The sequence below is a fragment of the Ambystoma mexicanum genome, chromosome 9 (assembly GCF_040938575.1).
Source record: "Ambystoma mexicanum isolate Mex_15411 chromosome 9, UKY_AmexF1_1, whole genome shotgun sequence".
Classification (NCBI taxonomy): domain Eukaryota; kingdom Metazoa; phylum Chordata; class Amphibia; order Caudata; family Ambystomatidae; genus Ambystoma; species Ambystoma mexicanum.
In genome coordinates this window covers 202,021,594-202,165,772 of record NC_090931.1, presented here as the reverse complement: position 1 = coordinate 202,165,772, position 144,179 = coordinate 202,021,594, and the positions used below count along the sequence as shown (strand labels likewise).

Sequence of the window (144,179 nt, the reverse complement as noted above, 5' to 3'; positions counted from 1 at the left end):
ACCTGCTGATGATGACAGTCTGGTAGCATGAAGCTCTGAAGCCACTCTGAATTGGATGTGTAGTGATAAGCATGGAGTCTCACTGCCGGGGGGTCAACCTGCTTCTGCTTTCTCTAAGAAGATATCACAGAGGAATTGTCACTAGGACCTGTAAGGAGATAGCACAAAAATGTGTCTGTGTGGCCTAGAAGTGGCGTGGTAGAATAAAGATCTGACATTGCACCACTAGGGATGTCTAAATACTCAAACCCTCAATGTCCTCACTGCAACTTGCTGGAGGACATTTATGGCTACGTGAAGAAGGCCTGCATAGGACAAAATAGATTTTGTAAATGTGTTTTGTAATAGCATTAGCAATTAGTAAGAAAAATGATTCTCTATCAATGTTTGTATATTTGGAGTGCTTGGTTCCTGGCGGGTATTAGACAGATTTCTGATTTAGGGAAGGATGGTAGATGGTTAACTGCTGCTGAGATAAGAGACAGATGGGGTCTTGGTAATTTTTCGGACTCCGCTTACAGACGTCTGAAGAGATCGGTGGGTGAAGTTGAATGGCCAAAAACCCTAGATTTGAACATCTTTTTGGGCAACTTGAATGGAAAGGAAGGGGGTTTGGCCAGCAGAATTTATAAGTTATTTGTGTCACGCTTTCAAAGTAATGACAGACTTCGGCAAGTTTGGAGTCAAAGGATTGGTTCTTAGATTGATAACGGTTGTTGGCAGAATTTATGCAGAAATGTTTCCTTGTGTTCGCTGAATTTGGGAGAAAGGTCTAGGCAAATTAAGATTCTTAATCGCGTATACTGGTGTCCAGAATCATTACACAAGAGGGGCATGACGGACAGTGATGTGTGTTGGGGATGTGCTCAGGAGGTTAGATCTTTGGAACACATGTTGTGGTGCTGTGCGAGAGTCAGAGGTTTTTGGAGCGATGTTTGTGATGTGTGTGACAAGGTTACTGGTGGAGGGTGTGTATTGGATTTCAAGACAGTGTTCCTAGGTGATGATGCAGGGTGGTCTGATCTTAGCTCTGCTCTCAGAAAAATTTTTTTATTCGATCTACCATTGTGGCCAAAAGGATAATACTACGAGGATGGAAAAGCCGGGTCCCCCCTTCTTTTGAGGATTGGGTTCAAGAGATGTACTGTCTATCGAGAACTGAAAAAATATTTACAAATTGAAACATAAACTGTCACTGTATGAGAACATTTGGAATATGTTTAATGACTCCTTTTAAGCTTGGTGTTTTTTTTTAAATGTATTTATTTATTTATTTTTATTTTTCTCTTCCTTCTCTCTTCTTATCTAATTATTATGCTTGCTCAATTGTTTATCAATTGTTTGTATATATAATTGTAAATAAATAAATTAAAAAAAATATTTGGAGTGATTATGCTTGTATCCAAGAGTGTGGCAGTTTTCATGTGGCAATCTGTGGTTTTGAGGAAGGGACGCATTGTGAGTGGTTTGAAAAATGAACGTATTATTGGAAGCAGAGTTATTTAATGTCCTTCTAATGTTGATGGGTGAGGCTGGAGCTCAAGGCGAGGCCTCAGATTAATACAATTCTACATCAGTTGCTAACCAACCATATGTTTTCTGGTAACACCCTATGGTATTAAGTCCCCCCCTTTCTTTAACAGGTCAAAATACACTTTTTTTCCACACTAACCATAATCGGGTCCTCCGCTGATGGTCCATAGAGTATGAGATCCTTTAGCCTAACCTTAACTCAAATCCTATCTTTTAGACTTATATTAACCCTAACTCCAACCAACAAACTATTGCAAACTTTCCACCCATCACCCAAATGTGTTATTGCTCTCATATTGCCCATGTGCAATGATACTTCATATGTCAGTAAATTTGTACTCTCTGCGGTCTATATTTTATCTGCATTGTATTCCAATATTATTAGGAAAGTGGAACATGTTGAAAAGGCATATTAGCAATGCTAGTTATCATTCTTCGTGTGACACCATGGTGTTTCAATACCAATATAGTATGCTATCGAGTTCATGGGTCGAGTTGATTTCTCTTAGGTTGAATAGATGAACTAAGCTACTAAAGCTGGAGGTCTGGCAGAATTTTCAAATATTTCAAGCCCTGATAGGGATCTCTATCCATTGCTAAATCCAATGGCATTTGGCATTGGGCGATCTGTGTGAGTCAAGCAGAGCTTAGCATTGTGATCTAAATCAGTTGAATACAACTTAATGAAGATGTCACTGTCAGTCCAATGGAGCTTGCCCAAGTGCTTTCTGAAGTCCAGTAAAGCTTGGTCGACAGGGTTCCTATGAGTTTAATGCAGCCCAGCATTGAGGGTACGTCCAAAAAATCTTGGCATATGAGTCTCTATCAATTTGATAAAGCTCTGCATTGAGAATCTCTCTAAGTCCAGTAAAGCTTTCCATAGCAATCCTTACCACTCCAGGAAAGCTTGTTCCATAGGTTTCTATCAGTCCAACAAAGCACAGACTTGGGAATCTCTTTCAGTCCAATAATTTTTAGCATTAGGCGTCTCTATCAAAGCTTTCCATAGGCATCTTTGTCACACATTTCAAGCGTGTTACAGGGGTTCCATACAGTCCTAAAAAGCATGAAATGATGAGTGTCTAGCAGGCCAATATACCTATTATAACAATAAAGCTCTACAGAGGCATCTCTGATATGCCAATAAAGCTTTGGATTTGGGTTCCTTTCAATCCAAAAGATTTTAGAATCCGGAGCCTCTAACAGTCATTTAAGGTTTGGCACTGGGCTCACTATTACTCCAGTAAACCTTGGAATGTGACCTCTTTCAGGATAATAAAGCTTTCCAGATGAATCCCTGTCAGTTCAATAAAGTTTCTCATCGGCATCCTGCTCAGTTAAATAAAGTTTGTCATTGGCGTCTTGGTCAGTTCAATAAAGTTTGGTATTGGGGTCCCTATCAGTCCAATACATCTCAGCACTGAGCGTCCATATTGATCCAAACCAAGTTGGCTTTGGGGTTTCTATCAAGCCAATAAAGCTTAGCATCAGGGTCTCTATCAATCCAACAAAGTTCTGCATTGGAGTCTCTGTGAGTCCATATAAACTTGACATACAGATCTCTGTCAGTTCAATAATGCCTGGTAATTAAATGCTGAATGCATTATCCGACTCCTGAAGCCAAAATTGATTCCTGGTGTTATTACTTGTGAGCAGAAAGCATAATCTGTGTTCCTGCGATCAATTTCTATGTCCATGTCTCCATTCTTTTTATCTATTGAAGATCAATGATTTGCTCTGTTATGAAATTGTTTTGCCAGTTTCTGGGGACCCTTTCAGAAATATGGTAACATTCTTCTCAGCCCTAGCTTTCTACTGTATGTCATTGGTAAGCTGCCTGTGTCAGTGTTATACGTTGATGATACAGTGATTTTGGCGAAGAGTGGTGACATACGTTGTTAGAAATATTTCATTGTTATAGTAAAGAGGCAAATCTGGCCATAAATGCCATTAGTACCCGGCGAGGGTGTGGCTTATGCATCCCAGCCAATGAGGAGACTCGGAGCGGGAGCCTTACCGCATAGTAAAGCCCCCCTCCGAACCACCTCAGAGCAGGAGGCTGCCATCATCCCCTGCCGGGTGCTCAGGTAAGAGCTCCCCTGAGTCCCACATCCCCATCCCCCCTCACATCCCACACCCTTTCACACATATTTCACACTCCCCCACACTTACCTTGTGCTGCCTGGTCCTGCGACAGCACCAGGAACAGCAGTGTTTCCGGGACATCCCCGCAGCTGTGCAAATGGCCGCCATGGAAAGGGAGAAGGGACTATGTGAAGTCCCTTCTCCCTTTCAATGGTGGCTATTTTTTTTTTCCAGTTGGGAAAAGCCGAAGACGTTTCCCAACTTACCCAAAGACACTATTACTATCCCAGTCCAACGGGCCAGGATACTAATAGCAATATACCCCTCACCGGGTGGGCATTACCATGGAGCAATAAGCAGCTAGGTTGGGCTTCTTATATTTTCGCCTTGTTCTGTTTTTTTCATGTTAATGCATGCTATGTTATGATTTTAAATATGTGTAAAGTACATTCTTTTTAATTTTGCTAATTACATTCTTTTTAATTTTGCTAATTACATAATGTGAGTTATTTCTCTTTTGTACTTATTGTTTTAATGTGTTTCGTTAGGATATCTACGCCAGCAGATTACTTTGACTTGGCTTGATGTCTGACCTCTAGAGTCTCATAAGAAAGTCACACATTGGGCAGCTTGTTATCTCGCCCATCAACACTGCTACCAGCATCAAGAGCCATGAAATGGGGACCGATGCGCCCCACAAACACCTCCTAAAATAACACCACACTTTGGTACTGGCTTGGCAGGGCGCACCTTCTAGCAGTGCTATGTTATGTTAAGTTACAGAAGATTTACAAAGCACACCTCTGGCATTTATATGGTTGTGTAGTTCTACTATTTTCAGTAGCAGATTCTTCAACCACAGAGTCACATAGTGACTGCGCGACAGCACCCACAGTACGGCGGCCTCATTAGGAGTCCATATGATAAAGGTTTAAGCATGACCTTCCCCTCTCCAAACCCACGACCCCGTATTTGACCTTTACTGGGACACTAAACCACCCCCATAAAGAGAAAATTATGGTTCGGGAGGATATCTCGCGCTTACACCACACAATTAGTCTATGGTCTTTCTTGGTATAAGTCCAATATCACTATCTTCAAGAGAACACAAAAAATGTCATTCCAATAGATCAAATTCCATTATGATTCACAAAATTAAGTGTATTTAATTCATCAAGTAGTGAACAGCCGACACGTGTTTCGACCACTGGTCGTTTTAAAGGCCCATACGTGGTTCTCTATAACCTCTCAAATTGGATTTTGGGTAACAGTTAGTTGCGCGTAGTCTCTCCTCTAAGTCACTGGAAACTGGAATGTCCAGTCCTGTAAATGTGTTGTGATAGTACAAATCTTGAATTAAGTATAAGGTGTGCTGGTAAGTCCAAAACTTGGTGCGATAGAAATTCTCTAAATTTAGCAGACGGCTTGGATTTAGCCCTAGAATTGGACCAGGAGACATTTGGCATTTGGAGCCTGAATTTCTATCGCACCAAGTTTTGAACTTACTAGCATACCTTATTTTAATTCGAGATTTGTACTATCACGACACATTTACAGGACTGGACATTCCAGTTTCCATTGACTTAGAGGAGAGACTACGTGCAACTAACTGTTACCCAAAATCCAATTTGAGAGGTTATAGAGAACCATGTATGGGCCTTGAAAACGACCAGTGGTCGAAACACGTGTCGGCTGTTCACTACTTGATGAATTAAATACACCTAATTTTGTGAATCATAACGGAAATGGATCTCTTGGAATGACGTTTTTTGTGTTCTCTTGAAGATAGTGATATTGGACTTATACCAAGAAAGATCATAGATTAATTGTGTGGTGTGAGCGCGAGATAGCCTCCCGAACCATAATATTTCTGTCGAATATTTACAAACTCTGTGGGAAGTTTGAGGGAATGGTATCACTCGCTGCCGACCTTTTTCACTCAAGGATTTAAGAGTGGGAAATAGCGCACGCATTTAGAGCGATCCCACAGTTATCATTAGTGCACCCCCATAAAGGCTTAAACACCAACGCTTAATGTGTTTGCAATGCACAGAGCACCCTGTAGATGACGCAAGTGGATGAAAGGCCAAATGTGCCAAAGCTTGAGGGAGCACAGGCATCCTCTGAATTCCTCCTTATCCTCCCCTAGAAGCAAGTGACCAGACATTGGGTCAGGATGCTATGCAGCATATGTACACTAGTGGAACGATGCCCGGATTAGGCAACTCCTGAAGGGCATCAATGAGTGGCTTAGAGGTAAGCATGTTATAAGGATTCACAGAACCACTGCTTAAATTGAGCCCTTTTTTGATACTTGAATAAAATAAAAAACAAAAATCTTCCAGAAAAATCAGCACCAGTATGTCTAAGACTTTCAATGAATACCCTATGATTAAAATACAACTTTCACTGATGGATCTTCCAGGTAGTCTTATCTATGCTTGAACAACTCATTGGGCTCCTCTATCTATTCCCTGTGGCAAGATTAGTACTTTAACAAACACAGTGGCTAGTTTTCCGAATGTTCACAGATTTGGAAAACAGAAGAGAGAATTACACCTGGCCTCTGACCCAAGTATTGCTTTGCAGTTTTGTGTTACAACGATCCTTTACCCACAAGGTTTTAAGCAAGGACATATTTTGAATCCCAACAAACTGCAATGACTCCTTTTTTAGACATGGGATCTATGGGTTTCACCTCAACCCAACTCATTGCAGCCAGCTCATTGCAAGTTATCTCACCTCAACCAAGCTTACTAAACTCCAAACTCACTGCAGCCAGCTCATTGCAAGCCAACTGACTTCAACCAAACCCACTGTTGACATCTCATTGCAAGCCAACTTGCCTCAACCAAACTCACCACAGCCAGATCATTGCAAGACCACTCACCTCAACCAAACGCACTGTAGCCAGCTCATTTCCTAGGTCAAAGCACCTCAACCAAACTAACTGCAGCCAGTTCATTGCATGCCAACTCACCTCAGCCAAACTCATCGTAGCCAACCATCTCATTGCAAGCCAACTCACCCCAACCAAACACATCACAGCCATCTCATTGCAAGACCACTCACCTCAACCAAAAACATAAGAGCCAGCTTATTACAAGCCAACTCATTGAAATGTTTTTGGGAAATTTCACCTCATTCCTTCCCATCAATTGTTTGTATATTGTTCCAATTTTTAGGTATTTTACACCCATCCTTATTTCAAAACAGAAGCAAACTCGCATAGACCCATTTCCCCCCTGCTGACTTCTCTCTCCACTTTACACCTCTTTCCTCCTTTTCTCCACAAAATCACCAGAGACACCACAGCCCTAGCTGTTAGCAGATCAACACTAATCCAGCTAAAACTACGCTATCTTGTTTAGCTCTACCACACTCTCTTATATCAGCAGCTAACCAGACCCAAAGTCCGGTAGTCTATCAGATCTTGAGCTGTCCACTACAGATAACAAAACCCCAAGTCTCTTAGCAAAACTACAAAAATCAAATTGGCACACAGACACTGGGTATTTCTGAGCTGCAACCATCAACACCACAGGTTTCACATCTGTATCTGAGCAAGTAACAAAGGCAAACTAGCCTTGGGTGTGGGCTGCACCCTCTAAGCAATACTTTATGGTGCAATTCAGTCAGTGCAATTGTTACCATCTTTAGTTCCAGGTTTCATGCAAAATGTACACACTGTACATTTCTTATTTTTCTTCATTTGTGCCAAGATGTGCTTATTTTAATTAGAATCGTTTGCATCATTCTTCTGTCACACACGTCAAAGAACAGTCATAACATGTGGTGAAAAGCCAAGTTCAATCCAGTAATCATACAATATTCCCAACAATTGTGTCGATATGTTGGAAAGCCTTGCTCCCACCTTTCCAGGAGTAAAAATCAAGACAGCATGTCCCCATTAGGCATGAAACAGAACAGTAATCATAAATAATCCCATTTTGATGTACATTTGGCCACAAGACGTATGAGAAAAGAACAACATGTAAACAACACATGGAGAAATTAAGTGACGTCCGATACCAGATGATGAGTATACCAGCAAATGCAGGTCAGGCATCACGATTTAAGGTCTCAGGGATGCTAACCATAAGATGTTCTAGCACTAAATCACTTATCTTCACTAACTACTGTTAACATTATTCATTCACTGTATTCTGGGGAACGCGAATACTAAAGGCAACTCGGTAACATTATAAGGTTAAATTAAAGTTTGGCAGCAACGATATTGGAGAGGAGTATGAGCGAGCGAGCAGCATGGAGTATATTGTACGCATGCTTATTGCCCTACTAAGTCATGAAGAAGGCTTGAAGTTTATGTTTATGTTTATGTATGTACTTGTTAGGGCGCAGGAAGACACATAAAAACACGTCAGCACAGAAACCTTCCAAACGAAGGCAGTAGGAGGGGAAAAGTAACTAGATAAACAGGAACGTCTTCAGCTTCAAACGCAAGATGAGGACGGTCCTTTCTAACCGTAATTCTAGCAAGAGCTTGTTCCGAAAATGTGCTGCTAACACAGGGAAAGAGCGTCCATTTTCTATGGCGCGTTTTATTTTCGGGCAGGCTAACAATATCGTGTCTGTGGATCGGGTGGTTCTGACTGATTTTCGAGCCAAGCAGTGTTTTTGAAGGTAAGGAGTGCCTTGACCAAACAAACATCCATGAGTGATGAGGATCATTTTTGACTGAATTCTTGCTTCCATGGGTACCCAATGAAGCTCCCTAAGGAGTGCAGAAATGCAGTCTCTCCTAGATATCGTTTTTGCAGTCTGACTGCATCATTCTGCAATATCTGTAATCTCCTTATACAGCCCTTTCCAGCGCCCCCAGTAAGGCATTACAGTAGTCCAGCCTCGGCAAGATCAGGGCTCAAACCAGTATCCCACAATTTGTGGCGGATACATAATGTTTCATCAGACGTAGGAGTCTTAAAATGTATTGGGAATTTGTAATTATATTTGTGGCTTGGGCATCAGCACTAAGTGTTGAATCTAGTATTACTCTAAATGTTGTTCACTTATTTTCTCCATGTGTTGTTTACATGTTGTTCTTTTGTCGTACGTCTTGTGGCCAATTGAGCATCAAAATGGGATTATTTATGATAATTTTTCTGCTTCATGTCTAATGGGGACATGATGTCTTGATTTTTACTCCTGGAAAAGTGGGAACAACGTTTTCCTACATATCGACACAATTGTTGGGAATATTGTATCATTACTGGCTTGAAAACGGCTTTTCACCACATACTATGACTATTCTTTGACTTGTATGACACAAGATGACTAATACAAGCCCTGAAGATGGACATTAGTGTGCGCAATACACCGGCTGTGGGCACATCTGCAAATTATTATAGATAAAATAAGCACATCTTGGCACAAATGAAGACAAATAAAAAGTGTAAGATGTATGAATTTTGCATGAAACCTGTAACTAAAGACAGTAAGAATTGCACTGACCACATAAAGTGGTGCTTAGGGAGTTGTTCGTATGGGCTCTGCCTGCATCTGGTGCAAGTGAGTGGAATGTTGAGATGGAAGGCAGAGCAGAGAATGTTTACCCATGAGTGAGTCTTCCAGGGTTGTCAGTTGTAAAGATGTAAGCCCTGAGAGAGGATGCTGGTGGGTGTCCTATATTCCCCATGACTTACCTGACTCTAAGAACTGTACTTAAGAAGCCTAAACCAAGTAAAGAGTTAACAGTTCACTTGAAGTTGTCTGGAGTCATGTGTGGCCAGACCTAGAACTCAACAGGAGTGCAGCCCACACCGATGGCTAGTTTCCTTTGTTACTTGCTCATTCACTTAGTGTGCCTGTCACGGAGGTACCTACCATTGGGCTTGCAGCCCACTCACAGATTATTACTACCTGTTGAACTATCTAAAGTTATTAGAGATAATCAAATAAGAAGCGGTGCCAACTCACTTCAACTTCACATCTGCACCGCCCACTGCTTGTTTGTTTGTTTGTTTGTTTGTTTGTTTATTTATTTATATTGCGCAGCCTGCCCAAGGGCATCAGGGCGCATGTTTGGAAGGGTTACAATGAGGAGTTACAGAGAGACAGTTACAGGAAGGCAGTTCCATATTACAAAATATAAATATACATAAGGCAAAGAAATATACATATATTTACAAGGTTGTTAGTCGACCCAATATATACAGAGGTGATAGGATTGGTACAGCGTGCAGTGAGTGTTTACAAAAAGGAGGCTGAAGCTTCGTCTAGCTCATAAAGCCATTGTTTTGCTCTATTTTTGAAGGATTGAAGGGAGGGGACATTCCTGAGATCATTGGGAAGTGAGTTCCAGAGCTTGGCTGCCAGGACTGGGAAGCTCGAGCCACTGGCAGTCTGGAGCTTGAAGCTAGGAATGATGAGTGTATTAGCTTGTGCAGATCTTAGGGGTCTGTGGGCTGTGTGTTGTGTGAAGCGCTCTGACAGGTAGGCTGGTGCAGCGTTGTTCTGTGCTTTGTAACTAAGAACCAGAGTTTTGAGGGCAATGCGCCGTGAGATGGTGAGCCATCGTAAGTTGCGTCTAGTGGAGGAGATGTGTGTGCGCCTAGGTATGTTAAGAGCAGCCCTGATGGCGTTATTCTGGGTTACCTGAAGTTTGTCAATGTTTTTTTGACTGGTTCCCAAGTAAAGGGCATTGCAGTAATCAATTTTGGATAAGATGAGAGTTCTGGCAAGGATCAAGCAATTGTCCGTAGATAAGAAGGGTCTGCAAGCAGTGATTAGTTTGCACGTGTACGCAGATGCTGAGACTACTGAGTTGGTTTGTCTAGTGAGAGAGAGGGTCGAGTCTAGATAAATACCGAGTGTTTTAGTGACCTTAGTGACCTTGATAATGTTACCATCAATGATGAAGGCATCATATTTGCTGTCAAGTTTTGCAAGTTTGGATTGAGAACCGAGGATGAGTAGCTCGGTTTTCTCATCATTTAGGCAGAGACCGTGGTGGGCCATCCACGCCTGAATGACGGAGTAGACTGCATTAAGAGCTTTGACGTCAGTTACATAGTCACCAGTGATAGGGATGAGTATCTGGGTGTCATCCGCATAATTTGTGTAGGTGACACCCAGATGGTCAAGAATATCAAAGAGTGGTTTAGTAAATACATTGTAGAGCGTAGGTGATACGCATGAGCCTTGTGGGACTCCGCAAGGGACATGCGCTGGGTCAGCCGCGGCCAGAGGTGAGAAGACTCTCATGGATCTGTTGGCGAGGAATGAGCTTATCCAAGAGGTGGCTGCATCGGAGAAGTGGGCAGCCGTTTTGAGATGCTGGCAAAGGATTTGGTGGTCCACCAGATCGAAGGCGGCGGATAGATCTAAGAGGAGTAGGAGCGCTTGTTTGCCCTTGTCTTTTAGATCCTCAATTTGTGTTTTTAGATCTAATAGAGCTGTCTCAGTGCCGTGTCTCGGACGGAAACCAGATTGCCTGAGTCCTAATAGGTTATTTTTGTCAAGATAATCTTGAATTTGGAGATATGCAGCACGGTCCAGGATTTTTAGGAGGTAAGGTACCGTGGTGATGGGCCTATAGTTGGTGGGATTATTAGGGTCTAAGTTAGGTTTTTTGATTAAGGGGATTACCCAAGCATCCTTGAGGTTGTTAGGTACTATGCCAGATTTAAACGAAGAGTTGATGAAGGATGTTATGAAGGGAGCGAGCTCAGGTGCTGCTTCCTTTATGATTGGTGCTGGGCAGGCTTCGCCTTGACAGTTAGAGGGTTTTAGCTTCTTGATGATATTTTCCACTTCCCTAGTGGTAAGCGGTGAGAAGCTAAAAGGTTTGAATGGATGAATGGGGGAAGAGATGTTGGAGGGTTGGGGGTTTCCTGCTGAGTCGCGGAGATGGGTTTTTTTTGTGTTAATTTTAGCTTGGAGTGTCGTGATTTTGTTGAGTAATGCTTTTTGTATGTTGGCGCACCATTCTGTGTCAGGGGTATAGGTGTCAATGGGGGCGGCTGGGGACTCTAATTCCTTCAGAATTCTAAAGAGTTCCTTAGTATTGGATTGAGCTTGTGTGATCCTGTTGTTATAGACTTCTTTTTTTGCCGCTAGTATGGCTTCTTTGTAAGAGAGGGTGATGGATAGAAGGTTAATTTTATTTTCTGGTGTGGGTGAGTTTCTCCAGAGAGACTCAGCTTTGCGTTTATCTTTGCGAAGTTCTCGTAGAAGTGGGGTGAACCAGGGGTTGAGATGGTTGCGTGATTTTTCTTTGCGCTGTTTGAGTGGGGCAATGGAATCCAAGGCTTTTAACATAGCTCGATTGTAGGTGTCCACCAGGGCGGTAGGGTCAGCACAGGTTGTGGAGACCGAATTTAATAGTGGTAGGATGAGTGGGAGTAGTTTCTCAGTTGTGATATCCTTCTTGTTACGAGTAAGTGTGGGTGGCGCCGTACAAGGTTTATCCATAGATGGGCGAGATTTGATAGAGAATGTTATTTTGTGATGGTCGGACCATGCACATGGTAGCACCGAGATTAAGTTTAGTGCACAATTCATGTCAGAAACCCAATCCAGTGTACGTCCTTTGATATGGGTAGGTACGTTGACATGCTGAGTGAAGCCAAAGTCAGATAGGACATTGGCAAGGTCACCGGCTTTAGTGTCATTCGTGTCCAAATAGCCTAGATTAAGGTGACCAAGTAAGATAATTTGGGATTTAGGCTTGGTGCTGGATGCTAGGATAGAAGAGATATCTTCTACGAAAGTGGACGTAGGACCAGGTGGCCGATAGATGAGGTGTACTAAGGCAGTATGATTGGGAGAGATAGGGAGTTTGATTGAGAGTAGTTCAGCAGAGGGTAGCTGATGACTGTTAGCGACTCTTAAATTAAGAGAGCTCTTGAATATAAACGCTAATCCCCCCCCCTTAGTTTGATTGGTGTCCCTATCACATCTAATGATGGAGTAGTTATTGGGAATGGCGAGGGTCAGGGCAGGGCCAGATGCCGCATGTAGCCAGGTTTCTGTAACAGCCAGAAAGTCAAGGTTTTCAGTCACAATGAAGTCAGCGATGTCAAGCGCGTGAGCGGAAACAGAGCGGGCGTTAATGAGAGCCCCTTTGAGTTTAGGTTGGGTCTTGGGAGTGTTGGCTGGGGAGGCTTCACCCGATAGTGAGGTATCTGGGGTGTGGGTTAAGTTGGCCGAATTGTCCCTGAAGTCTGTGTTCAGGTGGTAGGACCAGTGGTGGCATCTAGTTGCTAGTCTTTGGTTCCGGACTGGAGTGGCACAAGGTTTGCTACAACTGAGTAAGCGTAGTGGTGAGGGTTCATCTGAGGTGATTTTGGACCTGGCAGTGTTAGGCAAGGATGAAGTATAATCGTGATGAGAGATGCCGTTCCGTGATGTGAGATGTGTGTTTGAGTAGTAATCGAAGCGAGAGCAAAGCCTGGCATTCCTGATGCGCGTAGGGCATGGTTGGTTCGGGGTGGGCTTGGTGGTGAAGTGTTGTAACCACAAGGTTGGTTCATTTAGGTATGGATTGTGCGATAATGTGTTGCAGGATGGGGGTAGGCACGATAGTGTTGAACTAGTTGTGGTAGCTGGACTAGGGTGCGAGGCCATAGTGGATACAGGTTGTAGTGAGATTGAGGCCAGAAAGGTAAACAATGTAATGGGGTGATGCGAGTGCAGATGGGCGTGCTTAGGGGTGATGAGGTTAGGTAAGGAGTACAGTAGGTAGATAATCCATGTGCAATACATAGTTAATAAAATTGTCGCACAATGTGATGTGGGGAGCTAGTGGGTAGAGGGTGACGCAGTGGGGCGGCTGACAGCAAGGCGTAATAGTGCAGGCAGTAGGTCCTGGGTGTAACTTTGTGTTGGGTTTATGGTGGTTTGGGCATATCGTGGCAGCGAGTGTCAGGTGGTTACCAGAACCTTGAAGCCCAGCAACACAGGAGGCACAGTGTCTAAAAGTGCCTATTAGGTACGTGCAGATGCTAGAGGGATCGGCGATGACTATTCAAACAATCGAGTATGGCATAATGGCAATAAATATCTAGCAATACATAGTGGATGCCTAGCAATACATACTAGATGACCATGGAGGAATATTAAATTTTGTTAGCGGTAAATGCAGCACATGGACAGTACAACAAGATTAGCGTGGAAGAATATAAAGATTGCAGTAAGTACGGCCGGGAAAGTCATTTGCAGAGCGCGTGCAGGTTCAGAAGTGTCAACAGCACATGGTGCGCGGATAACGGGATCAGCTAGGCGTGGTAGGGAACTTACCCCAACAAGACTCCTGGTGCCAGTGGTGTGCATCAGAGGTCCGCATCCGAAGGTAGATCTAGGGCCCAAGCTCATTTAGCTCTCGTTATGCGGCCTTGAATATGGGTGTGTAGAAATCAGCAGCTTGCAGCGCCCATCGGCGAACAGGAGGCAAACAGGGCCTTTCTCCTGGCCTTCCTCCGACGGCTTCCGCCTACCGGCGGTGCTTGCTGGGTAAAAAGCGGGTTGGTTGCTTAGCAACCGGGTCGAGCCTCGTTGTGGGCCCGAGTCGCGCCGGCCATTTTGGATTGGCCTGCGCTTCGTGGATGTTCCTGAACAGCTGTTCTTCGTCCGATCAGCTGTGCAGAGAGGAAACGAAGCGGTCGCTTCACCTAATGGGCTCCACACACCTTTTTGTTACAGAGCCACTCATGGTCAGGGCACCAAAAGTTGCTGGAAGGAGTGGTAGAAGATCACTTACATAAAGGGATGCTGCTGTGCCCGACAGGCCATGAGAAGAACGGCGGCATTCTACCCTCTCTCACCATTGCTTCTATGACAGAGCGGCGTGTTCAAACCAGGGCTCATATGCAGGGACTAACACCGGAAGGGATCAAGCAAATAGTGCTGCACATGTACATGCACTACTGTGCCTACTGTATATTTTGTATATTATATATATAGTAACCTAGCCACTAGTCTGTTTGCACTACGTGTTCTCAACTCGTGATCTTCAGCACCCTGTGCACCTCTGTAACCTGCATGCAGTGACCAAGGTCCTTGTTTATGTTGTACTGATTGTATCTGATGTAACTAAGCTTAAAGTATACTTATCTGTGCTGCTCCCAGTTACCTAAGAGTTCGGAGCACATTATCAAATAAATAAACAAACAAACAAACATGGTGAGTGGTGATATCAGATTAAATAGCAGTGGACTTTAAAAGTAATGGATTGAGGTTTTCAATTAGACATAAGCACTGCCACTGCTTTGGGTAACTATCCATTCAGTTGATTATTAACCTACCAATGTAATTGCAAAGACCAGCCATCCATATACAAACCAGTCTTGATCCCACCAGATTGGGAAGACCAGCGACTGCGGATATGTTGTGGGTGTGTTTAGACCCACCAGTAAGGAGAAGCTTGGTTCTCTATTGGTCTGCCTCCACTGTGCCTTGTGCCACCTCCAGGATCGCTGGCAGCCCTGGCAGCTTCCATTTTGAAAAGGCAACCTGGAAAAATGAAATGACAAAGCTACTGAGGGAAGCGAACATGACTGCATGGCCTCTCCGATTGTGGAAGAAGAAATGGGCCTAACCTTTCCTTTCATTCGCACAAAAAGCTCCAAGCGGGCCCCCATTGTTGCGTCGTGGGCCTGTTATCCCTCCAGCTGGTTGCTAATTAAAACGCTCTTAATTAAAAATCCAGAATCTGAACCTGGCCGGCCGTGCTCGCTGCAGACTGCCACGCGCAGACTTATCGCCCGTACTCCGGATGTTTACACATTTTTTCTTTAATTTGTGAAATTATTAATCATTTTCCTATCATGCTTTCATTTGCATAATAATTTGCCTAACGCCTCATTTTAATTAAGTTTTGAATGCTACTTATGTTCCTTCATTGTCTTTATGTTTCGTTACTCCTATCGGTTAAGAACTTGAACGATCATTGAAAAGTATTATTCATTTTATTATTTTTCATCTTTTTTTTTGCGAAGTTAAACTTTCCAGATATTTCCTGTTCTGTTTGTTATACGTTCTCGTAAGTATTTTAAGCAACCTGTGTGATGTCATTTAATCTGACATTTAAGCATTTTCCATTAAGTCAAATAAGAATGAGTAATCCAGCTCTAAAACTAGGACTGTCTACCCCTGAGCCATTTCTTTATCTATTTGTATTCTTCTTTTGAAATCTGTTAACATACATAATGTGTGCGTGTTGTTACAGTGTTTAGTGGTTTCAATTCATTTGGCCTCATTACGACCCTGGCGGTATGGGGTTAACGGCGTCGTAAAAGGTGCCGGCGCCGTTAACCCCGTGCCGCCTCATTACTAGGTCCCCTCGCGGGACCCAGTAAGTAACGCCTAGTCAAACCAAGTGTTCTTACCGGGTCCCGCGAGGGGAAGAAGGAGCAAACAACGGGCCAACTCGTAATGGCCCGTTGTTTGCTCCCTCTCCCATTCAGCCCTATGGGGGCTGAAATGGGAATGGGGAAGGACCGGGTCCGGGTCCTTGGAGGGAGGAATTACCGGGCCTTCCGAACTCGAAATGCCCCAGACATTCCTCATTCTGTGGACCCGGACGCGATTTCAGCGGCAGCCACGCCACCAATAGCAGCATGGCTACCGCCGAGGTCGTAATGAGGGCAATTGTTTGTTAGTCATTACCTCCTCATCCCTCTGCAGCCTTTCTTACTTTTCTCCCAAAGCTCCGTCTCTGTCCTACATAATTGGCCCCCTGACCCCACGAGTCATCTGTTTTTTTAGTTTTAGCTGAATGAGCAGAAACTATTGCACTGGAGTACAGCTAGGAGCATGATGACATGTGAGGAGGGAGCAGCAGCCCGCTGATGTTGTTTGGTGATTTACCCACCTTTGGACTGCCCATTGTCATACTAATCCTGATAGCCATTCCCACCCGCTACTGGTCTCTTCAAGCTCAAAACCCATCTTCCTGGGATCCTCAAGCGGTAGCTCTATCCAGCAGTAACATCACGCTATGGCCTGCCATTGTTACTTCTAAGCAGTGTGCTGAGAGTTAATGGCTTGCACTTATAAATGTGCAAAAAAAGGGGGGATTGTGCCAAGGCTACCTCACCCTAAGACGCTCAGAAAATGTTGACACAAAACACTACAGTCTGCTAAGGGATATTTCCATTAGTATAATATGATCACACTATCACATCGATATTACTGTTAAAACAAAGTTTATTCTAAAATATCATGTTAAAATGAGACATCTGTATATAAGTGCAGATGAACAGTATATAAACAGTACTGGATCAGTGAGGTTAGTAGCATGGAGTGTTTATGTGCTGTATACATAGTCATAGCACATCTTGACATTTTCTGAGCGTCTTAAGGTGAGGTAGTCTTGACTCAATCCCCCCATTTTTGCACATTTATTCAACCCTCGTGAGTCAGACCCCCATCAACAAAAAAGACGGTATTTGCCCACTTCTTTAAGTTTACTTATAAATGTGCTACTTACTGGTGTAATAAAAAGGTCTTAACCTAGTGTGCCTTCATCCACTTAATGTAAAGGCCCAATTCATAGAACCAGTGCAGAAGCAGCGCAAGCACCGCTCTCCAAGTGGGAGTGTGCGCCACGCATGCGCCAGCCGCGGCGCAAAGCAGCAATTGCATGCAATGCATATTCATGGATTTCCCAGGCCATGACTAGCCGTGGCGCAGTAAACATCCAACTGCGCCAGTAACGCCCCCAACACCGCCCGTGGTGTGGGCTGCCTGCGGGGTATGGTCCCATGTGGGCTGCCTGCAGGGTATAGTCACGGGCGATGGGGCGCTCCCTTGTGGTGTAGGCTGCCTGCAGGGCATGGACACGGTTGTTGGGGGGGTCCCTTGTGTTGTGGGCTGCCTGCGCTGTATGGTCACAAGGTTTTGGGGGGTCCCTTGTGGTGTGGGCTGCCTGCGGGGTATGGTCATAGGTTTTGGGGGGTCCCTTGTGGTGTGGGCTGCCTGCAGGGTATGGTCACATGTGGGCTGCCTGCGGACTATGGTCACGGGTGATGGGGGGGCTCCCTTGTGGTGTGGGCTGCCTGTGGGGCATGGTCATGAGTGTAGGGGGGCCCCTTGTGGTTTGGGCTGCGTTGCGGGGTCTGGTCACAGGGTTTTGGGGGGGGTCCCTTGTGGTGTGGGCTGCCTGCTGCAGGGTATGGTCACATGTGGGCTGCCTGCGGAGTATGGTCACGAGTGATGGGGGGCTCCCTTGTGGTGTGGGCTGCCTCCGGGGCATGGTCATGGGTGTTGGGGGGCCCCTTGTGGTTTGGGCTGTGTTGCGGGGTCTGGTCACAGGGTTTTGGGGGGGGGTCCCTTGTGGTGTGGGCTGCCTGCTGCAGGGTATGGTCACATGTGGGCTGCCTGCGGAGTATGGTCACGAGTGATGGGGGGCTCCCTTGTGGTGTGGGCTGCCTCCGGGGCATGGTCATGGGTGTTGGAGGAGATACTACCTGGCGGCACAACTCAGCTTCGTGGCCAAGTGGCTAGTTGATGAAACCACCTTGGAGACTAGACTGATAAAAAAACTAAGAGTGCCTGTGTGCTTGAAGGAGACACTGTGGGTATCGCTGGAACATGAGGGCAACACCCCAATGATTGTACAACTGGATAGGACGGTCTGGGTCTGGGCCCCAAAATTGTTGGGACGAGAACACCCCTACTCACCAGAGACCCGATGGCAGTTGCTGTCTGTGCAACTGAGGCGGACCTGGCAAGGGTAAGACAATGGGAAAGGTACAGAATTTGCACCTGGGGGGACGCATATGAGGAGGGCGTTTTCAGGGAATTTGAATCCATGGGCGAGAAAGAGGGACTGCCCAGCGGCCAGTTCCAATGGTATCGTAAGGTTAGGAAGGTGGTAAGAAGGAAATGGAAGGAATGGCCTGGGGAGCCGGAGACAGACCCGATGCTAACCCTTCTCCACAACTTTGCTGATGCTGGTAGCCTGTGTCCAGGATATGTAGTTAGCTGGCAGGCAGACCCAACCCCAAAAGTGATAGGTTGAAGCAATGGTGGGAGGTAGACCTGGGAACCGGCATAACAGAGAGGGAATGGGAAAGGATCCTGCTGTACCCCAGGGAGGTGTCGAGAAATGCCCGATTTAGGCTGATCCAGCTCAATGTTCTGCACAGGACCTATATGACACCGAGTAGGGTAGCTAAATTTAGCCACAACACAAACCCGCTGTGTCCCTGGTGCGGTGCGGAAGGTGCTGGGATGTTGCATATGTTCTCGGGATGCCCGACGATACAACGCTTTTGGGCTAAAACAGAACAAGCTGGGGTGGCCCTTTATGGATGGACACCGAAGGAGTGCCTCCTGGGAGCCTACCCAAGAATAAGCCAGATTAGACATGTAATCAAGTTTATGGACATGGTATGCGTGCTGGCCAAAAGGTCCATAGCAATGGCGTGGAAAAAACCTGGGGGCACGCAGTACACCAGGTGGTATGGAAACAAGGGTATAGGGTGATGGTGTGGCTAGGACAGGAGATGAAGCAAGCCCTGCATACAAAGCCTGGAAAATGCTAACGTGGAACATGTTTCACCCTTCGGATGACAAATCCCCATGAGCGAACTGCGCCCATATCCAAGACACTTAATATTCCCTAGAGAGCATGGCTACTGGACTGCAGAAACTTGAATGAACACCCCCTGGCTCCCAACAAGTTTGGTCTCGTCCTGCGTGTCACGACCTATTAGTTGGAGAGGTGAGTACCCCTGAGAGTTAAGCTGGTAATGAAGACTGTTTGTTGTTGTTACACAGTTATTTGTTGTTGATGTGAACTTACTTTTAAGCATGTATACGATAATAATGGCAAATTATGAAGCACAACTGTTTATGTATACTATAAATGTCAATAAAACATTTTAAAATAAACAATCTGTAAAGCTGAGACTGTTGAAGCTAAGACAGAGAAGCAGTCTAGAAGCAAAGACATTTTCTAGTGGCAAAGGGGCTGCCCCTTTCTTATGGTATAGGAAGGAAGAGGGCCTTGCCTACCTGTGGAGGTTGAAGAGTCTTGTCTTTAAGTTGCCTAATAAATCCTCACACTACCAAATTGCAGCAGAGCTAACAGAACGGTGGTTGTATATAATATTGTCAGAGAACATTATATTGAAGGTGGTTGTAGCAGTAGTACACTGTGAAGCAAATGGATCTGCTTTCACAGTGCCATTAGTAGAAGGGAGTTGTCAAGAAGAAAACAACCCCCTTAGAAGAAGCATCCTGAGAAGTTATATCCAAGACGCTGCAGAGGTTACAAAGAGAAGAACAGTTGTTGAAGCAGAAGTGGATGAACTTTTGTTTCTTTTTGAACTTTCAAGAACTGATTCAAGACTTTACTTTTCTTTGTGAGAGATTGACTTTGGACATTGCTGGGAAAAGGATCTACCCAGCACAAGTGGAAGTTATCCATAGCACAGGGGCAACATGCTGGTCTTGGAAGCAAGACCACACAGAGCAACAGAGGTTCGAATTCCGGATCTGCGCTTAGAAACCAAACTCAGGTGGGGTACTAGGCGTGTTATTAAAAAACAATTAAATAAGTAAAATTATTATTTTGTCAGAAACCGGACTGGCCCTTACCTGTGCCTTCACTTTGAAAGTCTAGCTGTCAGTGGATTTCTTTTCTTTCTTCTTTATTTATCGTGTGTCATGAAGATATGGACAAGACTCTCCTGACACCACGCTGCACAAATGGTGTAAGACCAAGCAGGGTGCAACCTGGAAGATAAGGCCAATGGGTCAGCACAGGGAAAAATAAATGTCCCCCAAAGGGTAAGGAAAAAACCTGTGCCAGAATTCAGACTGTTAATGCTGTAGAAGAATACAGGAATTTCTCACAATCGGTGTCCAACAGAAGAACTGCCAGAAAACAAGAATGAAAGGGCACGACTTGGTCCACAGTTGACAGAAGTAGAAGGAAGACGGAACGGGATGAACGTGGAAGCCAGGAGGAACAGGGAAACAGAAGGAGGGAGGGGGAAGGGAGAAACCAGGAGGACAACAGCAGGAACGAAAAGGACAGGATCCTAGAGAGATTCAGGAGCGCTTGAGCAAGGAAAACTAATTTCCTGCATTAAGATGCGTCTTCCTGCAAACTGCAGCTTCTGTTATGCAAGGCATCTGGAAGAACCGGCCCGGCTGCTGAATGCGGGCCAAACACTAGACCACAACAAGGACTTCCGCATGAGACAGTGGGTGCCATCTTGGAGGAAAAAATGGCGCCCGCGAAATGCGGGATGCGTCGCCAATGCCGACCACAAGGATCAGGAACAGCAGTTTATAACACATTTATTCATGTTGTTTATGATGTATTTTAAATGTTTTGTTGTTTAGTTTGAGGGCCAGTTTTGTATATGCTAGGAGGTTTTCCCTTAGAACCTAGACTAAGAAGGAAACTCCCTGCTGGAATAGGCTAAGTTAGGTTTTCTTTGCATTTTCTTTCATTAATAAATTGTCAAATTGTGAGAAAACTGCAAGCAGTTGTACGCCTTGCATTACTGACCCCCCTCACACCTTCCCCTCCCTCCATAGCTGTTAGGAGGTCAAGGAAATACCAATTCTGCAAGGCTATGAGCCTCAGGGCCTGCATTTCTTCCTTGATGGCACTGAAAGCTGATTCAGAGGAATTCACCAATAACAGGAGTTCGTACCGGGTCACTTGGAGCCACTTTGAATTTGCTGCAGCTTGGACGCCAGGTGCTAGGAGGGAAGAGAAGAAAGTTTGTGTACAACTAAACAAACAATACTATTCTTGGATGTCCATCAAAGCTTTTGAAGATGCCACCGAAAGGTAGTTTGACTGCCTGGTCCGTTGCAATAGTCTCTCCTTTCCATGATCAGACAGAGTCATTGGGGTGTCCATGTGTGATGATACAGGGGACGCAAGGGGCACAGGGGACAAAGTGGGCACAGATGTGGCTAGCAGCAAGGACTACATGTTCCTCATGAATAACAAGGACAGGCACATGTAACATGATGAAACTGCACACATCTCTCCAGGCTGGAGGTAGCTGTCTGTAGGCGTACAGTCCAGAAGTCCAAAAAACATATAGAAGCGCAGCTGTCCCTTCAGCCAGATCACTGATGTGAAGCGTTCAGCTGCAGTTCCCATTTGTGCCGACAGGTACTGTGCCATCGCCCTTAAAACACAGAGAAAAAAGGTTTACTCTCTGTATCTTAACAGGTTTTTCTGGATCCTTGAGCCATGTCAGATACTTTAAATATTTCTGCCACACATTTCCACAATCTTTGTTTACATGTCTCACCCCTTCTTCTGAGAATCCCCTCCTCCCTCCAGCTCTGCAACTCTTCACCCCTTGCTCCCATCGTTTATTGATGATAATTGCCCCTTTTAAACTCAACTGGACTCTTTGTGTACACCGAACAGTCTTCTACTCTTTAAGATCTGTAGCTGAAAATTCTTTGACAACAGGTAAAATAGATGCTGTGACAGATTGGCCATGAAATTGCCCTCAGACCCTGCACAAAGCTAAGTGCACTGGAGATAGTGCCTCTGCTAACTTATTTCATCTGGAATAAATACCCTAACGTGACCATAAGCATGGGGGACGAGAGAGCAGACATAGCAACATCCTACAGATCTCTCTCCCAACTCTCCTCATATGGCAATACCATACATTATCTGCTGCAAAACCATGTGCATCTATAATCAGGTCTAAATTTACATTGTCCTCACTGCCCAGGAAATCATTGTCAACAATCCTTTGTGACCTTAATAATATGTCACACCAAGTACCGGACAAGTACTGTTTGCTGCCGCTGCCCCTCCGCCTTGCATCTCTCGGATCTTTAACGCGGCTTCCCTGCCTTGCTGAAGTGTTCCTACGGAATTTGTTGCAGCGAGCAGCCTTTCCAGGAGGACGTCCTAGCTGGATACACCAGCGTGCCTGACTCTAAGGCACTTTCTGTTTGTGGTGGCCACACCCCCTGTGATGAGTCACGCTGCCTGGGTTCTCAAATAGTGACAGTCTGGCGCACCCGCGCCGCACCTCGAACCAAGTACCGGACAAGTACTGTTTGCTGCCGCTGCCCCTCCGCCTTGCACCTCTCGGATCTTTTACGCGGCTTCCCTGCTGACGTGTTCCTACGGACTTTGTTGCAGCGAGCAGCCTTTCCCAGGAGGACATCCTAGCTGGATACATCAGTGTGCCTGACTCTAAGGTGACTCTTTAGATAGTGCTACTTGGTGCTGCCCACCGTGTGTTTCACAACTTGTGTGCTTCACAACTTGTGTGCTCTATACACTGCCGCTTTACAGCACTTCCTGTTTGTAGTGGCCACGCCCCCTGTGACGAGTCACGCTGCCTGGGTTCTCAAATAGTGACAGTCTGGCGCACACGTGCCGTGCACCAAGTACCGGACAAGTACTGTTTGCTGTTGGCGGTGCGCGGCGCGAGGTGCGACAGGGTAGCTTAGGGCGCCTGTCACTGTTTATACGGAGAAGTTTTCTGCATATCAGGCGGTAAGCATCACACTGATTGGGTGGAGCTTGGTTGTGTTCTTAAACTGATCATGGTTAAAAAAATTGCGAAATGGGAAGAGATGCCTAAATGGATCTCCATCAACGATGTCTGAGGGAAATATGTCAGACGAAGAGTCCACTCACGAAACGGTAAACCAAATCAGGAAAAAGGGAAAGTGCATAATTGAGAAAACGAGCATTGGCCCTCATTTGAAGCCATTATCAAATACAAACGGGCCCATTTTAACACCATTGGAGCTAGAAAAAGCTAAAATCCCAGAAACTGAAAATGAGGTGAACATAGTGGCCCAAATCCACAGGGAGGGGCAAGAGAGTATAACCTATCCACCGAATTTGATACATAATTTACCTATTACCGACAGCTCAATATTGGGAGCGGTAAACGAAGATTGTAATATGCCAATCATAGATATCTCGTTGGTTGCCCCAGTAGTCCTAGCTGAACTCCATAGCAGAACGCGACTATCAAACGGGCCCTCAACGCCTGCGGCTGAGTCAAGGGGCTTCAGGGAGCAAGTACATTTCCATGCAGCTATAGAGGAAAATCTGAATCAACTAAAAGAAATGAAAAAAAATGAAAGAGGATGGGGGGCTAGGGACTTAAAACACTCCACTAGCTCACCTGCAAATGAAAGTCATTTTAATCCCTCTGATATAAATTATTCACATTCACCACTACTGGGCTTTGATCCAATGCCATCGAAGCAAAGCCCAGAAAAACCTCATCAACCTAACTCATCATTACCGTTATTTCCAATGGAAGAGACCCTAGTGGACTTAAATCCCCAAGAACTACAGAATTTCCCAGTCTTCACTAGGATCCTGAATCTGCTAGATAAGGGGCACGAATTTACTCATGGGGCGATCGGCGCTCTGAGTCTAGCAACATCAGAGATCAACTCGAGACTGTGTAAAATAGAGGGCTTTTTGATGGCTCAGGAAAAATACCATATATTCTGGGCGGAGCAACACTTGAGTGAGAAACGTTTCCATACTCAAAAGTTAGAAGCAATAGCAACCGAAATTAAGGCGGTAAAGTTACATAATGTGAAATCTATAGCTTCTCAAACTGAGTATGTAGAAAAGATCGATCTTATTGAAACAAATACAACAAGTGGTGCTAAGACTGACAGCAAATCAGACTCCACCATACGTGGAGATAGCCAAATTACAACATGAAAAAATATTGACCCTAGAGAAGATAGTTCTTGCTGCAAATCTAATTTCAGCAGAGAAGATGTCTGAGGTGCTCAATACAATTGAGGAACCAAAGCTAACTTCAGTTATGCATATCCCTGATAGCCCCTCTGCGCTCACTGATCTGATTGACTTAAACTCAGAGATTACCCAGAAGGGACAGGAATGTATCGATGATTCAGCTGAAGCAGGAAATGGAGCTCAGAGCACATTTTTTATGTCTCACAAAGCTAAAAAACTGCATGCTAAAGCTCTGAAAAGGCAAAATAATGCAGCTTTGCAAAATCCTTTAATTCAAGCAGGGCCCAACACGGCTCACAATAATAAAGACAAAAAAAAATCCAAGACAATGGAAAAACAGAATGAAAAAAATCAGCAACAGCAAAAAAAATAAAAAATAATAAGAGCATTATTAAGGATGACAATAACATTGATATAACGCAACTTAACATCGAAAGTCAGGCTGTACTGGGCATAACTGATACTGTGCCACAAAATATCGTTCCCTCCAGTGCAGGGGAGAACGTAAATAAAAACAACTCAGATGAGCCATCAAATTCCAATGTTGTAAACATAAAAGATGACAATGCACTATCATCACCTATCCTTATACAAACGCAGTTACAACGTTGTTTGGAAAAAATGGACAAAAAATTAACCTCCTTAGTCCGAAAACCACAAAATGTTGCAGATTCCAGTGCTGATTGTTCTGTTGCGAACTCTTTGGTAAATGGAAGTGTCCATAAACAGATAAGCCAAGTTGAGAACAAAGCTGTAGGTATTCAGGATCCTGACCCTATCAATTCCCAACCCATGAAGGGAGACCCAGATGTACAGCAAAAACGGCAGTCCGTACCACCCACCTCATCTTTTGATGGAGAGGGTGCGGATGGATGGTCATTTTATAATACTTTGGGGCCTGAAATGAAATTGGTAATGGGTTGGACGTTGGATCCAATGAAAGTAGACAAACCTAACTTAAATCGAACATCATTGATGAAAGTATTCCACCAAATACCAGCACTGCGTAATTTAGTTTCTAACGACATCGACTGGGTTCGATTACCGTATGTCTCAAATGGTCGAATGTTATGTAAATATCATACACTATCATTGCTGCCTTAATATGGTAACACGCAAAAGATTTCCAATTGCTTGGTTATGAGTTATCCTTGTTTAACTTGTTGGAAAATGCCACAATGTTTGTAGAATATCAGCCCTCTGCGCCACATAACAATGATCTCATTGAAGATCATGACAATCAGTTTGCAACCCTGCATGAAAAAATCAGAATACAATCTGAATCTGTTGCGCAAATTGCTACAAGCCTGGTATGGCTTGAACCACTTATGAAAACCCTAATAGGCGATATGCCAGTTAAAGAAAAACAATAAAACAACGCAGTGGTTATAAATTCTTGGAATTGCTGTGGTTTTAATAACCTCGAGAAATGGTTTCAGAATATGTTACATGTACAACTACCAGCAATAATTATACTGCAGGAAACCATGGCAATCCGTGACATTTACTTAGAAGGATATGTAGCTTTTTGTTCTCATGCGGTAAGAGGTATACAAGGCCGTCCATCTGGCGCCTTACGATCCTTGTGAGACACTTATATTATACTAAGTTGTGGCAAATGTATTCATCCTCAGACATACTGGTGGTGGAAGTGACATCTAAAGCTAGGGCGCTTTCCCAGATGATCATAATTGCGTTGTACTTTAACCCATCGATAATAACTCTAGATGCTATTATCGAAAAAGTGAACTCTGTACTTCTACAAGTTGTAATCGACGCTCCAAATGCACAGATCATCATGGGTGGTGATTTTAATTCAAATCTTAACACAAAAATGGTGAAGACAGACATAGCGTCCAATAAGTATGAAATATTGTCTTTTGAAAGGGGGCAAATATGGAGGAATTTTTTGAGCGAATAGGAATTGTATGTAGTGCCCTTTGTACAAAAGGCACACGCGTACACTTGGGCTCGTGGCACAAAACGCTCAACAATCAATTATTTGGCAATTTCGGACGCACTAGCAGAATCCGCTATAAACTGTAATATCATCCAATCGCATCTAAGTGATCACTGCATATTGGAGTGTCTGTTAGATTGCAACCTACCGATGTATGAAGCTAAGCCGGTATTATCTTTGTTGGAGATAGACCGTAAAGCACTCTCCATCAGATGGAATGCTAGACTATACAGGCAGCTAAATTACCTGGTTAACAGAGACACAGTAAAAATAAATGTGGAAATGATGTCTAGATTTCATCTTATCACATGGGAAAGAAAAAACGAGAGCATGATATGTGGTCATCTTGACACCTTGGTAAAGGAACGTTCAACGGCTAACAAGATTGCTTACAAGAAGAGCTACAATGTAGAAATTGCATTGAGGAAAAAACAAAAAAACAATGAAATTCGTAAATTGATGAAATCATCTAATGTCATAGGGGGTTACATGAATCAGAAAAAAAACATTCTTGCAACCTATAGAAATGATGTCAAACAGTTGAAGATCGGTTCATTTACAGAAACCAACCAAAAAATGACTCTGAACCTAATTGGCAAAAACTCCAGGGAAATTTGGGCAACATTGAAAGATCCTCTTTTAAAAGGAAAGCCGGATTTATGCTCTGCAGTAAGCGGGGAAGTCTGGAGTGAAATTTACAAGTCCAAATACGCTCTGCCACAGAAATATTGTGGGTTACAAACTTTAGATTTGGTTACGAATCTTCCCTCTAAATGTCCTTGGAAATTGAATGATATTATTTCTATAATAGCAATGCTAAAACCCTCTAAAGCTGTTGGGCCGGATGGCATTCCACCGTGCGGTATAAAGGATGACCCGAAACTATGGGCAAAAATCATTTTAAGGAGGTTGGAATGTGTATTCAAATCAAAGAAAGTGCCCGAGACGTGGTTAACTGCAATCATAATTCCACTACATAAAAAGGGTCCACTGAATGATCCCACCAATTTTAGACCTATAGCCTAATTGATATCTCTGCAAAGATCTTTGCTGCCTTAATATTAAAGGACTCAAACGATTTCATCATAAAACAGAAAATCCTTTCATGGTTTCAAACTGGGTTCCGCAAAGGTATGGGCACACAGTTGAATGCAACTCTGTTGGCACATTTACTGAAATCCACTAGGAAGAAAGGCCATGGTCCTCTATATATGGCACTAGTCGACATATCCGGGGCATTTGACTCCGTAATCAGACAACTATTATGGCAAAGGATGCAAGATGTTCATATTCCACCTCACCTGATAGCGATGATCATAATGCTACACTCTAACACAAATTACAGGATTAAGATTGACAAGGAAGGCTCTTTAACACCGCCTATTTTAACTCATATAGGTGTAAAGCAAGGATGTAACCTTGCAGCCACATTGTTAAACCTGTATTTATCCGAGATTGCTACAATTTGGTCTACGTGTAATTCATTTGCGATCAAACTAGGGGATCTTTGCTTGGATTGGTTGGCTTTTGCTGATGATTTGATAATGTTTCACCTTACGCCTTTTGGGCTGCAAAATAAACTTGAATGTCTTGTAGAATTCTGTGAGAATCGCAATCTCCAGCTAAACCCAAACAAATCACATATCTTGGTATTTTCAAACAAGCGAAAGATCGTAAGATACCAATGAAAGATAAATGGACTGCCGATTCCACGTGCTCTGGGCATGATTTATTTGGTGTACAATTTGAACAACTTTGATTCGATCAACAAATGGCATGTAGAAATCTCAATTAAAGCGATGCCACTGATCGCCCAAATGAAACTAATTTACTAAAAAATCTGCAATTTTTCCACGATTCCTTTGATCGATTTCTATAATCTCAAAGTAGAAGCAATCATCATATATGGCTTAGACCTGTGCTACTTGGAAATTGGTGCCATGCTAAACAAAATCGAAGGGAAAATATGGAAGAAAGTATTACATTTGCCTATGACACTCCCAAATTCGATCATCATACACGAACTGGGATTGACATCTTTAGCTACTAAATACTTATGGCGTAAGCTTGCGTCCCATGCAAAAATCCTGGACCCGTTGTCAAATTCCCTTTATGAGGATCTCGGTAACATGTTAAAAAAGGGTATCCCAGTTTCGGTAGCAGAGGCAAGAAAAGGGTGTGATGAAAATCTTGCATTATTAGCCATGGAAAGGGAAGATCTAATAAAACGTCCTCAGGTTGTAAAGGCGAGGCTAATACAATATGATTGGGCAGTGAGCTCGGATAAAATCAGGTTATACACCTCATTTAAAGAGTATGCAAAATTTTGGCATAAGCAATCACCGCTACTGCCATACTTGAGACAGTGCCCTGGCCATAAAATGTGTTCGCTTTACATGAGGTTTAAATTCAACCTCTTTTCAACTTCAGAGTGTACCAAGAAATGGTCCAATAGTTTGTTTTCAGAAGAGGAAGGATGCAGATTTTGCAAAAATCATCAAAAAGAAACTTTGAAACATCTTGTTATATACTGTGTCTTTTTTACAAAAGTACGACAAACTAACTTGTTGAAATATCAAAATGAAATAACAGCTTATCAATGTCAAATGCTCTGGATACAATGTATATGGGGCTATAGAATGTCTTTGATCATCGATTTAACACAATTGTTGTATGATATTGAAAAGAACTTAAAGTATAAGAACTCCCGCTTAGATGGATTGACGGATGAGCGGTCAGATATATCGGTTAATGAGGTACTAGTGCATTCAACAAATGAGTGAAAGTGTAAAAAGCATGTTTATCCCGATGGGGAAATTATTGATCCTAATTTAGTTATATATCTCATACTCTGTTGGAGGTGGAATTAATGTGCTGATATGTACAAGTTCTGTATATCATAATATCTAGACTGCGAATATGGTCCTTCAGCAAAACACCACTGTTATGGGAGCTGTTTATTACGTTTGTCCTGATTGTTTTATGGTATTATGTAATTCTTAAAAGATCGTAAATTCTTGAAGTAATATTAAAAATTGTTGTAAAGATAATTTGTATCAAAAAACAACAATAACGTTTTTTAAAAAAATATATGTCATCAAATTATATAATACTAGATAAATTTAAACTATTCACATCCCTACTGTTTCCATATTTGAACATGATAACAAGAGAAACAAGAAAGACATATAAACAATCATTCTAGTATATATTGTAAATCCAAAGTTTTATTCTTATTCTTGAAAAATAACAATTCCTGGTTTTCATTCACTTCCCCTTTCCCACTGGAATGAACTGTGAATCCCTAGGGCATACTTAACCTTGAGCCTGCTCCTGTGCTGGCAGAGGGGCACCAGGATCCCTTTGTATATAACTGATATGGACCCAACTCTTACTGCCCTCCAACTTCACAGCAGTTGGAGTTGCGAAATTCATGCGGTGCGCCCCATGGAAATGCTGCCCATTCCAGCGTCGCATATTGGAACAGATGAAGATCAGGATCCCGGGAAATAATGGTTGCTTTTGTGCAGATCATCGGATTCTTTGCCGTTTCCTCCCGTAGGCTGTTGGTGAGAAAATATAACCTGTGAAAATATATTTCTGACACTTTTGGTTAAGGCCCTAAGGTACTGCCTAAACGCCTCACCCAGGGCCTCTGCAGACCTATGTGCATCTGATGCTGTGATTGCAAGTGAGAGTGGTGTGTGTAACCTATGCCCTGTCATGATCTCAGGAGGGCTAAGGTGGTGATCTTTCACTGGCTGATTCCTCAAAAAAAACAAAAGTAGTGGCAAACACTATTACACATGTTTACATAAATCACTACACATTTTGGACAACAGAATCTTGAGAACTCCATTTAATTGCTCCATGATGCCGTTGACCTGTGGGTGGTACACTGACCTCATGGTGTTTCCAGGATTGAATTCCCTACAAACTATGCAGTTTCCTACAAATCTACTTACCTGTTCCTGGAGTATTGGAATAAAGCATTCCTCCTGGAACTCTGCTGCACTTTGTCACAGAGAAGAGTGCGCAGGGTAATGTAGTTGCTCTATAGCCACAAGAAGCAGGTCTACAGGCATTACTACCTTCCCATAAGCTCCTGTCTCCACAGCAAATCTGTGGGCAAGATGGCACATCCCCTCTTTGCCCAAAGCTCCTGTTCCTCCTTACATGCATTTCCCTATATTTCTATCATCTGAAGCAAAGAGACTGCACAGTTTCCATTTTCTGGGTATGTGAGAATGGAAAATATGCAGATTCTTTCACTGCCCTGTCTGTGGCATCATTTCCGAGTGCTATTGAGTTAGTACGATTAGTATGCGCAGTACACTTAACAATCCCTACCTCTGTGGACAGGCTTCAATTAATATGGATAGCAGCGCAGCATGATGTCAAATCTCCTAAACTCTCTTCTCTGCCACCTTGACAAGCCTGAATGCACAGTGGAGGTTGCACATGCAGAGTCAGAATAAAATGTGACCGCCTTCCCCAAACTCATTTCTAGCACCCCTATAAGTGCCACTAGTACCACCACTTGTGAAGAGAAATGCAAAGACAACTATTTTGTCTGTCTGACCTGGTACAACCCATCCACAAAGCCCACAACAATGCACCTGTGTGCCTCTCACCAGTGTCCTGAATGATTGTCGGGGACCAGTCAACAAAAAGTACCTCACCTCCCTCCAAAACATCCTTCTTAACACTTGTCCTCTCTTCCTCTTCTCCCTCATATGTTGCACAACCGTGGACAATATCATCATGTTTCAAGCAAATCACCATTTCTTCAGACCATTCTATTGCACCCTTCACCTTCTGCACTTCCTTAAGTCCCTGTGGTAAGGGCCTCATATAACTAAAGTAGTCAAAGATCCAAGATCGGCAATAGTTATAGAGTTCCCAAAACTGCTACATTTGTCTCACGTGACCAGTCGAGGTGTATTTTGAACTGCAGTGGCGCTCTCTGGCACTATCTTCCTTTCTGCAGGTGATATCACTTGCACAAAATATATTACCTATGTCTGGTTGTACTGTAATGTTTCTTTGTCCACTTTGTACCCCTTCTCTGCAAGCAGGGTGAGGAACCTTATTGAATCTCGTCGACACTGCTCTTCTGAAGTGCTTCAGACTAGCACATCGTCCACATAGTCGATTACTGTACTGGACACATGCACGTTCTCCAAATCCATTTGAACCACCCTGTTCGAAACACTCAGAGATTCACAGTACCCCTGGGGCAACATTGTGTGCTCAAATCTCTGACCACAATACATTGTTTTGTTCCTCCCCTACCTTTCTGCACCCCTCTCCCTCACTTCTTGTTTTTTTCCAGCTCTACCAGAAATGTCGTCATGCCTAGTACGGTAGTCACCTGTCTGTTTCCATTTCCTTCCCACTCTCACCCTCCCTTCCTTATCTATGTTTTAGCTCTTGCACTATCTGAAATGTCGTCAGGGCGAGTACGATAGTTCATTTCACATCCTTACTGATCATGGCCTGTAAGAATGTCATTGTTTTTTCCCTTGTTCCCTCCCTTGCCTTGAAGCGCTTTGAAACACATTGTGTATAGGCGCTATATAAATAAACTATCATATCATATCATATCATAAACACTGTGTAGAGAAAAATGCATTATTTAAATCAATCATTGCGAAGTGGGTCGACCCAGTTGGGACATTACAGAGAATGGTAGCAGGATTCGGTACCACTGGGAACTCTGTGTCAACAATATTATCGAGGGGGGTGCAAATCCTGGACCATCCTCCAACTGGAAACCTTTGCTTTCTTCACAGGGTAGATGGCCGTGTTACATAGTGACACAGAAGGTTGTATTATGCCTTGCTTCAACAATGCCATAATGGTCTCATAAATCCCTTTGTCCGCCTCTTTAGACATGGGGTACTGCTTAACCCATGGTAATATCGCAAACAAAGTTTCAATTTTTAATCCGTACTGCTTCAACACTCTTTAACAGCTCCACATCATGAGGATTGCTGGTCCATAAATGGTGCAGTACTTTTTCCAAATCCTCCTTCCAATGTGGTGATGTATTTCTAATGATGAGCATGGTCTGTGGTCTGTGGAACTTCCATTTGCTCTACCTTTATCTGGCAAGGCACCCCAATCTCAAATACCATCTCTCCTGCGCTGAGTTTCACCTGCTTTTACTGGGGCTCCCCCATCTCTATCATACTACTTAATACACCCATGCGAGTACCCCACGCGTCTTAAGACCCCATGGTGTACTCTCTGGTGCTGCTGCTGGAGTGTGAGGTGGGGCTGCTACACCCTGCTCTCCCTGATCAACATCAGATTCCCATTCACCTTTGCCTCCTGCTCCTGTTATCACCTTCCCTGATACTTCTATAGGCAGGAAAGTGTATTCATCACTACTGTAGGGTGCTGGTTCCTGTTCTCCAAGCTCAAATCCTGTACCCATAGCAATTCTTCCATCCTCCAGGTCCACATTGACCTCCATGATAACTGATTTATCCAACAAAACAAGAACTTTTCCATGCCTCCACCTTCCTTTGTCTATGTCCTTTGCCTGTTTATTCAATTCTTCCCGCTCTTCACTTCTTCACTTCTCTGCTGTCATAACAGCCAGGCTCGGACTGACTTATAGGGCAATAGGGCAATGCCCAAATCAAAAATACAAAATGCTAGTGTGGGAAGTTTTTATTCATCAAAGTGTGCCACTTTTTGGCCCACGTGGGCCAGTTTGAAAAGCTACTTCACCATGCAGCTAGTAGTTTTGACCAGTGTTAAGGAATGAATAGGCTTTAAATTGCACAATTTGCATTACATTTTATCAAAAACTTCCACCTTGGGTACTACTCAAATGGTCTGTCACAAAAGGAATTAATTGCAATTGGTAACTGTCGGCCACTTTTTCATTGGTGCCCGAGACAATTTTATGTCCCAGTTCGACCCTGATAACATCACCACTTCTTCTTCATAGTGGTAAAAGGCATAATCTCCCCTTTCTCACTCATTCTGAACCCTTCTTCTACTGTTCTGGCTGCCGACCTCACTCTCCCTCGTTCCCTCACCCTTAATCTTTCTGCTAACCTAGCAGTCGGGGGGGAGGTATTCCTTTTCCGCTCTCCATTGTAAACCTTTCTACAGCCCTCGACATTGAAGGAGTTATCCTTCCACTTTCCTCAATATCCAATTTTCTAGGAATCGGAGCTGATGGAGTTGTTACCTATGTCCGTCTCACAACCACTGAAGGGGCCACTGCGGAAAATGGATGTACAAACTCAGTGTCTGTATATCCTCCTGTGGGTGATATGGGATAGCACCAATATGGGGGTGGTGAGGAAGTAATTCCTGAACCCTTCTTTTTCGGCCCTTCCTCTGAGACTTTAACATTATGGGCCTTCCCGCCTTTCTCATACATCCTCCATAGCTCTAAGAGGTTTAACCACTTCTGTGATTAATCAACGTCCGGGGCACCAGTGGTCCAGGGATGATACCAGTTTCTAAACCATCAATCAGCCCCACACCTCTAGTACGCCAGAAGGGATCTGAACAGATTGGAACGCAAGTAAATTATTAACCACTTTGTCCAATTTTGGTAACGTGGACGGAACGGCAGGTTTATGTCTGCAAGGTCGTGGATCGTTGGTTAGTTGCAACACAGTGAAAATACAATTATTACACAAAGATAAAAGGAACTGTTCAGTCAAGGTTGTTTAAAAATATCTACTTTATTATATTACAACAGTTCTACAACACTACAAAATACAACCCAAACTGTAAAGGAAGACAGAGGACGGACAGTTCCACAAAGGAAAGGGATGTGCTCTGAATACTGAAAGGAGTGTAGTCGGTAAAGCAATCAGTTTTAACTGAAGCCCAAAGCCAAGTAGAACTCTTGGTACGACTCAGACCTCGTCACCCTTAAACGCAAGTGCAAGGTGGCTGAGAGGAAATCGCGTGCTTCCGGCACATCCTATGACAAACTGGCCTGCCGCATGCTCCAAAGGCAATACCGGTACTCTGTCCGCACCAAGAAGAGAGCCCACATCCAAGGCCGCATCTCTGCGGAATATAACAACTCAGTCAAACTCTTTAAAATCTGAAAAGGAGCTGGCCAATCCTGATGCAGTCTCTACCTCTCCTGTCCCCTCCCAGGCCCTCTGCACGGCCATGGCTTCTCATTTCATCTCTAAAACTCACAGCATCCTGTCCTCTCTCTCTTCCTCTCACCCTCCTCCCTCTACTCCCTGCTCTTCCTCTGGCCCTTCTTCTCTGCCTTTAACCTGTTCTCCTCAGACAAGGTTTCTAGACAAGTCTGATCTATGAAAGTCTCATCAAAACAGGTTCAACGCTGTTCCTCCAAAACCATCAAGGGCCACATTGACACCCTGGCTTCTGCTCTGGCTGATTTCTGCAACCACTCATTCGCCACTGGAGTCTTCCCCTCCCCCTGAAGCACTCCCTTGCACAACCTCTTCTTAAGAAACCCTCTGTCGACCCTTCCTGCCTGGCTAACTATCGGCCAATCTCCAACACTCCATTCCTAAGCAAACTCCTGGAAAGTCTGGCAATCTCCCAGCTTAATCTTCACTCTGAATCTGTTGGTTGTCTCTATGACCCTCAGTCTTGCTTCAGAGCTGCCAGAAGAAGCATGGAAACTGCTCTCCTGAACATCTGTGAAGACCTACTCTCCAACCTTGATTCCAACACCCACTGTGTCCTCATCTTACTTGATCTCTCTTCTGCCTTTGACAGTCAACCATGTCATCCTGTTCAGCTGTCTCCGTGATAACCTGGGTATCACCGATCAGGCTCTGGTTCTCTCTAGGCTGGACTACTGCAACAGCCTCTTTCTAAATCTGCCTGCCTCTACTCTCTGCCCTCTGCAACTCATCCAAAACAGGACTGCAAGACTTGTCCTTGGCCTCAAGCCCAGGGATCGTATCTCCCCAGGACTGAATTCCCTGCACTGGCTCCCAGTGGCGGCGAGGATTAAGTTCAAACCCTCTGCATTGTCCACAAGGCCTTCTGGGGCCTGGGACCTCAATACCTTCAACTCTCTCTTCCTAAATATCTTCCTTCTTGAGCTCTTCGCTCATCCGCCTCCAACTCCCTCAGGGTTAGTCGCTTCTCCAAGCAGAGAGTTGGTGGTAGATCTCTTTCTTCTACTGGAGCCTCCCACTGGAACAGCCTCCCTGCCTCTCTGAAACTTGAGAACCATCTCTGGTTCCGGAAGCACCTCAAGACCTTCCTCTTTGCATCTGCTTTCTCTCCTCCTCTCCCCTGCTGATCTCCTGGTGAATCTGAAACTGCACTGATTACCTGGCTATCCTGTGATCTCGGGCCCAGGTCCCTTCCCCACCAGTTCCACACCTGCACCGCCCCCCTGACAGCCCTTGCACTCGGGGACTGTTTCTGTATCCCTACAGCCCCTACTAGCACTGATGTCTGCCCTTATCCTTGTGCTTCCCACCAGCTGGCTGCACTTTTATTAATTATTTATTGTCTTTATTTATTTTACTGTTATCTTATGTACTGCACTGCCCCCTCGCCATTCCCCTTACACTTTTCCCCTCCCCTCCCCTGCGCGATCTCAATGTCACCTGAACTAGTAGCATCGCTGTCTCTGTCTTCCCTCTTCCTTGCCTCGTTGTGCCTTGAAACACTGGTGTACAGATGTGTTATAAATGCCATATCATATAATATCATAACTATTGAAGGTTATTTGGTTTCAGCACCAAGGGAGCAAGGGGTTGTAAATGTCACTAGGGGCTTTCGAAGAAGGACCAGGGTGACACAACCACAATGTACCTGGTGCTTGAGATGTTCTTGATGCTCGACAGCATCGAGTCAGTTCCAGGACACTTTGCAGCTCCTGCAACAGAGTTCAAGATGGGAGACAGCTGCGGTAACAGGCGGCAGGCAGTTCAGCAATCGAGGCTAGACGGACGGCTGCAGGCTGGCCTCCGCGGCAGCTCGGGGTGAATAATTGTTGTCTCTGTGCTGGTTGGCTGATCTGGAACACTGTTTTTAGGCGTCTCGGACGGCTTTAGTGACTGCAGCGTGACAACAGTCAGTGGTGCTGTCGGTCGTGGTTGGAGGGCTCGACTGCCTCGCAAATGTCTTTAAAAGATGGACGCTGGTTGATGCTTGTGTGGCACTCGTCTTAGCTTCTTTGCAGGGCTTGTGGTGTCCTTTCAATGCGGACGGCCAATGCTAAGGAGAGTCTTTGCAGGCAACAGCCTTGTCCTTTGTTCAGAGACTCTCTCTGGCACTTCCCACCTAGGAAGTCTGCTGGCAAAACCTAGCAGGGCACGCTGTGTGCTGGCTGGGTACCGGTTCTGGAGCTGTTGGATGGGTCCTTTGAGTCTGGTATCTCCCTCTGTTCCCTTGGAGATATTTAGGGAAAGGATCTTGCTTCCCTCTTGGAAATCCTGGCCGCCTTTAACTGGAGGAAGCTGTAAGGTAGACTGTACCTTCAGCCAAGGTCCAATTCTGAGTTCTTCTTTCCTGCTTCTGGTGAAGCCTATAGATTATCTGCTAAGCACGGGACTCAGCCCTCTTTTAAACCCAAATGGGACCTAGTGATTAGTGCAGGCTAAGCATACCGTAAGGAACGAATCCGGGGTCCCCTCCATCAATCTTCTGTTATGCGTGAGGTCAGGACCACAGTGCTTTGCAACCGGAAAGGTAAGAGGTGACAACATGTACTCCTAAGTCCCACCCATCTTCCTGACGTTGTAGATCAAAGTGTCTCTCTGGGTAACTAAGCCCTCTGTGGCTCTTGATAAAAGCGCAGGTCTCCCTTGAAGTTTGTGCTGTGAACAGACTTCTGTCTCCCTCAAATCACATACTTCGTCCCTTTGAAAGGGGTCTGCTCTGCAGGGGTTGCCTATGGTACATAGTGGTCCCAGACATGCCATTCACTATCCTTCATGCAGAGGGGTGAGAGCTAGCTTCAAGGTGACACATTGCATAACAAAGAGGTGTTCATTTTCCTGGCCATTGTTAAGTTCTGTCACCAAGTCTATTCACAGGCCTGCTTCAATTAACTCTCATCAGTGTGCGCCGCCACCCCACAGAACTTAGACATAGAACAGGGCGGTTCCATGGAGCCTTTGATATTTAATCAGGCTGGCCATAGGAGGAGGGAGGTGTTGCCCTTCACCTCTGGATGTTTTCATGCACCCCTCGCTGTCACCTGTCAAATAAATGTGACAGGGAGGACTGCGCCTGGAGGCTGTGTGCCCCAGAGTACACTGGACTATTTGTTTGTTGTGCGATGGGCATTAGAAAATGTGTGGGGATTAGCCACACACATTTTCGAAGGTTGATCTCCCATGATTTCATTTCCTAAAAATCATCAAAAAAAGCCCAGGTGACTGCACACTTCCTGTGCAGATGGTTGAATCCATCACATGCCCCCCAACCTCAATATGTGAACCACTACCATACTGAGGGTCTGGTTTGTCATCGAGGCGAAAGTACCAGGTGAGGCCATCTGCATTTCCATGCTAGGAGCCTGGCTTGTGCTGGATGTCCATATCTAATCCCTGTAGGGATATGGCCCAATGCAACAGTTTAGGGTTCTCCCCTTGCATGGCAATTAACCATCACGAAGGCCGGTTGTCTGTCTAGATCATAAAGTGAGATCCAAAGATGTAGGGTTTCAGCTTCTTTAAGGCCCACACGACTGTGAACTCCTCTTTTTCTATGACAGCCCAGTTCCTTTCCCTTTTTGTCAACTGCCTGCTAATGGAGGTGACAGGTTGCTCTACCCCTTTACAGTTCCGCTGCGCTAATACGGCTCCAATCCCAAAATCACAGGCATCCGTCTGAATGATGAACTCCCGACCGTATGCTGGCACTTTCAGAACTGGGGCCCTGCACAATCCATCCTTTAAATCCCGAAAAGGAGGTTTGACAGGCGGGGGTCCAAGTTACCTTCTTCGGCATCTTCTTGGAACTACATCATTCAGGGGCATGCAATGGTCCCATACCCCCTAATGAATGACTGGTAGTACCCGGTGAGACCTAGAAAGGCTCTCACCTGTGTCTGTGTGGTGGGGATGTCCCACTCCTTCACAGCCTGTACCTTTGCTTCGAGAGGTTGTTTTTTACCTGCACCGACCAGGAGGCCTAGGTTACTCATGGTACCCTGCGCTATCTGCCACTTTGTAGCCTTGATAGTCAGACATGCATTCTGCAGTGTCTAAAGAAATTGTTTCAGGTGGGATAAGTGACCCTCCCAAGTATGGCTGAATACAGCAATGTCGTCTAAATAGGTGACACTGAAGTTTTCCAGACCAGACAAAACCTTGTTAACCATCGCTGAAAAGTGGCAGGGGCATTCTTCAATCCGAAGAGCATCACAGTGAACTGATAATGTCCTTCGGTGGTTGATAATACTGACCCCTCTCTCGCTCCATATGTTAAGCGGACCTGCCAGTACCCTGCCATGAGGTTAAAGGTCTCAAGTACTTGGAAGCACCAAGCTTGTTGATAAGCTCATCTTCCCGAGGAATGGGGTGAGCATCTGTCTTCCCACCACTGGTCTTTTTAGGAACCAGTACCACTGGGCTAGCCCAGTGGCTGTGGGATGGCTCTATCACTCCAAGGGACAGCATCTTAGAAATGTCCTTCTTGATGTTGTCCCTAACCTTATTGGACATCCGGTGAATCCTACTGTTCACCGGCTTACTGTCTGCAGTGTCCACATCATGGGTGCACCAATCTGTGCAACCTGGAGTCAGAGAAAACAGACCGGCAAACTGTCCCAGTAAACGGTGACAGTCTGTCAGCTACTGTGCGGACAGGTCTGTTGCAAGGTTAACACCTTCAACTGACCCGTCTGTGGCTTCAGAGTGCAAGAGGTCTGGCAAGGGATTGGTCTACTCCTCAGTCCCTCCATCTGTCACTAATGCCATGACCAAGTCATCCTGGTTATAATGGGGTTTTAGCCAGTTGGACGTGAAAGACCCTGCACATCTGTATAGGTCCTTTCACGTCAATAAGATAATTCAACTCACTGACCTTTTCCACCATGCAGTAAGGCCCAGACCACTTGTCCTGAAGGGCACTAGGTTTGACAGGCTCCATAGTCGACACCCGCTGGCCTGGAGAATAGATGTCACTGTGGCCTTCTGGTCGTGCCAGTGCTTCATCAGCTCCTGACTGGCCTTTACTTTTCCATTCTAGACTGACGGCCGAGTACATAGTCCACCACATCTCATTTAGGGGATGGGAGTTTACTTTCCCAACCCTCTTTCACTAGACTGAGGGGACTTCATAAAGGCTGTCCAAACAGAAGCTCAAAGGGGCTAAACCCTACTCTGATCTGTGGCACCTCCCTATAGGCGAACAGAAGGCATGGCAGGAGAATATCCCATTTTCCCCTCCGGTGCTCTTCCAAGCCACCTATCATGCCTTTCAGGGTCTTGTTGAACCGCTCAACGCGCTCATTGGTTTGTGGATGGAAGGATGTAGAGAACCAGTAGGTGACTCTGCACTCTTCCCACATAGCCTTCAAATACGTTGCTTTGAAGATTGATCCCGTCAGAAACAACTTCCTTGGGGAATCCAACATGGGAGAATATACCAGTCAGAGCCTTCACAACCATGGCGGCACAATCAGAGGGACAGCCTCAGGGTACCTTGTTGAGTGGTCTACCACCACCAAGATATATCTGTTCCCTGAGCTGGTTTGAGGATCCAAAGGACCCACAATATTCATGCATATTCTCTCAAAAGGCCGCCCAATCACAGGAATTAAGGGGGCCTTTGTGGCACCACCTGACTTGCCAAAAGCTTGACAAGTCGGGCAAGACTGTACAAATTCCTTAACTTTTATGCCAAACTGCGGCCAGTAAAAGTGTGCAGACAACCGGTCTGGTGTGTTAGTCTCTCCCAAGTGACCTGCTAAAGGAATTTGATGAGCCAAATCGAAAAGGAACTTTCTGTGGCATTGGGGAATCACCAACATCCTGGTGCCTTCGCCCTCAGCGTCTTATAGCTCACTCTACAGGAGTCCATCCTCCCAGTACACTTGGAACAGTCCAGGGGCCTCACCCTTAGCCTGCTCCTCGACCTGCTTCCGCCAACCCACCAGAGTGGGACACTCATTCTGGGCTGTGTAGAAGTCAGTCTGACCTGGGCCCCCAGCTGATGCAAGCTCATCTTGCTTGGGCAGACCGTTCAGATCTGCACTCGCCTCGCCCTCTAACTCAGGTTCCTGTACTGCGCCCGGCAACTCTGAAGTCACTGAGTTCCCTGCTACCAAAGTAGGGTCCTGAGTGGCTACTAGCCCCTCTCCCACAGGAGTAGGCAACTCTGTAGTCTGTGAAACTGGACAAGGGGCTACTGGCCACGCTGCTCCTTCCAACAAACCCTCTGGAAGCACTGCAGGCCCTAAGGCTCTGAGAGTCTTCAATCTGGTTTGTTTGTTTGTTTTATTAATTTGTAAAGCGCACCAAACCCAAGGGTATCTGGGCATGTTAAGTACAGTTGAGATAGTTATTTTTACATACATGGGTAGAATATAAGCATAATATAACAATAAGGAGTTAGCAAGTTACAGAGATAGGTACAGGGGAGAAGGAAGCAGCAGAAAGACATATCACAATAACAATAAATAAAACATAGAAAGGCATAGTCAAAGATCCTAGAAGTGCAGGCAGGAGTCAGGTGCGTAGGGTGTGCATGACGTGTGAGATTCAGATGTCATTAGTGGCTAGTCAGGTTTTGGTATTTTTCCTGAACCTTAGGAAGGTCTGGTCAGTTTGGAGGTGCAAAGGGAGGGTGTTCCAGTAATGGGCAGCCTGGACAGGGAAGCTCTCCCCACCTTCCCTTCTCAAGTTGAATCTAGGAACTGTGATACAGCAGGATTGGGTAGCCCTTGTGGGGCGGAATGAAGATTTTCTGATGTTTTTTCTTGGAGGTACTGTGGGGCAGCATTGTTTAGATATTTATGTGTGATTGAAACTAATTTGAATTGAATCTTTGACATAATTAAGGCTCTTGCTAGGGTGATACAGCTCTTGGTTGAGAGGTAGGGTTTCCGGCATGAATAAGCTTGCAGGTGTATGCTGTTGCAGAGGCTGTGGCATTGGCTTGCTTACTCAAGTTCAGTGTGGAATCGAGGTAGAAGCCTATTGTTTTGGTCTCTTTGGCCACTTTGATGTTAATGCCATAAATTTTGAAAGATGTGTATTGAGCATCAAGTTTATTGATGTGGGCTGGTGCGCCTAAAATAAGGATTTCTGTTTGATTGTCATTCAGGCATAGTCCATGGACAGCCATCCATGCCTGAATGACTAGGTATATTTTGTTCAGGAGGGCTAGATCAGTGTCATAGTGAATGGGGAAGGAGTATCTGGGTATCATCTGGCGATCTCTTTGGCCCTTGATCGGGTAGCCACTGCGACTATCTCGGGAACAGGAAGATCATCACCCAACAAACATGGGTACAGGAATGGAGTCTTTCACCGATACATGGCGCTGGGTTGTTTCACCTCGCCAGCTGAACTTTACTATCACCAAGGGGGCACTTACTGTTTCCATCAAACCCACTTATGCTACAATCAGGCCCATCAATATACTGGCCTGGCTGTGCTCACTGCCGGGTGACATCAATGACGCTAGCCGCAGTGTCTCGGACCACAGGAGTTTTGTGTCCATTGATATACACATGTTCTAGATAGAGTTGAGAATTATTGGGAACTGGGATCTCTTCTGGAGACCCGGTAACGGTCCCACTCAGTGTAGCCAATCCACATTCGGCTACTCCCTGGCCCAGTGGGAAGTCCTCCTCTACGAGTCCAACATTCACTATGGCTTGCTTGGGTAAGCCCTTGCAAGCAGGATCCCCTTTCCTATGGCCCAGCTCCTTACACACAAAACAACCTTAGGGTGGTGAGAATGCAGGTGTCCCAGTGTTAGGGGCGCCTGCACTCTTATTTTTGGTGTTCATGGCTGAAGTAGAGTTTTGGGATTTCCCTTTGTTCTTTTGGGTACCTGACTTCAAATAGGATTGGGTTCGACCTTTGTCCTTCCCATCCTTGTTTACTTTCTTGTCCGCCGATTTCTCTTTCGGTTTGGGTGTGCTCACCTGAACCTTTTTCTGGACTCGAGTAGTCACAAACCTGTCGGCAACCTTTGCAAGCTCCCTAGGGTCTGTGATAGTATTATCCACAAGATGTTGGTGTAGGTAAACCTCACACAATACTTCAATACATGCTCACATGCAATCAAATTGTACATCCCTTTAAATGTGTCAACTTTGTTACCAGTCACCCACCCGCTCAGATATTTCCAAGACAAGTGTTTGAACCTTTCAAATATCTGCCCACTTTACTTTCTGAGCTCTCTGAAACTCTTGAGATACTATTCTTGGGTTTTACAGAACCTTCTGAGGAGGGCTGCCTTCACGCTCTGAAAAACAGGCCTTCCTTAGGAGTTAACTGAAGAATTGCATCAGTCCCCGGTGTCGTTAAGCGACTCATCAGGGCTGCCCCCCATAGTACCTCATCCACCTCTTGTAGCTGGAAAGGCAGCTCGAGCACTTCAAACCAGTCAGAAATATCCTTCCCCACTTCATAAACCTGCACTAAGTCTTTGGGGATGTGCCATCAGGGCTTATCCCGGGCACTTTGGTTTGAGTCACTGTTGTTACTTTTACTAGAGGTGGATCTGTTGGCCTCCTTCTTCTCTTCAAGCACCAGCCTGCAGAGCTCTATGGTGACCTTGTCCTCCTGGGAACAGACAGGTCTCTTAACTAATTTGGTGCTTGTGGACCTCTCCTTTTATCATGCATGATTGACTGGTCCCCGCAGAGAAGGTCCACAGCCGAGTTATGCGGACAGGAAACCCCCAATGTCTTGGAACAGCCTGGGCTCCTACCGCTGGCTCCCCAAATGTGGAGATGGGCCTCTATTCACCTTATCCCAAAGCAGACCCATCACTTAAGAAGCAAATGCCCGTTTGTGCATAAAGCAAGTTTATTGTACATTCGGCCGGGAGGGGCTAGATGATTCTATAGAGTCACACTAACCCAAGTCTCCCTGAACCACACATATTGACACATTATATAAATGTTTGCAACAGTACAAAACACTCCCATATATTTTATCACAAACCACCCCCCACACATGATTGGTCAAAACCTATACAAAAGAAAATCAATGTTTCTCCATTTCCCCCATTCTCATTGCTCACAACTATCTTAACTGTCATCTTCAGGTCATGTGTACAGCACACCCCCTTTTTAGGATTTGTTCATGGTAGGTCATGACATCATCATACAGTTACACATTCACATACAAACAAAATTCATTACAAGTCACAGCTGGCCTGAGACCTCCTAAACCCAGAAGTAATTTCACATGGTTTTCAAGATTATTACCAACAATATGGGGAGGGGAAGAATAAGCAGGTTCCCTTTCAACTGGTGATAACCATCTCACCCACCCTGACTTGGTGGCATTCTCGGAACACTCTAATCTTAATGACTACCAATTCAACATGCATGGCTTGCGGTCCCATCCTGAGGCAACAATCGAAACCCATGAAGTATCAGTCAACTCTATCCTCAGGCGTCCTTTCAGCCGAGGTTTATCGCTGGTCAAAAGCAAATGGCCAAATTGCCCTGAACAATAAATAACAAGCTCCAACGCACTTAATAGATTGCATCTTCTTACCACAATACTGTCAAGCCATAAGAAACCAGGCCCACCGGTGTGTGACTATCTGATTATTGTAGCATCTGCCCTTACACAGGCCCTTTAATCATTGCCAAACCAGTTTTTTCAGTCACTCAGAATTCACCTCGCAACCCTGGCTGCAAAGTTTAACCAATCTATGAAAAGGGCACACTGCATTTAAATGTGTACATTGCCATATGAGTACATGCATGTTTTAAACTACTGTGTTCTCTTTACAGTGGTTTCTTCATGACAAATCTCCTTTCTCACATGTGCATTGTGAAGCTATTCGTTGCCTAGTTTCTAGGCGCTCATGTGGCACCCCATAGCTATATTTTGTTTATGTTTCATCTGAGGATTTTGACATTTATCTTGCTGCACACGTGCAAATCTGAAAGTTATCAACTTAAACACAAAGTAACACTTAAAGTAACACATATACAATGTTCATTAACTAAGTTGGATAAATATAAAATTGCAAGATTGCACCAACTTCGCCGCTCCCCCAGTCACAAATATGGCATGCGCAACGTGAACCCCTCTTTCTCATTGGGCCCTTTCCTGACCACCCCAACACCTGACATGTAGCAATAATTGGCATACTATGGAAACTCGCCATACGATGCTCAAGTGGCATATGTATGGCAGTGCCTCAACCTACGTAGATTATATTGGGTGTAACGCTATAATATTATGACCCCATCCATGGCATATGAAGGCACCACTTTTGTTAAAATGTGGTTGGTATCTAAATTATTCTAGTCTGCTTTTGTACCTATTTGGTATTTTAAAAATGGAACATTTATATACTTTTATTAACATCTGCAAGACACCTCCGGTGAATCATTAGGGTTAAAGAGGTGCTAATGCCCTCCGTGTCAACGGTCATGTGAAATAGCTTCCTGTGATGACATCAGGTGGGTGATGTCACTTCCGCTACCTCTGCCATTTTTGTGAATCTGCGTCCCTGTCCTGAGCAGTGCTGATACTGTTCTGTAAGAAAGTATAATAATAGTTCTAACAGTGGATTTTATTTTTAAAACTGACATCAGGGGATTATGTGTCAGAGTTATCATTGTGTTTTTTGAGAACAAAGACTCCTGGACGCTTGAGTTATCTGACAGAAAGGGGAGATATTGGGATAAGCATACATTATCCAGTCACTCAATTGGGACGCTCCAGCGTTTGCACTGTCGATAGATGTTAGGGTTTAGCTGAGTGGGATTGGTTTTGCACGTGTGGCTTGGTCTGGGTAGAAACCCTAACCCACTCCCAAGTTCTCGGCCCCCATTCTCCAAGGCCTTGTTTGTTTAAACCTGATTTCATTAAAACAGCCAGGGTGGCTACTTGTAATACCTTTTTAAAGAGCCATGCCCCCCCAGACATCCTCCGGGACCCCCTCGGGCGGCTAGCCCTACCCTTTCAAGACCACTGCTATGCGGTCATTGTGCTCTCTCACCCTGTGCCTCTTGTTTCCAATCGCTCGCTCACACCAGGTCTCTGTCACCTAGGACCACACCCACCATTGCCCCTATCGCTGCATGCCTCTCTAGGCACAGACCTCTCATCCTACACCCCCCTCCCGCAGCGAAAAGCTTATCCTGTGATTTTCACCATATGTCCCACTCTAGCACCCCCTTCCTTTTCTTATACTGCATGTTCCGTCTCAACTGGCTAGATTTCGGTAAAAGCCCAATCTGCAATCTTACTTCTTTCTTCAGGCACTTTTTGGATCTGCACACCTCACTCAAAGACGGCCTGTCCAGATGTGGGGTCTCCGAGCCTCTGCGTCCACCATGTCACTATCGCTCTCAGTTTCTGACGTCCCCCTCTGTCTCGCTTTCACCCTCCTCTCTTTTAATGATTCCCACTCTCTGCCCTTTATTGTAAGTATATTTTTTCAGATCTATGTGATTAATGCACCGATTTTACTCCTTGTCTCTGCATATATGTGTTGGGGAAGACCCCTGGCAGCACCCCTACCCCACCCACCATTAAATATTTAATTTCCCATCCCCCCCCACGTATATATGCAGTGAAAAGAGGGCCGATTTCTTTTTTTTAATGTCAACTTTTTCGGCCGGCGCAGTAAACTCAGTTCAGTAATGTTATGATCCCTAGTTTTTGTAATGTTCCCACTGTCTCACTTTCTCCCTCTCCTGTTTCTTTTGGGGCTTTTCCTCTTTCACCTCCATACAATCTATCTCACCCCTCCCTCACCATCCTTATTCTCTATCGGCCCCCCTTCTCTCCCCTCTATTGCAGCTTCCATCTTTTGCTCCACGCATATTTTCTCTTGTCTGTCTTTACCTCCTATTATACATCCCTTTCTATTTGGTTAAGTAGTAAATGGGCCTCATTATAAGTTTGTCGGTCGGGTAACAACGGTACCGGCAAGCTACCGGTACCGTTGTTACCGGACCAGCAAACTACGAGTTCTGCTCACGCATGCCTTCCCGCCCGCCAGGTCTGACCTGCCGGGCATACCGGCACACAGGGGTGTGGCTAGGTCTGTAAAAGATCTGGGGCTATCGGGACTCGGGGATAACTAGCCTTTTGGTTGCAGCCCTGGGATTCTATCCGGGGCTACAACCAAAAGACCCGGGGCTATAGCCCCCTTAGCCTACCCCTAGCAACACCGCTGCCGGCACCCACAAGAGGAGACTGTTGGATGCACCGGTACTATTCTGAATGGTGTCGGTGCATCCGGCCTCCCCATTCCCATTGAGGCCTATGGGGCTCAAATGGGAATGGGGAGCTTTTGTTTCCGGTGCCTGCGAATGGCCAATTACCAATTACCGGGTCCGGCAAGGCCGTAATGACCCAGTAATTGCCCATTTGTGGGCCCCGGAAACAAAATGATACCTACGGCAGCCATGCCAGTTTTACCAGCACGGTGACAGCAAGTATCGTAATGAGGCCCAATGTATTGTTTACTTACCAGCAATCTTCATTACTCATGGATTTCCTCTTCCTCGTCATAGTACTTACTACTGAGATATCAATCTCAATGAGAAGAACCAATGTTTCCAACTAAGTGCTTTGAAACACATTGTGTATAGGCGCTAGATAAATAAACTATCATATCATATCATAACTTCTTAGGGTATAGAGTATACTACCCCTCACTGTCCCCGTTAGTTTCTTACCAGATTAAGGCTCCTTTACTCCCGCTTGAGGGTGAAAGACGTATGCCAAAAATACTGTGCCGAGGAAGAGTAGGACATGGAATTATCAAGATAATTGGTAAGTAATGAAGACATTGGGCCTCATCACAAGTGTGGCGGGACGGAAATAAAGGTGCCAGTTGCACCGTACCGGCACCCTTTCTGGACTGGAAGGAAAGAAAATGGAGTCAAAGGCTACCCTAACCCAAAACGTGACAGGGGGTCACAACATTTGCAGCGAAGCTAGGTAGTGGCTAGCTTGAAAAGACAAACACCTTAAAAAGGAAGAGTGTATCAAGAAAAAGGTTTATTAACACTAACACAATAGACATAGTTTAAAAACGAAACATATTTTCAAAAGAGTTCCATTGCACTAAGGGTGTGCATCATTGAGCACATAAATATCTGCTTTTTCGTGGGTTAGTAGGCAGAGTGAAGAATTAATACATGTATTGCTTGGAATCACAATACGATCGTTTTGTCGACACAAAGACTGGTGTTTCTGGTTCGGTGTATTTGATGATATGTTGCAGTGGCTGTACAGGGTGGAGCAGCGCTGCTTGGATGTACCGAACGGTCTTCAGGACAGTAAGTTGTGGTTGGAGCCATGGTGGTGAAGTGCGTCCATCATGTTCGGGTAATTGTACGTCTAGGTCAAGGTCCAATACAATTATATTTGGACTGGCGGGCATCTGCGAATAAGTCAGATGTCAGGAGCTGGTATTACGTACCTCGTGAAGACATCTGTCCTCACGAGGTACGCAGCTCATTATCCACGGGACCACGGGACCGAGCGCCGGACGCAGCACAGCTCCCCAGCCGAATAATACCAGCTATCTCAAAAGAAAGTACTGGGACGAGGAAGAGGGCCCTGGAGGTAAAGAAACCTGTACAATGCTTTCTATTAAATCTCTTTTTGCAAAACAATGGTATTCAAACTTTTTCATGCTAAGCTCCCTCCCTCACTTTTGAGTACTAATAGTGTTGTCGTGCCCCTCCTTGAATAAAAATAGTGTTGGTGGGCAAACCGATGCCACAGCATCCTTAATGAGCTATTGAAACATTCACAGTACCCCATTTTAAAAGAGCCCGGTGTCCCCGGCCACCCTTGCAGTGGCCAGACCCAGATTTTTAAGTCTACTGTTTTAAAGGTTTGTCATCTACAGTTATGCCCCTAGAATAGAACGATTTTCACAAATTGTGCCATTTGTGTTTAAAAAAACAATTCTTCCAAAACTGATTTGGGGAGAACCGCCACTAAGCCGCCCTCAGCTGGAATACATGACATACCTTATGTTTTTGCAAAACAGTGTTTTCCAAATTATCCACACTACTTCTCGTTGTGCCCCAGCCCCTGCATCCTCCCCAAATTAATATACCCCACCCTGTCCTGAATGTGCAGTCTCTATATCAGCCTCCTGATTGCTTATATCAGCCTAACATTATACCAAAATGTCTCTTTTGTAGATATCCGCCCTGTATAAAAAAGCGATGCATTTGTTTACCTTTGCACAGCATCCTAGCCGAAATACATACATGTTCTCCATGGCTTGCATGAACCCCTGTAATGTGCCTACGGCCCTGCGGTGCAGGTCCACCCGGAAAAACCACCCAGGCTTCATACTGCAAGGAATGATGTCCTGAGCAGGGAACAGCCAGTAGCCGGGGCAGAACCCCTCAAAGATGCACGCTGGGGCCTGAGTTACAAACGCGTTTTACAGCGGCATAATCCCGTCTAGAAAATCCTAGAAGGGAAAGGATGTGTTCTGGACCGAGCACAAGAGTGAGCAAGAAAGAGAGTGTCCCTGCTCAAGGCAGTCTAAAAACTGAGAACCCATCGTTCATGTTCCCACTGCATAAATTGCTGATCGAAAGTAAAAATGTTCAAACAAATTCTAAAACACATCCTGGGAGAGGATGTGAACCATTTCAAAATGCCAATAATATATGGGGCACAAACGCGCAGATACACGTCTTCGTTTTAGTGGCGCAAAATGGCATCTATCAGAAGCAGGCCCCTGGAAGGGACGGGCATAGCAGTGCTCAACGTGTTGGGAATTACAGCTGTCTAGAACTCCGGGAGGTTTCTTCGGTAAACCTGTCCCTTACCACACAATGAACCTTCTGGGCACTAGACTGGTTTAACTACCAGTACGTAAGAAAAAGATTTAACAGAAACACAGGGTGTGTACATTGTTTGCATTGCAACAATGCATCGAATGCAGCTGTTGAGTTCTAAATTTGAAACGTTTTGTGCATTCGTGCTCCCTACAAGTTCCTATATGTGTCCAGCAGGGGGCAGTGCTGCCACACATAACTAGAACTGCTGCTTTTTCTTTGCTTTTTCATTTCAATCTTCAGTTTTCAAGACTCTTCCATAATTCTGGACTTGGTACTCATTCAATCGACTGGTCTCGACAGCCCTAGTAGCGGTGCACGATCAAAGTAAAAAAGCTAACGGGAAAAAAAAAGAACATGAAAAGACAAACAAAACATATTACTCTGCAAATATAACAAACTAAAAAAATTCCAAGATAAATGTCAAAATCGAGTTTTAGGTCGGGCTGAGGAGAGGCTTCGTTATGAGCTAACAGAGTAAAAAGGTTATATGTTATTAAACGGTACTGGCAAGTAGTAAACAGTACCAGGCTTAAGTGGGCGGGATTTGGAACACCAGGGTGTATGCTTGCTTCCTAGATCAGAAAGATAAGGGGCACAAGTTATGAATCACTCTGTTCCCAACAACAGAGCAGATCTTACCCCGAGGATGCAAGCCAGCCCCTACCCCACATCGTTAACAGGAAACACAGGATTCAGACTTCATAGATTGGAATCGCACTTACCTTAGGGATGCAGGGGAGTTGTGAGGAACGAGGAAGTTGCTGGTGCTACTGGCCAGTGGGATGCTGCCGGACTCTTAAAAAATTACCAGCACCTGACTTTCCGGTGCCATCGGCTACTCCAAGTCCAGAGGCCAGGAAGTCATGGGAGTGGAGACAGGGAAGCACCGTCACCGTTGTTAACGGTGCCGGTGCTTCCGTGATGGCTTTGCCTGGCGTGACTGCTGTGCCCGGCAGGGTCAGACCTGTCGTGCACAGCGACTCCGGCATGCAAACCTATAGTTTGCCGGTCAGGAAACAAGGGTGCTGGTGAGCTTACCATTACCCTTATTTCCAGAAAGGCAAACTTGTAAAAAAAATCCCTAGGTGTTTCTCTTTGTGTTATTGTAGTGCCTTCAACACCAGATTCCAAAATCACCCGACCTCTGCTCTGGAGAGTCTAGAGTTTTGCCCACCCCTGGGGGTTGCCTTCACAGGTATGCAGTGTTTATATCGAACATTTTATGAAGAATGATCTTATATCGAATATTTTATAGCGAAAAATGTTATGAAGAATGTATTTAGGGGTGGGGTAAAGGGCTAAATCTTGTGGGGAAACGTTTGGGGTGGGTTTGTAGGGGTGGGAAATGGAGGTTTGGGAGGGGACCTCAACCCCCCAAAAAAAGAAAAAGAAAATAGTTAAATTTTTCTTTATTAAATATTTGATATAAGTGCTTTCTTCATAAAAGGTTTCGTTATAAAGACATGTAACCGCCTTCACATCCAACAAGGTTTTGCCAATGAAAAAGCACACACAACAGGAAATTCCTTGACGGTCAGTGGAGATCTCTCCACCTCCACAGCGGATGCCCATCACAGAGACACGTGACTGCACCCCTCCAAATCCCTTTGAAACTAAAAGTGTGATTTTAATTATCACAGACAACTTTAGTAGGAAAGACAATTTAAATGAAATTGATGTAAAATTGAGCAAAGGTTCTTTGGCTAACGTGGGAGGCAGGGACCTACAACTCCATATCTCCAGTCTCTGTCCTGTAGTTCCATATATCACTTCCTTCTCTCCGCACCCAATGATGCCACATCCTGTACAGCTGCCTTCCTCTTCTTCGATGTTCTGGATAGTCACTCTTGAACAAAACTGTCACCAAGGCAACTGAGACCAGTGCCAAACTAAAAAATTCCACTCTGACCCTTTTGTTGTGTGCTAGCTCATCCTTTGATATTTCCCATTGGGATGCAAGAATGCTCCTTTCGGCATTCCTGCAATTCTCAGCCGTTCTTCTGGTCTTCTCCTATAAATAAGAAACCTGCAGATCAGTGTGGAAATATGCAGCCACACAAACAGCTATGATCATTACACAAAATCATTGTAGCCTTACAATCGCTGCGTATCAAGGGTGGGAATAATGCTTGCCTCTGTGTCTTCAATAGAATCTAGACTGCCTGTGCTGTAAGTCTGGGTAATCTTCATTCTATGTCAAGACCGGAGGTGAGCATTATGCTTGTTCAAATCTCTGCACTACCAGCGCTGCCACTGACAACACTGGCTTCATAAAGGAGAAGTCATTGGACCAATCAGCTGCTTGAACTATATCCTGCAGACTAGATCCTACCACAAACGCTTTGGGGGCCATTGCCCCTCTTACCGAATGAGCTACAAAAGTGGACAGGTCAACTCCTGCCTGCAACTTGACTTCCCTAACCCAGCCACTGCCTTGAGGACTTTCTCTGTGCTATAATGAGCTGGGTGACCCCAGCTGGCCCGAACCCCTCTGTTCTAAGCTCACTCTCCTTAATACAAAAGGCCACACACAGCTTAGGCTGTTTCCGGCAAATGCAGATAAGAAATTACCCTGGAATTAGTATTATTCCTCTTCACTACGTTAAAGGACACCCCTTCAGATGAAAACAACTCCCTGTCGACTTCTAGTGCCTTGATATCAGACAATCTGTTACAGGATGCCAGACATAACAGCATAGCTAGCTCACCTGACAGTTGTTGCAGAGAGAAATATCTCTGAGACGGCCAGTTAATAAATAGTGCCAGGACATTGTTGATGTCCCACAGGTAAACGTATTTAGGCTTTGGCGGTGTGTAAAACTTTACTCCCTTTAGAAGCCACACTACTGTTGGATGTTCCCACACCAGTTTCCCGTCTACTACCGAGTGTCCGACTGAGATTGCGACCTGTGCACCCCTAGTGTCCTGAGTGTTTTGCCATCATTTACTAGAGTACCCAAAAGTATCACCTGCACTGCAGGGGCAGATAAGGATAAAAATCGTACTGCCGACACCAGTACTCTCACTTCGCCCACGTCGCATTATAGCTCCTCAGCGTAGAGGGGGCCCATGCCTCCTTGATAAGCTGGGTAACGTATTCTGAAATGTCTAGCATGCTCCATTCACATCCGATACCTTGCAAGCCAGCAAAGGTTGGGCATCCTTCATCCTCAGAGGATGACACTGACCTGTGGGATCTTGTAGCACGTCCGATTCTGATGAAGAGTCCTTGGGAAGTCCGAGGAAAGTTCCATCAGAACTGGAAACCACACTTGGGACTTCCAGGCGGGGCAACTAGCACCACCTCTGCTTGTTCCCTGAGGATCTTTGCCAGAACTCTGGCTGTCATCACAAACGGAGGGAAGGCGTAATGCCTCGTTCCCTTACAATGATGTAGAAATGCATCTGCACTAATCGCGTCTGGGTCTAACCTCCAGTGGAAGAATCTGGGATTCTGCATGTTGGGTCTGAAGGTAAACAGATCGATGTATAGAGTGCTCCAAAGTTCCTCTATCCTCTAGAAAACCTCTCTGTGAAGTCTCCAGTCACTGGAGTCTTGCAGATACCTGGAATTTCAGTCCGCCCCCACGTTCTGTCTCCCGGCAAATACTCTGCGCTAACAGACAGCTGCTTCTGTAAGCAGTAGTGTCAGAAGTCCTTTGCTAGTTCCACCAGCATCTTGGGCCTTGTCTCCCCTAGGTGGTTTATATATCTCACAGCAGACACATCCATTTTGAGGAGGATGCAACAGTTTACTCTGCCTCTCATGAAGGTTTTGACCACAAAAGAGCCTGCCAAGAGTTCTGGGCAGTTTATGTGAAGACTTAGCTCTTCTGGGCTCCACTTTCCTCCTGTTTCAGTAGAACCGCACCTGGCTCCCCAACCAGACCTGCTAGCGTCTGACTCTATAATCAGATCTGTAACATCTCCAAAGATGACCCGACCGTTCCAGGCTTCCATGTTCTGGAGCCACCATTTTAGTTCTGTCCTGCTCTCCTTGTCTAGGGGATCCAGCTGGTGGTACCTAAACCCTGCAGTAAGTGTATTATCTTTAGTCTTTGGTGGTATTTTTCCTAATGTGTTTTCTTTTTTCTTGTTTTTTCCCTCTTATTTGTTGGTTTTATTGTGTTTTACTATGGGTTGATGCTCTTAATAGATTTGAGACCTACAATCAAGATTTGGAATCATCCAACATTTCATCTACGAGAACTAATGGGTCATTAATTAATTGTACATGAATTCTAGTACCAGTATGTTTTCACTCTAATTTGTACTCCACAGTGCGCCCTGACGAAGGCGACTACTAGCTCACCTGATTGAACTAGATAGATTTCTGTCACCGAAACTGTAATGACATTTTAACATCTTGTATGTACAGTTGGCACTTAGCACCTTTTGCATTAAGCATTTCATTTTGCTTGTAGTACTTTTTTGCATCTCTATTATTGAATGAAACCTCAGAATATGAGATGGATATGTATGACCACCATTAATATTTGGTCAAGAAATGTGTGATCTAAATTGTTGTTACATATGTAAATGTGTTTGATACAAGAATTGTTTTTACTAATGTCGACTTATAATGAATGTTTTAATGTTGATATTTCATTATTGTATTTTATGTAATTTTATAGTGTTTTTTGATAAATATTAAAATATGAAAATATGAATTTGTTATAACTGGGCCTCTTATCTGTCCACCTCTTTTCCACGATTTGAGTACTTTCTACTAACCCAATACTCATCCATGTGACCCCGCTTCTTGGTTTTTTTGACCACAAAGGAGCCTGCCAAGAGTTCTGGGCAGTTTATGTGAAGACTTAGCTCTTCTGGGCTCCACTTTCCTCCTGTTTCAGTAGAACCGCACCTGGCTCCCCAACCAGGCCTGCTAGCGTCTGACTCTATAATCAGATCTGTAACATCTCCGAAGATGGCCCGACCGTTCCAGGCTTCCATGTTCTGGAGCCACCATTTTAGTTCTGTCCTGCTCTCCTTGTCTAGGGGATCCAGCTGGTGGTACCTAAACCCTTCAGTAAGTGTATTATCTTTAGTCTTTGGTGAGCCCTGTAATGCAAGGGCCCTGGGAATATGGGATGAAATTAAGACGCTAAAAAGCCCACTATCCATGCTAAACTTCTGAGTGATATCATCTCTTTTATGAGGCATGCCCTGATCTACTTCTTGGTTTCCCTCATCATCTGTGCTGGGAGTGCCACCGTCACTTTCCTGGTAACCACTACAAATCACAGGAAGGTCATCCTTTTCGTGGGAACCAGCTCTGAACTCTCCCGATTGATGAGGAACGCTAATGACTCTACCACAGTCCTCAGTCATTGGACCTGTTCTTGTATCACCCCCTTGTCCGCTCCCAGAACCAGGATGTCATCAAGGTAAACTATCATTCGAATGCCCATCTCCCTGGCTGCTGCTGCCACTGGTTTCATGAGCTTGGTAAATGCCCACAGGACTCAGGACGGACTGAATGGCAAGATCTTGAATTGTCATGCTCGCTCCATCCACATGAAGCACAGAAAAGGGCGATACTCTGCCGCCACTGGCACCATACGGTATGCGTTCTTTATTTCGGTCCTCACTAGCCAATCCACCTTCCTGAGTATATCCCGGAGGAGGTAAATGCCCTTCATCTTGAAGTGCATGTAGGTAATCCACCCATTGAGGCTCTTCAGGTTTATCACTGGTCTGATCTTGTCTTTCCTGTGTAGCAGGATCATGTTGCTGATAAACCTTGGTCCCCCTACACCTACTGGTGCTAGCACTCCCTTGCGCTTGAGGTGGCTGATCTCCTGGAGGATTCTCTCCTCCCTCCGAGAGAGGACAATCTTGGCCAGAACCATTGCTTGCTTGGGGTCCTCTATGAAGTCCAGCCTGAAACCTATTACTATCTGTAATACCCAGGAATCGCTTGACAGCTTGTACCATGCTTTTAGACATGCTTTTGTTATTCCCCCCACAGGTCGGTCATGCCCCTCTTGCAACCTCACCTGACTGTGATGCTGGATATGTGGTATAACGTCGACATCTGTGACTTCTATTCGATCTCCCTCTCGCAGGGAAGGAGTTCTGCTGTCTTGATTCCCAGTATTGGCCTCAGGCCCTGAGGTCTGCGTTATGAGCTGTGTTGACCGGCTGCACGACCTCTATAACTGTTGGCCCTTGCAGGAACTCTGTTGGGGACGTTTTTCTTATTGACGATTGGTCGTTTCCAGAGCAGTGTATGTCCGAAAGAACATATTCATTTACTTCGCAAAGATTTCATCAATTAAAAGCCCTTTTAAGCCCTTCTCCCACCTCATATTTTTTATGAGATCAGCCAGCTTGCTGTCAATTTTTAACAGAAGTCCTCTTGTTCCCTCCGACGACAGGGTGCAGTTTGCATTTCCCAATAGGCAAACTGCCCTCTGTACCCAGTTGCCCAGGAACTCTGCATCCACTGGCTCTCCATTGTCATTGGATCTCGCAGCCAGGTCCATAATCTTTGCTATTGGTCCTGCTAGGTTCAGGACCTTCTCGTGGCAGTTCCTCCATGACCTGTGCATAACTCAGGCTGTGGGCATTCCGACTTCATTCTCAACCTTGTGTCCTTCTCCAGTGGATCGCGTAGCCTCTGTATCATATACTCTGCCACTGTCAAAGAGAGGCGCTGCCAGTCTGTGTGGACCTTGAGTGCCTGATTGAATCAGCTTCAAACATGTCCGACATTTCCACTTCAGCTACGCTGGTGTTTTCTTTCCTCATCTTCCTCCTCCCCTCTAAGGGTCTGGTCTCATGGCCGGCTGCCGCAGTCGTTAGCAAGGATGTGTCGGTGTCTGTATCCGTGTCTGCTTCTCCCATATTCTCTTTCCCTGGTGCAGGGGGTTGAAGGTGTGGCACTATCGACTTCTGCATGAAAGCATCGCTCAGATTTTCAAATGCACCTGTCACCTCTGAGGTGCTCCCTTTTCCCCCTTTATCTCGACTCAGGGGGTTGAAGCGTGTTTCCTTTTCCAAGCTGCCTTTTCCCCAGTTCTTGCACCTCTGCATTAGTGTGCATCTTAGGCGGGCTCTTTTGTTCATTGCTTTACCAAACAGGGCTTCCAGCGTGTTGATCCTGTCTTGCAGGGGTTTAACTCCCTAAGCTACTGCCTAAGGACCTTCTAGTGCGAGGGCCTTACTCTCAGTTTCCTGCCCTTGGCTGCCCTTTCTCCAACTGTCTTCTTCTATGGCAGACATAAGGAACTGTACTACCTGTTGCTGTGTGATCTGTGCCTTATGCCTGAACCAGCAGACTGAATCACTCGCCGGTGAGGAGTAATCAGGGCTGGGAACATTACTTTACAGCTCTCTGCAGCTGCCTATAGTAATGGGATGCAGCTCTCTGTAGCTGAATACTGCAGTCAGATCTGATCGGGTGCTTTTTATATAAATAGTAATGTCTCTGAGGAGCTGTGATATGGTAAGACTTGCACGTGCGCTTTGCCGACGGCAGTGGTCGCACATGCGCATTGTGCCCCTGGAGCTCCTGTGGTAATGGGCGTTCCTTTGGGCCGATCACATAGTTTGCGTCTACATGCTTGTCTTTCTAAGAGAGCGAGCAGGTCTCCCGGAGTGAGCTGAAGAGCCCACAGGCCCCTTTCTGGGGGACATGGTACCTTCCAGTGTTGGTGTCCTGGTCACATGGGGTAACCATGTGACCATGTAAATAAAAAGGACGAGCCGCTTCCGGCTCGTCAGTCGATCCAGAACTGACTCCTGTATCTTTGTGCACCATGCTGGTGTGGCGCAGCATGCCTAGGGCCCGCCACGTAGCCCGGCATGAAGACGGTGCCCCTAATGGGCAACACTGCCTATATTGATTGGTGCGGCCGTCTGACCATGGCGTTTGCGGTGTCCCTGGCCTGGTGCCCCCAGAGCCGGGGCTGATGGGTGCGTGGCCTGGTGCCCCGGACCCCAGGAGGCCGCAGGGTGCCCCTGCGGTCCGCCATGAGTGGAATGTCCCATCCGGTGATCCGGATGCTGGAGGGTGCCCCCTCTGGTCCGCCCCTCTGCATGGATGCAGAGCGGGTGGGGGCTCAGTGGTCCAGGCCCTCCAACAATGGCGTTCAGGGCTGGAGCCTGTGTGTGTATGGCGGCATCGGCCGAAAATGATGAGGAGGTGGCTCTGTGGGTGGCCCAGGGCCCCGTGCTGCTTTTGGGCATGGGCCGCCTGGTGCCAGGATAGCACGTGGCGTCGGCCGCTGAGGAGGAGATACACCGGTGGCCCAGGGCCCCGTGTTTGCAGACACGGGATGCCTGGTGCCTGCATGGGCACGCAGCATTGACCGCTAACGGAGAGGCGGTGGCGGTGGAGCCGCGCAGTGGAGGTGCTGAAGCGGCCTCGGCTGCGCTGGTCAGGAGGCATGGCTGTGTGCCGGCCCCACAGAAGGAACGGCTGACACGGCCTCGCCATGAGGTGAGCGAGCGTGGTTGTGCCGCCCTGTGTGCCCACGTGAGAGGAAGGCAGCAACCGCGCTAAAGAGGTGGCGGTGGCTGTAACGAAGAGGCGGCCTTGGCCGAAAGGAAATGGGGGCGTAGCTGTGCTCCATACTCTGCTTGAAAAAAAAAAGGGATCTGAAGAAAACGGCCCGTGGTGGCCCTGAAATTAACAAAGGAGGTGGGCGTGGCCTAACATGATCCGGGCCCACAGCGGTGGGGGAAAAAAGGTAAAAAAAGTGACGGGGAACAGAACAAATGAAGCGCATGGGCGCACAGTGGGGTTGGGTGTGGATGCAACAGTTCGCCTACCAGCATTAGCAGGACAGAAAGGAGGCATCAAGGTGCCGTGCCCTGGCACACTGTGTGCAATGGAGGAGGGGCTGGCCGGCATTCCCCATTGGCCCGTGTCCTTGCCTCCAGATGTCATCTGCCCTAAAGGCCTACCAACTATGGGCACCACAACAGGGCTTAAGGGCTCATCAGTCACCCGCGAAAGGAGGGGGAAAAGGAAAAGGCGCGTGGCCCTCCTAACATCTTGGGCGGCTACTGTACATGGCCTCACTACACTCAAGAGCCTCACTACACTACACTCAAGAGATGACTCCCAAGAAGGAAGGAGGAGGAGTGAAGGGGGGGTTGCAGCTCTGATGACTGCTTGTGCGCCCTCCCATGCCACAAAAACTCCTGACTGGGGGAGCGGAAGAGGATAAGTGGCCCACGAACCTTGTCACCGGTGCCTCCCAGCCAGCAGTCCCGAAAAGGGGGGCGGAAGTGAAAGCAGTAGTCTGTCACTCGGCTGGCAGTGCACTACCGCAGGGAGCCTACCCCACCGATGAACGTGACCAGTGTGGCCCCGGGTGTGTCCAGAAGCGTGGGTACCCACCTCAAACTGTGTGCTTGTTTATTAGCCGGTTACCACTAGCTAAGGACCAGGTCGATGTGGCCCCTGGTGCTCCCAGGTGCGGCTTTGCCCGCCCCTAAACATTGCAATCATCGGGCTGCCACCAGCATCCTGTCACAAGCTGTGCCCACCAGCTACAGACCAGGCTGATGTGGTCCCTGGTACCCCCAGGTGCGGCTTTGCCGGCCCTGAGCTCTCATCTGGCTGCCAGCATCCAGCCATGATTGTATTCCACTGTCTGGAAACTGTGCCGAGATGGTCCCGGATACCCACAGGGGCGGCCTTACCCATCAGTGAACCCTGAACTGTCCTGAAGAGATCTCAATAGAGGTCGGACTGGTGGCCCACAGACCTGGGCCAGCCCAGCCGAAATAGTGTGTGATACTGTATTATTGCATTTGGGGTGCGGAGTGCCAGCTATGAGTGGTGGTGTTGTGTCAGGGGTGCAAGATTCCCTCTCCCAGGTTAATAAAGGGTGTGTCTGGATGTCAAATGTTAACATGTCACACCAACCCAGAACGTCACTCCATGGGCAACGTGGGCCCCGAGAGTGTGAAGAGTAGTGGGAGTTAGAAGCCTAGTATCATTGTGTGCAGTGTTGTTATTATGCATTTAAGTTTGTTGTTATGAAAAAGGAAGAGTGTTGCATGCAACCCCTTCTGGGGGACAAGTTACCTTCCAGTGTTGGTGTCCTGGTCACATGGGGTAACCATGTGACCATGTCGTCAATCGATCCAGAACTGACTCCTGTGTCTTTGTGCGCCGACACGTGGCCCAGCATGAAATGAAGACGGTGCCCCTGCTGGGCAACACCGCCTATATTGATTGGTGCGGCTGTGTGACCACGGCAATTGCTGTGACTCTGGCCTGGGTGCCCCCAGAGCTGGGGCTGATGGGTGCGTGGCTCCGGTGCCCCAGAGCCCCGGAGGCCGCCAGGAGCAGAATCTCCCATCCCGTGATCCGGATGCTGTAGGGTGCCCCTCTGGTCCGCCCCTCTGCATGGATGCAGAGCGTGTGGGGGCGTGGTGGTTCAGGCCCCCAACAGGCCCCGTCCGCTCTCGAGGCTTCTCCTGCTTCTGCAAGAGCGGGTTTGTGAATGGCACAAGTCTCGTCACGCGCATCTCGCGCAAAAGCGAATAGCAGCGTTCTGTACCAACAGCTTAAACTCTACACATTCGCCTGCTCGTGTTTAGGCCATGATAACTCATTGCTATTGCTATTAACTGCAATAAAACGCTCTGGAGAGAAAACCTACTACTTATCTTTGCTGAAGAGCAGAAAAGAAGAAGGAAGCCACCTGTACAGGTCATGACATCATTGGGTGCAGATAGAAGGAAGTGATATATGGAAGTACAGGACGGAGATAGGAAGTTGTTCCCGATTTTGGAAAGATAAAATATGGTTTACATTTTTATGGAAGTTTTATACTTTTTGAAACTACTGGAGAGTGGGAATTAAAGGAAGTTAAAGCACAATGCTCACCTCCCGTCTTGACATCGAATTATGTGATATTGTCCTGCATCATGCTACAAGTACAATCACATTGGTGATAGCACAACACTGCATTTCAACCAACAATATATAACTTATTCCAAGCGATAACATAGTGGTTTAATGTATCAATGTACAAGTTGTGTTAGGTTAGATAATGTACCCTTCGAATCACACTTTCATCCTTGCACGGTGGACACATGAATAACCATGAACGTGGCTGCTAGTAACACACATAGGGCCCGACTTCGCAAGCCTTTTTCGGTGGTGTTTTCCCTTTCAAAAGCTCTTTTGTAAATCATGCCGATAGATAGGTATCATATGAATGGGCCTGGCAGGTTTTTATCTGAAGTCAGAATAGTCTTTGGGGGAATCAAAGTTAGTCTGAGAGGCTAAGAACCACCAAAGGCGGCTCGCACTAGACTCCCAGCTGGGTTTTAAGGCATTGACTCCCAGCTGAGTCCTAAGGCACTGACTCCCAGCTGGGTCTTAAGGCACTGACTCCCAGCTGGGTTTTAAGGCATTGACTCCCAGCTGAGTCCTAAGGCACTGACTCCCAGCTGGGTCTTAAGGCACTGACTCCCAGCTGGGGCTTAAGGCACCAGACTCCCAGCTGAGTCCTAAGGCACTGACTCCCAGCTGGGTCTTAAGGCACTGACTCCCAGCTGGGGCTTAAGGCACCAGACTCCCAGCTGAGTCCTAAGGCACTGACTCCCAGCTGGGTCTTAAGGCACTGACTCCCAGCTGAGTCTTAAGGCACTGACTCCCAGCTGGGTCTTAAGGCACTGACTCCCAGCTGGGTCTTAAGGCACTGACTCCCAGCTGGGTCTTAAGGCATTGACTCCCAGCTGGATCTTATGGCACTGACTCCCAGATGGGTCTTAAGACACTAGACTCCCAGCTGGGTCTTAAGGCGCTGACTCCCAGCTGGGTCTTAAGGCACTGACTCCCAGCTGGGTCTTAAGGCACTTACTCCCAGCTTGGTCTTAAGGCATTGACTCCCAGCTGGGTCTTACGGCACTGACTCCCAGCTGCGTCTTAAGGCACCAGACTCCCAGCTGGGTCTTATGGCACCAGACTCCCAGCTGGGTCTTAAGGCATTGACTCCCAGCTGGGTCTTAAGGCACTGGCTCCCAGCTGGGTCTTAAGGCACTGGCTCCCAGCTGGGTCTTAAGGCACTGGCTCCCAGCTGGATCTTAAGACACTGACTCCCAGCTGGGTCCTAAGGAACTGACTCCCAGCTGGGTCTTAAGGCACTGACTCCCAGCTGGGTCTTAAGGCACTTACTCCCAGCTTGGCCTTAAGGCACTGACTCCCAGCTGGGTCTTAAGGCACTGACTCCCAGCTGGGTCTTAAGACACCAGACTCCGAGCTGGGTCTTAAGGCACTAGACTCCCAGCTGTGTCTTAAGGCACTGACTCCCAGCTGGGTCTTAAGGCACTGACCCCCAGCTGGGTTTTAAGGCACAAGACTCCCAGCTGGATCTTAAGGCACTGACTCCCAGCTGTGTCTTAAGGCACTGACTCCCAGCTGGATCTTAAGGCATTGACTCCCAGCTGCGTCTTAAGGCACTGACTCCCAGTTGGATCTTAAGGCACTGACTCCCAGCTGGGTCTTAAGGCGCTGACTCCCAGCTGGGTCTTAAGGCACTGACTCCCAGCTGGATCTTAAGGCACTGACTCCCAGCTGGGTCTTAAGGCACTTAAACCCAGCTGGGTTTTAAGGCACTGACTCCCAGCTGGGTCTTAAGGCACTTACTCCCAGCTTGGCCTTAAGGCACTGACTCCCAGCTGGGTCTTAAGGCACTGACTCCCAGCTGGGTCTTAAGACACCAGACTCCGAGCTGGGTCTTAAGGCACTAGACTCCCAGCTGTGTCTTAAGGCACTGACTCCCAGGTGGGTCTTAAAGCACTAGACTCCCAGCTGGGTCTTAAGGCACTGACTCCCAGCTGGGTCTTAAGGTACTGACTCCCAGCTGGGTCTTAAGGCACTGACTCCCAGCTGGGTCTTAAGGCACTGACTCCCAGCTGGGTCTTAAGGCACCAGACTCCCAGCTGAATATAGCAGATATGGCGTCTGGGGGCCCCAGCAACAATATTTTACATGGGAGGAGGGCTCGGCAGCAATATTTGTATTCAAGGGGGGCTCATCATGAAAAAGGTCCAATACCACTAGTGTAGAGTGACACAGCACCTCAGTCGCATCTTCGAAAGACGCCCCGGGAAGCAGAAACACATGTGCTGGTATTCGAATTCACAGGAGATTTGCCCATCATTTCAGACTGGCATGCCCTTAATGGTATGCCAATGGATGTTCTCCTCTTCTATGGCATTGGGAGCAGATATGCGATTGTGCACTTGCCTAAGTAGGTAAAACCAAATAGAACAGGCCAGTTAGCGTTTCTGTTTTCTCAGTAGAATTTCTGCCACAGTATTGTCTAGTTTCTATGGGGTTTTTGCATGATTGTAACCTTTGAGCACTTTGCGTATAATATGTACCCCCTACCGTGCATTATAAGAATATTGAAAGTCACCAAGTTGTGCTGTGACCAAACAGAGGATGGAGGCCGAAGGCCGAGTTCCTTTATCAGATCACTGAACTCTGAGATGACTAGCAATACCCTGTTTATGGATGGTCAGGAGTATTTTACTACTTATCATACATTGTCACACACTGTTATCCCCTTTACTGCCTAGATTCTTCCATTTGCTAACCCTATAATCAGCACAGGATATCTTTGGGTTAAAAAAAAACCTAATATTCAACTATTTTATGAGCAAATAATTTGAAAAGCTTGTCAAGGCTTTAATTAAGGGCTGCAGCGACAGCTGGGCCTTATTTATTTATTTATTGTTTATTTATATAGCACTTATACACAGGTGAAGTGCTTCTAAACCCTTCAAGGTGGGAAGGTAACAAGGGAATACAGTAAGCATTCTTATGCCTTAAAGGTTCCGAATGCTGGTCCGATAGCACAGTGAGTAGAGCGCTCGCTTTGACATCTGTGCAGAACATGCTGACACAGGTTCGAATCCCAGCAGGGCCAAACTCAGCCTTTCATCCTTCCGAGGTCAATAAATGAACACCACACACTGTGGGTAATAATAAGCAGCACTCAGATACCTGAGGGTTTGTAGCGATATATAAATGCTAAATTATTATTATTATCTAAACAGAAAACTAGCATACTAGGCATGACGACATTTCTCCTAGCGCAGGGGCATGAAGTGGTACAGTTGAGACCAAGCTCAGGAGGGCGGGGGAGGAAAAAGGTGGGGAGGGTGGGAACAGGACAGATGAACTAACTATCCTAGTACATTTAGGTCATGCATATATACACACGGAGGTGCAGAGACGGGGGAGGGTGGAGAGTGACAAAGAGTCCAGTGCAGCAGGGCCATGGGTTAAATGCAGAGATGTTTCCCCGCTCAAGGAGCTTAAGCTGAAAGTGCAGTAATGTTTAACAAGGGAAAGTGCAAAAGACTGGCGGGGGAGCCTGGGACCTGTAGGCTCTGGAATGTAAACCAGAACTGAACAGAGTTTGGGAGGAGAAGGTGGGTGGAGAGAAAAGAAAGGAGGTTAGCAGTGGAGAGGGAGGGAGAAGGAGGAAGAGAAAAGGAAGGTCTTGAGGAGTTTCCGGACCTTAAGGTGCTCCGGCTCAAGACGGAGAGAGGCAGGTAGGCTGGTCCAGAGGGAGGCACCAGCAGAGGATAAAGATCTCCCACCAAATCTCTGTTGGTGAAAGAGTCTCACCTGCAGAGAGTTGTAGGAGGACGAGCAGAGGGCTCTAGAGGGAGAGTATTTAGGAAGAGAGCGTTGTAGATAGTGCACGCCCCAACCCCGGAAAGCCTTGTGGATTATACAGAGGGTCTGGCTCATGCATCAGGCATTGTGACATCACAACTGAAGCGTAATAACTGACTACAGAGCTGCTATGTCATTTTCTTATTATAGGTCAGTTATGTGATGTCACAACTAGCCTGCAATAAGAACATCATTGCTCACCTTTTATACGGATATTGCAGACTGCCATGTATTATAACAAGCTGTACGCTTGTATCAACCAATAACTAAGAATAGACATGTCTATCATATGAGAAAAACACAGAAAGGGGTGTATAGAGTTCCCAATATGTGCCATATCTAGTGTCAGAAGTGCAGCCAGTTCTGCCTCTTTGCATTATGGTACTTGTAGTCCTGCATTTATAGTGCGAAAATGTTATTAAACGCATAGTGCAAGAACATAAATTGACATGACCTAAAAGCAAGATCTTCCCAAACATGACAGCGAATAGCTTAACAGATTTTATTTGCATATTTTAAAAAAAACAATGAGTGTACATGAGGAGCACTTTCAGTGGGGGTCGGAGGACCAGAGTGAAGCTTTCTGTCCTAGACGAAAAGGGCCAGGTTGAAGCCCTGACACGGGAAGAATGCACCCCGTTACCCCTGTTTGTTTGTGGAAGGAGGCCACTTCCTGGGGTTGTCACTTCTATCTGGGGCGATGCCAAAGTTTGTAATCTCACTCCTCCCCAACACTCAGCGCTGGCAATGGGCTGGCTCTCTGAGATCGGGCATCAGATCCCTAGCTGGATCTCGAGGTCTGGCTTGCCTCTGCCTCAATGTCGGCAAACACCCAAAAGCGCTTGCCGCTCTATGGTATGGGGTAGGGGGCAGAGCAGCACACAGCACAATGGCGCCATGAGCGCTTTTCTGGCTCCGCCCCTTACCTATGTGACAGCAGGAGCCAAGGCAGACCCTCAGCGAACGTGGGGGGCTCGCCTCGCTGATCTAATCTGCTCTGTGCGAATGCACTGTGCACACCGAGTCGTTGTGCACAGTGCACTCGCACAGAGCAGATTAGATCACGGAGGCGACCCCCAGGCTCGCAGAGGGTGTAAGACCCTGTACAGCGCAGAATCCATTAGGAAAACACAATTATCACCGAGCCCCCAGCTTCGCGGGCTCAGTGGTCATTGCCTTTCCCAAATGAATTTTGGTATTTCTCATTTTGGGGGATGTCAAATACATTTTGACACGGACGGTACATGCTCTGCTATCGTACTATGGTTTGTGTACTATTCAAGCCATGAAAAAAATTGGGCCATTTTTAAACTATTATTTCCTTTCATCAGAGTTCAACTGCCAGCTCTGCCACCTCTGAACTCCCCCTCCTCGGATCTTTGCCCCCACCCCGGCCCTTGTGGGATCGCCTTTCCATTTCCACCACTGCCAGTACTATATAACAAGTCGGTACACATGATAACTCGTGTATTTTAAAGAAATGCGGTACAAACGCTATATGAAAACCATCTATTACTATTCAGTTTCTAGAAAATATCATGCATCATAGGTAGTTGAGATTTTTCTTGCACCCATTTCAAAAAGCGTCGTAAATTGTAATTGGTCATTTATAAAAGCGCGGACCCGGCGATCGAACCTGCGTTGCGCTGTATCTTGTTGTTTCCAGGGCGAGCTCGTCGCCCGTGAGCTATCCTTCCGAGCTGTAAACCACGTTGGCATAAGGAATGAAGAAGAATGAAAAGGGTCTGATTGCTTTTAAACGTCAATGAATGCATTGTGTCCCTTTTCTGAATTAATATTTACATATAGAACCTAACGCGAATCATCATTGTGATGCAATCAAGTGCAATGTGTATAGCACATAGATTGCAGACCAGGAAATGAAGCTGCATTTCCTAGCCCTATCAAATGGTTACCCTGCCAACACGACACAGACAAGAGAGGGGGGGGGTCAGGGGGTGCCTAAGAAAGCACAACAAAAGAGTGTGGAAAACGGAAAAGATAGAAGAAGTAAAAGTGTGGGATACAGACAAAACAATTAGTTAAACCCCCAGAAGAACTTCGACCAAAGCTGGTCAGATTTCTGAATGCACTGCTGTGTTGTTGACAGGGCGCTATTTATTCGAATGACGTCTGGTTGGTACTTGAAGGCGCATCGCATGGGCCTGCCCTACCTGTGCCTTAATGACATAGCGACAGGTGTGTGTTTGCTGAGCCTAGGTTGTCATGTACACACTGCCAGTGCCAAGGCCGTCCCGCCATTAGCGCATACCTTGGCCGCCTTCTACAATAGCTGGGGGGGTTGTTAGGCTGCCACTGTGCTCTGGGGCGCCTTTCACATTCAAATACTTCCACGGCCCCCTTCTGTGGAAGGCTGGGCGAAAGGAGGCTCAGAGCCATGGCAACTGTGCACACTAAACCAGGGCTGCCAGTCCAGAGGCCACCGGGTGCGTGTGTGGAGAGGCAGTGAACGGGCGCAAAGAGAGAGAGCCATATACCAACATACAGAAAGCAAGGGTGCACTGAGAGGGGAGATGTGCACGGAGAGAGGGGGTAGGCGAAGGGGGACGTGCCAGAGTGGTCAGCGGCGAGTAGAGAGAGGGGACAGTGCTTAGAGAGGGCACAGGCTGCGGCGAAGAACATAGAAAAGTCAGGCGCCTAGAAGAGCGGCGGGTGCAGAGAGCCGGCGCCAAGAGTAGATGCACGTGTGCGGCTGTCTGCGTCGCTCTCCCCATTCACACACAAAACTCTAGGAGGCTTTGCTTCGAAGTGCAGGGGAACGGCGACAGCCTAGTTTGACTGTGAGACGGTGGGGTGGCGTCCTTGGGCCTCGCTGGAGACGGACATGGCAGCCATGGGGGACTTGCCCCCGTTCACCTGCATCTGTGAGCTCTGTGACTGTGGGTGAGTACTCACGACCTCCGTGACTGATGGTTGGTGGGTGGAGGGGGGCGGGGAGACTACAGGTCCTGGTATTTGGTTTGGAAGAGCTGTTAAAGTGTAGCTTCGTTGCAGAACGGCCTCTCCGCCCCCAGAAGTTGTTTCCCTTTATCATGCAGCAGGTGTGGGTAGTCACTCCCCCCCCCTGCTTTCCAACATCTCTTGGCTTTTTCTCACTCCTATCTCCTCGGCTGTCCCTCATCTATCTGCAAATCCCCACTCTGCAAGTCTCGTGCGCCCCCATGCCGTCCTGCATTCTCCCTCTTTCTAATCAGCAGTCCCACCTGCACCACTGTTTGTGTCACTAGCGGTCCCTGCATCCCCTCTCGATTGTCCAGTTTTCTCCATCAGGCATCAGCAGAGGACACGTGGCCACGGGCAAAAGGGACTCTGAAGAGAAAGCAGCAGGGGGTGCGAGGCAGGGGCTGGTTGGAGAAGACCCGAGTAGACTGCGCGCCGGAAATGATGAGTACACACGCGGAAGTAGTAAAACGGCGGGAGTGTACAAAGAACCAATTGGAAAAGTGAAGATATTGCCCGAATAGTCCCTCTAGACAGCCCTTCTCCCCATGAGCCGCAGCAACCTGCCAGCTTCATTCTCCAGCTGTGTGTTCATATATTTATGCATAGTATGTTGAGCTCGGCCCTCAGGAATGGGTATTCAGAGTTGGGTTCCTTTTATTGGGCTCCCACGACTCAGCCGCTATGACGCCCTAAGGTTTGTTGGCAGATCAGCTGTGCATTGGCCCAGGGACAGACTGGACCATGTGCAAAATATAGCGTGACACTGGTTTCGTAGGTAACCTCGGTGTCTGTTCCAGTAGGCTCGTGTACAGTGTACACTATTTTGAACTTTGTCCTTACTCTCAGAGCATGTTTTACATGGACTACTTTAGAGCGGTATTGGCTTCTTACCAGCTGCCAGATTCTGCAATCTTGGAAGCTGGTCAAGGCTTCCTTTGGGGAACCCTCTGAATATAATTATGTAGAACTACCCACTGCATGCCATCCCTAAGGTTCTTGCCACTTCCCTTGTGGAGCAGTGGGAGGATTTTTCAGAGCACCCGAGGTTGACACCCTTAGCCGCTGAACTGGTTTGTCGTGCGGCCGACAGCTCATTCTCGAATAACACTCATAGATATTTTGCCTTCTGTGTTATCGTCTGCGGTGCCCCCAGATGTATTGCTCTGGCCAATGGGAGCATCTCATGGTCTGCCACACCCATTATTCTCGCACTTGGTTCCATTGAGTTAAAGCAGGCACAGCTTCATCCAGTAGCAGACATGTCCAGGTATCTTGCAATGTTCTGCAGATGTCAACGGAGATGCATTGGGGTATCACTTGCATACAGATGTCATTCTGGCGCTTGTGCAAGTGGGTACATTTGGACGTGAAAGAGAAGGGGATTAACAATGACACCCAGGCCAGTCTGTAGGGTGCCATTTCACAGTATGGACCTCATGAGTTTGGTGGTCACAGTAAAACCCAATATTTTAAATGTCTACCTAATTATGAGTCATGAGATGTTTACCCCATGTGATATTTCCGGGAACATTGGTATTCTGCAAATTTTTATCTCCACCCCAAACGTGAAACTAAAAATTCACCACCAGCCCGACCTCAAGCAAGGAAGAAATGTGCTGACCTTTCTGTGAAGGGATGCTATGGACCCAAAGGGAGTACAAATATGGGCCTCCCAAAAGCCTACATTTCATCTGCCCCCACCCCCAATGCTGCGTGATGCACAGAAGGTCCACCAGTGACTGTTGCATCTACTATCGCAGTCGACAGTAGAGATGGGAAACACTACTGTCCCATGTGTATTTTCATCTCCCAAACCTGGTTGGAAATGCCTTTAAAAAAATAATTGCAAAACAAGATATAACATATTTTAGAAACAATACACACAGTATTTAGGAAGTTCATCATATTTGGGATTCAGATGGCACGTTTCCCACTCTTTCAATGAAGGAGAAGGGGCATGTAAATGCATCTGTCAGCTATCTCCTCTACCTCTAATGCAATCCAATCCCTGGGGCAGGTAAATGCATCTGTCAGATATCTCCTCTACCTCTAATGCATTCCAATCCCTGGGGCATGTAAATGCATCTGTCAGATATCTCCTCTACCTCTAATGCAATCCAATCCCTGGTCAGATATCTCATCTGCCTCTAATGCAATCCAATCCCTGGTCAGATATCTCCTCTGCCTCTAATGCAATCCAATCCCTGGTCAGATATCTCCTCTACCTCTAATGCAATCCAATCCCTGGTCAGATATCTCCTCTGCCTCTAATGCAATCCAATCCCTGGTCAGATATCTCCTCTACCTCTAATGCAATCCAATCCCTGGGGCATGTAAATGCATCTGTCAGATATCTCCTCTACCTCTAATGCATTCCAATCCCTGGGGCATGTAAATGCATCTGTCAGATATCTCCTATACCTCTAATGCAATCCAATCCCTGGTCAGATATCCCCTCTACCTCTAATGCAATCCAATCCCTGGTCAGATAACTCCTCTACCTCTAATGCAATCCAATCCCTGGTCAGATATCTCCTCTACCTCTAATGTAATCCAATCCCTGGTCAGATATCTCCTCTACCTCTAATGCAATCCAATCCCTGGTCAGATATCTCCTCTACCTCTAATGCAATCCAATCCCTGGTCAGATATCTCCTCTACCTCTAATGCATTCCAATCCCTGGGGCATGTAAATGCGTTTGTCAGATATCTCCTCTACCTCTAATGCATTCCAATCCATGGGGCATGTAAATGCATCTGTCAGATATCTCCTCTCCCTCTAATGCAATCCAATCCCTGGTCAGATATCTCCTCTACCTCTAATGCATTCCAATCTATGGGGCATGTAAATGCGTCTGTCAGATATCTCTCTACCTCTAATGCATTCCAATCCCTGGGGCATGTAAATGTGTCTGTCATATATCTCCTCTACCTCAAATGCATTCCAATCCATGGGGCATGTAAATGCGTCTGTTAGATATTTCCTCTACCTCTAATGCATTCCAATCCATGGGGCATGTAAATGCATCTGTCAGATATCTCCTCTACCTCAAATGCATTCCAATCCATGGGTCATGTAAATGCGTCTGTCAGATATTTCCTCTACCTCTAATGCATTCCAATCCATGGGGAATGTAAATGCATCTGTCAGATATCTCCTCTACCTCGAATGCAATCAAATCCCTGGTCAGATATCTCCTCTACCTCTAACGCATTCCAATCCCTGGGGCATGTAAATGCGCCTGTCAGATATCTCCTCTACCTCTAATGCATTCCAATCCCTGGTCAGATATCTCCTCTACCTCTAATGCAATCCAATCCCTGGTCAGATATGCATTCCAATCCCTGGGGCATGTAAATGTGTCTGTCAGATATCTCCTCTACCTCTAATGCATTCCAATCCATGGGGCATGTAAATGCGTCTGTCAGATATCTCCTCTACCTCTAATGCATTCCCATCCCTGGGGCATGTAAATGCGTCTGTCATATATCTCCTCTACCTCTAATGCATTCCAATCCATGGGGCATGTAAATGTGTCTGTCAGATATCTCCTCTACCTCTAATGAATTCCAATCCATGGGGCATGTAAATGCGTCTGTCAGATATCTCCTCTACCTCTAATGCATTTCAATCCCTGGGGCATGTAAATGCGTCTGTCAGATATCTCCTCTACCTCTAATGCATTTCAATCCCTGGGGCACGTAAATGTGTCTGTCAGATATCTCCCCTACCTCTAATGCATTCCAATCCCTGGGGCATGTAATTGCGTCTGTCAGATATCTCCTCTACCCGTCTGTCAGATATCTCCTCTACCTCTAATGCATTCCAATCCATGGTATCTCTAATTCAATCCAATCTGTCAGATATCTCCTCTACCTCTAATGCATTCCAATCCCTGGGGTATGTAAATGCGTCTGTCAGATATCTCCTCTACCTCTAATGCATTCCAATTCCTGGGGCATGTAAATGCGTCTGTCAGATATCTCCTCTACCTCTAATGCATTCCAATCCCTGGGGCATGTAAATGCGTCTGTCATATATCTCCTCTACCTCTAATGCATTCCAATCGATGGGGCAGGTAAATGCGTCTGTCAGATATCTCCTCTACCTCTAATGCATTCCAATCCTTGGGGCATGTAAATGCGTCTGTCAGATATCTTCTCTACCTCTAATGCATTTCAATCCCTGGGGCATGTAAATGCGTCTGTCAGATATCTCCTCTACCTATAATGCATTCCAATCCCTGGGGCATGTAATTGCGTCTGTCAGATATCTCCTCTACCTCTAATGCATTACAATCGATGGGGCACGTAAATGCGTCTGTCAGATATCTCCTCCACTTCTAAGGCATTCCAAACACTGGGGTATATAAATGCGTCTGTCAGATATCTCCTCTACCTCTAATGCATTACAATCGATGGGGCATGTAAATGCGTCTATCAGATATCTCCTCCACTTCTAATGCATTCCAATCGCTTGGGCATGTATATGCATCTGTCAGATATCTCCTCCACCTCTAATGCATTACAATCCCTGGAGCATGTAAATATGTCTGTCAGATATCTCCTCTACCTCTAATGCATTCCAATCCTTGGGGCATGTAAATGCGTCTGTCAGATATCTCCTCTACCTCTAATGCATTTCAATCCCTGGGGCATGTAAATGCGTCTGTCAGATATCTCCTCTACCTATAATGCATTCCAATCCCTGGGGCATGTAATTGCGTCTGTCAGATATCTCCTCTACCTCTAATGCATTACAATCGATGGGGCACGTAAATGCGTCTGTCAGATATCTCCTCCACTTCTAAGGCATTCCAAACACTGGGGTATATAAATGCGTCTGTCAGATATCTCCTCTACCTCTAATGCATTACAATCGATGGGGCATGTAAATGCGTCTATCAGATATCTCCTCCACTTCTAATGCATTCCAATCGCTTGGGTATGTAAATGCGTCTGTCAGATATCTCCTCTACCTCTAATGCATTCCAATTCCTGGGGCATGTATATGCGTCTGTCAGATATCTCCTCTACCTCTAATGCATTCCAATCCCTGGGGCATGTAAATGCGTCTGTCATATATCTCCTCTACCTCTAATGCATTCCAATCGATGGGGCAGGTAAATGCGTCTGTCAGATATCTCCTCTACCTCTAATGCATTCCAATCCTTGGGGCATGTAAATGCGTCTGTCAGATATCTCCTCTACCTCTAATGCATTTCAATCCCTGGGGCATGTAAATGCGTCTGTCAGATATCTCCTCTACCTATAATGCATTCCAATCCCTGGGGCATGTAATTGCGTCTGTCAGATATCTCCTCTACCTCTAATGCATTACAATCGATGGGGCACGTAAATGCGTCTGTCAGATATCTCCTCCACTTCTAAGGCATTCCAAACACTGGGGTATATAAATGCGTCTGTCAGATATCTCCTCTACCTCTAATGCATTACAATCGATGGGGCATGTAAATGCGTCTATCAGATATCTCCTCCACTTCTAATGCATTCCAATCGCTTGGGCATGTATATGCATCTGTCAGATATCTCCTCCACCTCTAATGCATTACAATCCCTGGAGCATGTAAATATGTCTGTCAGATATCTCCTCTACCTCTAATGCATTTCAATCCCTGGGGCATGTAAATGCGTCTGTCAGATATCTCCTCTACCTATAATGCATTCCAATCCCTGGGGCATGTAATTGCGTCTGTCAGATATCTCCTCTACCTCTAATGCATTACAATCGATGGGGCACGTAAATGCGTCTGTCAGATATCTCCTCCACTTCTAAGGCATTCCAATCGCTGGGGTATGTAAATGTGTATGTCAGATATCTCCTCTACCTCTAATGCATTCCGATCCCTGGGGCATGTGAATGCGTCTGTCAGATATCTCCTCTACCTCTAATGCATTCCAATCGCTTGGGCATGTATATGCATCTGTCAGATATCTCCTCCACCTCTAATGCATTACAATCCCTGGAGCATGTAAATATGTCTGTCAGATATCTCCTCTACCTCTAATGCATTCCAATCGCTGGGTTATGTAAACGCATCTGTCAGATATCGCCTCTACCTCTTATGCATTCCAATCCCTCGGGTATCTCCACCTCTAATCCATTGAAATCCCTGGGGCATGTAAATGTGTCTGTCAGATATCGCCTCTACCTCTAATACATTCTAATCCCTGGGGCATGTAAATGCATCTGTCAGATATATCCTCTTCCTCTAATGCATTCCAATCACTGGGGCATGTAAATGCATCTGTCAGATATCTCCTCTGCCTCTAATGCATTTCAATCCCTGGAGTATGTAAACACATCTTTCAGATATCTCCTCTACCTCTAATGCATTCCAATCCCTGGGGTATGTAATTGCGTCTGTCAGATATCTATTCTACCTCTAATGCATTCCAATCCCTGGTCAGATATCTCCTCTACCTCTAATGCAATCCAATCCCTGGTCAGATATGCATTCCAATCCCTGGGGCATGTAAATGTGTCTGTCAGATATCTCCTCTACCTCTAATGCATTCCAATCCATGGGGCATGTAAATGCGTCTGTCAGATATCTCCTCTACGTCTAATGCATTCCCATCCCTGGGGCATGTAAATGCGTCTGTCATATATCTCCTCTACCTCTAATGCATTCCAATCCATGGGGCATGTAAATGTGTCTGTCAGATATCTCCTCTACCTCTAATGAATTCCAATCCATGGGGCATGTAAATGCGTCTGTCAGATATCTCCTCTACCTCTCATGCATTCCAATCCCTGGGGCATGTAAATGCGTCTGTCAGATATCTCCTCTACCTCTAATGCATTTCAATCCCTGGGGCACGTAAATGTGTCTGTCAGATATCTCCTCTACCTCTAATGCATTCCAATCCCTGGGGCATGTAATTGCGTCTGTCAGATATCTCCTCTACCCGTCTGTCAGATATCTCCTCTACCTCTAATGCATTCCAATCCATGGTATCTCTAATTCAATCCAATCTGTCAGATATCTCCTCTACCTCTAATGCATTCCAATCCCTGGGGTATGTAAATGCGTCTGTCAGATATCTCCTCTACCTCTAATGCATTCCAATTCCTGGGGCATGTAAATGCGTCTGTCAGATATCTCCTCTACCTCTAATGCATTCCAATCTCTGGGGCATGTAAATGCGTCTGTCATATATCTCCTCTACCTCTAATGCATTCCAATCGATGGGGCAGGTAAATGCGTCTGTCAGATATCTCCTCTACCTCTAATGCATTCCAATCCTTGGGGCATGTAAATGCGTCTGTCAGATATCTCCTCTACCTCTAATGCATTTCAATCCCTGGGGCATGTAAATGCGTCTGTCAGATATCTCCTCTACCTATAATGCATTCCAATCCCTGGGGCATGTAATTGCGTCTGTCAGATATCTCCTCTACCTCTAATGCATTACAATCGATGGGGCACGTAAATGCGTCTGTCAGATATCTCCTCCACTTCTAAGGCATTCCAAACACTGGGGTATATAAATGCGTCTGTCAGATATCTCCTCTACCTCTAATGCATTACAATCGATGGGGCATGTAAATGCGTCTATCAGATATCTCCTCCACTTCTAAGGCATTCCAATCGCTGGGGTATGTAAATGTGTATGTCAGATATCTCCTCTACCTCTAATGCATTCCGATCCCTGGGGCATGTAAATGCGTCTGTCAGATATCTCCTCTACCTCTAATGCATTCCAATCGCTCGGGCATGTATATGCATCTGTCAGATATCTCCTCCACCTCTAATGCATTACAATCCCTGGAGCATGTAAATATGTCTGTCAGATATCTCCTCTACCTCTAATGCATTCCAATCGCTGGGTTATGTAAACGCATCTGTCAGATATCGCCTCTACCTCTTATGCATTCCAATCCCTCGGGTATCTCCACCTCTAATCCATTGAAATCCCTGGGGCATGTAAATGTGTCTGTCAGATATTGCCTCTACCTCTAATACATTCTAATCCCTGGGGCATGTAAATGCATCTGTCAGATATATCCTCTTCCTCTAATGCATTCCAATCACTGGGGCATGTAAATGCATCTGTCAGATATCTCCTCTACCTCTAATGCATTTCAATCCCTGGAGTATGTAAACACATCTTTCAGATATCTCCTCTACCTCTAATGCATTCCAATCCCTGGGGTATGTAATTGCGTCTGTCAGATATCTATTCTACCTCTAATGCATTCAGTCCAGTCCCTTGGGAATGTAAATGCGTCTGTCAGATATCTTCTCTACCACCTGGGTATGTAAATACGTCTGTTATATCTCCCTTCTTCCCCTAATTTATGCCTGTGACTGGAGCATAAATGCCACATCATATCTCCCATCTCCCTCAATGTCCTACTATCCCTGGGGTGTGCAAATGCCACATCATATCTCCCATCCCAATCTAATGCACAACTATCCCAGAGGTGTCTAAGTGCCACATCATACCTCCCAACTCCCTCCAATGTACTACTATCCCTGCGGTGTGTAAGTGCCACATCATATCTCCCATCTTCCCCTAATGTACTGCTGTATCTGGGATGTGTAAATGCCACATCATGTCTCCCAACATCCTCTAATGTATGTCTATCCCTGGGGTGTGTAAGTGCCACATCATACCTCCCATCCCCCTCTAATGTACTACAATACCAGAGGTGTGTAGGTGCCACATCACCTCTCCCAGCCCCCTTTAATGTACAACTATCCCTGGGGTGTGTAAATGCCACATCATATCTCCCACCCCCCTCTAATGTACTACTATCCCTGGGGTGGGTAAGTGCCACATCATAGCTCCCATCTTCCACTAATGTACTACTGGTGTGTAAATGCCACATCATATCTCCCACCCCCCTCTAATGTACTACTATCCCTGGGGTGGGTAAGTGCCACAGCATAGCTCCCATCTTCCTCTAATGTACTACTATCCCTGGGGTGTGTACATGCCACATCATATCTCCCATCCCCCTCCAATGTATGTCTCACCCTGGAGTGTGTAAGTGCCACATCAACACATCATATCTCCCATCTCTCTTTAATGTACTACTATCCCTGGGTTGTGTAATTGTCACATCATATTTTCCATCTCCCTCTAATCTACTACTATCCCTACAGTGTGTAAATGCCACATCATATCTCCCATCTCCCTCTAATGTACTACTATCCCTGTGGTATGTAAATGCCACATCATACCTCCCATCTCCCTCTAATGTACTACTATCCGAGATGTGTGTAGGTGCCACATTATATCTCCCATCTTCCCCTAATGTACTACTATCCCTGGGATGTGTAAATTCCACATCAAATCTCCCATCTTCCTCTAATGTACTACTATCCCTGGGATGTGTAAATTCCACATCAAATCTCCCATCCCCCTCTAATGTACTACTCTCCCTGGGGTGTGTAAGTGCCACATCATATCTCCCACCCCCTCTAATGTACTACTATCCCTGGGGTGTGTAAGTGCCACATCATATCTCCCATCTCTCTTTAATGTACTACTATCCCTGGGTTGTGTAATTGTCACATCATATCTTCCATCTCCCTCTAATCTACTACTATCCCTACAGTGTGTAAATGCCACATCATATCTCCCATCTCCCTCTAATGTACTACTATCCCTGTGGTATGTAAATGCCACATCATACCTCCCATCTCCCTCTAATGTACTACTATCCGAGATGTGTGTAGGTGCCACATTATATCTCCCATCTTCCCATAATGTACTACTATCCCTGGGATGTGTAAATTCCACATCAAATCTCCCATCTCCCTCTAATGTACTACTATCCCTGGGATGTGTAAATTCCACATCAAATCTCCCATCCCCCTCTAATGTACTACTCTCCCTGGGGTGTGTAAGTGCCACATCATATCTCCCACCCCCTCTAATGTACTACTATCCCTGGGGTGTGTAAGTGCCACATCATATCTCCCATCTTCCCCTAATGTATGTCTATCCGTGGGGTGTGTAAGTGCCACATCATATTTTATTGTATTTTATTTCTTTTCTTTTTCTTTTTTTTTATTTGTAAAGCGTGCTGCAGCCCATGGCTGCAGCACGAGGCGCTGTTGCAAGCATATGTCTTAGTTACAACATTATGGAGGATCGCTCATGGATTACAAAGAGCAGAACCTGGGCATAATGAACATGAGGCAGGTACACATGTATAAGAAAAGACCAACGAAGATCATAACACAGTAGGTTGCAGTGCATGTGTGACAGGTTGAAAGGTGGGCAAACCACACCAAGAGGCCTCTTATGCAAAAAGCCACGTTTTGACGGCTTTCCTGAAGGCTGTGTGTCATACCTCCCATCTCCTTTTAATGTACTACTATCCCGAGGGGGTGTAAATGCCACATCATACCTCCCATCTCCCTCTAATGTACCAGTATCCTCAGTGGGTGTAAATGCCACATCATACCTCCCATCTCCCTCTAATGTACCAGTATCCTCAGTGGGTGTAAATGCCACATCATACCTCCCAGCTCCCTCTAATGTACCAGTATCCTCAGTGGGTGTAAATGCCACATCATACCTCCCATCTCGCTCTAATGTACCAGTATCCTCAGTGGGTGTAAATGCCACATCATACCTCCCATCTCCCTCTAATGTACCAGTATCCTCAGTGGGTGTAAATGCCACATCATACCTCCCATCTCCCTCTAATGTACCAGTATCCTCAGTGGGTGTAAATGCCACATCAGACCTCCCATCTCCCTCTAATGTCCCAGTATCCTCAGTGGGTGTAAATGCCACATCATACCTCCCATCTCCCTCTAATGTACCAGTATCCTCAGTGGGTGTAAATGCCACATCAGACCTCCCATCTCCCTCTAATGTACCAGTATCCTCAGTGGGTGTAAATGCCACATCAGACCTCCCATCTCCCTCTAATGTCCCAGTATCCTCAGTGGGTGTAAATGCCACATCATACCTCCCATCTCCCTCTAATGTACCAGTATCCTCAGTGGGTGTAAATGCCACATCATACCTCCCATCTCCCTCTAATGTACCAGTATCCTCAGTGGGTGTAAATGCCACATCAGACCTCCCATCTCCCTCTAATGTCCCAGTATCCTCAGTGGGTGTAAATGCCACATCATACCTCCCATCTCCCTCTAATGTACCAGTATCCTCAGTGGGTGTAAATGCCACATCATATCTCCCATCGTCCATTATTTTATGTCTATACCTGGGGTATGTAAATGTCTCTTATCATACCTCCCATCCCCCTAATTTTTTCCTATCCCTGGGGTATGTAAATGCCAAATCATACCTCCCATTTCCCTCCAATGTACTACTATCCCTGGGTATCTCCCATCTTCCCCTAATTTGTGTCTATTCTTGGGGTTTGTAAATGTCACTATCATATCTCTATTCTTCCCCTAATCTGTGGTTGGGGTCCCTGTGGGTTTCAAAGACACCGTAAGGGGCCAGAGAACCAGAATGCTGGGTCTACAATTGTGTTTACTTTCTATTTTCTAGTAATTATTACTGTTTGTGCATAATGTATCAAATGTGTTGGCTTCATCAGCACTACACCCATGCCCAGCATGCAAACTGAATATTGCCTTTGTGCACATAGATCATAGGTTTTTGTCTGAGCGCAACCCACCCAAGAAGGAACAACACGTTGAGGGACACAATTATGTTTATTCTTGGCTAAAAAGCGATACAAAAGAACATTATTTATTCATAGTAACATTGTAAACTACCTCTTTTTTTCTAATGACCACTTGCAGTATTCATTGATATAATATTTAGAATGCTACATCGGTCTTACTGAATAAAGAGCATTATCAAAACCTAGAAAAAGCACAGAATTATTTTCAGATAGTTTGTTATCATTGCAACATTTACATTCTGCTACATTCCTTTTGTACTCTTTACAAATATCCCTATAAGAAAGGTGAAAAAGGCAAATAGCACAAATGAGGTTTCCTAGCTGCTTTGCATAAAATCAAAGAGCTTTTTAATGACCTATAAGTGACCACAGACCATGGCAGTCCTACAACATATAATGGGCCTCATTATAAGTTTGCCGGTACAGGAACTAAGGTACCGGTAAACATGCCGGTAACGTAGTTCCCGGACCAGCAAACTACGAGTTGTGTTCGCAGGTGCCTTTCTGCCCGTCATGTCGGACCTTGCGGGCAGAAAGGCATGCGTGAGCACAGCATGTCGGATGCACCGGCACCGTTTACACTGGCACCATTATCAACGGTGCCGGTGCATCCGACCTCCCCATTCCCATTCGGCCTTATGGGGCCGAATGGGAATGGGGAGCATCTTTTTTATGGTGCCCGCAAATGGGCAATTACTGGGTCCATCAGGGCCGCAATGACCCAGTAATTGCCCGTTTGCGGGCGCCGGAAAAAATTGCAAGTTTGGCGGCAGCCTGCCGGTTTTAGCGGCAAGGCTACCGCCAAACTTGTAATGAGGCCCAATGTATCTGCATTGAGTATATAATATCTATATTATATATTTAAGGACAGGTATCGCTGCTGCATATTTAAGATCAACCCAACTTGCATTGGCTTTTCAAAAACTGTGCTACTACGTTGACTTACTGGACACATTTGGATGACATGTTCCAAAAATAATGGGCCTCATTACAAGGTCAGTGGTGTGAAAAAAAATTGGTGGGAATGCAGCGGTAATTCTGTTACTGCTGCATTCCCACACCGAGGGACTATGAGATTGATGGTAATGGTTGGATTTACCGCCAGTAAAAATATGGAAGTAAATACCCCCCTAGCCCCACTCCATACTGCCAATTTTCGTTGAAATTACTGCGGTGTCAAAAACCCCATGGAGGGCTATGGACTCAGAAAATGGGGATTTACACTGTCATGCCACCCCTTGTAATCCTGTGGTAAATCCACAGGACCAAGTGGCGGTAACAGTAATCGATTTTAGCCTGTAATTCAGTGGAAATAATGCAAACTAGCACCAAACACGTGATGAGTCCCAATGTCTGGCATCAGCCCTCCAAAAAGAACATTTTGTGAAAATTCATTAAACGGTTTAAAAGTTAGAAAGCAAAGAATATATACCAGAATGCATTATGTCCTACTCATCAGGGATGTCACAGAGGCATTCCGTTTTCCTAATACTCCAGTCCCAGAATGCACTCTGGTTCGTACAGCTATGCCAACAGAGCTACAGGTCACAGAATATGTTCTGCCTTTCCTGGAGCAGATAACTACATTGATCTACATATCCCAGAAATCAAGGCAGCTAATTTAATAAATATGATTCAACAGGACCATGCGTCCCATAAAAAATCTGGCCTCCCACAACACAGATCCTAAAACAGAACTATGTTACAAGGGATACTCTGCTTCACTTTGTTAAAAAAAAAAAAACAGAGCAAAACCAGGACTACATGTCAAGGAATAGTCTTTGCTCCTCTCAGAATTTAAAAGACACACATGACTGCCTGTCTATGTATTCACTCTGCCGTACACAATACACGTGCCTGCAGAGGATTATATGCCGAAAAGGCATTTTGCATCATTAAGTATAGTTGTCCCCATAGGGCGACCTCTTAAAAAATACACAGTCAGGTTCAGTTCAGAGCCATCCCCAAAGGGACGTTTATGGCCCAGAATGCACACTGCCTGCCGAGAACAGGGGTTCCTACTGGACTACACATATTAGAATATACTCTGCTTTAGTAATGGAAGATACCCTAAAGAACTACAGACCATTGAGAGCCCGAGCTCCCTAACAGGACTAGGTGTCACACGATGCCCTCTGCCTAACAGTTCGGTGGATCCTCACACAGCTCTGCAAGTCCCAAAATAACCTCTGCCTGTGCTGAAGACTACCCCCACGGTCGGATGTCCCAAACCTCTCTACATTTCCCTGTAAATGTTTCATTTTGAAAATAGAAGCCGGGTATGTGACTGTGTGAGGTATGTGACTGTGTGAGGTATGTGACTGTGCGAGGTATGTAACTGTGTGAGGTATGTGACTGTGTGAGGTATGTGACTAGGCAATGTATGACTGTGTGAGGTATGTGACTGTGTGAGGTATGTGACTGTGAGATATGTGACTGTGCGAGGTATGTGACTGTGTGAGGTATGTGACTGTGAGGTATGTGACTGTGAGATATGTGACTGTGCGAGGTATGTGACTGTGTGAGGTATGTGACTTGGTGAGGAATGTGACTGTGTGAGGTATGTGACTGTGTGAGGTATGTGACTGTGTGAGATATGTGACTGTGCGAGGTATGTGACTGTGTGAGGTATGTGACTTGGTGAGGAATGTGAGGTATGTGACTGTGTGAGGTATGTGACTGTGTGACTGTGTGAGGTATGTGACTGTGTGAGGTATGTGAGGTATGTGACTATGCGAGGTATGTGACTGTGTGAGGTATGTGACTGTGAGATGTGACTGTGCGAGTTATGTGACTGTGTGAGGTATGTGACTGTGTGAGGTATGTGACTGTGAGATATGTGACTGTGCGAGGTATGTGACTGTGTGAGGTATGTGACTTGGTGAGGAATGTGACTGTGTGAGGTATGTGACTGTGTGAGGTATGTGACTGTGTGAGATATGTGACTGTGCGAGGTATGTGACTGTGTGAGGTATGTGACTTGGCGAGGAATGTGAGGTATGTGACTGTGTGAGGTATGTGACTGTGTGACTGTGTGAGGTATGTGACTGTGTGAGTAACCAGATGAACTGCAGGTCATAAGGTGGAACCCCAGAAGGACACATTTTGTCATTTTCTTTGAGCTGTAAAGAACAAGTTATTGAACTAAGTAATACTCAAATATATCAAACTTGAAAAGTGGCAATGAAATGAAAATTCTGCTCTTTAGAATTATAACCTAGGACCTACAGGTCACGTGGCCAGTCACATGCACACACAGACACACCACAGAGAGCATTCAACTCATTCAGCTAACATACCTACTTCATATTCTCTACAAATCTCCCTGATATGCCTCCCAAATGTGCCTGATGAGTGTCCCAAATCTTTCTGTTGTGCCTTTCATATGTGTCTGATGATTTCCAAATGTATCTAAAGATTTTCCAAATATCCCTGCTAGGCCTTCTGAATGAATTTGATAATTTATCCAAATCTCCCTAGCATGTCTTCCAAATGTGCCTGATGATTTCCATAAATCTCCCTGGTCTGCCTTCCAAATGTGCCTGATGATTTCCATAAATTTCCCTAACATGTCTTCCAAATGTGCCTGATGATTTCCATAACTCTCCCTAACATGTCTTCCAATTGTGCCTGTTGATTTCCATAACTCTCCCTAACATGTCTTCCAAATGTGCCTGATGATTTCCATAAATCTCCTGGTGTGCCTTCCAAATGGGCCTGATGATTTACATAAATCTCCCTGGCGTGTCTTCCAAATGTGCCTGATGATTTCCCCATGTCTTTCTGGGAGTGTCTTCCAAATGTACACAATGATTTTCTCGATTCACCCTGACAATGTCCACCGCAAGTACCGGATGATTTCCACCAATCACACCAACGTGCCTTGAAATTCTCCATAATGTTCTCTTAAATGTTCCCAGAAAATCTTCTGGGCGTGTAGGTAGTTGTATACATGCCAACATTCTAAAGCACCTGGGAGGGAGATTTCGTAAGAGAAATCGGAAGAAATTAATTTTCCCATAGGAATGCATTGGCGTTAGAATTGTGTTGGCTCCCTTGGTGTGGGCAGCTATGAGAAGGGTATGAAAGGGGAAAAAAATCAAGTGAGCGAAAAAGTTGCTATCATAAAGCAGTACTTGAACTCTGCCTAGCCCAGCAGAGGGGACATGCTGCAGCGTTTCATGGCACAGATCTCCTTAATGAACCCTGTGAATCTCACTGAGGTTGACTTTGAGATGCCTTACATACGTTTAGTATTTTCATTTCTAATGAGGCTGAAATGTTAACATACAGGTTCCAGGTCTTAAAGTCGACCAGTACCACGCATTTTTAACTTGAGGGTACCCCATACTATTAGGATTTTAGGGCGATACGATACTATTGTAACATGGGGGGCATCCTAATAGTTTCTGAAATAATATTTTCTCTATTGTTTCATCATTCTTGCATGGTGTACCAAATTTACATCCCTTCAAGATGGCAATGAAACCATTCAAAAATACACAGCATAAGTCATGATGCGTTGATTTTGTGAGTGTTTTTTTCATTACCCTGTGTTATTTATTGTCTATTTCTCTTTGTAACTGAAGTACTACAAACTTTGTGAGTCTAATTACTGTGACTCCTTAGTTCTTTTTTAACGTGTTTTCTTTAGACATAAATCACATCATACATATACGAAAACAAAACACATACATGATTACACTGTGAAAAAACGGAGTCCACCCTCTATTTTCAGAGGGTGGACTCAGTCCTCCCACCCCAGCTAAAATGAGAAACATTGAATGTCCTCTTTGAATTTATAAATTAAAGCCGACTTCAGTGATCAAAACGCAGTCGTCAGTTTTGCAGGTCAGACACTTCACCACTGCACTATATAACCTAATGAAAAATAGCAAACTACAAAATGTGAAAGTCTCATTTCGGTACTGCAAGTTCCAGAGTATACATTTCTATTGGTTCTTGGAGTTTAAAACATGCACACCTTTTAACGTTTTTAAAAAGAAGAAAATATCCTCTCTTGGTTTTGTGTGTGTGTTGAGTTGAGGAAAGGCAAATGCCATTCATCCTGTGCAATTTGGGTGGTTATGCAAAGCCAAGTTAATGAAATGTGCATATTTCACCTTGATATGCTAATTTCCGCAATGTCACATCACATTGCGTTTGTTAATGAGTCCCCCCACTTTAATTTTTAGGACTCGACCCCTGAGAGAGTGCAAAGGAAAGTGGGCTGGGGAGAGGGGCAAGGGGCTAAAGATCAGCTACAGTTGAAAGCGTCCAAAAAGAGCTTGCATTGTTTGGATCTATACTTCTACTCATGGCTGCAAAGGAATCGTTAGTCCTTAACCGCCTGGGCACTGAGCTGAAGTTCGCCTCCAAGATTAAAAACCTAGACTGTATTTGGTAGGATAATCGTAGTAGCGAGTGTCAGGTAGGAGCCATGGTGCAGGCAATTTTCTATTTGCTGTGATTGTTTGTTTGTTTGTTTGTTTATTTGTTTACTTATAATGCGCACAAGACCCAAAGGTAACCGGGCGCAGCAGTACAGGATATGCAAGGCTTGGGGTTACAGGTTACTTAGTATAGTACAGGTTACATGGTTACAAATTACAAGCAAAACAGAAATATATGCATGCTATAGAGAGTCAGTGGGCATCTGCAGGCAGTCGAGGATAGCATATATACAGACCATGAGGTAAAGAATATATACAGAACCTAGGGGCTAGTTACAGGATGAAGCAGGATAATCTATATGCGAAACATGGGGATGGTTGCAGAGTGTAGGCAGGATAATCTTAATTCAGGGACAGCAGGGTTGACAGAGCCTAGCCTGGGATAAGTACAGATGGGCAGCGGGATAGTGGCAGTATGTATATATAACACTGGGATGTATTAGGCCTGGTCGGCAGCTAGTCGTCGGCTGACTTCAATAGGTTAATATAATTGGATCTGAATTTCAGATAAGGCTGATTCTCACCTAGGGAATATGGTAATGAGTTCCATAATTGGGCCACTCGTACTTGGAAGCTGCCTCCCCCAGCTTTGGCCAACCTGAATCTCGGTATGATAAGACTGTTAGCATTGGTGATTCCTGCTGGTCTGGTAGAGCTTCTTTTAAGGAATCTGTTCGTGAGATAGCTAGGTGCGGCATTATTCAGAGCTTTGTGGACGAGGGATACAGTTTTTAGATGAATTTTATTTTGGGTGGAAAACCAGTTATTTTGGCACCTCGTCTTTGATATGTGTGATCTTTTGGATATGCCCAGAGCTGCACTCAAGGCATTGTTTTGTAGGATTTGAATTTTGTGGATGATAGATGTGTTAGCACCGATATATAGGGCATTGCAGTAATCTAGCCTAGATAAAATCAGGGCTCTGGCTGAGATAATGCAGTTGACATCTGAGAGAAAGTGTTTCCCTGCTCTAATGAGCTTACAAGTGTAAGCTGTGACTGATGCCATGGATTTTACCTGTTTATTGAAGCAGAGGGTAGAGTCCAGGTAGAAGCAGGTTCTGCAGGTACGGCAGGTTCTGCCATTTTCTCCAGATGAAGACCATGAGGTGGTGGTGGGTGCCTTAACAAATGTCCATCTGGATTACTGTAATAGTCTTTTGATGGACATCTTGGCTAAACAACTGTATAGGCTTCAAAAAGCTCAGAATGCGGCTGTCAGATTGGTCTGCCGGCCCATGTATCACCTTCTCGTCGAGCATTGCATTGGTTGGCAGTGAAGGACCGCATTAAATTTAAGGTGGCATGCCTTATTTATAAACGCTGAAATGGAGTGGTTCCTGCCTATTTAAAAGACAAGATTTGTCGCTACCAACCTTCTAGGCTTTTATGGTCAAAAGATCTGCTGCTCTTGACTGTTTCTCTGTCGGTATGCGTGTCAATGGGAGACAGAACATTTGCAGTCTTTGGTCCAAAGCTGTGGAACAGCATTCCCAGAGAGATCAGGGTTCTTGAGACACTCTATTAGTTTCCCAGAGCTCTCAAGACGTTTCTGTTTAAGTAAAGGGGGAATGGGATGGTGATGGGGGCCCTCCTGGTTATTCAAATTGATCCCTGTGTGTACACTGATTCGTTTACTGTTCATGTCAAATATCACCTGCACCACTATATGGATAAATCCATCATGAGCGCATTATAAATACCAAAAATCAAAATCATATTTGTTTGATGTTAAAAACTCTATGGATGACACCATGTATAAACAAAGTAGTCCTTTATGATAATAAATCCCATCCTGCTCTCTTTGATATAATGACCCTTAAGAAAAATAAGTCTTTGCATGCTGTGTTGCCCCAAACCTATAGATCTAGCACTCTCCTATGAAGCGAAGAAGAGGCATGCAACAAAATTACGCACTTGGTACACAAACTGGCTTCAAAATTATTAAAGGGAATTGCATAACGCTAACTGGAGATTTGTATTCAGTCTACTTAAAAAGCATTTTGGTATGTCTATCAAATGTTTTTAGTAGAAGATTTTCCGAAAAAAAATGAATCTTATTAATGAGTCCTGGGTTAAACATGTTAGCCGTCATTATTATGGTTTTTTGGTCAGTGATGTTTCGAAGACTTGCCATAATTATCCGCCACTGAATCCAACCGATGGATTTGAGATTGAGGATTTGGAATTTGGAATTAAGAAAATTGAGGCCTCTCAGCCCCCTGGCCTGGATGGACTTGCCAATATTGTGATTAAAAGAAACCCTGTTTTGTGGTCTTGGTTATTACATATGGTATTCGCCAGGATTCTTTGGCAGGAAGTTATACCAGATAGCTGGAGGAATCTATTTTAATTCCGTCTTTGAAGCTGTAAGATCTTTTCTTATCTGCTACTGAGAAAGCTGAATCAGTCAGCTGATCAGAATATATTAATGAAAAAGCAGCAAACCAGGTCCAGCAGTGAGTTTAATACCAAACATAACATTTGGATCCTACAATATGTAATGGTGGATGCTCTTCAACATCCAGACAGAGAACTGTATCTATGTTATGTAGATTATGCTAGTGTTTTGTTATGAGAGAAACTGGAGCAATGGGGTATTGACCCCTCATTGTTACACTTTATTAAACAAATGTATACTAACACGACGGTTGTAGTACGGGTCAAGCAGGGAGGTCAGGTTACTAGACCTATTGACTGTGGATTGAAGCAGGGGTGCGTGTTGGCACCCCTGTAATTTAATGTGTACGTGGCTGATATGGATGCTACTATCAGAGCTTGTCAGAATCATCCTCCCCATATTGGAAAGGAATCTGTGCCTTGGATATCCTAGGCCGATGATACAGTGCTGTTAGATCGCACCCCTATTGGGTTACAACGAACAATGGAAGCCGCGTACTCATTTGCAATTGCCACATGAAGATACATTTGCAGAAAAATAAAATTATGATGAATGGAAAACGAATTCATGGCAATAGGTGCTTCAAATTATAATTATTACTAAATTATTTATAAGCGCATCACGCCCATAGGCCCAGTGCGCTAACAGGCGTACAAACAGATAACCAAAAAAACGTAGTGTCAAATAAGGGAGACTAGGAAGAATCAGGCACAAAAGACTACAGGATGGGATTTTCCCTAATCCTTACAATTAAATCAAACGGTTTTTATAGCTTTCCTAAATGGTAATAGAGCTGGAATGTCTCTTATGTCACTGGGGAGGGAGTTCCATTGGACAGGGGCCTGGTCATCAAAGCATGTGCCACCAAACTTCTTCATTTTAACCGGGGGCACAATTAGATTATTTTTCCGATTGGAGCGCAATGAGCGCACGGCAGGGTCTCTTTAAAGTCGTTGAGCGGAGTAAACAGGTACCTGATTTAAAAGACATTTTTATGTAAGAGACACAACCTTGTGGGATATCCGCTGACAGACTGGAAGCCAGTGCAAGGGTCTCCTTGCCTGTGGAGTGTGTCCTGTCCTTGACAGTCCACATACAGTTTTATTTAGGAATCCACATCAGGAATAGCCTTAATCCTTCTTTTTATAAGAGCATAGTGACTCAGAAAATATTTAAGAAATGGCTGGTGATTTACAATGTTATAACCAGGAGAGTGGGACATAATATGGAGGGTCTCCCTAAAATGTATAAAACCAGCATCATCCCTGAAATCCTTTATGGATTAGAGACATTACCTGCACGCCTTGGTTCTTGGCTTGACATTGCTGAGGGTAAATTACTGCGCTCTCTGTTGGGTCTAGCTAGAGCTGTGCATGTGGAGGCATTGAGGTGTGAGTTGGGATTGGCAACTCTTAGTGTTCTCTGGGTGATTCAGCATTGTAAACAATGTGCTGGGGTGAGCTGGGCAAAGGGAAATGGGAAATCTTTGTTGGTATTATTGCCAATAACTCGATTTATTGTCAGTTAAAACAATCATGTTTAGATCATTTGGAGCGTCTTGGTTTGGAATTCCCAGAGATCGATTATTATCATACCTTCCTATCAAAACCTAAGGCTAAAACCATGGATTGGGACCACGCTCATAATTCTTTAAAATTGTCTAGTAAAAAAAGGTACCGTGAATATTGCACCCAGGGCTTCTCCTCTGGTATGCCCTGTAGTTATCAGGCTAAACATTGCACCTCAGATCTTAGACATATTATAACGTATTTGCCTACATATGAATATACTGGGCCCTGGCATGATATTCCCTCGGAAGAAAGACTTTGCTGTTTATGTGGAGGGTGGATAGAAACCAGTAGACAAATTCTTACGGCGTGCCCGGTTCTACAGGATCAATATCAGACAGGTTATAGACATTTTTTTAAGTTCCTTATATTGTGTTGCTTCTGATCAATTTTGGGCGTGTTTTTTATCAGCTGAATCTTCGGTTATCACTGCAGCGTCCTGCTATATATGCAAAGCAACATCAAGTATTGATTTACAAAATGGGCTTCTTCCCATGACATAGCTTGTATCGTGAGTTCCTGCAGCATGCAACTAAATGAATTACGTTTCTCATTTGTAATAATTATAAGATTGTATTGATGATTTTAATTGTATGTACTGTATTTGTTATATATCTGCAATGTATGATTTTATTAGTTATGGCTTATATGAACTTGTACTGTGTAAAAACGTTTTTCTTATTAAAGCCATAATGCACCTAATAAAAAATAAAATAAAGCATTATAGAAGATTCGTTTTTGTCATCATGGCATTCTTCATCAATGTCTCAGGGAGTTTAAAGAGTGCACATTCCCACTCCAGGGCTTTCATTAGAGCAGCGCTGGGCATTGTGGTGAATGTAGTTCCAGGTCTTCCGGTAGACCAGTGCACTGCTGGGAATTGCAGATTTCGGTTCCAGGTCTTCAATTAGAAAGACACAGTGCATTATGGACATCATAGTGTAAAAGTACATATCTTGGTTATCTGTCCGGTTTACTGATTTGTTTTCCATTTTATGTCTTGCTTACTTTTCACAAGCGTCCTCACAGAAATACTGCGGTAACGCCAATTCATCTGGTTGTGGAGACCTCATACTGGGGCATCAGGCATTAGTTGGTACTGCCTGTTCAATGCCAGGCCCGTTTGTTTGGATGTGCGACAGGTGCCGGTATTGCATCGCACCCCCTTCCAACAAGCTACACTTAGTGGTGTGTAATATATTTCATCTCCAGCTAGTGGGGTACACGGCACCAACTGAGACACTGTGTGGCACCAACTTCTCCAGAATAGAGCAGGCTCTTAGTTTGACTGCCAACCATGGTTTGACCGCCAGTTGATGAAATATGAAAACTGAGGTAGTAAGGACGGATCGAGGAGTGTTTCCCGATTTTGTTTGCCAAATGCAACTTTGTCCAATTTATTTCTCTCCGATTTTACCTCAAAATGAAGGGTGAGACCCTTGAGCCCCTACTTACTCCTCTAACCCAACCATCCTCTATGTACCATATCCATACTTACCATCTATAGTTTTGAGGTAAGAAAAAAGTGGCAAAAAATCAGCCAAAAAAAGTCTGCAAAGTTGCATTCAGCAAAAGTGTGCAATACCCTAAGGACTAGAATATTTGTTCTCCGTCTATGGCCTGACCCATTGAGCAAACCCAAACTCTGAGGACTTAAGAAAGTAACTCATATGCAAGTTCAAGAGACTTGTTAATGACCTAGTGCAAAAGGATTGCCTTGCCCTATGCTTTGACACCCTTGGACCTCCCTCATTGTGCCCCGTGACAGACGCAAATAGGGGTTCTTTCCATAGGGGGCTTTCCCCCACACATACAACCCTCTAAATTAATATAACAATCCTGTCGAGGCCAGTTAAACCCAAGCCAAGGTGTACTTCTTTATTGTGTCTGTATGCGATTATTTATTTAACAGTTTCTGTGTGTGCGCACTCCCCAAAAATTGCAGAATGTGTAACCCTTTTTCACCTCTGTTTTCCGTGTAGGCGTCACAAGCACCACAAGAACTGTACGAAGCAAACCACGGTGCAGAGGCGAGGCGGGCCAGAGGAGTGCCGCATCTCTCATTACAAGTCCACCTATACTAATCCCATAAGTGAGTCATGGACATCCTCCCATCATGGACGTCATTAAGGGGTCGCAGAGGTCGCAATTGCGACCACTGACGTCTCACTTGCTACACCTGTGGTCTCGCTTGCTATCCCTAATTTATTTTTTTAAACAGTTTAAAAAATTGTTTTATTTTACATTGAGGCTCATAGGTTGTGGCCAGCAGAATGTGGTCTGTTTCTGCAGTGGCTGGTTTTCTAGTAGCTATAGCCGGTAAAATAGCTCAGTGGGTTGAGCGCTAGCTGTTGCAATGTGTGTGTGATCTGCAGGTTGCAGGTTCGACTCCGAGCAAGGTCAATTCCGCCTTTCATCCTGCTTAGGTTGATGAATGAGTACCAACACAGGTTGGGTGATATTGTATGTATAATTGTTCTATAAGAAGCACTTAAGCGTAAATGCTATATAATATCACATCATTATCGTATGGCCTTGGATGTCTGCTTGCATTCACTGTGATTTGGTAATATGGGCCTATAAGCACTGATATTAATGATACATATGGTGATCCATTCTTGTATGAAATCTATATCACTTTACAGTGATATCGTAACCATAATTTTTGTAGTGTACTCAGAAACAATGTTATGTAATGCCACTTCCTGTCGAGGGGTCAAAGGTTGTGTTCCATCGCTTCCCCTGATGTCAGTTCAGGGTGGGGTCAAATGCCATCACTTCCTGTGATGTCATCAGAGGTCAAGGGTCATGTGATGTCACTTCCTCTACCCCTGGCATTTTGGTGAAATGACATCCTTGCCTCCCGCCATAGCATAGTCTGTTACACCAGTTTCCTACCATTGGCACAGCATGTATAGTGTACACCTTAGCATGTGTTGCCACTTGCAGCTACAGAAAATCCCAAAATGGCCGTCTATTGCAATATCCAGAAACCTTCCAGAAGATATGGCCTCATAGATCAGATCATATTGCACTTTGGTGCTATTAGTTTTGTATAAACCAAAGAGAAATGCAAAATGACGTGTGCTAAAAATAGCAGGACTTTCTGAACATGATTTGAGTGCATGTTTTATGAAACAGGAGTGGGAATGAAGTAGTTGGGGGAGAAAGGTCAGCAGTTGTTTTGTCCTCATTAATAGCTTAACAATGTTCACACAGCAGTTATTTTGCAGCGAGGTTACTGTTGTGCACCAGAAAAAAATCATTTACTGTGAATGCATGCATGAATCTATGAGATTGACATGGTGCTTATCCATACCTAGGTAGCAGGCAACAGCACGCTGTTCAAAAAAGGAGGAGAACAAAGAGAGAGAACTGTGGGAGAGGCTGGGAGGACAGGCCAATTAAAAGCATTCATCCCAGGAGGCCAGGTTCACAAGTGTATAGCTCCCCAGAGATCTTTGCAGAACCTGCATGTATATGTTTGACTTATAGCTCGGTCCCTTTTGTCTTTCATCATTACACAGTAGATCAAATGAGTACCATTATTTATTTGTAATAATAACACCTGGTATTTACAATGGTATTTACAATGCAATGAAGGTAGCCTATAAAAGCCCAAACTTTGTCCTGTATGTGGGCATGCTCATTTAAAATCAATCCAATTAAAACAAGCAGTGCCTGGCAAAAGCTTAAAACGTAGGCACACGCCAGAAATGTTGGCTTTAAACACTTGAGTGGCTTTGCCAATGCTTGTTTTTGACAGGACTTCAGTGAAAGACACGCAAAGTGCTTATAAATAGAGCGGCTGAAGGCAGGCCTGGTAAGACATCTTTATTACACCAGTAGCTGGTTTACAGCTCCAATTAAGTCATTAACTCTCAGAGGACTGCTTTGAACAAACACTGGCAGGCACATTGAAAGCAACGCCTTTTGGTAAAACTTGATTAAAGCGAGCTCAAAGTGTTCCCATGCGGAGGTGTTTTGGGTAGGCAGAGGCAGGAATGGGTTGTAGTGGCCATAGGGATTAGCATGGCCATGGAGAGTCAATGGGTGGACATATAACCAAACAACCTACATAGTCTGTGTCCCTCCTCATTTGTCATTCCTCCCTAACAGTGCTCCAATGCAATAGTTTCGGCTTATAGGTGTCATAAGCGATGCCTAATAGCCAAAACTAAAAATCTATCTCTGAGCGTATGGAGGCCACCCACAAGAGACCAGTGCAGGCCTACATTGTAGAGACATTCTTACTGCAGCAATGGTATACCCTTTGGGGTGATGGAATGTGTGGATCCTGTAGACAGTCTCTTCTATAAGAGTGACCCCTAATGCCTGAAATGCACATTTACAAATGTAGCTCTTTGGATGCTCAGGTAGCGATGAGGTGGAGCAGAACCTTGCCCTAGAGTCTGAGCAGATGGCAGATTCTCCTCCCCTTTTCTGTCTCTCACCTAAGCTTTGGCCCTCTTTCTGCAGATGGTCAGCCCCGAAGCAGCAAGAGGCCTCTTCGCACCCCTCCACACCCCAAGCACACTGACATGATGTTCACCACCACTCAACGGGCAGAATTTGTCCCCAAGGAGCTGGGGGAGCGGACCCGGCCCTACGTTCCGGTAAGTATCAAACAGTAGGATCCAGCCATCTACTGATGATAGTCATGTCGTGGAGTTTGGGCCCTGTGCTGCATCTTTTGATGGCTTTACATCAGTGTCATTCTGTTCCACATTTAGCCCAATTTAATGGTATGCTGTCCAAACTGCAATTCCTAAGGCATTTGAAGTTAATTACTGATGAAGTTGTGCATAAGTGATGATTTTGTGTAACCTTTTTTGTTTGTTTGTAATGCTTTAAATTGGGTCATTGTATATCATACATGCATGTGTCTGGTGTAATGCGCTACCACATTTCGCCCACTGTAATGGTATACTTTCCAAACTGCGATTCCTATGGCGTTTGGAGTTCATTCACTGATGAAGTTGTGTATGAGTGACAATTTTGTGTAACGTTTCATCTGAGTCTGGTGGCATTCCGTTCCACATACAACTTTAATGCTATACTGTCCAAATCTAAAATTACTAAGGTGTTACAAGGTCATTAACTGACATTAACTGGTGAACCTTTGGGATGAACTTGTGTAAGTGATAAGTGACAGTGCAGTAATGCTTTGACATGGGATTATTGTATGCTGTAAAGATGTGGGTCTACTGTCATTCCGTCCCACATTTCTCCAACTTTGCTGGTATACTGTCCAACTTTCCAATTCCCCAAGGGGGGGGGGGGGGTACGCGAATGAAGCAAGCCCTTGATGGAGTATCTCTACAAACGAGCAAGCCACTGGGGGGTGGTCACCGAAGGTGCCAGGGGGCCGAGCCCCCTAGTATAAATATATATAAAGTAAGTTCAGTTTGCTTTTCTGCATTTGCAAGCTTTCATGGGATTCCTCCACTTCCTCAGGCAGGGATGGAATGAATCCTTTGAAAAACATTGAAGCATTATAGCTAACTGAGTCCCTTCTGGAAATACCCCGTTATCTATGCCTGTCTATGTACCTTATTTGTAGTTTTGCTCAGGGAGGCATGTATTAGGTGTTCAACTCCCACACATATTGCAACAGCTCCTCGGGGTCCATTATTTCATCAATATTTGCAACACCTATTTCAACGTGGACACACATTTCATCTCCCTTCCTCCACAGGGCATGACTGTGGAACAGGAGACTTTAGCTGGTTTCTACACTGGAACATATCGAGGCTGATTTAGGTGTGGTTGAAATAAAATCCTTCAGGTTTCCTGCAGTGGAAAAATACCTAATTTACAGTTTTGACTTTTTGGCTTTTCACGGGTGTATTCCCAGAGGAAAGCTGGCTGAGTGTCCACCAGAGGCCATTCTGCTGGTGCACAGTCTATCCGTCCCCATTGCCATGTATGGGACCCTGAAGATTGCTACTGCCTGTGGAATGGCCAATGGCAGAAATTCCACTAGCTTTCCTCCAGGAATCCACCAGTGCAAAGCCAGAAAGTCTAAACATTAAATGATTATTTTATTTTATTGTGTCACCAGTTTTTATAAACTTTAACCCAAACATTACAATTCCTAAATACTTCATCTCTATTGTCAAACACTTGTTAAATACATAAAATATTAACAAACATTCAATTCATCTCAATAATAGATTTGACAATAACAAATATAAATGAATACTTTTTCCAACTGTGGGATCCCTTAAGATTGTATTTACACTACACTCAATCGGCCCCATTGTGTAATGCTGGGATAATCGCTGCATGTGTGTGTGATTGCTCATTTTACAAAATTGGCTGAACGGTAGACAGAATACCATCTGTGAGGGCAGAAAAGCCTCAGCTTTTTTTATTTTTAATATCAAATGATGTATTCGGATCTGTCTTTGAACTAAGACATATTAATCAGACCCAACATTCAAAATAATCCATGCTGAAAAACAAAATGCAAACATGTGACTCCACTGAGCCTGTCTACTGACACCTCTCAGCAGCTGTGTTGTAGTTTGGCAATGTGGCAGTTTCAAAGTGATATGTGCATTTCAGCCGACAGCCTGATGCAACCCAAAGTTCCAGCAGTCAGGGCATGCCCTTAAGCCTGGGCAGCTATGATCCCAAACTCTTTAACTGTGTGCTCGCAGAGCCTGGTGGCATATTAACTGTAAATATAGCCATGCACAGTTTTGACATAGTCACCACTGGAAATGTGCAATTGTACTGGGCAAAACCTTTTGGGGTCATTTTATTGTCAGCTTTTTTGCTAGAGACTCACCAACAGGGCTTTGTGTTATCAACATCAAGGACTGGGTTTCAGCAAACACTACCATGTGGGCCCAGCCCAGGAAACCCCTCTTTTGATCTCTCTGTGAAGGTTTGTCACCTCCACCAGAAGACATGAAATCTCTCTGGGCGGTTAGCTAGGATATAATTGCTTCAAATGCGATCCCTGATAGGACAATGAAGAGCTCACACCAGAGTGGCTATTGCCAGAGAGTCTTTGATGCAGTGCAGACAAGCCAAGGAGTGGATTTAGGGTAGTCAGCAGAGTAACACCAATCCACAGGAGGTTCCCACCATCTTGGAATCTACCAGGGCTCCCGCGCTTTCTGTGGCACCACCCCATTTCCTATAGGCAAAGTACTCTGGGACTGACATCACCAGGCAAACGACCCTGAACACAGCATATAGGATTGGACACCTAACAGAAAGACAGAAGGGGGCCCGCCTGCTGTAGCAGATTGCCTATTTATGAGGAAATACCACTTTGTTGAATTATTTTTGGAACACAGAAGAAGGATTTAATCTCTAACTTTATTGGAGTTAACAGTCCCTGCAAATGCTCTCTGGAAACCTTCCTGGCTGGGAAGCTCAGTACAAGGCTCCACCTTTCTGCTACAGACCCTGAACGGGGCTCCCCAGTAAACACAGGTCAAAAACCAGCTTTGGTCACTGTGTGCCCACTTAGATCTATTTGCGAGCCAGTTCCACCACATCAGATGCTTTCTAAGCCGCTTCAAGCACCCAGAGCTGGCCTTGACACTCATCACTTTTCAAGCCACAGTTGAGCTGTCGAGCTACTCATTCCCCTTTTGCGTGCCTCCGCTCCAGCTGTTTTTGAGCCGACCACTACTGAAGAACCACATCACATCATTGGACTTTTTCGAGTGAACTCGACCAATTTGAGGCCCTGATTTGACCATTGCCTGCCTGTTCTTTATCCAAATCGATCTGATCCCGCTGTACTGAACCAAATCACTGGAACGTCTCGAGCAAGCTCGGTTACCTCAGTGCCCGCAATCCGCTGGGAATAACCAACTCGAAACATCTTGATGCGATTGCAAAGCACCTATAAGCCTGGCTCTGTGCTGTCAAGCCGCTAGAACAATCCTAAGAGGTATCTGAAGTGGACCTGTCCCCATAGTCTGCCTGAAAGGGCCCTAGTGACATTTAAGACCCTACTCCTTACCTTTTAGAAGACTTCTTCTGTAACCTTGAGCTTGCTGTTGAAATTATGGCTTCTAAACTCATGTCTTCAGACCGAGAGTGCTCCCTTTCATTATAAAGTTTGCATGCCCAGTGAGTCTGCATGCCCAGTGTCTTCTGTTACAAGGGAAATCTGTATTTCTCCTGTGAATTGACACCGGATGAACCTCTTAAGGATATTTCCAGTAGAAAGACCTGCAAATGTACATTTCTCATATGGTGCTTAATAGAAGGTTTCTAAATACAACCAGCATTGGCTTATAAAGGAGCCGAGGCCAAGGAAAAGCAAGTCATTTCCCATAATCACACAATGCTGTCCAGTGGCAAAGCCAGGATTGAGTTCAGATCTCCAGGTCCTATAGCCAACAATGTAACCACTGACCGCATCTGCATAATCAAGGTTAATAGCAGTCCTATTGGGAGCTGTATTGATGCTAATCTCAATACCCTCCTTCCTGAAGCTACATATTTTTTCAATGTTAAAAATCCTTTGCCACTTCTGTTTAACACTTAGACCTACTTAGTCTGGTTTTCACGTGTAAAACCAATTAATTAAATAAGATAAATTAGATCATGCAAAGAGACAATTTATTTTTTAGTTAATAAACAAATGTTGATTAACAGTTGGCACATTACTTACAAACAACAATGCTGAACCATTTAAACATCCTGTGAAAATGGAAAATCTATAAGGCTAAAACTTCTTTAAAACACAATGGCACAGACTAAATTGAAAAACAAAACTTTAGGGAGGAAGCACAACTAACCCTCTCTTCCCAAACCCACAATGACATTTTAGTCCCTCCTGTAGGTTGAGTCCCACAGGAGCTACATCATAACTATACATTCAGGAACTGGGAAAGGTATGGTCTCAAATAATAACCTCGGAGGACACTTGACTTTCTAAGATCTGGTAACTACTCCCAGCAACAAATGTAGACATTAACGACAACTCCATCCAAAAACAAAAATAATGTACATGTGGCGGTCCGCACACACCTTAATCCTGCGTAGTGTGTCTGATATGTTCCGATTAGTGGCATCGCTGGTCGCTTAGCGCAAGAAGGCCCTCTGCTGTGGTTACAGCTCGATCTTACGAGAACCTTTGGCATATGTACATATCTTTTCAGTTGCATGAAAAAATTGCTACAAACAGAATACCTATGTTTTAAAATGCAATCTTATTTTTCAATACAATTCAATTTATTAATAAAATTCGTTGACATTAAAAGCCATTAAAACATTTTTGAAAAAGTATGTAACTGTTCCTTTATAGCCACATACAACAAATAAATGTGCAATAAGAATTCACCCTGATACATCTTATAACATACAAAAATGCATTTACTCAGAAAATTAATATCGGGTTGACAAGCCTTAACAAATAATATCAAACAACTTTCCCCCATGCATTTCTTATATTTTTATTTTTATTTACCTGCACAATATATTGAGCCGGGAAATGGCCACCTTACAATACCACCTGTGTCATCAATCATCTAAAAGCCAACTTTTTTAAAATTGTAACTGTCATAAAATACTTACATTAAGTACTCCCATCTGAAAAGGGTAACTTAAAGTCTGTTTGGAGGAATGCCGTATTTTCCTCCAAACATGCTCACAGACAGGATTTTTGAGTAGACGCACAGTAAAGAAAACGTTTAAAAAACATGAGCAAAATGAAGGATCCGCTGGGTCAACAGAAGGTTGCGTTGGGATCACTTAGTGGGACATGACCAATCAATGAAAAGCAATAACCAATGTAGCCATCTTACAATAGAAATACCAGGATGACTGAACTGTTCAACATGGTTTGCTGAAGGTAAATGGGATGACATTTATGAAATGTTTGAGAAACCCTGCTTAGCCTTCAGTTATCTTGTTTGGTGAAACTCTTTCCTCCTACAGAAAGAGTTCTATGAATCGCCCCAGGAGCCCCTCCAGAGCCAGACACTTTACAACCTCCACTTCGCGCCCAAGGAGCCTGTGGCGACCACCAGTCGACGCCCACCCAGTAACCTGCACCCAAACCAAGCCCGATTCGAAGACACCACCACCAGCAAAGACTTCTACAAGGACTGGAAGGGCGGGCGCCAGGCCCGCTACGGAGAGTTGCCCACCATGGCAGGTACTCCTTGCTGCACTAGTGGTGGATGACAGGGGAAGATGTGCTGGAATCAGAAGGAGCGCATGGTCCGAGACTCACAGAAATAATCCCACCAGAGGATCCATGTCTCTGTGTGATGATAACATTTTCACTCCTAATTTTCACCCCTGCAGGGTCCGTTCTGTTCCCAGGCCAGGCCCGTGAGATGAAAACCATCACCCAGGAGCACTTTGTGGAGAAAAGTCTATCAAAACCAGAGCTTGTCAAGAACATCCAGGCAAATATCACTATCGAAGGTACGAGAGGAGATGTCCGACCCAGTACCCAGCCTCTCCTCCCCATGCCTCCAGACCTTCTTCATCCCATCACTTCATCCCTTTATCCTTTGCATTCCCATCACCCTCATTGTGACTTTGCATAACCTTCTTCCTGCCTCTCTTATCACCTTCATTCTTCCTCCCTATCTATACATCCAGCCTCCATCCCTTCATCCAGCTTCTCCATCTATTCATCACCATTCTGCATCTCCTTCGCCATGTCTCTGTATGTCGTTCATGCCACCTCTTCATCTATTCATCCTTTTCTCTCCATCTCCTGCATCCTGGGTCTCCACCTCCTTCCTCTGCTTCTTCACCTCCATTGCCATCAACCTGCCTCTCCATCTTCTTCATCTAACCTCTCCACCACCCTCATTGTCCTCGCTACTTCTTTCACCCTGTCTTAACACTTTCTTCATCCTGCCCCTCTATTTATTCATCCTTTCTCTCCATCTCCTTCATCCTGAATCCACACCTCCCTCATCTCACCTCTACACTTCTTTCATGCCACTTTGCCATCTCCTTCATCCTGCCTCGCCACCTCCCTCATTTTCCTCTCCACCTCTTTCACACCGACTTAACACTTCCCTCATCCTGCCCCTCCATCTATTTGTCAGACCTCTCCATCGCCTCCACCCCATCTATGCTTTTCCTTTCTACTGTCTCTTCATCTTCTTTATGCCACTTCTACAAATAATCATCCTTTCAACCAATTTCCTTAATTCCGGCATTGCTTCTTACATCTTGTTTACCTTCTCCTTCATCCATCTCTCTCTCTTTCTTCCTCTCTATATATGTATCTCTCTTCCTATCCCTATATCTCTCCCTCTACTGTCTCTATCTCTCTTCATCTCCATGCCTCTCTCCCTTCTTCTTTCCTTCACCATCCACTGTCAGCTCTTTCATCATCCTGTGTCTGTCCTGCATCTTTGTCTTGTGATAGCCTTCCTTGGCTCCCTTGTATTCCTCTTTTCCTGGCTCCCCCCACCCCAGTTCATAATACCACACCACTAATTCTGCTTTCAATTCACCCTTTACATGCCCATATATTCCCACTTTATATTATCCTTCAATTCTGATTCATGTTCATGTTCTTTTTACCTTATCCATGTGTCATTTCATACTTCTTCCCCATTACATATTCCGTCACCTTTTACCTCATCCTCTCTTCATACGTAGTGTCATCCTTATGGCTTTGCTGCTTTCACACTACTTGCTTTAATTATTTACCATGCTTTTATTCCACGTCTTGCTTTATTCCCTGCTTCTACCTTTTCTCATCCCCCTTACCTCATAGCCTTACTTGTTTTACTTCACCAGCTTTCTCGTTTTAGTTCTTCCTCTCCTACATCTCTAAATCTGTTGCCTTGTTTTAGTTTCTTCCCCTTACAGCCTTGATTCTTTTCTTCCTCGAGTTGCCCAACCACCCCTTTCTCCATCCTTTACTTCATTTAACTATTAAATTTACTTTGTCATACTTTCTTCCCTTACTTCATTCTTCATCCTTTACTTCCGCTTAACTTCTCCCTTAGTCCCTCTAGTCCTCCTTTTCGTTTACTTCTGCCCATCTTCCAGCTGCAATGCCTTATCTAATCCTTTTCCATCCTTTACCACCCCCATTTGTTCCCCCTTTTTTAAAACATTTTTTTACTTCCTCCTACCATCATCCCATATTTCCTTTCCCCTGCTCCTTCCTCCATCTGTTACTTTCTGCTCCTTTACCCATTGTTTCCCTCATCCTTTCCTCTGAATTCTTTACTTCTCTAACCTTCCTCCCTTAGTTCCCCACCCCCCTTTCTCCATCCTGTTGTGCTTTGAAGCTAATGCCACGTGTGTGGCACAATATCCAACACTAATAAAGACACATATCTTCTTCCTTATCTTATATCTTCTTTATTCCCTTTTCTGAGCTTCTTTTATGTTCCCTCTTCATCATTTCCTCCTCCCTCATTCCTTATTCCTTCCGGTTCCATGTGTTAATATCCCTGCAAAAATATTGCCATACAAAAATATTGCCATATTTTTGCGGCGATATTAAGCCATGGAACCTACGGGGGACACCCCCGCCACCCCCATAATTTTTTTAAGGGTCTGGAAGACCCCTGCAACCCCTGGACCTAATATCCCCATAAATGAGCCCCACTAATAATATTGCCTATGGCCTTACCCTACAACCACATATATGGCGATATTAAGGCATGGTACTTGCGGGGGACACCCCCGCCACCCCAGTATTATTTTAAAAGTAGCGGAGGACACCCCTGCAACACCCGCTCCCAAAAACGCCTAATATTATCCCCACTAAAAATATCGCCTATGGCCGTCCCCGACGACCATATATACGGCGATATTTTGGGTGGAGATAATATTACCTGATACCATTCCCTCCTGCTTGTTTCCTCTGTATCCCTTCGTACAGAATCTTCTTTGAACATTGTCAATGTGTAAAAGTAATCAAGTAAACGCTCATTCTTGATAATCGGATGAACTACTACCCCTTGCAGAGAGCAGCTGAAAGCTGAAATGATAAATAAATATTCAATATAAAGATTAACAATAATAATAATCTAAACTATGTCAAACAGATCACGTTTGGAACATGTGTCCAGAAGCATTTTAAGATAAAAGAGGATCAATGTATTGTTTAGAAAAGGCTTAAATCTCCCAAACTGCATTTGCACATCTGGGAAATTGCAGAGAAATGTTACACTTTTTTTCTGTTGTCTCCAGACGCTTTGGGGACATGGAAATCAGGCGACTTTGTAACTACTTCAGAGAGATTTTGGTTTGATGTTGTCAGTTGCAGAACGTTATTGGGCCTGAGGTTCAAAGATTTGCACTGAAGATGATGAGGCGATGTGGATGAGCCTCTCACATTTGCACACGTTTTCTTATTCCTGATTGGTGAAGGCGCCAACTGGTGCAAATCTGGAAGGGCCTCGGGGTCCTTTGAGGTGCCCTTGAGTAAATCTTTGTGAAGTGCATTTGCAAGTGAGCATCTCAGAGATGCTTCAGGCCTCTCCAGATTTGCTGGAGCTTTAGCCTCTGTGAATCGGGCACAGGGAGTGGGCCCAAATGGCAAATCCTTGCAGCATCTTCTAATTTGCTCCAGTGCAAACCTTGGAGAAGCTGGCCCGTAGTGGCAATATCAGAGTTCAGAAAGGTGCGACCCCACCAGGAACAATCCTGCAATATAAGGAGGATTCGGTCAAATGTAGTTTTGTTACGAGCACCAGAGAGAGGCAAATGGACACCAGAGCAGAGTGGAGATCGGCTGGGCTGATGAGTGCTGGTCAGCAAAATGTTTATTCTCCTATGGCACGAAAAAGCCCCGCTATGGTGCTGTGTGTCATATATCTGGACTGAGTTGTGGGGCCGGTTCTGCGCAAGTGATCAGTGCTTTGCGTAATGCAATGCCAGGTCATGTGTAGCTACACAGAGGCAGTCCTTTCGGGGAGCAAAGACAGATGTGGAGATATGGGGGTTTAGCAGACTTGCTTCTGATGTACCTTATCTGACCTCAATATCTTTGCATCTGAGTTACTAAGAAAAGTGTTTTGGGGGGGAGCGGGGGGTTAAGCATGACCACTGACAGAGCTGTTCCCTCACCACCAGGTGAAAGCTCAGACATAGTTGTCCTTATAAAGTTGTCCCCCTCTTGCCAGGTGACCACAACATGACAACGACCAATCAGAGCACCTACTATCTTATGCCACTGGAAAAGCCCGCAGGCCGCAGGCAGCCACAAGCCGAGAGGGCCGCCGTCAAGAGACCTCACGTGGAGATTGTGACCAAGTACCAAAGTGACTTCCCCGAGTACAGGTCGTTGCCAGCTCGCGCCCATCCTGCCTACCCTCCACTGGACAATCTCGCCATCAATCATAGTTTCAGGTGAGTTTTATTGTGATAAGGTTGTGTTGTGTTATTGTGCTGTGTGGTTTTCTGGCTTGGTTTATGTGTACGTAATATGGTTTGTATATATGTACTATTGTGTGTTGCGGTGTTTGGGGTGTGGGATGCTGTGCTGTGTTATATCCTGGTTTGTTTCTTTGTAGTATAGGTTGAATGTATGTAGTCTAGTGTATTGCATTATGGTATGGTGTAGTTTGTATGTGTCTATCATCGTTTGTACAGTATGGTGTGTATGTAGTATGGTTTGAATGTGTTTAATTTGTGTGTTGATGTGTTCTGATATGGTATTGAATGGTGTGTATGTGTGGTGTGTGTAGTATGTTTTGTATGTAGTATAGCGTTGTGGTGGGGTTTGTAACAGTGTTGTATGATATGTTATGGTCTGGTATTGTTTGTCTACAGTACAAATAGTGCATTGTGCTGTGGTATGGTATAGTGTGGTGTGGGTTGTATATATCTAGTATGGTGTGCTGTGGTTCGTAATATTCTATGGTTTCTTTATATCTACTATGGTGTGTTGTGCTATGGCTTGTATGGGTTGTTTTCATGTATGCAGTAGGGTGTGTTGTGGTTTGTTGTAAGGTATGGTTTGCATATATCTAGTATGGTGTGTTATGCTATGGCTTGTGTGGCATGGTTTGTATATATGTAGTAGGGTGTGTGGTGGCTTGTATGGTTTCTATGTATCTAGTATGGCGTGTTATACTATGGCTTGTATGCTATCGTTTGGATGGATGTAGTAGGCTGTGTCGTGGTTTGCTCTATGGTATGGTTTGTATATATCTAGAATGGTGTGTTGTGCTATGACCTATATGGTATGGTTTGCATGTGTGTAGTCGGGTCTGTTGTATGGTTTTTTATATATCTAGTATGGTGTGTCGTGCTATGGCTTGTATTGTATGCGTTAAGTAGGGTGCATTGGGGTTTGATCTATGGTATGGGTTGTATACATCTAGTATGGTGTGTTATGGCATGGTATATGGTATTGTTTAGTATTGTGATGCAGTCTGATGACTTACTCTTGCCCAAAGCATGCAGTGGACTCTGAGGCCCAGGACAGCAGGTCTACCAAGGCAGTATAGCCAGAGCCATGAGTACCCTGGAGGCAATGGAGGGTCAATCTGCTGAGCTCACATCAACATTCCATGATTTAGCCTTGATCTGAGTCATGTCGTTTCCATGCTAGCAGACTCAGATGGCAGGTTACAAATGGTGCCCATGTCAAAACGGTGTCCAGAATTCTTACATACAGGTAATCATGCCTTGAACCTAGGTGATACTTGTGCCACAGATTCTATGAAGGCAACTAAGACCCCTGGTGCCCACTCTGTGTGGGGCCCTAGGAATTCCGGGAGACTCTCACCAAGAATGTCTAGGGTGAAGGGAACAGCATTGATGGAGCTTATTGCACCCAAGGAGCAAGTGCTGCAGACTCCCACATGGCAGAGGGGATCGCTGCAGAAACTTGTGGGACCAGCAACTCGTGTGCATAACGGTCTGAAGAACATGGCAAGCTATGCTATGCCACTGTGTATTCCCCATTCATGAATCGGGATCCCAACTGTTGGATGTGAAGTACATGCCAGCAGTGAGCTATATAGAAGAGGAAGTGAAGCGCGGCTTGGAGATGCTTTTGGATTGAAGTAGCCACTGCAGACCAGCATCGGGTTAGAAAGCAATAGCGGGGCCTTTGCCTGACATAAAGATGGCCACTTGGAAAGTATGAGAGACCCATAATTAACTAATTTGCTGGCCCACACAACTTACTGGTCGTAATTGTTAAACTCTGCTTCATAGGGAGTGTGAGCATAGTCTACAAGCTGTGAGGTGTGTAAGGAACTCATGGCGGCAACAGTAAAGACAGACACAAAGGATCACAGTTTAAGGGTGTTTATTGAACAATGAATGCAGGGTGGGAAAACACCTAACCGAAACCTAAATCTAAGATGGGAGCAAGCGTCGACAATCAAATGGAAAATAAGGCAGTCCTACTGGCATCGTCTCAAATAAAAGGGCCTATACTAATAAACAAACTATTGCCAAATCCTTACAACTAATTACAGAAAGAGTGTGGGATAGGGTTTCAATAAAGGAAGAGGTGTTCGCAAATAATAAGTCAGGATGTGATTACCAGGGGGTCTCCTTTCCCCACGTTTTCACCACGGGTCAAGGTGGGACCTTGGAGCACAGCACACGCTCGAGCTTTCCCAGCACGAGCCAACAGTTCCGCATCAGCTGCCAGGTTCTTCGAGGGCCAAGTCTCTTCAATAAAAAGTCTCTTGCCTTCGAGGCCTGATGTATCCAACAAACAAACACAAGTTCTGTTCCAAGTATCTTTGGGTGAAGGCTTCACCACTGGTTCCCCCACTTCTGAGCTTAGGCCTCTCACAAATCGTATTCAACAAATCAACTATACAGTTCCTTTCTCGATGAACTTTCGGGTGATGACTTTTCAACCCTAGATCTCCCTCGGTCGGGCTTGAACCCCAAATGCCAAGGGGGACAGTTCACTTCTCCTTGTCTTGCAATACTCCTTGTTTTCATAAATCTTAATGTCTTTTCAAAATATTCAGTGTGAACATCCTTCGACTAGGTTCACTCTTCCCAACATTTGCATCACACTGTTTATATGCTCACTTCACCCAGCGGGATTAATTTCACTTAGCTTCCCAATCATCTTTCGGTCAAAGACTTTCGAGAGTAAAGAGGATTTTATAAAACCCCTGTATGACTACTTTGATCTCTTCCGCCTTTTCCCAAGGCCTTCTGGTTACCATAGTCTCTACCATTGGGTAATCGCCCAGAGTTTACTGTGTGAGCACCCACGGCTGCTGGACTCCTCTGTTACTGGTTTTCACCCTCTTTGCTCAATAATATCTTTATGCTTTTCAAAGTTCAATTTAGCCATTGGCTACTTTTCGTTTAGCACAGTTAGGTTTCTTATCGATACTCCCTTTGGCTGTGATGAACCGCTTTGCTTTCTTTCTTCTTGGAGTCAAGGTTGGTACCACAGAGACAAGCGTCTCTCCCCGGCTTGCTAATCAGCAGAGGAGGGTCTCATGTACCATTAACATCTGTTGCAACACATGCTGGCTATTGTTCACGGACTTATAATTCCTTGTGCAGAGGTTTCACTGCCATAAATCGGAAAGGGCAAGATCGCCTCTTTCCTTGTCACCCGCTCGGTTTACACCATCTTTCTCCTCCTCTTGAACTGCCGTGCTGAGTTAGCTCTCACGTCGTGCAGTTTGCCTTGCTCGTAGGGTGCTGCCATGCTCCACCTTTTATCCCTGTGGGGAAGGGAAAGGGCCATCAGGTGTGTGTGATTCTGGTTGATTGCCTGACTTTGCCTGACCCTTGTATTGGGACATGTCAGGTAAACGGCTCTGGTGTTAGTCCATTGTCTTTCATGTTGTGCGAAAGTGTTTGTGTCGGGGAAAAAAGGGGGGCAATGTTTTGGAATATCCTATGTGGCCGCATGGGGAAAAGGTGTTTAAAGAAGGCGGAAACCGCATCTCACCCATTAGTGTTCCACTCCGAAAGGACCCCATCCATGTGATCCTCCCGCACTGGTCCACCCCCAGGAACTGGATCCAAAAGCGATGGCCGTGTCCTAGCCACCTGGATGACAGATCCCTGGGGACTAGACAGGGAGACACCTTCAGGTTTCTCACAGGTGGTATTGAGCCTCTGCTCAACACACGCACACGACTAGATGACGTGTTCTCGAACGGATCCGTGCTTCGCAGACATTTCAAAACTGCATTTTCACTGAATTTCATAGGTTTTTATTCGTGCAACTTAAGCATAACGCCACTTTGATAACGTTTTTTTTACTGAATATATATATAGATAGATGATATGCTGGAAGGGTCTTCATATTGCCTACATTATTGTTTTGATTTGTCTTGATGTGGATGCCTGCATGTGGATTTCTGCAGCAGCATTTCAGAAATGTACACCTATCTAGTCTTAAGAGAGCAAATTGCTGTCATGACAATATTTTGCCAGTGTTCTTGTGAACAGCTGTGATTTGTGGTACAAGTTTGATAGGTCACAGCCTTGTGTTAGCCCCCCCCCTTTTGGGGCTTGCACACGCATTCAATAAAAACACGGGAGCCATCTTCGGTTGTAACTTTTCTTTATTCATCTCGCTTCATGACTGCCTCTCCCCATCTCCTGCTCCTCCCCTTCCTCCCTTCTCCCGCTCCCTCCCACCATGACGTGTACCCATCCTCTTAAAGGGACCAGTCTTTTATTCACTCATAACATCTCCCCCACACTTAACATGATACTTCCCGGGCTACATTTGTTCAATGAGCCGTTGGGGTCTCTTTGTGGTTCGGTGGGGCCTGCTTGGCTGCTCTCAGGTCTCCCCTGCAATGTCTTGTTGCGGCATCTCATGAGTCTCTGCACTCTGTGTTTTCTCTATCTCGATCGCTGCCTCTTTCGCTGGTTCATGTTCCTCAAAGTATAACTTGTGGAAGACGGAGGCCTTTGGCGTCATTTTGGTTGTCGCTGGTTCTTTGTCCCTTGTCACTGGGCTGGGACCTGCGCGGTCTGTCCTTTCTTTGGCTTTTCTTTCTTCTCCTGTATCTTGCTCGGGCACGTGGTCGTTTGTCTGTATTACTTCAAATGATTTATAGTGGATGTTGATGAGGGCGTGCAATAGTGCTGTCATATGGCTGAGACGGCTGTGCCCTATGACGGGACTCAGTATCATGCGGATGGCGGCAGGTTCTCTGCGGTCTCCCTGGGTTGGGTCGCATCGTGACTGTCCATTTTTGCTGTACTGGCTGTGCTGTTGTCCACTGGAATGCGTGGGCTTGGGATTTGTCCCAGGGTTGTGCTTCTGCCCTTGTCTGGTACCATTGCCCTGTACCAACGTTTACTTTGGCCTCCACATTTCCCCCCGGTACGACATCTCGAAGGGTACTGGGTGGTTATGTGGCTCACAATCCTCTCGCAGGACAGGTGGGGTCTGTGTGCTGTGTGTCGGTCCCGGTCCGTATCCCTTTGGGTGACTTAACTCTGGGTAGAGGGGGTGTTCATGCACGTGTAGTCGGGGTGGGTTGGTGGTCATGTCCTCCATGTCTTTCCTGACGTCTAGCCATGTCATCGGTGTACTCGGGTGTCTTGCTTGGGCCGGTGTTGTGGGTTCGCATACAGAGCTTGTAGGTGGTCCCTTTCTGCCCCTCTGCTTGAAGGTGGCCTTTTTGGCCATGGCGCCAGCATGTCCGTCCAAAGGTTGGGCATGGTCGTCTGTGTGGGGGCTCCCACTCGCACCTGTGGCATTGCGCTTTGCTCAGGCTTTGTTGCCGATGTCTTCTACGTTTTCTCCTCCTTCATGTTCCAGTGAGCTTAGAGTGTTGCGGTTGCCCTGCCGTGAGGGGCTCGATAAAGTCACGTTCACCTTTTCTTTCAATGGCGGCTGCCTGTGCGTCAACCCTCTCATACGTTTTTGCCAGATTGAGTATTTTCGCTAGGGGCAGGGGTTTTTGGAGAAGGTGTTTTCTGAGCGTTGACGAGGTGCACCCTTCTATGATCCTCAGCCGTATAGCCTCTTCATCATTGAAGTTGGCAAAGTCGCAGTTCAGTATTTTCTGCTGGAGATGGATGACAAACTCTCCGTCGGACTCATGCGGACGCTGCATGTGTTGTTTGAAAGCGAAGCGTTCGTAGTCTTTGTTGAAGCCTACTATCAGCTTGTTGTTCACTGCAGTGAGAAGGTGTTCGTATGTGGTCTTTTCATGCGTTGGAATCGTCCTGATTATGCTTTTTATTTCTTTTCCTACCAGGTTGGTGAAGATGTACATTTTGTTGGGTAGGTCTTGTCCCCCGATTGCATTTAGGAAGTCCTCGACCCAGTCTTCCCATCTTTGTCCTTGGTCATGATGTGGGTTGAGGGTGAATGGGTTGGGGCACCTCATGAAGCTGGCGTGGACGTGGGACCCACGTTGGCTAGTGGTTGGACCCCCGCGTCAGCAGCTCCTTGTGCTTGTTCAGTCATGGTGCAGGGCGCGTTGTGGTGTTCCGGGTGGTAGTTGTGGCTTAGTTGTTGGCCGCGGCTTTCCTAGTTGGTCATGAGCGGTCAGTTGGCCTGTGGCGTGGTTACTTGTATCCTCGGGTGGACCGCGCCGGCTCAGGCACGGCTCTGCTCTTTTGGGGCTGGTGGCAGTATTCAAATGGGTGCCCCTGCTCCTCTGCAGTGGCGTGAGAGGCCTGATGGCTATCCGCCTTGTGGTTATCCTCGTGGCGTCGCTCAATCGTGTTGTTATTGTCCTTCTGTGGGCTTGTCAATTTTCTGTACCTATAGCCTGCGTGGTGGAGGTCACTCATGTGTCCCTTAGTTGTTATAGTGATGGAGTGGAGTTATAATAATGTAGTTCTGTGGTGCGGACGGCTGTGGGGTTTGGCGTGATGTGGGTTTCCCAGTTAGTGCTCCCTGTTTTCAATTGTCCAGTTTTTTTTTTTCTGCTCGCATATGCGTTTTGGCATGCTTTTTGTTGGGCAGCTCGCCGGCACTGGGGTGGGCAGGATGTCGGTGCCTTGGGGCCACCGTTTGTTATAAAAAAAAAATTCTCTCTACTGGTCTTTATGCCTACGCTTGCGGGGGAGGGGGCGTGGACTCCTTACCAGTGGCTGGTGCCTCCCCTTATGGGCCGCTGCAGTCCTCTTCAGGCGGTCATACTCCTCCTTTCATTGACGGCTGCTGTCCTTCCACTCCTTCTGCTTGTGGTGGTCTCCCGTCGCTCTCCTGGATTCTCTGTGACGCGACACGGACTGCTGGGCTCCGCACCTCTTTGTTCTCTCTCTGCTGGCGACGCGGGCTGCCGTGTGCACTCGGGCTACTGGGCTCATCTTCTTCTTGTGCGTTCTCTCCTCTTGTTCGCTGGGTGTCTCCTGGGCCTCTACACGGCTCTCAGTCGCTCTTCCACTGCTGAGCTTGTTGCAGTGACGGCCCCCTTAGCGTGGGCACTCAGCGCCTTGCCTTCCCCCCCCCTTTATCCGTCCCTTTCTTACCCCCCCCCTCTACTCCTAATCAGTCATACCATGCAAGCAGTAGAAAATTGACACGACACCAGTTTGGGTTGGAAGGTTAACATGCCTCAGCAGCTTTATTTGCATAAAGTCTTGGAGTTATCTTACAGGCGATCCGTAATTCACCGTCACCGATACACTATTCCGAGTGCGGTTACCTAGGGCTCCCCCCCCTCCCCCCCAATCGTACTCGTCCGGTGGACGCCTCGGATTGAGCCCGGCCCTGGCTATCACCCTCTCTCTACCCCGGCCGTAGTTGCAGTCAATTATTTGTGCCCCCCATTTCACCCTGCCCCTTGCTAGGTCTTGTAGCGGGTGCCCGACCCCCCGCACACTTGCCCCGTGTCCTACGGGCTCTAGCTAAAACCGGCAGCCACGCGGTGCCTCGCTAACGTTCAGGTTCCTATACCGGCACCATACTAGTGCCCTTACAATTTCCTATACCGGCACCATACTAGTGCCCTTACAATTTCCTATACCGGCACCATACTAGTGCCCTTACAATTTCCTATACCGGCACCACCACAAGTGCCCTTACATTTTATTTACGTATCCGTATTTGGGCCGGCACCGCCCTCCGATGCCGGCCCCCACTTTCTGCCTGCCTAGTTGGCCGTCGCTTGCGACGTCCATCTAACCTTTTCTTGCCAAACTCTGCTCAGCCCCCCCTACGCCTTCGCGTTGTTCCGGTTATTGGCATCCTAGTCCTACCCCCGCTATGCCAAACCCCCCCCCAGGTCTCCCTGCTGTGTCCCCGAGCCCCCCAGAAACATCGCAATTCCCTCTCACTCAAAGCGCCCCCCCCCCTCCAACTGCAGCCTTAGCAGGTGTCCTCCCCCCCCTTGGCTGGTGTCATATCTCTTCCTGATTCCCTGTCCCTCGTACTGTCTTCCTTTCCCAACTGTCTCCCCCATTCCCCCGGTCCCCTATGCTGCGCCCCGCCAGGCCCCCTCTTTCCTGTCCTTGCTGGCCCTCCTTGTCCGAGCTCCCCCCGCCCCCGATGCTCCTACCTTTCTTCCTCCAGCTCCCCCCTCTTGCCCCTCCCCCTTCGTGACGACTTACCCCTGCTGTAATTTTTGGTCCCGGTAGCATACCCCCCCGTATTCTCCTCTTGTTCCCCTCCAACCAGCTTCGCTTGCTGCCCTCTTTTTAGTTTGTGGTTCGTTCCCTCCCCCCCCCGCAATTTGGGTCTTGGAATTGCCTCCCAAGTCCCCTACATCCCTCCCCTTTTTCCCCAGGGCCTCCCCCAAGCCTATTGCTCTTGGGGCGCCGTGCATCTAAACTCTTGGCTGCTCGTTCCCCTGTGGGTCTGCTAGCAGTGCTTTGTTTCAGGGATTGGCCTGTGATTCCTCCAAGACTCTCTGCTGGCTGCCGGCGGCAGAGAGTTCCCCCCACCCCAGCTTGCTTCCACAGGGCACTCCCTGTATTTTAATGGCTGGCATCCTGGGAGGTGCCCCACCCCCCACTCGGGCCTCTCATACACATCCCGCATTTTTGAAGTGCCGTCATCATTCTAATGACGTCAAAGCAGTGCCCACCTCGGACAGGTGTGTCCCGTCCCCTTCAAAATAACCTGGTACTTTTAAAGTGATGAGGGGATGGCGAATCCAGAATCATCCCCCTGCCTTTCAGAGAACCGCCCATGCGATTATTTGTTTAGCGAGGAATGAGAAGTGGGAGGGGGGGCAACAACAGATCATGCTTGGTAGTGTTATTTGTGCCCTAACCCTTGCCCCCCCACTTCGCTGTGTCAGGATCTGTACCCCTTAATATTATGGCTCCCTTACTCCCCGTTTCCCCAGACCGAGCACCCCCATTCCCCACCCGCTTTCTGCTCGGGGTGAGTGGACTGGACGCGAATGTGTGGTGCTCCGTGTGGTCTTGCCCCCCGACCACGATGTGTATACGCGTGTATAAATTTCCTATTGCATAGACTCATGTGGCGTTTACTAGCAAACCTTGCCTCACAAAATGAATGCCTGATCGGTGCCCGACCACAGCACGCCGCGCGTTCTTACCTTGCCCAGCGTACCACTTGTAACCATACCCCGAATTACCCCTCCCTTAGTTGACCGTTACCCGAATTACCACTCCCTTCATTGACCTCACATGGTTGGAAACTCACCAAAACTCAGCCTAATGTCATACCTCTCTCTTCCTGCCACGCAGGCACAATCTAGTGTAGTGTCGTCCACTGTTTAAAGCGTGTAATACATTCAACCTATAGTATTGTAGTTCGCCACCGGCCACTCAGGCACACTCTACTGAACATATGCCTAGACGAACGTGCTTCTGTCTGCAGGCTCAACAATTCTGCCATTGATGCATGAAGGCCTGATCAATTTGTGATCGTGCTACATGCAGACACCCCCCCCCAGTACTCCTTTACCATGGGCCCGATCTGCCGCATTTCTGCATGAATTGAAGGCATGTTTTCACACTGTTCCCGTGACCTGTCCTTCTCTGCCGCCCTTTTATTCCAGCAATAGGAAGTAGCCCCCAGGAAACTACTGCTCCCATAATGCTGTTCAACCACTTTCCGCTCTAAAGAGTAGTATTATATCTTAATACACAACACACATTGACTATATACTGTGAACACTGGTGGACTTGGAACCAAAAGAGGCCCTGGAACTAATGTTCAAAGTGGCCCATATTACACATTTACAGCAAGCCACAACCTTATCCAATGAGAATATGTGAAATTAAGATTAGTGACCTCACAAAACCCCGGGGCGCAGGGGCCTCCCCAGAGGCCAGGTCACCCGACCGTGTATGGATTGCCACTGCTTTGCAGTGACCAAAACCATTCCGCTCCCAATTTTGTCTGGCAAAGTAGTGTCAAATACAGTATGCAACTCCCTTTATGAGCCCCTAACACCATCCTTGTTTCATCAATTTGTGATCATGCTACAGGCAGACACCCCCCCCCCAGTGCTCCTTTGCCATGGGCCCGATCTGCCGACCGACCATGTAGGGATTGCCACTGCTTGGCCGTGACCAAAACCATTTCCACTCCCAATTGTTTTCTGGCGAAGTAGTGTCAAATACAGTATGCAACTCCCTTTATGAGCCCCTAACACCATCTTTGTTTCATCCCATCAGCCGACCAGTAAGGAGACCTGCCTGCCTGAACTGTATTGTTCAGCCATAATACCTGGCAGCTTAGCAGTAAGCCCGCCAAGGTGAAATCGTAAACCCATTGAATTGCAATGACCAAGAAGTCTGAGGCGACAGGCTGCTGCCTGGTCACTATTCTCCTAACAAAACAATCGCTTCATGCACATACATAAAGCAAATCAACAATGACTGCCGCACAAGGTTGTGGACCTAAAGAATATAAGCTAACTTGCCCCACCTATGCCCAGCGGCAAACCTTTCCAGTATCCACCCTGCGTTAATGGCAGTTAGAGCAAGTGGCGCGGCAGCCAAGAAAAGAAAGTTGTCAGATAAACCATAACCCCCATTTCCTTCCACGTGGCCCGGCGCACAACCGCTAGGCACCCTCGAAACTCCATGTTCCTGCTTATGAGTCCCTATCCTTATATGCACCTTCCTTACCGCACCTCCCCCTCATCCGTGCCTTTGCCGCCCGCCCTGATCTGATGCTTAAATTAGGGTTATAAATATTCTAGCCTATTGCAGCTGGGTCTTGCCTTCCCCTCGCCGCGGTGTGCCCCCTACCCCCCTGTAAGCCTTCCTCCTTGCAAACCCCCCCCCCCGCCGCTTCCTCCCGCCCTACCCCCGCTCCTCGTGGCCCCCTCGCCGCCGGTATTCGGACCTGGATTAGCGGGCTCCACACTGATGTCAAAAGTAAGCGCTCTGCCCCATGTGCCACTCACCCAGCTCCTGTAATTCTGGCTCGCCGACCAGACCCACGGAGCTGCATCAACAACCGAAAAGGAAGGAAGCCATTTCTTCTTCGTAAAAGGGGGCAGGCTTAAGAGCCTCTGTTGAGAATGTCTAGTGCTCAGCAACCTGACCGGAACCTTAACCATTTGTATAATTCCTGAAAGTTTAGTTGAAACCACATCCCTGCCAACCCGCCCCATGGAGCTGCACCAAACGCCCGAAAGGAAGGAAGCCATCTCCCCCTCGTGAACCAGAAAATTCTTTAGAGCCCCTGTTGAGCATGGATATTGCTCAGTGACCTGCTCCCAACCTGAACCTTTGCGGAATTCCATAAATATTAGTTGAAAACCGCTTTCCCACCCGCCATCTTGTAAAAACTTGTAAAAGCCTACAACTGCCCAACCTTCACACATCTGCACACCAAACCATACCGGCATGACACGATCGCGGTGTGTGGGTTTGCATACATGCAGCACGGCGTTTCCGCCATTTTGTTCCCCAAATTTATTCCCTTCTGCCCCCTTTCCCACCTGTATGCTTTCCTCCTTGCAACCCCCCCCTTCCCCCGCCGCCTTCCATGTGCATGCTGTTATTGGGACTGTAATGTGGCTGTGGGCCTTCCGGGTGCCATGCAAAAGTTAGCATTTGCCCCGCCGCCGGAAATTAGCCGTCGTGCTATTGACTAAAATGGACGCGGTGCAGCAGTTTCATAAGCGACCCACCCATCTGAGGCCATCACACATGTAGGCACCAGGCAACAACAGCCAACATACTCAACGACAGAAGAGATCCAAGAAGAACGACAGCGGCCCGAAAATCCGCAGAAACAAAGACGTTTCACCGTCAATTCCAAAAAGCCCACCCTCCCAAGAGCCACAGGGGCCCGGCCCCTGCCCTCTCCCGTGCCGAGCACCTCTCAATTTGCATGCTAGAAAAGGACCAGCGCGAACCCACAGCTCCACACACACAAGCCCCAACAATTTCCGCCCGTGCCGCCGATATCGGCTCCGCCATTTCGCGCTCCCCCAAATGCATTCCCCTACCGCGGTGTGCCCCCTCCCACCTGTATGCCTTCCTCCCTGCGAACCCCCCCTCCCACGCCCCCTCCTCCCGCCCTACCCAAGCGCCTTCATGGCCCCCACCGTGTGCATGATATTATTGGGACTACTTGTGGTGCTGTGAACCTTCTGGGTGCCCGCGAATGCAAAAGGTGGAGTTTGTCCCGCCGCCGGGATTCGAACCTGCGTTAGCAGGCTCTACACGGATGTCAAAGCGAGCGCTCTGCTCGCTCTGCCACTCGACCAGCTCCTGCAGATTCTGGCTCGCAGACCAGACCAACGGAGCTGCTCCAAACAACCGAAAAGGAAGGAAGCCATCCCCCCTTCGTAAACAAAGAAACACCTAAGAGCCTCTGTTAAGAAGGGATAGTGCTCAGCAACTTGCTCAAAACCTGAACCTTTTGGAGAATTCCTGAAATATTAGTTAAAACCACTTTCCCACCAGCAATCTTATGAACTGCCAATGCCTTCAAATGCCAAACTCACACACACCAAACCATCCACCCACACACACGATCACGGTGTGTGGGCTTGGAATACACGCGGCACGGCGGCTCCGCCATTTTTTCGTTCCCAAATGCATCGCCCTCGCCGCGGTGTGCCCCCCCCCCACCTGTATGCCTTCCTCCTTGCAAACCCCCCCCCGCCCTACCCCAGCTCCTCATGGCCCCCACCGTGTGCATGATGTTATTGGGACTACAGTGGGGCTGTGAGCCTTCTGGGTGCCCGCGGATGCAAAAGTTAGAATTAGTCCCGCCGCCGGGATTCGAACCTGCGTTAGCAGGCTCTAAACGGATGTCAAAGCGAGCGCTCTGCTCGCTGTGCCACTCGACCAGCTCCTGCACATTCTGGCTCGCAGACCAGACCAAGGGAGCTATACCAACCAGAAATACTATGGGCTTTAAAAATTGGACGCGGCGCGGCTCCTTCATAAAAGCGAGCCACCCATGAGAGGCACACGGACGGACGGCGGCCCTGATGACCTCCCAGCAGTTCGGAGGCCATCGTATAAGAATTAAACGCGGCAAGACATAACAGGCACTATAATGCGGAACGGCATACCCTAACTATAGAAAATGCCCCCCTCCCCCCCAGAACCGGGGCCGACATCGACCCCACTCGCTCCCCCCCATCTCCACAACGCCGCGAACCTATATCCCCAGTGCCTACCTCCAACGTTTGCTCCTGGAACCGACCGCTGCAGCACCGGGAACTTCCTCGAACTCGTACACTACCTCCTGTACCGACGCGATACCCGTACTCCTTCTGCCGACGCTAGAACGCCACCGTCACCACCTTCGACCCTGTCCCCGACCTCGCGACCACTGCAACGATGCGGATGGCTGCCTGATGCGGAACGAGCGCTGCTCCGACTGGCTGCCCACGACACAAAACGACGCAGCTCTGGCAAGACGGGAAACCGAGGGAGGATGTGTGAGTGCTCACACCAGCACGGGCTTTTATGCCCGGCTTCTCCCCGGTTTCCCGCCCTGCCCCTGAAGCTTTCGCGCCCTGCCGGGGGGGGGGCGGGTCCCCTTTTCGTCATCATCCGCCCCCCCGGCGCATTTTTCTTACAGGCCTGGGGGGAGGGGAAGGGCGGCCTGTACCGCCCCCACTAAGGGGCGGCGCCCGCCATGCCTGCTTTCGCTGGCGCGTTCGCCCGCCGTAGTCGCTGCTGGGTGTGACGGGCCACCTTTGCTTTCTCTGGCGGTGCCTCCTATGTCTGTTGCAGGCATGTTCGTCCCGGCCCGTCACTCTTGGGCACAGAGGCCCTCCTACTGCACACACTGCTGGACAGTGTCTCTGTTGCTGTCCTTTTACATGGGCCATGCGTTCCACTTGATCAGCTGTTTATGACCTTTGCTGGGCATTTCATGTCTGTCCACTGCTCCAGTGTAGCACCTCCTGCTGGGCTCCCTGCCCGATGTGGTTTCTCCTGCTGGGCTCTGCCCACCCGTCGTTCTGGTGGGTGTTGCCACTTTTCCCTACCGCCTTCTGTACGGTGTGGGGCTGTATCGGCCTCGTCGCCAGTTGTGAGCCCCCCCTTTTGGGGCTTGCACACGCATTCAATAATAAAGCGGGATCCATCTTCGGTTCTAACTTCTCTTTATTCATCTCACTTCATGACTGCCTCTCTCCTTCTCCTGCTCCTCCCCTTCCTCCCTTCTCCCGCTCCCTCCAACCATGACGTGCGCCCTTCCTCTTTAAGGGGCTAGTCTTTTATTCACTCATAACACATTGATCTGCAGTGACCTCAAACTCCAAATACATGACCAGTTTTGAACTTCTGTTTCTTTGACTTTGAAAGCTCATGTAAGGCCCCTTTATGTATAGGTATATATGAAGTTGGTTGTGTTGCAGAGGGACCACAATTAATTTGAAGATAAGGAATATGTTTTAATACCTTTGTCGACATTCTTAGATTCTTGGCTACTTGTTTCTCTCTCTGTCATCTTCCCCATTCACTGTATGTCTCTTGGGGTTTCAACACCTCTGCATTTCTAGGTGCATCTAAGAGATCTCCGCCCCCCACCTCTCTTTTCACTGTTCTCGCCATCTTTTTCAGGTTGCATGAACTCAGGATCCAGGTGGCTTTCTGGATTCTTATTCCCCTGTCAAGTTAGAGGTGCTTTTCTAATTCTCAGCACCCATCTCAGGCTCTAAGCACTTTTCAAGGTTCTCAGGTTCTCGCTCCAGCTTCAGGGGTGGCAGTGACACGATCAAGAGATTGTGGCACCCTCTCAGGCAAGAGCCACTTTTCAGGTTCTCGGGATGTTTTTCCGTTATACCTACCACACATGGCAGTCTGGTACTGGAAGTCAGACGCGTGTTCCATGTGTTTTTATTGGACATATTTTCACCATGGATTTTTTACCACAGATCTTTTTTGTAGCAGTTTTCTTGACACAAAACGAAGGGGTTGACTCCCGTAACCCTCTTTTAAGTAACCATATGCTTTTTAAATAGTATCTTTCAGGGTATAGGCCCTGAACCTCTGAACTATGAGCTCACCTAATCTTGGTAGGATTCTAAGCCACTCACGGCTGGATACTCAACTTTATGTCTGGACAATAATAGGCACACGTGACCTGCAGCTCAGCTAGACACTTTACTCAGGCTTTTCATTGCTTAAAGTGCTCAGGGGGAGACCTGTTAAACTGCTATTGCTTGAACAGAGAGATACTTCTCTGTACTTTGTTTTCTAAGCGTAATATTACCACTGTTCTAAAAAAATGGTTGCAGCTTTTCTATTCCGTCTTTTATTATACGTAGTTTTGCGGAAGTATAATTATATGGAATTTGTGTGAAGAACTGGTTATTTAAGTAACCTGATAATACACACTTTATTCACTGAGATTCATTCAGCTGTGCTATCAAAATATTAACAAGGCGTAGTTGACAGTAGACTAAATACTGTTGCATGCCTTTCAATCTCAGAAAGACTGCCCATATGTCTTGCAATGGGAGTAAATATTACTTTGTTACAGCTGCAAAGATCTCTAGTGGTTTGGGTGCTGATAGAAACACATACAAGTATCTGGAACCCCCAAAGATTTACTGCCAGATCAGGGATCCTACAAAGTCATTGCTTTGGCCCTCGCTAAATATCAGTGGGCTTAAAGACCAGCCTGGGGCACATAAGAGATATGCTTGGTCAAGTTTAGATTAAGCCCTACCAAAACACAGAAAGTAATGTCTCGGGAGGATAGCGCAGGGGCAATGCACTCGCCTTGGAAGCAAAACAATGCAGAGGAACACAGGTTCGATCCATGGGTTCGGTCTGCGCTTAAAAACCTCTGGATATAAAATAACCAATTAAAATAAAAAATTTAAGTATGTTGTAATGCTGATCATTTTGCTGTGTCTTCTCATGCTACATTTACTTATGTGAGTTTCTGCAATATTCTGAGCTTAATCACCAGTCTAATGAGGGGTACTTCTTTGCCCCTGTGCAGTAACAATTACCAGACGGTGCAAAATGAGACGTACCCTGGTTGGGACACCACTAAACACCATCGCCCTGACCTCATTCGCCTGAAGGAAGAGCTGGCTTCCATGAACAAGGAGAAGGGTGGAATGTTTGAAGGGGACACAGTGACCAAGGTAATCAATATTTGTCATACAATGTTACCTAAATTGTGATAGGCACCAATACAACGGGCTACCATCAGCACAATCCAAGCCCTAGGAAAGACACTACATCCTACTGAAAACACAACCCAAACCAACAGCACAACCACCAAAACCACGACTAAACACTACCTTACCACCACTGCACTCCCATGCCTACAACAACCACCAACGATAATACTACAAGTCAATGACAACCAGCACCAGTAATAATAGTGCTGTACCATCATAACCCTTCCCAACAATATTATCCCACTGACTGCAACCATTAATAAATATACTTCCTAGCTGTGTTCATTTGCCACATCACAAGCTGGAGCAAACGGGAATTACAAATAATGATACCTTTTGGGGAATCCGCCTGCTTTGTTCTTGCACTAATGATGTCAATAGAAATGGCTTGGGATCCAAAATGTGTTTGTGCGCTTGTCAGTTTCCCTGGTGATTACATACTATGGTATGTGATTCCCCTCCCTAAAAACTGCACATCTCACCCTGGCAAGAACAGTGGCCTCACCCTGAAAAGAAGAAAACAAGCCTGGTCCCCTTCTCTCTCTCACTACTCCTCACCCCTCCTACCTCAACCCATCCCCACATTCTCTCACCCTCCACCATCACCACCCTCCCCCTTCACTCACCCCCCTTGCAAACCCTCTCCCTCGAATTCTCACCCAGCACACCTGGCCTCCCCAGCCCAATGTGATTCACTCATAAATCCCCAGTCCCAAATCCCTCCCGCCCTCTGACCAACTGCCCACCCACACCGGCCCGCTCAACTCCGCCCTCCCCACGCTCACACCCTCCTGCGACTGCCTACACTTCCCATCCTCCATCGACCAGTCCGCAACTTTCACTAACCTGAACCCGCTGCCACCCTACCCACCTCTCCTTCCTGCCCCTAACCCACCCCTGCCACCCTCCTCCACCACTCCTGCAACCCCCACAACCCTCCCCCCTACAACCTCCAGGACAACCCCCCACTCCGAAGTCAGATGCATCCTTTTTAATCCCCGCTCGTAGCAGAAAACAGACACAGCATCTTTGACCTCCTCTCCTCTGACAATCCCGACCTAGGCCCCCACTCTATGGAACTCCCTTCCACCTCACATCCGACACACCGAAGACTATTTGTCATTCCACAAATTACTAAAAACATGGCTCTTCCCATAACACCAGTGACCACCCTAAAGATGTGTCCAAATCACCCTGCAACCCAACGATGAATCACACAATGAGACTCCTCTACCTGACGGTAAAAAACATCTCAAATAAACGGATAGGATAGAATCGATGGAATAGATGGAATGGATGAAGTGGATGGAGTGAATGGAGTGGATGGATGGAGTAGATGGAGTGGGTGCACAAAGTAGACGGTATGATGGAGTTGATGGAGTGGAGGGAATAAAGGAGTAAATGGAGCAGATGGAACCCAATGAATGAATACAATTGGACGGTGTGGATGGAATGTATGATGCAGACAGAATTAGATAGAGTATATAGAGTATTTGGAGTGGATCGAATGAATGGTGGAAGTGTATGGAGTGGATGGAATCGGACAGAGTGGATGGAATGTATGGAGTGTATGGAGTAAATCGAATGGAACAAATGGAAAGAATGGATGAGGTGATGGAGTGCAAATAGTAGGTGGAGCAGATGGGGCTGATAGAGCCAATAGAGTGCGTGGAGCAGATGGAACAGATGTAGTGAATTGAGTCGATGGAGTAGATGAAGTAGACAAAATCAACAGGAACTAGATGCAACAATTGGAATTAGATGGCGTCGATGGAACAGATAGAATGGATAGGTCAGAGGTAACGGATACAGGGGATGAAACGGATAGAGTTGATAGAACAGATAGAATGGATGGAATAAACTGAACGGAACAAATTAATAGAACGGATGGATCAGATAGAACAGAGTAACAGATAGAGTAAAAGGAACAATTAGAATGGATGGAGCAAATAGAGTGGATGGAATAAATAAAGGTGACAGAACGGACAGAGTGGATGGAACTGTAAAAGTAGATGGAACAAACATAGCGGATGGAACAGATAGAGTGGATGGAACAGACCGAGCAGATGGAACGAACAGAATGGATGGAACAGACAGAGTGGATGGAACGAACAGAACGGATGGAATGGAATGAATGGATGGAACAGAAAGAATGGATGGAACGAATAGAATGGACAGAACAAATAGAGTGGATGGAACGGATAGAATAGATGGAACAGATAGAGTAAATGGACCAGACAGAATGTAGAGAACGGACAGAATGTAGAGAATGGTTAGAGTGGATGGAACGGATAGAATGGATAGAACAGATAAAACAAATGGAATAAATTGAACAGAACAAATGACTAGAACGGATGGATCGGATAGATTGGACGTAACAGATAAAGTAAAAGGAGCAATGAGAATGGATGGAGCAAATAGAGTTGATGGAACAGATAGAGGTGACAGAACGGTCAGAGTAGATGGAACAGAAAAGTAGATGGAACAAACATAATGGATGGAACAGATAGAGTGGATGAACTAACCGTGTGGATGGAACAGACAGAATGGACGGAACTGACAGAGTGAATGGAACGAACAGATGGAACGGAATTAATGGATGGAACGGAAAGAATGGATGGAACGGATAGAACAGATGGAACGAATAGAGTGAATGGAACAGATAGAGTAGATCAAACAGATAGAGTAAATGGAACTGACAGATTGTAAGGAACAGACAGAATGTAGGGAATGGATAGAATGGACATGGAACGGATAGAATGGACACGGAACGGATAGAATGGACATGGAATGGATAGAATGGACTTGGAACAAATAGAATGGACATGGAGCGGGTAGAATGGACATGGAACCGATAGAGTGATTGGTACCGATAGAGTGGATGAAACAGAGAAAGTAGATGAAACAGATGGAACAGATGGAGCGGATGAAATTAAGTGGCTAGAGTGACAGAGAGGATGGAAGTGGATGACTCGAATGGAACTGGATGACATGGATGGAACTGGACGATTGGATGGAAATGGATTGTAGGGGATGGAACTGGATGAAACGAATGGAGTGGATGGAGTGGATAGAGTGACCGAACAGATGGCGTGAATGGAATCGGATGACATTGATAGAACTGGAAAGACCAGATAGAACTGGACAGAATGGATGGAACCGGACAGAGTGGATGGAACCGGACAGAGTAGATGGAATTGGACAGAGTGTATGGAATTGGACAGATGGAATTTACAGATAACCACCATATCACACCACTATGCTTACTCTCTACTATATACCATCATTCAACTAGAACACAGCTATACCCCTGGCTGTTCACATACGAATATGACCCCAGGAACACCACATTGGCCTAATAAAACGCAGCTAGCTGAGCACATTCCGGCTTAGCTGTTCACATAGGCGTTCCTCAAGCCTAACGCAGCCAGAACCCAGTCTAGGTGTCCACCCACTAGACTGCACACATCCAACTGATATCTTCAGCACCACACCTATCTCTAGGAAGCAGCTATCATCCAACAACTACACCAGCTGTACACATATACAGTGCTCCCACGCACCATACGACTCTAACTCTCTCTACTGACTTGAACTACGGCTCCCGAGGGTGTTCAACCTACCAGCGCTTTGAGGTCATACCTATGATACATAAAGCGCTATATAAATGCCAAGTAACATAACATAACATAACATAGTGTCACTCTATGAGACAGGGTTTTCAGTGAGCACTGGCTCATTGTCTGAACAAGGTGCCCTTACTCTTCAGTAACATTACCTCTAACCACCATCACCAGAGCCCTACAAATAACATGACTTCTAAGTAACCCCACCAATCTTACTACTTCCAAGCCACCACAGCTGCCACTTACAGCACCATGCCAAACCACTAACAGAACCACTACCAATAATGCTACCTCCAACAACCAAAGCCACTTATGATAACACTACCCGAAGCCCTACAATCCCCCTACCAGTAACATAATTTAAAGTCTGAATCACGTAGCACTACCACAAATATCCACATCCTGCAACACAACCCCACCCACCAAAACCTCATCCAACACCAGTCCAACCACATTTCCCAAAACATAGCAATACCTCCCAACTACCAAACACCCTGCACTAACACTCTCTCACATTATCTAGGAATAATAATGTGCCAAATCCCTACAACAACCACTACCAGTTCCACTACCTCCAAACACAGCCTCCAGCCTAGCTCTTTCTTCAGAATATCACACTTCTCACCACTAACTCTCTGTCAGCCGCCACAAGCAGATAGATTAATAACATCCAAACCACCACATACAAGTACCTGCAATCTCCATACTCTGTACTAATAACATTCTCTCACAACTACCACAGTTGCCCTCATCAGTCAATACCACATCAATGATAGTACCTGTCAAACAATGATACAACACACAACAAGTACACTATATCCCAACTACAGTTCAACTAACCCCACAAGTAACACCACCTCCAAGTACTACCAAACCTTTACCAATGCCACGTCCTCCAACCACCAAAACCTCCACCAATAACACTACCAACAATTAACACACCTAAAGCCATTAACACTGCCTTTCAAACACATAGACAACCCTGTGCAAAATACCACACACCAATCACTACAATTCTAGTCAATAATACTACCTCTAGCTATCACAACACCACCAATAACACCAACTACAACAATAGTGGGTGATAATTTATTAAACCAGCACAATCCACAACAAAGTTCAGACCTTCCAGGGGCACCCAAATTACCCTTCTGAACATCAGAGAGAAAACAATCAAATTCCTTGTCTGCAATAATCCAGCTGTATTGATTCTACTAGCCCTTTCCACTGTATGTGACACATTCAATCACAACATCCTCGTCCGCTGTTAATCACACTGTGTGGGCCTTGGGTTCCGCATTGACATGGCTGGCTTCCTTCCTCAAATACAAATGATTCCTTGGTACTATGGCTACCTCCACTCACCGGTCCTGTTTGGTCCCTCAAGGATCATCTTGAATCGCATAGCCGTTTAATGTCTACATGAGGCCTCTCGCCTCCATCCTAGAATCACTCAAAACTCCATTCCAATTGTCTGCAGGTGATACACACATGCTGAACGCCTTGAATTTAGAATTTTAATTTTGAAGCACTTGTAAACACGCACACAACGCACTAGATCGTATCCTGACGCAGAAGGAACAAGACAGTAAGAAACAGAGGGCCAAGAGGACCAACTGAATCTATTGAGTACAACACAGACAAAAAGTGATCCAAGGTCGTAGATCTATTTAAAAAGATACGTTTTGAGACCTGCTCTAAAACTCATCAAGAAGTTAGCTTGTTTCAGGTATAATGGGAGACTATTCCACAGTCTGGGTCCGGTCACCGAGAAAGCATCAGTCTCCTCTAGAACTGCATTTCATCCTACGAATTACAAGGAGCAGTTGATCTTCCGATCTAAGGGTACAGGTGGGTTGGTATCGTTTCAGTTTGTTTATTAAATATACTGGTGCCATCTCATGCAGGCATCTGTAAACCAGGCAACCAGTCTTAAATTGAATCCGATCTTCGACCGTCAGCCAATGTAGTGATCGGCGAAGACTAGATATGTGAGTATTTTTGTCTACGTCAAAAACCAATCTCACTCCAGCATTTTGTGCTTTCTGAAGACGATGGATTTGATTACTCGGTGCTCCAGCCAGAAGTCTGTTACAATAATCAAGATTTGAATTGACCAGTGCCCCCACCACTACCGCCCAATCTGCTTTAGGCACATAGGGTAGAGCTTGGCGCAAAAGGTGAATGTTATAGAATACGGACTGTACCTTGGCTGAGACCTGGGCATTACTTCCCAGGTCACTCTACCAAATACAGCCCAAATTACTTACCTTGGTGGAGTATTTGAGGCTAGCTCCCAAAAACGGAGGTGGAGGGGGACATTTGCCTCCATCAAGAAGAGGTTTAGGTCCAAACAGAATCACCTCCGTTTTCTTTGGGTTCAATTGCAGCCAATTTTCTTCCATCCATGTACCTATCTCCTCTAGACATCTGGTAACCAGGGCAAGAGCATCCTCTACATCATAGAGCCTGATGTACAGCTGAGTATCATCAGCATAAGAATGAAACCTGAGATGATATTTTTCCAAGATATTCATCAGGGCACGGAGATAAATATTAAACAAAAGTGGGGAGAGAGACGATCCCTGTGGCACACCACAACATTGAGAGAGAATTTCTGAAAGGAATCCACCAGCTCGGACACTTTGCTGACTATCAGTGAGAAAAGATGTAAACCATTGAAGTGCCCCAGGGCCCACATTAACCAAATTATTTAAGCGATCTAACAAAATGCTATGGTCCACTGTATCAAATGCGGCTGAAAGATCAAGCATTACAAGCAAGGAAAGTTTCCCCGCATCCCCCGCTTGTAACATATCATTCCAGACCGCCATCAGTGCAGTCTCTGTCCCATGTAATGGACGGAAACCAGACTGAATAGGATAGAGTAAGCAGTGTTCTTCAACAAAATCCTATAGCTGTTTAGTAACTACTTTCTCTAGGATTTTGCCAGGCCAGGGGAGACCCGCGATAGGGCGATAGTTGCCATAATCTTCTGGATCTAGTCCAGCTTTTTTCAGCAAGGGAGTAACAATCAAGACTTTCAAAGCATCTGGCACTAATCCCTGGGAGAGTGAGAGGTTGACAAACTTAGTCATAAAAGGTGTAAGTTCCAAACAAAGCCATTTGGCAACCAAGGCTGGCAATGGAAAGAGAGAATCATTTGTGGGTTTTAGCTCAGATAAGAGTGGTGTAATATGCTCAGCTAAAACTTGCCTAAAACTAAACTGAATTCTTGGTCCTACACAATCTGTAGTTGGACTAACAGCCTCATGTTCCGGGATTTTATCTCGATTTCTAAGGGACCTGATATTGTTTTGGATATTCAGAATTTTGTCTCTGAAAAAATTATTTAAGCCATTAACATGATTCACAGATGAGGTCTTCACTGGTGCATATGTATTCGGATTAACAAAATCAGCAATGGTTTTAAATAGTTTTTGAGGATGATTTATTGCAGTTGAGATTTTAGTCAATAAAAAAAGCGACTTAGCTGTAAACAATGCCTTTTTATAACTAATTAAGCTTTGTTTGCCTGATTAAGGTGTTCAGTTAATTTTGAACGATACCATCTGTCTTCATGGTATTTGTGTTCCTTCTTTAGTTCCAGAAGCTCTCTGGTGAACTAGGGTTTAGAAATTTTCTTGAAGATCATATTTTTCAAAGGTGCATATTTAGTACAAATGAAGCGCATAGCTTGAGTACCTTCTTGAAAAAGAGTATTACAGTCATTAGACTGAATACAGTTAGTCAGTACCGTACTAAGTTCCGTGCCAGGTATGGCATCCAAGTCTTTTTTTTCCCGCATCTCTTTAATACTTGCAGACACTTCAGAAGGGGCCTTATACTGCTCTGTCTTAATGTGAAACAGCCTGAGATAATGGTCTGTCCAGTGCCTTAGATGATGGCAAGGTAAACCCCCTACCAGACAAAAGCCCGCCCTAAACAAATCCAAGCCTGAATGGCCAAACCACCCTCTATCTAAATTGGAACAAAATGGAAGTTTGGCTGCTCAGTTTCACCAGTCTCTAGGACCCATAGTTCTCTTGGCCGAAGTCAATGGGTACACCTCCTGCCCCAGTGGCTACTGTAAAGAATATTGGGGTAAGCTGTAGTGCAAATATGATCCACCATCGCCACATACAGACTTCCCACAAGAAACACTCACCATCAATTCCACATTTAGCCCAATACTCTTCCAATCCAACATTTTCAACACAAATTGAAAGCAATGGAAGCACTAGTATTGCCCAGACTAGACTACCAAAAGAAAGAGCCATAGGCAAGATCTCTGAAAAATAAACAACCTTCCAACTCGTACAAAACAGTGCGGCTAGGAGGTCACACATTCCACAAGAACACATCACATCACAACTAGGCAGAATGCCCTCCACTGGCTCCCAAAAGAATCAAGAGTGCAGTTCAAGATTTGGTGCAGCATCCACAGCATTGTCTGGAACCGGGCCCCTAAGTATCTCATATTGGAATATTGGAATTACAATTATATGTACTCCCAAGTAACCTAAGGTCAGCCAACAGTGGGCATGTTTGGGTGGGATTACCGAATACAGCCCGGAGCAGTGGAAAAAGAAATAGGGCATTAGGTTGCAAGCACTGGAACGTCCTCCCAGAACAACTCAGACTTACTCAGGGTTTTAAAAAATATATATTTGTTTATTAGCTTCATCAACCAACCAAACAGTACATGAGTGCCCAGAGACAAAAAAGAATAAGGAAGGTCATTCACATTAGTACAGATCTTAGATCCATGAGAGAATGCATAATATCAATACAGTGGGAAACGTTCTACGATCCTTCAGAGGTTTCGTCACCCAGGTTTTGTCAACAGGTATTGTACATACGGACCCCAAAGACTTACTCAGGATTACTGAAAACCATCAGCACTTCACAGGGCCCTCTTTTTTCTTGTTCTCTAGCATTCTCTGGACCTCATTACGACCCTTGCACTCCTGCAATGAAGGGGGCCGGTACGGGACCGGCCCCCTTCATTCCGCGAGTGCGTATTACGACGTTCCCTTTGCGGGACCCGGATCAGACGTCTAGTAGAACCAGATGTCTTTTCCGGGTCCCGCGAGGGGAAGAGGGAGGTAGCAACGGGACACTTATAATGTGCCCATTGTTACCTCCATCCCCATTCCCATTGAGCCCTATGGGGGCTCAAATGGGAATGGGGAATGGTTCCTGCAAGGAGGATTTACTGGGTCCTCCTATGTTCGAATGACCCGGTAAGTCCCCATTGCAGGAACCTGGTAAAGGAGCCCGGTTTGGAGGCAGCTAATAGCTCCATGGCTACCTCCAAACTCGTAATGAGGCCCTCTGTGTCCCTTTTCCCCTCCCACCCACTACCTTCCTCCCAGCACTTCTCTCCCACTCACAGGGCTGTGAACCGGCTTCATGTAACATGGAATGCAGCACAAACATAAAAATAAATAAATAAATAATGCCTCCCACTATTTGAACTTTTACCACTATTACTACTACCTGTCATGAACTTCAGATCACGCCCCTTTTGGACCGCCTGGTCCTTGTCTCAACGGGGCTTGCATTCCGTACTACTTCCAACATGGCCGTCCAGAGCTGAAGCGCTTGCTCGCTCCATGCGCTGAACACAGCGTGGTCTATTTAAAGACCACGCCTTCCGCGGCTCCGCGCGTCTCAATGCTATTGCAGAGTAGCTCAGACGTGTGTTCCTAGCTCGTGGTATTATTTCCCTTGTCCCAGTGCTATTACCCATTCCTTTTCCTTTCCCCCTTCCTGGTTCCGAGCTTTTCTAGCCTTTTCCAGTCTCTGGATTCCTGGACTCTGTGATCCCGGAACTAAACGCAACCTGGAACCAGATGAATCTCGAGCAGTGCTGTTCAAGACCAGGAGCGCTCGCAAGAAGGCAGCGATCGAGGTCACCGGCAAACATCGGTCCCACATGAGAAGGGGGGAACTCCTTGACAGTTTGAGACGCCACCCGACCGAACCTAAAAACGAGATGGAAGCCGCCGTGCAGGACTTAATGCGACGCATGCAAGAACTATCAACCGAGGTTCAAAATATCAAGGCGGAAAACGCAGCGCTCAAACAATTGGTCTTATCCCGGGATTCTGCTACAAAGGAGGGTGCCCTGTTGGGCGGTATTGTTGACAAGTATGATGGTTCGGCAAAAACACTCCGCGGATTCCTGGATTCATGCTGGTCCACTTTACCATCAAGCCCTATTATTTTTCGACTCCTAGGGCTAAGGTGGGTTTCATCATTTCCCACCTTTCCGGCAACGCCTTAACTTGGGCAGCACCCCTTGTCAAGTCCGGCGATGCCCTCCTAGACGACTATGATGGGTTCATACAGGCCCTTAAAGGCATGTTTGACCGTCCAGAGCAGGTCCATACTGCCCAAGAACGCTTGCTGGACTTTCAACAAGGCTCCCAAGATATGCTCACTTATGTTACCAGATTTAAACAATTGGCCAAGGAAGCAGACTGGTCCCCTGAGGCTAGTTTTACCCTGTTCAGGAGAGGCCTAAACGAAGAGATCAAGGATGAACTGGCCAGGGTGGCCAGACCAAATTCATTCCAAGCACTAATGGACCTGGCCTTGCAAATAGACTTTCGCATCCAGGAAAGGAAGGCTGAAAGAAAGAAATCCAAGGGAAACCCACCCAAGACGTCCTTTGAGAGCACAGCCAGATCGGACGCAAACCCAATTCCAGCCCCAGAACCTGAACCCATGCAAATTGGAGCTTTTCGTGGACCCATATTGCCTCAAGAAAGATTGAGAAGGATCCATACGGGTTTGTGTATGTATTGTGCTTCAGACAAACATTTGGTCAGGGAATGTCCTCTGGCACCTCCTCGGCGTTCGGGAAACGCCAGCTGCCGATCTTAAATGGAGCAGAGATTCGGGAGAGAGATGTTTGCTCCACATCAATTCCATCCTTGAACTCTCCTGGACAAAACAGTTTGGTGATACTACAGGCTTTCCTGTCGCCCTCCAAAGACAAGACCTATGCCATTCTGGCCTTGGTGGACTGCGGAGCTATGGGAATTTTCATTGATCAATAATGGGTGGTTAGTCATCATATTCCGTACGAGACCCGAAACACCATGCAGCCGGTGGAAGCAATAGACGGAAGACCACTCTTTTCAGGGCCCATAAGCCTGCAGACTAAAGAGATCCAGCTTTCCATAAACCATCATCAAGAGCGGGTTACATTCGACATCATTAAGTCAGCCCATTACCCCATGGTTTTGGGAATGCCCTGGTTACAAAAGCACAATCCGTATATCAATTGGACAGCAGGATCATTATTCCTGGGCTCAGAGTTCTGTATGTCCCACTGTCTGTCCCTGGATCCCTCCTCGGTAACTCCTAAAGAACCACCAAGAGACCAAGAAACACCACTCATGGTTTCCAATATCATACAAGTTCCAGAGGCCTATCAGGGATATGCTGATGTATTCTCTACTGCCATAGTCCAGGCCTTACCCCCTCACAGGCCCGAAGCCTGTGCCATAGATACTGATCCTTCAGCTGTAATTCCTTTCGGCAGAATGTTCATTCTTTCCGAATCCGAGAAAAAGGCCCTTCGGGAATACCTAGACACTAATCTTGAAAATGGCACCATAAGACCCTCGAAATCTCCAGCGGGTGCTTCATTGTTCTTCGTTCCCAAGAAGGATACCAAGGAACTCAGACCTTGCCTCGACTATAGAGGCTTAAATCAATGCACTCTCAAGGATCGGTACCCACTGCCCCTGATCTCGGATATCCTGGAAGCTGTGAGAGGAGCCGTAATATTCACCAAATTGGATCTCAGAGGTGCGTACCATTTGATTCGTATCCGGGAAGGAGACGAGTGGAAGACCGCCTTTAGAACACCCTTTGGCCACTACGAGTATCAGGTCATGCCCTTTGGACTAGCCAATGCCCCAACGTTTTATGGATAGGGTGTTCACTGATATGTTGTTTCTCTTCATCATTGTCTATCTGAACGACATATTGATTTTTTCCAAGGACCCTCAGAAGCATGAAGGACATGTCAAGGCAGTTCTACTAAGACTCCGGGAACATCACCTTTTAGCCAAGCCTGAAAAATGTTTGTTTCACGTTACCTCTGTGCACTATCTGGGATTTATCCTTAGTCCAGAGGGGATTGGCATGGACCCTTCAAAGGTAAAGGCCATTCTCGCCTGGCCTACTCCCACGTCCGTGAAACAAATCCAATCCTTCCTAGGACTAACCAATTTCTACCGGAAGTTCATAGCCACCTTTTCCGAGATTGTACAACCCATAGTGGCTCTGCTAAAGAAGGACACCCCATTTGTTTGGTCAACTTCACAAGAAACTGCATTCCAGCGTTTAAAGACTGAGTTCACACAAGCTCCCATATTGGCTCAACCCGATACAAGTCGACCCTTTTTGGTGGAAACGGATGCCTCTAATTACGCCATAGGAGCAGTGTTGAAGCAGAAGATGGAGGACGATTTGGAACACCCCGTTGCTTATCTGTCAAGAACCTTAACTCCTAGTGAAACGCACTACTCCGTCCTGGAAAAGGAACTCTTAGCCATTCGCCAAGCTTTCACTGAATGGCGACACCTACTTCTAGGAGCCAGACATCCTGTCCAAGTCCATACTGATCATCGAAACCTACAGATTCTACAGTCACTGGAGTGCAGGAACAGTCGTCAGGCATGTTGGGCCTACTTTTTTGCCCAGTATCAGTTCCACATTACCCGTGTCCCTGGATCACAGAACCTGATCGCTGACGCCTTGTCTCGCCGTTCTGACTACGTGGCCACTAAAGATAAAGCATTTCCTAAAATGTTCTCTCCCACAATATTCGTAGCCCAAGCAGTTAATCTCCTGGAAGAAGTCCGATCGCAAACCCAATCCTCGGAATTATGGAAGGACATTTCAACACGAAATCTCTGGAAATTAAGAGCCAAGGAAGACTACTTATTCAAGGACAACGCACTATTCATTCCTACACGAAAGCTACAGCAAAAGATAATAAACCTTTGTCATGACACACTCCATTCCGGGCACCGAGGTATCAACAACACCCTCCGTCTTATAGAGAGACAGTTCTGGTGGCCTAAAATGAAGTCTGACGTGCAGCAATACATCCAGACTTGTATAACCTGTGCCCAAAATAAACATGATAACAATAGACCGCCGGGTCTTCTTCTGCAGCCCACTCTACCCTCTAAACCATGGGAAATCATCGCTACAGACTTCATAGTGGAGTTACCACCTTCCCGAGGATATACTACCATCATGGTCACCATAGATTTGTTTACCCATATGGGCCATTTTACGCCACTGATGAAACTACCCTCCTCTTCAGAGCTAGCTGGAATATTTCTGGAACACATATTCCGACTACACGGGCTTCCTTCCAAGATCATATCTGACCGGGGTCCCCAATACATTTCACAATCTGGAAACACCTCTGTCGGGTATTAGGAATCCAACGTGCCCTCTCTTCAGGATATCCCCCCCAAACCAATGGAGCCACAGAACGTGCAAATCAGACCCTGGAACAATATCTCTGATGTTTCGCTACCAAGGTCCAGGATGACTGGTCTCTCCTGATACCCGTTGCGGAATTCGCTTACAACAACTCCGAACACTCAGCGCTACAGACCATCCCTTTTATTGTAGTCAGGGGTTCCATCCATCGGTCTTACCTTCGGTTCTTCCTGACCCTACACCAGTACCTACCGTTGACTCCTAGATCGAAACTCTTATCAACATTCACCGGGAGGCTAAAGAACACTTAGAGAAAGCCAGATTACAGACCAAGAGGTATGCAGATTCCAAGAGAAGACCAGGTCTGTCCTATACGGTCGGTGACCGAGTGTGGTTGTCATCAAAACTACTCCCCCGACACTTACGACCAAACAAGCTGGCTCCCCGCTACTATGGTCCATTTCCCATCAAGGAGATTATCAATCCTGTCTCATATCGAATCAAGCTACCTGACCCCTGGAAAAGAATTCATCCAGTCTTTCACACATCCCTATTGAAACCCTACATCCAGTCCTCTCGAAATCCTAGTAGACCACCTCCTCTACTGGTTGACAACCAACTGGAATATGAGGTGTCCCAGATTTGTGACTCCAGGTATAAGCGGGGCTATCTTCAATATCTAGTGGAGTGGAAAGGATATCTTCCTAGCGAAAGGACCTGGGAACCTATTTCAAATATCAAGGCTCCTCGGTTGCTCAGAAGATTTCACCTAATACACCCGGGCAAACCTGGAGGGAAAGGCCTTCGGAGGAGGCATGCTGTCATGAACTTCAGATCACGCCCCTTTTGGACCGCCTGTTCCTTGTCTCAACAGGGCTTGCATTCCGTACTACTTCCAACATGGCCGTCCAGAGCTGAAGCCCTTGCTCGCTCCATGCGCTGAACTCAGCATGGTCTATTTATAGACCCCGCATTCTGCGGTTCCGTGCGTCTCAATGCTATTGCAGAGTAGCTCAGACGTGTGTTTGTAGCTTGCGGTATTGTTTCCCTTGTCCCAGTGCTATTACCCATTCCTTTTCCTTTCCCCCTTCCTGGTTCCAAGCTTTTCTAGCCTTTTCCAGTCTCCGGATTCCTGGACTCCATGATCCCGGAACTAAATGCAACCTGGAACCAGATGAATCTCGTGCAGCACTGTTCAAGACCAGGAGCGCTCGCAAGACGGCAGCGATCGAGGTCACCGGCAAACATCGGACCCAGGTGAGAAGGGGGGAACATCTTGACACTACCACGACCTGCACCGTTATCCATCCACCCTCCTCCCAAGCAGCAAATCTCTATTCATGACAGCAATCGTACAACTATCTAGAAGAACATTATCAGTACCAATATCTTCAATCACCACCACAATCTCCACTCATGCCACTATTTTCAAAAGCATCACAATCTATTACTGCACCACAACCACTTTCAATAATACTGCCTCCAACTACTTCCACAGCCCTCTCTGTAACACCTCCTCCCGAATACCACGAACCGGAAACTAGTTCAAGCAACCGCCACAAACCTCATCTGTAAAACTGCCCCCTAACCACCAAGGTTATCCTCAACAAATCATCTAACGTGCATCTACCAAAGCCCTCATCAAAACAGTAACCATGCATGACACCAACAACACCCACCAACCACCATCTGACTTTCACCAAACCGCCACAATATCAAAACCAACACCTACCGACTACAGCACTATGCAGTGATGTCAGCCACCAATCACTACCACAAGACTGACCAATAGAATGACACCCTAACTACTACCAACCTCATCATGAGCACAGTTTCAACCACTTCTACAACTTCCATCAATTGCACACCATGACAAAACCACTATTGGAGAAACAGATGTGTTATTTTATATTAACGCTGGATTCTAGTTACCAGATTTTAAATCTCATCATTCAACCATGACCACAACCTCTTCTCGCACCTAGAGTCCAGGTGCAAGCACTAGGCAAGCTAGGCAGCTGTCACTGACCAGCAGAGGGTACCAAACAGCAGGCTTTTTCCATCTGTGAACATGGATTATAAGAGATCTAAGGCAATATGAGCACAATTGGCCACATGGTTTGGCCCCAGGGAGAGCTGTCGCATTGTAGGTGTGCACGCCGAAAGAAGGGTGTAGCTGTAGGTTTTGCATTGTGGGTTTGTGCCACTCATAGAGGATGCGGGTGGCGGCATCGAACGATCAGAGGGTGAGACTTCATGCTCAGGTGCGGCATTGGGTTGTCATGCCTCGGAATGTGGCTGCACATGCAGGTGTTGCATTGTGCGTAAGTGCTCCAGATTAAGGTTGCTGGTGGAGGTATTGCATTGTCAGTATTATTTGCTGGTAAGGTAGCTCAGCAGATTCAGTGCTGCTTGCTGTAATCTATGTGTGATCTGCATGTTGAAATTCAACCTGTCATCTTTCAGAGGGTTGTTATATAAGTACTGCCTTTGGTAGGGTAATAATGTGGGTAATATGCTTTGTATATAAACATTTTCTATATGCAGCGCCTTGGGCAAAGTGCTATGTAAATTACAATGTATTGTTTGTGTGTGGGCTTGTGCCTCAGACAGAGGCTGAAGGTGGAGTTGTTGGATTGTGTGACTGCCCCACAAGGAGGCTGCAGGTCCAGGTGTTGCATTCTTGCTTTGTGCCCTGAAAGGAGGCTGCAGGTAGCAATTTTTCCTCGTGGGCTTTTGTGCATGGTAAGGAGGTTGTAGGTGAAGGTGTTAGATTGTTGAATGTGCCCGGGAATTAAGTTGCTGGCCAAGGTATTTTATGCTTTTGTGCCCCAGAATAGGACTGCAGCTGGAGGTGTTGCATTTTGGGTTTGTAACCAGAAAGCATGCTATAGGTCGGGGTGTTTCATTCTGGTTTTGTGTCCTGGAAGGAGACTGCAGGTTAAGGTGCTTCATTGTGGGGGTTGTGCCGTAGCAGAAGGCTGCATATTGGGGTGTGGTCTTGTGGTTTGCGCCCTGGAAAGAGGCTACATGTGGAGGGGATGTCTTTTGGGTTTTTGGTCCATGAGTAGGCTTCGGGTTGAAGGGTTGCACTGTTGGTTGGGTCCCCTGAAGGTGGGTACATATTGAGGTGTGGCCTTCTGTGTTGGCACCCTGGATGGAGGCTAAAGGTTGAAGAGATGCATTCTGTTTTTTGATCCAGTTGGGGGCCTCGGGTTGCATTCTGTTTGTTGATCCAGGTGGGGGCTTCGGGTTGCATTGTTGGTTGGTGTCCCTGAAGGAGGCTGCAGATGGAATTGTTTTACTCTGGGTTTGCACCCAGGAAGGAGGCTGCAGATGGAAGCATTGCCTTATAGGGTTGTGACTGGAAAGAAGAGAGCAGGCAGAGGAGTTGTGTGTTTGGGCCTGTGTACTGGAAGAGACCATAGAAAGAGGTCATTTGTTTCGTCCATGCCTCTGAATTGCAGTCCTGGATGTTTTCTCACCTTAATTCTTGTCTGTTCCCTCTACAGCTGTCCTATCCTCCTCCACCTCCAAACAAGGTGCTCTTGGAGCCCCTTAAGCGCCCCACTACCACCATCAAAACCCTTAATGCAAGGTTCGAAGATGCCACAGCCAGCAAATTCTTCTTCCAGAACTGGGGGGCTCAGCCCCGAATCCGACATGGGGACTGCCAGGATGGAATTTCACTTCGACCGCTGGTAAGGAACATCAGATGTCTAGAGCCTAATTTAGAACAACACAAGAATAGGCTGGCCATTGAGACCTCTTCATCAGGGTCACCCCAGTTTAACCCTTCAAGCAACAAAGGTTGTCGCTGTGCTGAAGCAGGTATAAACTTGTCCTTTTGTCTGTGATGGCAATAGTTTGGCTATGTTGTGTTATTTCATGTTATGTTAAAACTGTTTTTATATAGCGCAGAAGCACTATAACCATTAAAGCGCTAAAGCAACGACTCCTTAGTTTGAATCAGACAAAAGTGTTGAATACGTTTCACAATAGTGATTGAACCAGCCCTGAACACAGCTTGCCATCTCTTTAAGGTTGTATACGAATTGACCGAATCACAATTGACCTTCTGCACAATTGACCGAATTTTAAAGGTCAATTAGTACAAACCCACCGCAACCCCACACCCAATCCAAAAAGCCCTGCAACCCCCCACCCAAACCCCTTGTATTATTTATAATACAAAACCAACCCAATATATATATTTTTAAAAAAGGGTCAATTGTGCAAAAGATCAATTAGGACCATTAAAATTCAACCAATTAGGTCATTCGGTCAAAAGTGCTCGGTCAATTTGGGTAATACACTCTTTAATCACGGGAGAAGAGGCAAAGGCAAAAGAAAATCCATATACATTGATGTATGTGTGTGTGACGTTCCCTCTTATTATGTGTAAAATGTTAATGTTAAATGTTAAAGGTATTTGTATCGCGCACCGTCACCAACGGAATTGGTCCCCAGGCGCTCAGGCGGATCTGTAAACGATAAAGGTGGGATGGGTTAGTAAGGTGAAGGGAGTAGGATAGTGAGAGGAGTGGTGTTCTGTTGGCAGCTTCAACTCGGTATACACCGGGTGCTGAGCTTTGGTGCGGGTATTGGATCGGAGTCAGTCCGCATGTGCTGTTGTTCAGGATTATGTGTTGTTGCAGTGTTGTGAAGTGCATGCGGCTTGTTGTGCGAGAGATGGTTGTGTGAGTTTTTTGAGTGGGATAAGTATGCAGAGGTTGAGCTTATATTGGTTAGTGGGTTACCTGAATATATGCTGAATATGATGTCACAGTTTAGCACCCCTCGTATGGTCTCAAAGAAGTTTCCATCACACAGCCTCCATTCATTACAGAAAGATGTTGACATTGTGAGGCAGGTGTGTCTTGTTTCTATTATGTCATAACGCCATCTGCAGTGATATCGTAATTCCCACAGCTATGATGACCTAATACTCACTACTGTTATTCAGTAATATGTACTGCTGAGGGGTCATGATGGCCAATGCTGTCATGTCACAGTTTTCTCTGATGTGATGTCACATTTCCAGATAACATAATTTTCTATTCTAACTGCTGCCATGTTATATGTCATTTAGATGATTCAAGCAGTCGGAAAGCATTGCTGCCACAATACTCTCTTTGCATGTGCATACTTTAGTTGAAGCATTTGGTGCTATATTGTCATGGTGATGTGTCTCGTGCTTCCAGAAATTGAACTGCTTGTTGATGAAGTGTCTGCTCTGGTTCAGTTATTTTTTTGCTTTGAATTGATATCAGTTTATTTGTGGTGTGTCTACTCTGGATGAGCTCTCTTTTGCTTCCCATACATATTGTAGCTTGTTGGTGGGTGTCTGATTCGAGTGAGTTGTCTTTTGCTTACCAGGGATATTACAGCTTGTTTTGGGAGGTCTGCTCTCGATGAGTTGTCTTTTGCTTCAGAGGGATATTACAGTCCATTTGTGGTGTGATTACTGTAGACAAATTGTTTTTTTTGCTTTCAAAGGATATTACACATTGTTCGTTGTGTGTCTGTTTGAAGTGAGTTGACTTTTGTTTCTACAGATATTACAACTTGTTTGTGATGTGTCCGCTCTGGGAAACTGTATTTTGCTTCCCACGGATATTACATTCTGTTTGTGATTTGTATTAGCTGTTTTTATCTTTCCAGTAACATCATAGCTTGTTTGTGGTGTGTCTCTTTTGGGTCAGTTGTCTATTGCTTCCCAGTGATATTACAGCTTGTTTTTGGTTTGTCTGCTTGGGTGAGTTGTTTGTTTGCCCTTTAAGGATATTACAGCTTGTTTGTGGTGTGTGCGTGGCATGGGCGAGGAGACTTTTGCTTCCAGAGATAGTGCAGCTTTTCATGGGGTATCTGCTTGGGCAAGCTATGTGTTTGCCCTTTAGGAATATTACAACTTGTTTGTGCAGTGTGTGTGGCTTGGGTGAGGAGTCTTTTGCTTCCTGGGATAGTGCAGCTTGTTCATGGTGTGTCTGCTTGTGTGAATTGTGTGTTTGTCCTTTAGGGATATTACAGCTTGTGTGTGGTGTGTGTGGCTTGGGTGAGGCATCTTTTGCTTTCAGGGATAGTGCAGCTTGTTTGTGGTGTGTCTGCTCTGGGTGAGTTTTCATTTGCCTCCAGGGATAGTTCAGCTTGTTCATGGTGTGTTTGCTCTGAGTGAGTTTTTTCTTTTGCTTGTTTTTGGTTTGTCTGCTTGGGTGAGCTGTGTGTTTGCCCTTTGTGGATATTACAGCATGTTTGTCGTGTGTGCGTGTGTGTGTGGCTTTGGGTAAGGAGTCTTTTTCTTCCAGGGATAGTGCAGCTTGTTCATTGTGTGTCTGCTTGGGTGAATTGTGTGTTTGCCCTTTAGCAATATAACAGCTTGGTCGTGCTGTGTGTGTGGCTTTGTTGTGGAGTCTTTTGCTTCCATGGATAGTGCAGTTTGCTCATATTGTGTTTGCTTGGGTGAGTTGTGTGTTTACCCTTTAGGGATATTACAGCTTGTTTGTGGTGTGTGTGTGGCTTGGGTGAGGCATCTTTTGCTTCCATGGATATTGCAGCTTGTTCATGGTGTGTCTGCTATGGGTGAGCTTTCTTTTGCTTCCAGGGAAAGTGCAGCTCTGGGTGAGTTGTCTTTTGCTTCTCAGGGATATTACAGCTTGTGTTTGGTTTTTCTGCTCGGGTGAGTTGTATGTTTGCCCTTTATGGATATTACAACTTGTTTGTGGTGTGTGTGTGTGGCCTGGGTAAGGAGTCTTTTGCTTCCAGGGATAGTGCAGCTTCCTCATGGTGTGTCTGCTTGGGTGAGTTGTGTGTTTGTCCTTTATGGATATTACAGCTTGTTTGTGGTGTGGGTGTGACTTAGGTGAGGGTCCTTTGCTTCCAGGCATAGTGTAGCTTGTTCATGGCGTGTTTGCTCTGGGTGAGTTTTCTTTTGCTTCCCATGGATATTTTAGCTTGTTTTTGGTTTGTCTGCTCGGGTAAGTTGTTTGCGCTTTAGGAATATTACAGCTTGTGTGTGGTGTGAGTGTGGCTTGGGCGAGGAGTCTTTTGCTTCAAGTGAGAGTGTAGCTTTTTCATGGTGTGGTTGCTCTGGGTGAGTTTTCTTTTGCTTCCCATGGATATTACAGCTTGTTTTTGGTTTGTCTGCTTGGGTGAGTTGTTTGTTTGCTTTTCATGGATAGTGCAGATTTTACATTGTTTGTTTACTCTTGGACATCTCTTTTTCATGCATCAAGTACCTTGTTTTTTCTACATCTGAAAATGTTCGACTCCTAGAATAAGCTCCTTCAATGGAAGAAAACATGGCCTGCGTTTGGAGCCCGCCACTGGGAAGAAAGCTTCACTTGGATCAGACTGGAAAGGGAATGAGGCACTGCAGAGAGAACATTCCACCAGGAAGCCTCTTTTGTTCATAAGAGCAGAGCAATCCGTTGGTCTCTCCTGCTTTAACCACCTCTCTCTTTTCACCTCTTCCAGCCCAAGCTTGAGAATGAAACCACCACAGGAAGCACCTACCTGCCCAAGAAGGGGGAGCGGGTGAGGAACTGCAAGCCGGAGCATGATTCCATCGAAATACTAGGGGACCAGGACTTCTCCACTGTTCACAGAGAGACGTACAGGTACCACGGCCAGTTGCCTGTGTACAGGCTCTAAATAATGTGCATTCACTTTATGGTAGTGCGCTTGCTATGATGAAGACTGATGAACCTCTCCTTTGTGCATAGGTTACTGTTAGTTGTTTAATCTGATCAGGTAAAATATGTACATTTGTGTACATTACACTGGCGTGTAGCTGCCATGCCCTCAAAGGGTTCAGCTATTACCCATCTCGTATTTAGTCTGTATGCATGGGACTACTAGCTGGGTCATCAAGACTAACCATGGGCTGAAACACACTTCATTGGCCCATGCACATTTAAATTTCAGTCATCCCCAAATGTTTCCAAGAATTTGGGTAGGAGGCAGAGCTTTATGTGGGCCGGGGCTAGATGGGGCGACGCACCGGCAGTCTCCAAAAACTGTCCTTGAGCCGGGGCTCCCTCAATCCCCCACAATTTAAAATCAAGAGCCTGAGAGACATCACCTTACTTCCAAAGGCTTAATCTTTCAAATGGATATATATGACTCAGAGTTTGCCATCACCTTGCTGATAGGGTGTTATCATAAATGAAGTAGGCATAAAGGCCAGAGACCATTAGGTGGTCTCAGGGGTTGTAGGCTTGAATCACGGGGTCACAGATATGTCATATCATTCGTATGTTCCCAAAATGCTCTTTGATTTCATGCAAACACTGAGTAGCTTGCATTGGTGCTATGTGTCCTTAACTTTCTCATCTGTGCTCTCATGGGTGGTTTGAGGGCTGGCTGAAGATGCATGGGGGCTCTGAGAGGCCACCCTCACCACCTCCCAGAGGCAGTTGTGTGGTGCATAGATTGTAATGGAGATACTTCCTTTTGCAAACTTCAAATGGTGATTATTCTGGGTTGATTTTTGAGGGTGCATAACATGAGCCCCACCTTGAACTTCATTATTCGCCGGGTGTACTGTCGGCCCCACCCCAAAGATCTGAAAGCAGCATAGAGCATGTCAGGGATCGGTTAACACCCAGAGGTCTTTCTTTGGCCAGCAAAGGCACATTTAAAATGCCATAGGTTTTAATTTGAGAAGACTGGTGCCTCTCAAGGAAATGTGTGCATACTACTAGCCATTAGTGGCAGGGAGTAAATAGATACATATGATCGTGGGGCAGGCCGACAGCAAGGGAGCAAACACATTAAATGAGCACTTAGGAAAAGCTATTAAGTACTCTATGCCTGGGTCATTTATTTACAGAATTAAGGTGATTGAGTTACTGATTGAATTGCTTATAGACCGAGTAAGTAAGGGATTTACTTAAAGACAGCAATTATTTCGGATTTGAACCAGAGGGAGCTTTATTCATAGGATGCAGATGGGACCTGCTGAGACACAGCAGAGTGACCCAAGATACATGTCCGCAGGGCCTCATGGTGTATCGTTTGTTTGGGGCAGGTGGCACTTGCCTAAATTACCTGCCCCTCCTTTAGGCCATGCCCAGCATCATTTGGCCACACCCTCTTTCCAGAGCACCCCACCCATTTCGCATTGCACTTAAAACACTAGAAGGAGGTGAACTCTATGAGCGCCACTTCACACTCCCACCCTCACCAGAGAACCCTCATTGCCTTCTCTTCCTCACCTAGCCCCAACTTTCTTAATGAAAGTGTTTATTCGAAAGGAAGAAGGGAAATAACAGCTATTTCACACAATTTATGTGGGCAGAAAGTTGAACATTTAATGGACGCTTTCATGGCAACTGGAGTTGGGGAAATATTCTGGAGAGCTTTCACCAGAAGTAATGTTTGATGGCTGGCCGATTTCCAACTAAATTCCTGTCTCAGGCCTGTCAAAGGGAACACTTTTGACCTAAGACTTGTGTGGTAGCCCAAATGGGCATCACACATGGACTAGGCAGGGGCGGGGACGGTGACCTCTGTCCCTGGTATCCCTGAGGAATGCCAACAAGTACCCCTGGGGCTCCAGGTCACACCCATGTGCTTCCTGTGAACAGTGCACATTAGAACATCTAAAGAGAGACAGAGAAACGGAGCAAGGGAGTTGTGTGCTGAGGCTCAAGGGCTGAGAAATGAGGGCATGAGTTCAGACGAACCCAGTCTTCTTGTACCACTGTCCACACTTGCAACTCTACCTTTTTAAATTGGGGTCTTGCTCACTTGAGCCAACATATTCTAGTACTCCTGCAGGTTTTTAAATCTATTCCCGCTAAAATATCCCTCACTTTAGGCCGACTGCTCTTCCTCTGAATCCCTGGGTATATAAACAATACCGTGCTTTTTTATATTGCGCTTCATGCCGAAGTCCAGCCTCTAAGTGCGGGACCAGTTATTGAACCTGTGCTACTCTGCATTGTCTTTTTTCAAAGACAAGTGCGTTGCCCTGAGCTATTCTTCCGGTCTTTCAGTCGGTTCCATTTCATTTCATCATGGGATGTTTTTTCGCAGGTTTTTTTTACCTTAGATTTTTTTATGAAAAAACTCATCAGATTTTTTATTTTTATTTTTTGGGAGTGGTCTCCCCCAAACCTCCATCCCCTTTAATTTTTTATATATTCACAAACACCCACACCCAGTTTATATTTTTTTTTGTAACTCACCCCCCCAAAAAATGAGATGAGTTTTTTCGGCAAAAAATTCACGGTAAAAAACCCCATGAAAAAACATCCTGCGATGAAAGGACGTCATACCTTTCAGTCTACTCCTCACCCTGCACCACTAGGATCTTCTCTTCAGGGCTCAGCCAAGAGGTTATGCATAACATAGATTTGTGTAACAAGACGAAGGTAATATTTCAAATCTTCATACAGTCTCCAACAGAGTCTCCCGCAGTGTCCAATAGTCCAGAACAAGCCCTGATATAGCACCAACAATAGCTCTCAACAGACAGGCACAAAGCTACATCAGACCCTCACACTGCTGCCAGGAACATACCGTCCCCTAGCCCCAACGATAGCTTCTGACAACCCCTCCCAAAGCAAGATCAGGCCCTCAACACCACCATCAACAACTAACCCTCACAAAGCCACAACAGTAGCTTCCAATATACACTCACAAAGCTACATCAGACCCTCACACTCTCACCAGGAACATACCATCACCTAGCCCCAACAATAGCTTCTGACAAACCCTCATAAAGCTACATCGGGCCCCCAACACCACCATCAACAACTGACCTTCACAAAGCCCCAACAGTAGCTTCCAATAGACCCTCACAAAGCTACATCAGATCCTCACATTCCCATCAGGAACATACCGTCACCTAGCCCCAACAATAGCTTCTGACAAACCCTCACAAAGCTAGATCAGGCCCCCAACACAACCATCAACAACTAACCCTCACTAATCCCCAATAATAGCTTCCAATAGACCCTCACAAAGCTACATCAGATCCTTGCAGCGCCATCAAGAACATACCCTCACAAAGCCCCAACAATAGATAGAACTTCACCCCGCCATCAAGAATACATCCTCGTATAGGTCCCTTCATGCATCTAATGTCCACCTTCCTTCTCTGCTTCCCATGCTTTCTCAACGTTTCGAAGCGACCTTAGGGTGACATAAGCACTATGGAAGCAACCAACATAACTTAATGACTCCGACTCGGCTCCCAGGTGAGAGTCTGCATCCATTGAGTAGGAATGTGCTCTCAGAAGTGAAACTTACACCAAATAAGTGAGGCTTAAAGTTGCTAGCTTGACCTTGTTGCAAATTTTAATTTTATTGGTTGAAAGTGTTATTAAATGTAATTAACCAGCTGTCCATCCAGTGCTTTTGCATGTTGGGGGTCGCTTATTGGATGCTGTTCTTTATCTCCCACCGCAGGTCAATGCCGCTTCATGTGTGCCGCATGGAAACCTACCTCAAACAGCAGAAGGAAAACATGGAGCATGCTGGGCCCCTGAGGGCCTGAGCCGCTCCAGTGGCTAGAGTGCTTCACCGGTCCTCCATTCTTCTTCTTCTTTGGAAATACCATCAAGCAGAGGCAGAGGAGAGGCCCAGGGCACAGCTGATGGGAGGAGGTGGCGGCCTGCAATGATTCTTCATTCTGCGATAATGCAGGAACAATTCCATAGGTGACACGCTCGTGCTTCTCCTCGACAATGGTCCCAAAAATAGATGGAGGTCCAGTGTGCGCATAAGTGAAATAAGAAAATCTTGTCTAATCCCACAAATAAAATCCAAAATTAATCTTTCTTTTGTAGTCGTATTTTCCTTTGAAATTATAATTTGTATTTTACCCATAAAACCTAGTATACGAGCAATAACATTTGGACACCAGTACATTTTCCAAAATAATAAAACAAACAAATACATATCATTATAATTACAAAATAGTTTTGGGCATGGAAATATGGAAATGAACCGTTTTATGATGACCTGATACTATTCAATCATTACTCATTAAGATCTATGTCTTATGTTTCGCCCAGATGGTTAATAACCATTTATATACTTCATTGTGTCACTTAAGAGGCCTGTAGTTTTTCCCAGCTTTACTGCCTATGGAACTTGCCCATCCCTGGCCATTCTAGGCCCAGGGAGTACGTGGAAGGCCATTTGCTCCAGACTGGGCAACACCAGAGCTGAGGACAACCCTTTTTTGTCAAGACTGAGCTAGCAATAGCACCACAGCAACACCTGGTGAGGTTAGGAGTAGTATCACACTGCCTCCTTTTCTCTGTCACATCTAACTGCTGTATATGCACCATACTTTGCTTCTTTAGCTGTGCAATAGCTCTTTAAATATTCATAAAACATCTCATTGGAAAAGGAACTATCTGCTTTTAATGTTTGCTGTTGTTTAAAATTTCCAGATCAATATTTTCAGGTGCAAATTCAGTTACTTTTGATTATCTCCTTCACTTTCAGTTCTAGCATGACCAAGAGTCATAGGGGGTCATTACGAGAACGGCGGTAGGGGGTTAACGGCACCGGTAAGAATGTCGGTGCCGTTAACCCCCTACCGCCGCATTCCGAGGTCCCTTAGCGGGTCCCTCTAGGGCCGGCTGGTTTTACCAGCCACCCTTAGCAGGACCCGTTAAGGGACCAGGGAGCTAATAACAGGACCGCTATTTGCGGG

The 144,179-nt window shown here is 45.9% G+C and overlaps 1 protein-coding gene across 1 annotated transcript; it reads left to right on the top strand.

The window, feature by feature from the left end:
* The first annotated feature begins 66,272 nt into the window (after positions 1-66,272).
* LOC138487886 (stabilizer of axonemal microtubules 1-like) lies at positions 66,273-143,292 on the top strand. The gene is made up of 10 exons (XM_069614503.1): positions 66,273-66,829; positions 89,943-90,052; positions 92,440-92,576; positions 97,876-98,095; positions 98,248-98,370; positions 102,057-102,282; positions 118,211-118,358; positions 135,019-135,207; positions 138,980-139,122; positions 142,922-143,292. The coding sequence occupies exons 1-10, from the start codon at positions 66,771-66,773 to the stop codon at positions 143,007-143,009; spliced, it is 1,443 nt and encodes a 480-aa protein (XP_069470604.1). The 5' UTR covers positions 66,273-66,770; the 3' UTR covers positions 143,010-143,292.
* Positions 143,293-144,179: the final 887 nt, after the last annotated feature.

Coding starts and splice junctions, on each gene's coding strand:
- LOC138487886 (XM_069614503.1), top strand. CDS start 66,771: ATGGCAGCCATGGGGGACTTGCCCCCGTTCACCTGCATCTGTGAGCTC. Junction 98,371..102,056: donor GGCAAATATCACTATCGAAG/GTACGAGAGGAG, acceptor CCCTCTTGCCAG/GTGACCACAACATGACAACG. Junction 135,208..138,979: donor GAATTTCACTTCGACCGCTG/GTAAGGAACATC, acceptor CACCTCTTCCAG/CCCAAGCTTGAGAATGAAAC.